Source organism: Prionailurus viverrinus, chromosome B3 (genome assembly GCF_022837055.1).
Source record: "Prionailurus viverrinus isolate Anna chromosome B3, UM_Priviv_1.0, whole genome shotgun sequence".
Classification (NCBI taxonomy): Eukaryota; Metazoa; Chordata; class Mammalia; order Carnivora; family Felidae; genus Prionailurus; species Prionailurus viverrinus.
The window spans coordinates 134,315,946-134,459,330 of NC_062566.1; the positions used below are offsets into that span (position 1 = coordinate 134,315,946).

The 143,385-nt window shown below is 50.4% G+C and overlaps 1 protein-coding gene across 1 annotated transcript; it reads left to right on the forward strand.

Annotated features, from left to right (window-relative positions):
• The first annotated feature begins 50,907 nt into the window (after positions 1-50,907).
• On the forward strand, positions 50,908-108,856 carry CB3H14orf132 (chromosome B3 C14orf132 homolog). Its single transcript, XM_047864150.1, has 2 exons — positions 50,908-51,142; positions 101,832-108,856. Exons 1-2 carry the CDS (start codon positions 51,116-51,118, stop codon positions 102,054-102,056), a joined length of 252 nt encoding a protein of 83 aa, XP_047720106.1. The 5' UTR covers positions 50,908-51,115; the 3' UTR covers positions 102,057-108,856.
• Positions 108,857-143,385: the final 34,529 nt, after the last annotated feature.

Genomic DNA, 143,385 nt, shown 5'->3' on the forward strand with positions numbered 1-143,385 from the left:
ATCCAGGCGCCCCAGCCCAGGCCCTACTTTCTGTCTCTAGGAGTCTGATGACTCTGGGCATCTCATGTATCGTTGTCCTTTTCCGTCTGGTTTATTCCCCTCGGCCTGATGTCCTCAAGGTTCATCCATGTTGCTGAAGGTGTCAGAATCTCCTTCCTAGTTAAGGCTGAACAGTAGTCCATTGCCTGTATATACCACATTTTATTGACCCATTTTGCTGTCAGTGGGCCTGGGCTTGCTTCCCCCTCTTGGTAACCGTGAGCAGTGCTGCTGCGATCATGGACATGTGCACATTATTGATAGCAAGCACCTGATGAGAAGTCTGTCTAGCCCCGTGTTACAAGACAGTCTGGAACAAGAAAACCTTTGGATGTCTGCCTAGACTTGGGGGCACTCTCTCTCAAATCTCAGACCTTCTGCATCCCAGCCTCCTGGAGTGCACATGCTCTAGCCTGACCCCTGGACTTCCTGACCCAAACTCTCGGTGGATGGGGCCCGGATGTTGATGTGTTGATCAGCCCCCGGGGGAACCCTGGATACACCTGAAGTTTGAGAACCAGCCTGCAAATCCCCAGGATGGGGGTAAGACTGCTTCCGGCTGTTTCTTAGATTGGCAGGCTACTGCCACACCAGGAAATGGAAAACTGGAAGGGGCACAGGGTGCACCCCGGGGTCCTCTGTTTAAACAGAATACGCCACGCACCTGTATCTAAGGGTGGCTGTGGGTGTTCATGGTCTGGAGTCACCAGGTGGGAGCAGCTTGGAAAGCGGAGAACAAAATGCCAGGGCACGTGGTCTCCCTGAGTCCAGCCCTTCCTTCCTTCTGGGAGTATGGCCTTCATCACGGGGGAGTAGGGACGCACTTGCCTGAAGGCAGAGTCCAATCTTTAGCCCCAAGTGCAAGGCCCGCCTGGCCCAGAGACCCCTGAACCAACTCCCACCTCCCTGCAGCTTCCCCCAGAAGGAGCCCTGGCCCTAAACATAGTTCTCTCTCCTTCTCTGCTACCCTGTTAGCAGGGCAGATGGCCCAGAGAGAGGACGTTGGCCAAGGCTGGCCTGAACACCAGTGCAGAGTTGTGACCTGCTTTTACGAGTGTCTGATGCAGCTGACTGATCACAGGGAGAACGGACTTCTGCCTAATTCCAGTTGTCTTTGGACCCTGTGAACGAGGCGGCAGCACACATCTTCGTCCACATGAGCCAGCACGTAGTGGCTTCATTCCTGTGGGATATATTCCCAGGAATGGGATCGCTCAGTCAAGGTTCATGTGAGTTTTTAATTTTCACAGATGTTGGCAGATTGCTTTCCTGGAAGGTTGTGAACAACTCACACTTCCACCCACGATGTAGGAGACAGCCTTGTTTTTCCCCCACATGCCCTCCTGCAACGGTTATCACTCTTAAATTTTGCTGGGCGTTGGGGGAAAGGGTGATATACCGTTGTAGCTTTAATTTGCATATTCTTGGCTGCTAGTGAATTTCCATGTGGATTTTGGCCATGTGGATTTGCTGCTACACACACTGCCTCTTCATATAATTGGCTCTGTTTCTATCATGTTTGTTGTCTGTTCTTGTGAAATTTTAAAGCACTGTGTATAAATCGTATCTATGTTGACCATCACCTCTGCCACAGATGTTTTTTTCCCGACACTACCATTTGTATGATTACTTTGTTCATGAGAGCTTTTTTTGCCATATGCATTTTAAAGTCTTATATTCACAAATATGTCTGTCTACCTTTCCTTTTGTAGCATATCCAGGTTCGGAAAGTTTCTCCCCTCCTTGGATTATACACACAGTTTAGCTTGCAAAGTTTTAAGGTCTGTAATCCATCGGGTTTTCTCGTGTGTCCTAAAATTCACTTTTGTTTCCTTCCACATGGATAGTCAATTGTGAGACATCATTCCCTTGACAATGTTGTTTCCCGCCATACTGAGCCCCCATTTTCTCATGCTAAGTAGGCCCTGCATGTGCCCCATCCTGTCCCCCCGATCTATTTCTGCAGTCCTAACCCAATATCAGATTGACATGGCTGCAAGGGCTTTGTAAGATATTCTGATATCAGGTAAGGAGAGTCATTCTTCTTCTTCTGCACCTTCCGTGTGTCTGGCGGATGGCATCCTCCCAGGCCCATACCCATGTGGTCTATGTGGAGCGTGGAACCTGACATGGGCCTTGACCCTGAGACCATGGAATCATGACCTGAGCTGAAATCAAGAGTCAGACACTCAACCGACTGAGCCACCCAGGTGCCCCTCAATTAGATTTTTCTAATGATCTTCATACAGACCCTGTCTGTATTTATTTACAAGTACTTTAGAGTTTTCATCATTACACAAATGAAATATTTCTCCCTGTTTCCATTTCTACATGTTTCTCATTGGAAGAGACAAAAATCTATCGATTCTTGTCTTTTTGTCTTGTAACCATTCCGTCTCTGCTGTCTTCTTCATTGTAAACATTTGTGACTCGGTAAATTTTTCTTAAAACCCAGCATGAAAGTCTCTGCCTTTGAGTGGAAAAATGCAGCCATTCACATTTAGTGTAACTACTGATAGACTTTATCTGTTCTTTACAATTTATTTTACATTTATTATTTGTTTCACTCTGTGTCATTTTTCTGTCTTCCTGTTTTGGGGTCATGTGATCAAGAAGCTATTATTCAGAAAAAAAGCGTTTTGCAAAATCTAAGATGATTCAGTCATTAAAAAAAAGGACTCAAAGTAGGACTAGAAGGAAATTCTTTAAATGTCTGGTAGAATTCACCAGTAAAACCATCTTGTCCTGAGCTTTCCGTTTTGGAAAGTTTTTGGATTACTAATTTAATGTCATTACTTATAACACTTTACTATGGTCTAGATGTTTGTGTCCCCATCATGAAAATTTATATGCTGAAATTCACTCCCAAATTATTGGGAATTAAGGCCTTTGGGAGATGATGAGTTCATAAGGACTTAGCGCCCTTATAAAAGAGGCTCCACACAGCTCTCTAACCCCTTCTATCATGTGGGGACACAGCAAGAAGATAATGGCTGTGAACCAGGAAGACAGCTCTCACTAGAATATGACCACGCTGGCACCTCGATCTTGACCTTTCCATCCTTCACAGTTGAAAAAAATTTCTGTTGTTTATAAGCAAAAGAAGAAGAAGAAGAAGAAGCCATTATTCATTTTGTTTTCTCCCTTTGTTAATCTGGAAACTCTCTTGGCCTTTTCCATTACATTAGTGCCTAGTCCCCCTTTTCCTGATGTCCTCATCAGGTGCATGTTTTGTTAAAAATATTTGGAGCAGATGGGGCGCCTGGGTGGCTCAGTCAGTTAAGTGTCCGACTTCGGCTCAGGTCATGATCTTGTGGTTTGTGGGTATGAGCCCCACGTCGGGCTCTGTGCTGACGGCTTGGAGCCTGGAGCCTGCTTTGGATTCTGTGTGTGTCTCTCTCTCTCTCTCTGCCTCTCCCTCACTCATGCTCTGTCTCGCTCTTTCTCTCAAAAATAAATAAATGTCAAAAATTTTTCAAAAAAATATTTGGAGCAGTGATGTTAACTCTACTTTTTCCCGCCAAAGATGTACTGCATCCCCACCAAGATGCTCTATGTCACCCACACTTCCTCCTCACCCAGGAAGACGGCTGCTGGAGATGCTTTCGTGTTGGCCTTTCTTCTTCCTCTTTGCTCCTCCTCCTTCTGCCTCAGATAAGACTGTGAGGGCACTTCTACTTTCCCCCCTGAGCCCACCACCCTCAACTCTGAGGTTTCACTGAGAAGGTTTCATATAGCTTCAGTTCTGAACCGTGTGGGATAGTAAGTCCTTTCTATTTCAAGACTTTATTGAACAAACATATTACACAGCCCTAGGTAGCTTCACCTTATTCATTTATATTAAACTACACACACGTGTTTATATGCAGCATATTTTGTTATACAGCACTGCTCTCACCATTGCTTCCCACCTCTTCATCTCCCCCATCTTGAATTCTCTCTTTGAGTTTCTTCATTTACTGAGAATCATTACCAAGCCATTTTTTCAGACAGATCATGTAGATGTTTACTTCTGCCGAAGGACACCCTGGATGGAATCCAGGAGTTGGTGTCTTGGATCTGTGGGCCCCACTCTGTAGATTTTCACCATCTTCAGTCTTCTAGATGATGTCGAGGAAAAGTCCCGAGCCAGTCGGATTCTAGTTCTTCTTTTCTCTCATGATTCCAAGTCTCTATAATTTGATTCTGAGAGTTCAGTTATCTTATACGCTTGCCTGTCTTGGTCTACTAACTTGGGTCTCAACCATGGCCAACATCTTCTGCTTGGTTTTGTTTTGTTTTGTTTTGTTTTGTTTTGTTTTTTTAGCTCAGAGATAACACATCTCAGTCCCGGAGAGTGTTATTCACCCTATTACCTGAGTCCCTTTATGTCACTCTTTTTTTTTCTTTTTTAATTCAAGTTGTCATCTGTCTCCACCAGAGACATTTACTGTCTGTATCTTGACTTACCTCCTTCTCTCTGGCTCCAAAGCCCCAAGATTGGTGATTGTCACTTCTTCAGAGCTCCAGTTTCATTTGATTATTAATGTGCCCTAAGCAACAGAAGTTTGGCAGGTAAGAAGGTAATGCTGAGGGCAGAGCCGTGGGCAGCGCCCTGCCAAGGCTCCCGGCAGGAGGAGCCACCCTGCCCTCCAGTCTTCCTGTGCTGCCTGGGCATCAAGGGCAGGGGGAAAACAGCCCATCGTTTCATCAACTCTTCAGCACTTAATGGCCCAACATGCAGGCCAAATGTTAGCATTTCCTTTATCCTCCCAAAGTCTTCAGGTCTCTAGGTCCAAGTCCATCGGGACTGATGCTTGCTGAACATCCACCATATGCCTACAGGCAGACACCAATGGTTTTGTATATTAGGTCATTTTGTCCTCCCGTCAACCTTGAGTTTGTACAGTTATCTCCAATGGTCTTAGTTCCAGCTGCTGTAACAAAGCACTACAGACTGAGTGGCTTAAATGATAGACATTTGGTTCCCAGATGCCGGGAAGTCCAAGATCAAGGTGCCAGCTGATGAGTTCCTGGCAAGAGTCCTCTATTGTGATTTGTAGGTGATCGTCTTCTCCTTGTGTCCTCCCATGGCTGAGAGAGGGAGCTCTGGTGCCCTTTCCGCTTCTGCTCAAGTCGTTAATCCCATCATGAGAGTTCCACCCTCATGACTTCACCTAAGTCTGATTACCTCCCAAGGGCCCCACCTCCAAATACCATCACATTTAAGGGTAGGGTTTCATGAATTTGGTCGGGGTCGGGGGAGACACAAACACTAAGGTCCCAACCCCAATCACAGATGAGAAAACAGCTATAGAGGAGACGCTCAAGTAGGTTAAACATTTTTCTCAAAGTCCAACAGCCAGAAGCGGCAAGGATGAGATCTCCCTTATTCCAAGGGTCATAATCTTTGTACTACAGCATGCTGAACGCAGGTCTCCTTTTCAAATTTTTTCTTAGGAAAAAACCCACAATCACTGTGTCCGAGAGTGCCTGGTTACTTTATGAGGCTTTATAGCATTCACTTCTCCCTGTGGTGACACTACTTGGAATGAACGTGCTGTTCCTGAGCAGGGGAGGAATTCTGCTCTTCCTCTAGGATCTGCCTGAACTAAGGACAGGCCAGGGACGATCTGTGTGTGATACTCTGAGCCAGGCACACCAGCCCGGTGAAGCATCCCCTTGTCCATGGATGAGACTGCAGAGGGGAGGCAGAGAGAGGCCCATGGCCACTCTGCAGCAGCAGGGCTGCGGATCTCAGAGACGGCAGGCAGGCACGCGCACACCCGCACGCTCACATGCGCACATATGCACACACATACACATGCGTGCACGCGCACACACGTATACACACGTGCGTGCACCCGTACACACGCACACGCATACACATACGTGCATGTGCATGCACACGCGTGTGCGTCCAACATACACACCACGCGCACACATGTGGTGCACGGTTGACATACTTTTTTCCAACTCAGGTGTATGCTGGATTCATGAAGCAGCTTTAACGTGGCAGCAGAAGATAAGAATTTCCCAGCGAACGCTTTTGTATTAACAAAAAAAAAGCAACTAGTCTTTTTTTTTTTTCCTCCTGATTTGTATCCATTGCACAAGCGGCTTTACGTTAGCGATAAAGGCCATGAGGAAGAAGGGGAAATGTTCAGGCAGGATCCTTCCAGGCCAGCAGGACACTCTGTCTTCGTTCCCCCCTACACTCCCCTGCATGCCTTATTTACAAAGCTCCAATCACGCTTCACTCCATCTTTTCCTGCGTTGCAGATCATTTTCAGAGTTATGGTTGTTACCCGCCAGGGTTTATTCCATTGGGTGGAATTTCCTAATTTACTTTGTGGTGTAAATATCCGTACTGCTCTTTCTTTTTTAGTTGTTTGCACATTTTTTGCCACCGTAAATAACAGCACAGAGAACATTTTCACGAAGAGGGGCTCTGCTATTTGGGGACTATTTCCTAAGGGTGGATGGATGGGTCGCTGGGTGCGTGGATGGGAGAGGCTGAGCTAAACCTGGGTTTTGTAAGTGTCATCTTCGTGGGGCCCTCGGGGAAACTCAGAGATAGTGCTTGCTGCTCACAGGAAAGTGAGAGGCGAGAGGTAGGCTGCGCTGGGAGGTCCAGAGAGGGTAAGTGGCTCCTGCAAAATTGCACAGCAAAGGCAGGAGAGAGCAGGGGCTGGACCTCAGCTTCCCTGAGTCCCAGTCCAGTGCTCCAGGCTCATCAGCAAAGGACAGGCGCCCCAGCTCTTTGCCCTTGCGTGGGGTGGGAGTGGACCGTGAGGCTTCCTGAGACACGGTGTGCTCTTCAGGGCAAGGACAGCAGAGGCGACAATGAGGGGAAATTTCTTTGACAAGGGACAATGGAAATGCGGGATTTTAAGCACAGCAATCCCTCTCGGGTTCTTTGAAAAACTGGGTCAGCTCGCGAAGCTGAACGCCCTCTTTGCCTGGAGTTTTCTACCTGGAACAGCATTTCACGCACCACAGATGTCATTATTGGCCCCCGGGGGACTGAACAGTCTGACAATGCTCCCCAAAGTTAATGACCAAAATGATGCAAAATCTCAAGGAAATGAGAATCAGGGACGATGTCCCTCGCTCTGCACTACCCTCCTTCCCTCGGGGGCTGAAGTTCTGAGACATGAAAACCAATCCGCTTTAACCCAAACCCCATTGCTTCTGCACATAATGAGAGGGCTGAAAGCAGATGAAGCACAGTGGTGCCGGGCTCAACTTTCTCACTGTAACAGAGGCTCAGGAGGAGTCTTTGGGGGCAGGAAAGAGCCTCGGTGGGCCAGGATATGTGGGATCTAGCTGCCAACTCAAAGTGTGACCTTGGGCATGTCACTTCCCCTTGCTGCTTAGTCTCTCATGCATCACATGAAGGCATTAGACCAGTCAAGTTGTGCTGAGGAAACAAAACCAGTAAGATTATATATATATATATATATATATATATATATATATATTTTATACACACACACATATATATAAATATATATGTATATATATATTTATATATATGTATGTATATGTTTATATATGTTTACAAATGCATTTATATATATGTATATTCTTATATATATCCTTTCTATCTGCGCACAGATATTATACACACATCTATATTTTTATATATTTACAAGTCCTTATCCATATATAAATCCATACATACACCCATGTACCTATATCTTTACACATCTATCTATACAGATACAGATATATAAAGACACTTTAAAAAAATTTTTTTAATGTTTATTTATTTTTGACAGAGAGAGAGAGAGAGAGAGACAGAGCAGAGCATGAGTGGGGGAGGGGCAGAGAGAGGGAGACACAGAATCCGAAGCAGGCTCCAGGCTCTGAGCTGTCAGTGCAGAGCCCCACGTGGGGCTCAAACCCACGGACCACGAGATCATGACCTGAGCTGAAGTCAGACACTCAACCGACTGAGCCACCCAGGTGCCCCTAAAGGCACTTATTTCAAGGAACTGGCTCTCATGGGTGTGGACATTGAAATTTGTAGGGCAGGTAGGTAGACTAGAGACTCAGGAAGGAGTTAGTACTTAAGTCTGAGGGCAGAATTTCTTCTTTGGGAAACTTCAGTTTTTACTCTGAAAGCCTTTGATTGGATGATGAAGAGGAAGAAGGTGGGATGATGATGATGGTGATGATGATGGCAAAGGTGATGGGGGTCATGATAGTGATGGTGGTGATGGTGGTGGTGATGATGATGATGGTAATGATGATGGTGATGGTGATGATGATGTCATGATAATGATAATGGTGGTGATGGGGGTCATGACGGTGATGGTGGTGATGGTGGTGATGATGATGATGGTAATGATGGTGATGGTGATGATGTCATGATAATGATAATGGTGGTGATGGTGATGTTGATGATGATGGTGGTAATGATGATGATGGCAAAGGTGATGGTGATGATGGTGATGGTAATGATGGAGATGATGATGTCATGATAATGATGATGGTGGTGATGGTGATAATGGTGATGATGGTGATGATGGTGATGGTGATGATGATGTCATGGTAATGATAATGGTGGTGATGGCGATGCTGATGATGATGGTGGTGATGGTGATAATGGTGATGATGGTGATGATGGTGATGGTGATGATGATGTCATGATAATGATAATGGTGGTGATGGCGATGCTGATGATGATGGTGGTAATGATGATGATGATGATGATGGTGATGGTGATGGTGATGGTGATGATGGTGATGATGATGTCATGATAATGATGATGATGGTGATGGTGATGATGGTGATGATGGTGATGATGGTGATGATGGTGATGGTGATGATGGTGGTGATGATGATGGCAAAGGCAATGGGGATCATGATGGTGATGGTGGTGATGGTGGTGATGATGATGGTGGTAATGATGGTGACGATGATGATGGTGATGGGATGATGGTGATGAAGAGCATAGGAGGAGGACAATGATGGAATGAGGATGGCATGATGAAGGTAGGACATGCTCATGGGTGCTGCTCTAACAACACCCAACTGGGAGAGAGGCAAATATATGCCGTGACAAGGATATACGCTTGATGCCATCATATCTGAGTTCTCATCCCGTTTCCAACATGTTACAGCAAGTAGTGTGACCGACCTGAGCCTCATTTGTCCAAGAGACGTAGAGAATATGTATCCCAAGAACCAAGAGATAGTCAAATCCTGCCTCTGACTGGCTATCACTCTCCGTAAGTCCTCTGGGGGAAATTTAGGCTCAGAAAACAGGCAACAAAGAAGCCTTGATGACCAGCTGAGGCCCATGAACAAGGCAAATACGCCCATTTGCACTCAGTGGGCCCCTTTCATGAGCCAAGCTGCCTTGACTGGCCTTTGGCCTTTGGTGGGTTGAAAGGCCTACTGGGCTCCCACACCCCATAGGCTGATCGCTCGTGTCTGGGCTCACTGCTCTGCTCCCTGACCCATCCGCTGCCCCCTCCCTCTGAGAGGTCACTCCCCACTCTTTCTCTGATTCCTCCAGCCTCTCATCCTCCGAAGACGGTGACCAGAGCCCTTGGAGCTGCTTTCCTTCTCATTTCACTGCCCGCCTGCTTCTCCCGCAAATATGCTTCAATTATCTTAATCACCGTGCGCTTAAGATTTTGAAATCTGCTTTCCCGTTCAATACCATGTCCACTCAGTATCATCAGTTGCATTTAGTTGCTGCATATTATTTTTAACACCCACCAAGGCCCAGCAAGTGGGCTGCGAGTTCGTCAGCCTGTCAGAGCTGGGCACGGCGCTAGGTCTGTCTTGGCTTTCAGAGAGATAGCAGCCTGGCTTCATGATTCCATGCCCACGGTCACTCAAATATTCCATTACTGGATGTTTGGGTTCGCTCAGATTTCCCCTTTTGCAAATGATTCCAGAATGAGTATCTTTGGGCATGAAGGCTTGCCCAATTTTTGGCTCGTTCACGTCTTTGACCATTTATGGAACAGCCCTACAGTCGGGGGGTCTGATCCAGCTTGGCAGGAACACCATCTCCCTCCACCTTCTCTCCTGCACTGCAGGAGAAATGCACAAAACCAAATTTCCCAGGATCCTCTTTTAATATGGCTCCTACTTAGGTTTTGCAAACGAGAGGCCCTCAACTGACAAGTGGAAGGGAAAAGGGAAGAAGTCATTACTACTTGAGCGAAGCTGGGGGCAGGCAGCTGGGATTATCAGCACCAAATGCCCTTCGCCTCGGTGTCCACTGAAGTCAGCTGCTCCAGGGCTGCGGGCAGCGAGGTCAGTGATGGGGCCTTCCCTGTAACGCCTACACCTTCGTATTATCTCGGATGGGCACTACAGTGTCCCCCCTCCCAGACCCACTCTTCAGGGATGATATACACATTCCTGGCTGCTGACAGACAGCTCATAGCTACATCTCTCATGGGAATTACCTTCTGAGTGGGGTCAATCCACATGCAAGGTTATATCCTCTCTAAGGGTATGGCCAGTAGTCGGTAACTGGCTGATACCTGGATACAAAGGCATAGCTCTCTTGCTCCATGTTGGGACAACAATGAAGGACCGTCCCAGCTCCAGAACTCTCCGTCCGATTGGCTGAGGTCTCCAGGCAACACTTTGCAGGTCAGTTTCTCCCTCTAACCCAGTCCTCCCTTCCTTGTTTCCTTACAGGTGTATCTCCCGAGAACACTCCCCAATAATTTCCACACACAAATCCTCAGAACCTGTTTCCAGGGCCTTTCCTGCCCAAACCCTTCCACGTAAGCCAAGCAAATTCAGGGTTGAGTTGTTGTGGCAACTGGCACTTAATTATCCCAACTGTAACAGAAATTGGGACCAGAAGTGGAATTCTGCCAGAGCAATGAACCCGAAATATGTGATACTTCCTTAGTGGTTGAGTAATAGGCATGGAGGAAAATTAAGACAAGTTGGAAATATGTCAATTCAGCTTATTATAAAATAGCACAACATATGGTGAAACTGTTGCCTGCAGTTATTTGAGAGGCAGACCACAGGCTTATTGAACTGGCAGGTTCCAGGGTAGGGGTTGGAGAAACGTCATTAGTGGTGTATGCTCGGTGTTACTGGCTGGATTTGATAAGATATTATAAGGAAAGATGAACTCAGACACACAAAGAAAAAGGTAAAATAAAGAATCCAGAAATTTGGGGTTTTGCATGGATGAAAAAAAAAAGCCAACTCTTTTTAGATCCAAAACAGGAAGAAATGGAATCAAAAGAGGCTTTAAGGTACAAAGTCCAGTCAAACTTCCCAGTGAAGATCAAATTTGCAGCAAAGATCAGAGGAGGGGTGTACATTGCCAACCTAAAGCTCCAGAGAACCCCAATGGGGCCTCTATTAAGTAAGGAAGGGTGTGGGGCAAGGGAGCAGAGAAAGAATCAGACGGGGAACTGGCTTGAACAATGTTGAAGTGCATGGACCCAGCTGGAAGCTAATATATCAGAAATTTACTGTTTGTGAGGTCTTATTACCAAAGGAACCACACATCCAGGCTGAGCAAGCCTTTCACCGTTCAAGTTTTAAGGAAATTCTTGTGCCAGACTTCTAGAATACCAAGTGAGATGGAGAGACAGGCCGTCCCCCGGAGAGGGATTATTCCTCAGTGACTGACTTCCACGCTACCAAGAAGGTTCATTCAAAATAACACAAAACAAAACCAAAACCAAAAAACACGCAGAGGGGGGAATCAAGGCTAATGGAGAAAAATGAACAAGGAGCATCTCCCAGAGATTGATGACAGGGCCTCACCATGGACCATCCCCTGCCTGTAGAATACGGTTTTGACAGCGTCTGCCCGATGGGATTTCAGAACCATAATGGACAGACCGCTGTGTATCTCTCATCATTCCTGTCTCTAAATGAGAGTGTGTGTATTGGGGTCATATTCTCCCAGTTCTATCAGTATATATTGAGGATGGGATTAAACAAGTGACTTTTTTTTTTCTGTTCAGAGATCTCTGGACCCAGAGGAGCCATGTAAACAGGATGGGAAGATAGTCGAACATCGTGTGGAAATCCTGAGTTTGAAACTGCATGTACAACTGGAAGAGATTTTGGAGGAGGGGTTAAGGGAACTGTGGGGGTTGGGCAGGGAGTGGGGTGGGGAGGAGAAGAGATCAAAGGGGCATTTGGAGCCCAGAGGGCATACTTGGTAGAGATAGTACTCACCCAGTATTCTACCAGCCACCCTTGCAGTTACGTTGGGGCTACGTGACTAGTTTTGACCAATAGCCTATGAATGACGTCATGTGTATCTTTCCCTCTCTGCAGCAAGTGACACAGCTACAAGGTGCAGAAGGGCCTCCTGAGCACATTGAACTGCACACAGAGTGCCTTGAATTTTATACTTTATTGCATTAAGTCACGAGAATTGAAGGCTTCTGCAGCACAGCCTCGCCTATCTGGACTAATATTTCTACTATGTGCTATTTTCCTCTAGTCACTGAGTAGAAACAGACATTGCATTACAAGGTAACATAATTAGATTGTTACAAAGACTCCAAAATCTTACACCACTCTAATGTGGCTGGTCTCTGGACTTCTTTCTGGAGCCTCTTTGAGTTAGATTCATTTTCCCGCTGTTATTTCTGAGGTGTGAGGGAGGGGTTGAAGGGCTCACTGCTACCCTCCCTCCTCTTTCTGACTCCAGCCCTTCAGTAACGTGTGTAGCCCAGACTCTCCTATGAAGACTTTCACTGCTCATCCCACTAGGAAAGAGCGATGGGGACCCAGCAAATAATCTTCACCGTGTCGGAACCCAGTCAGCCTGGCAACAGCTCACTCCTTGGGTTCCCAGCTCCAACCAGAGCCAGCTTTCTTGGAATATTTCTCTCCGCCGTGATATCTTTGTCCAGTGCACCTAGGCCAAAAGAATCTATGCTTTCTGAGACACTGAGCTCCTTGAGGAGCATTTGTTTCCAGCTCGAAGGATGCCTTTACCCAAAGTTAGGAAATCTAAGATTTAGAACCTTAAGCATGAAAGCCTAATGGTATGTCTCCTTCCCAGACCTAGAATTTAGGAGTGTGGAAGGCACAGAGAAGCTTGATACAGGTTCAGCTCCAAAGAGTGCTCGGGTCAGGATCCCGTCTCTGCACCTGCTGTATCTGAGTTAAAAACCTTCATTCATTTCCGTGAAAGGCAGTTCCCCCTGAAGCCAGCCATCAACTGGCAAGCAAACAGGACTGGCTCACTCTTCTCCCGGTAAACCCTGACTTTTGAAAATACAAAATTGTCTAAATTATCCAGTGGTTCTTAACTTGCCTTCAGTTGTAGGAAGTTCAACGGTCCCCTAAAGCCTAAGCGTGGGATTAGGGATTTGAATATCTTACCTAGAGGGGGGAAACACTGCATTTTAGGCTCTTTGACAAATGTATAAGAGGTCTTCCAAAGACATTTCCTAATGACGCCGACTTTGACCATCATTATTAAGAACGTGACTCTCAGGGCGCCTGGGTGGTTCAGTCGGTTGAGTGTCTGACTCTTGCTTTTGGCTCAGGTCATGATCTCATGGTTTGTGAGTTCAAGCCCTTTGTTGGGCTCCAGGCTGGCGGTTCAGACTGTGCTTGGGGTTCTCTCTCTCCCCCTGTCTCTCTCTGCCTCTGACCCACTCACACACATGTGTTCTCTCTCTCTGTCTCTCTAATAAATAAATAAACTTTATATTAAAAAAGAACATGACTTTGAATCCATTACAAGGCTCAGAGTCATAGCATTCCTGTGGTCGAGGGGGCATTACAGATCAACTAGCAAGGGGTCATGGGAGTGTCCTAAGGAGTCACGGGGATCCCAAAGCCATAATAGGGGTGCTTCCTAGATTGGAGGCCTCATCCTTTAACTACCTCAAACACCTGAATCACTTTGATCTATTTTATATTATGGAGGGTCACATAAAGTTCTTGGGAGGCAAGGGGAAAAGCACAGTTTAACTGCTCAGACAATTAAATTAAAATCTCATCCAAATAACCTTCAGTTTACTGATGGAGAAACTGAGGCCCAGACTGGCCTCTAGGATAAAGCAGGCCCTACGTCACATTCCTGTAGTTTTGCTGCACTTCCTCCTCTGTCTGGAACAGTCTTCCTGAAATGTCCTTCCATGCCTCCCTATGCCCCAAGCTTACCTGATGCATATTGTTCACTTTCCCAAATTGGGATCTCTCTGGGCTCCTGGAAGGAACAGATGGTCTCTTCCTTGGTGAACCTACAGAGCCCTCTGCATACCTGCCTCTTGAAGGTCCTATTGACATTTCCAATCTGTCTTCCCGTCTCGGTTGTGAGCTTTCTGGGCCCAAGATCTATGTTGCTTGGTCTCTCTATCCCTCCCACCATAATATCTCATTTTGAGTTATTTATCCATTTTGACTTGCATGACTTTGGCTTTAGGAGGAGGACCCCTTGCACGTTGGAGGTTCCTGGTATACTGAGAAACCATGTGAAGGGGGGAGATGGGACTATAATGGTCCTCAAGACTGGGCAACCAACCACCCCTTGGTAAGTCTCCTGCTGTCAGGGCTAGGGTCTTGTCCTCGAAGGGGCCTAAGCAACACACTTCTAAATTACATGTAGATCAAAGAACAAATCTCAAGAGAAATTTTAAAATACTTTGAATTAATGAAAATGAAAATATAACATTTCAAATTTATGGGTACAGCAAAAGCAGTGCTTGGAAGGACATTTATAGCATTGAATGCAGATGTTAGAAAAGAAGAAAGATCGGGGTACCTGGGTGGCTCAGTTGGTTAAGCAGCCAATTCTTGATTTCAGCTCAGGTCATGATCTCACAGTTCATGGGTTCAAACCCTGCATCCGGCTCTGCACTGACAGCATGGAGCCTACTTGGGGTTCTCCCTCTGTCTCTGTCTCTGCCCTTACCCCACTTGCTCTCTATCTCTCTCAAAAACAGAGGGACACCTGGGTGGCTCAGTCAGTTGAGCATCTGGCTTCAGGTCAGGTCATGATCTCATGGTTCATGAGTTTGAGCCCCGCTTTGGGCTCTGTGCTGACAGCTCAGAGCCTGGAGCCTGTTTCGGATTCTGTGTCTCCCTCTCTCTCTCTCTGCTCCTCCCTAACTTGTGCTCTGTCTCTCTCTCTCTCTCTCTCTCAAAAATAAATAAACATTAAAACAAAAACTGATAAATAAACATTTAAAAAGAAAAGAAAAGAAGAAAGATCTAAAATCAATATTCTAAGTTTCTACTGTAGAAAACCAGGCAAAGTAGAGCAAAATGAATCCAGAGTAACCAAAAGAAAAGCAATAATAGGAATTAGAGCAGAAACCAATGAAATTGAAAAATAGGGAAAAGAAATGAAACCAAAAGCTGGATCTTTGAAAAGATCAATACAATTGATAAGCCTCAAGCCAGGTTAATTAAGGAAAAAAGAGAACACAAATTACTAATATCAGAAATTAAAGAGGGGACGTTGTTACAGATCCCATGGACGTTAAGGGATAATAAAGAAATACTACGAGTAACTCTATTCTCACAAATTTGAAACCCTAGATGAGATGGACCAATTCCTTGAAATACACAACCTGCCAAAACTCACACAAGATGAAATAGACAACCTAAGTAGTCCTGTATCTGTGAAAGACATCGAATCAATAATTGATAACGTTTCAAAACAGAAGGCACCAGGCCCAAGTGGGGCCACGGGTGAATTCTCCCAAAACTTAAGAAAGAAATTATAGCAATCCTCTATGATTTCTTTCAGAGTATGGAAGCCGAGGGAACACCCCCTAACTCATTCTAAGAGGCCAGCATTACCATAATACCCAAACCAAAGACGTTACAAGAAGAGAAAACTACAGACCAATATTTCTCATGGACATAGATGCAAAAATCCTCAACAAAAATACTAGCAAATTAAATCTAACAATATATCTGAAGGAGTATGCACCACAACCAGGTGGGATTATCCCAGGTATGCAAGGCTGGTATTTGAAAGTGAGGGAGCCCAGAGAGAGAGCTAGGCAAATAAACCTAAGGATCAAAAACAGAGGGTTCCCTGAGTGAGCTCTCTCCTTGGAAATCGTCAGGGAACGGGACAGGCCCCAGTAGAAACTAACCCTGCCAAGGTCAGACATCTGAATGCATCGGGCAAACGAGATTCCTGTTCCTGTTGTCCTCTGTTGTCCCCACTAGATATTCAGTGACCTCTTTGGAAATTCCTGTGGCCTCAGCTTAGGGATCCAAGAAGCTTGGTCTCATGCAAGCTTTATTACTTGAGGGCGAAGGTACCTTCATGGGAATCTCAATAATCAGAGGAAAGCTACCGGGGACGGAACAATGGCTGCCAGCTGGGCTGTTTCCACCCTGCACCTGCCTGTTGAAACCTTGAGTATATTTCGATACATGAATCTATTCCCCCAAGACTCTTTCTAAGACCCATATGAGAACAGGGTCTGAATGTTGAACAAAAGCTACCTCCTGCATGGAGGCTCCAATATTCCTCCTTCATGTTCCCCACAGACAGAGGAGACTCTTCAGAGGAACTTCACATAGCAGTAACCAGGGCTCACTGAGCGTCCACTCTGCCAGGCACTCAACGAACACATCTCTAATCATCTCAGCAGCAATTTATGGTGGAAGTTTCCACCTCCATTCACAGGAAGAACCTGAAGCTCAGAGAGGTCAAGTGACTGGCCCAAGATCTGCAGCAGATAGCAGAGCCGGGACTGGAACCCAGGCTTGTTGGATCTCAAAGCTTATGCTGTTTCTACCTCCAGCTTAGCTTTGCACCTGCTGCGTTGTCCCTTCCCTGTGAGAAGTCAACTCTGCATCACTTCAATCTCACGCAGCCATCATTGCCCCACCGCCTACCATGCACCCAGCACCAAGCTGGCCCTTGAGCATCTGGGGTGACAAAGAAGTATGCAAGTATGCAATACAAGCAAGATGGTCAGCTTCTTGAAATGTGCACCATTTAAATCGCCGTGGCTGATCTCTGTTGAATGTAAGGCAGAGGCTCAGATGGTCAATGTCCCCTTCCCATTCCAGCTTCCCACATGCCCTGTGTTGCAACCTTCTCAATCCGGTCTCTGATGCCAGCATATTCAAGGTGCCTTGCAGGACTCTCCAGTGTGGCTCTCAATCCTCCTCATCAAAGCTGGCCAATCCACTGACTCGTCTCCCAGAACTCAGCTGACCACACACCGTGCTCTTTCTTCTCAGGAGCTCTGTAGACAAACAATTCATCCATTCGTTCATCCAGCAGACACGGTCCATTCAGGGTGCTGGGCTCCCTTGGGTAGACCCTGGGGTTACAATGATAGATAATACAGTGGTGTTGCCTGCACGGAATGCAGGCTAGAAACGGGGACGTGGACACACAAGGGCACCGAAGTACGACAGGGGCGGTGACAGGAGTCTGGACACAGCACAAGGTTACAAGGGAAGGGAGAGTCGATGCATTCTGGGGGCCAATGGTTCCAGAGAGGCTTCAGGGAAGAGGTGACAGCTCAAAATAAACATGACGCATGGACAGCTAATCTTGGGTTTCCCGGAGAGGAAGTGGGTTGTGGGGGGTTTGGTACGGGGAGCATGCAGGAGAAGGAACCAGCATGAGCAAGTGCATAGCTGTTTGAACCATTCGGGTGCGTTCTCCAAAGCCAGGCAGCGGGGGAGGGCCAGGTTCCAGCGTATGGGATGTGTGTGTGTTGTCGGAAGAAGGATGCACAGGGAGGTGTGCTAGGCAGAGGCCCGATTCTGCAGGGCTGATGAGCCGAGCCAGGGAGAGGCTGGACTTTATCCTGTGGGCAGTGGTCTCACACTTTACTGAGCGTCAGGATCCCCCAGGGGTCAACTGCGTGCTGGTGGGTTCACACCATCATCTCTGGTGTGGGGTGGGGGGGGAGGCGGGGGGCAGGAGGCTGGGGGTCTGCGTGTTTGACAGGCAGCTGTGAGCCCTGTGCACGTGGTCCTGGGAGCCCAGCTCGCCCTGAGAGAGGCAGAGCCCGTGGACAACACCCTGAGCAAACCCCACCCTGGCTAACAAAACAAGAGCCAACCGCAGCACAGAGTTTCAGTGTTCTTGGTGGCATTCACACCACCCTCTCGCAAAATCAAGATGCAGAGCCTCCAAGAAAACAAGGGCCCGGCTCAGGCTCTGCCTTCATTTACAGAGGAGGCTCAGAGAGAGTGCAGCCTGTGGCTGCCGGTGGCCGAGCTGGGATTCGAAGCCACGTTCTTTCCCTGCTCGCACGGCCACGGCCATCTCTCCACAAAACCACGATCACAGAAAAATCACCTCCGGCTGTCGGCCGACTGGGACCAGGACTGGTCAGCTGATGGGCCCTCCTGTTCTTCCTACAGAGCATAGTAACCGAATAAAGGGCTCTTGGGAGCCAGCGGGATGAATCTGTGGTGACATCAGCACAGGTGCTGTGACAAGAGAGAGCTGGGGGGGCAGGTGAGGTCCTCCTCCTGAGCCTCGAATCATTACACGACAGTTACTGGGGACACTGCTGAGAAACTGTCATCAGAGAATGTCGTCAGGTGCTTTGCATTCTATCAGGTCAAGTACAATAGCTTATACAAAGACACTCTGGAGTGGTGTTGATGATCAGCTCTGGGTCTCTGGAAGGCTAACAGAAACGCTTCTGGAGCCTCTGTCTGAACCCTCAGCACAGAAAATGCACTGTTTAAGACAGGATATTCTGTGTGGGGATGTTGTGGGGTGAAGTTCAAACTGTTTCTTCCCCAGACTTTAGGCTGTCTACATCACTGACGGCAGACAGAGAGGCGTCTTCTCCGCGGGCCCTGGCCCGGAGCTGGGGGGCGTCTAGCTCTGCCAATTTCAGAGAAAACAAAGGATCTATTGGAGGAATTTAGCCTGTCGCCAGAGACCCATTTCTTAAGCACCAGAGCCCCCTGCTGGCGACACGTGAATCTTGCTGATCCTGCCTAAATTGACCTAAGTGGGGAAGCTCCCAGCCGAAGATGTTCAATGCTCAGACTTCTTATTTGTGACATCAGATCACACACCCTTCAAATTCCATGCAGAAGAAGGTGCCTTAGGGGCGCCTGGGTGGCGCAGTCGGTTAAGCGTCCGACTTCAGCCAGGTCACGATCTCGCGGTCCGTGAGTTCGAGCCCCGCCTCGGGCTCTGGGCTGATGGCTCAGAGCCTGGAGCCTGTTTCCGATTCTGTGTCTCCCTCTCTCTCTGCCCCTCCCCCATTCATGCTCTGTCTCTCTCTGTCCCCAAAATGAATAAAACGTTGAAAAAAAAAAAAAAAGAAGAAGGTGCCTTATTCTGTAATGAGTGCTGGGGGCCGACTGTGGGAGGAGATTTCATTAGATTCCACTTCACATATGAATTCCACTCCACTATATGAATTGTAGAGTTACATGTAAAAATGTGGACCACTGAAGTCAAGAGAAAATAGGGTGAACATTAATTGGGTGCCTGGTGGAAAATACTTTATACAGATAGAACCGAAATAAGATTTCATAAAGGAAAGTAATAAAAGGTTTGACAAGGGGAAGTATGTCCGTTTCCCCATGGCAGTCGTCTTAGGCTGAAACAGACAGAGGACGGAGATGCGTGGGCAGGGGGTGTCCTGGAAGGACTCGCACAGTGACACCTGTCGGGGAGGGAGTGGAAGAAGCAAGACTGGACAGAGGAACGCTGAACTGCAGACCTCACAGGCAATTCTAGATCTGGGGCTCTGCCTCCAGCTGTTCTGAATCAAGGCAAAAGGCGCGGGTTTTTGTGTCCCCATGTGGACCAGGCGTGGGATGCCCCAGGAGACACTATTTCTCAGGAAGGGACTAGGTTGTGAGCCCATTGTCAGCAGCCAACACCCCTGGCAGCTGGGAAGTGAGTGCCTGTGTCCTGCAGTGGAAATCCAGATGACAAACCACAGTGTCCCCTACACCAGTATCTGTGTCCATGAATGAGTGACATTTTGAAATCTCTGCCGGTGGCATGGGTAAACATTGAATATTGTTTTCATCTATTAACAACCAATCTGCAAAGGGAACTTGGGAGCAAATTATGACGTGAAGGCTTTTTTTCTACCACCATAATCCTAAAACCGTAAAGGTATTCTTAAGAACAGAAAACCTTCTCGCCCTATTTTATTCTTACTCTCCATTGCCAGCAGCTGTATTTCACTTGGATTCCATTCCCTTCCCTTTTCTTAAAAGCCTCAAGGCAACAAATCTGATGAATGCTGCCTGTCAACTGCTAAAATAATAATCAATTACTTTTGAGACAAATCTATCTTCTAGCAAAAAGGCACTTAGATCCATTTTTAGATGTTCTGAAATCTAGGTATGATTACCGAATCTTTTGTATTGCAAGAAGTGCATGTACTAGACTCGTTAAAAAGCCAAATTTGGCGGGGGCTCCTGGGTAGCTCAGTCAGTTAAACATCTGACTTCGGCTCAGGTCACGATCTCGCAGGTCGTGGGTCCGAGTCCCGCACTGGGCTCTGTGCTGACAGCTCAGAGCCTGGAACCTGCTTCAGATTCTGTGTCTCCCTCTCCCACTGCCCCTCCCCTGCTCATGCTCTGTCTCTGTCTCTGTCTCTCTCTCGCTCTCAAAAATAAATGAACATTTAAAAAAAAAATTTTAAGCCACATTTTTTTAATTTTATTTTTTATTTTTTTAAATTTACATCCAAATTAGTTAGCATATAGAGCAACAATGATTTCAAGAGTAGATTCCTTAGTGCCCCTGACCCATTTAGCCCATCCCCCCCCCCCACAACTCCTCCAGCAACCCTCAGTTTGTTCTCCATCTTTATGAGTCTCTTCTGTTTTGTCCCCCTCCTTGTTTCTTTATTATTGTTGCTTCCCTTCCCTTATGTTCATGTGTTTTGTATCTTAAAGTCTTCATATGAGTGAAGTCATATGATTTTTGTCTTTCTCTGACTGACTAATTTCATTTAGCATCATACCCTCCAGTTCCATCCACGTAGTTGCAAATGACAAGATTTCTTCTTTTTGATCGCCGAGTAATACTCCATTGTATAAATATACCACATCTTCTTTATCCATTCATCCATCAATGGACATTTGGGCTCTTGCCATACTTGGGCTATTGTTGATGGTGCTGCTACAAACATGGGGGTGCATGGGTCCCTTCGAAACAGCACCCCTGTATCCCATGGATAAATGCCTCGTAGTGCAATTGCTGGGTCGTAGGGTAGTTCTATTTTTACTTTTTTGAGGAACCTCTATGCTGTTTTCCAGAGCAGCTGCACCAGCTTGCATTCCCACCAACAATGCAAAAGAGATCCTCTTTCTCCGCATCCTCGTCAACATCTGTTGTTGCCTGAGTTGTTAACGTTAGCCCTTCTGACAAGTGTGAGGTGCTATCTCACGGTGGTTTTGATTTGTGTTTCCCTGATGATGAGTGACATTGAGCACTTTTTCATGTGTCGGTTGGCCATCTGGATGTCTTCTTTGGAGAAGTATCTATTCATGTTTAAGCCACATTTTCTTAAGGATCACTTTCTGAGAAAAAAAAACACATTGTCAAACCATGAGACTTTTCTCTTTTTTTTAAGTTTATTTACTTGTTTTGAGAGAGAGAGTGCGCGCTTGTGTGCACACGCAAGGGAGGAGCAGAGAGAGAGAGAGAGAGAGAGAATCCCAAGCGGATTCCAATGTGGATCCCAATGCAGAGCTCAATCCCATAAACCATGAGGTCATGACCTGAGCCGAACTCAAGAGGCGGACGCTTAAGCAACTGAACCACCCAGGCACCCCAAGACTTTTTTTTTATGAACAGGGACAAATATCAATTTCACATGGTGGCCTAGGGAATGTGTTGGGGACAATGCTATTATTAAAACAGACATGGTAAAGCTGCAACTTTGCAAATTGCCTCTCTAACCAGAGGACAACAGACGGTTCAAGATAGAAACAATGACTTTTCCTACCTTCATATCCACTTCATTCAACATCACAGGAGCCTGTTGAATGTCTACCCTCTGGAAGGCGGCAGGCTAAGCTTAAGGATCTGTGCCCATATTTCTGAAGACAGTTCAAGGTTCTTCCTGTTCTTCTTCACTGCTCTTATCATTCCAGACCCTTCTCCAGCCACACCCAGCACAGCCCTCAAAGTGCCATACAGGACCCCGAGAAGGCCCCGGCATGCCTCCTTGTCTCCCGCCTCCCTGTACTTGTTGACCCTCCCTCTGCGATCATCTTTCTGTACACAGTGATCTCCTGCTCTGTGTAGGCTCCTCGCTTGCCCTCTGTCCCCAGCGCGACTCTCCCTCCCTTCTCTGCGCTCCCACGGCGCTTTGCACCACCTGGACCTCGCTTTCAACAGTTGTTCTCTCCTACCGCCAGGAGGCCACCAACTCTTTAAGGAAATGAGCTGTGCCCTCCAAATTGTGCAGCGTGCAGCTGTAGACATCGTTAGCAAATGTTTGTGAATGAGCAAATGAGTAGATCTGGAAAGCATGGTGTAGTTTACAAGGTGTTTTCACAGACTCGAGACAATGTGATCGTCACAACAGCCATGCAGGCTTCATGCTGTTTTGTCCCTTTTTTTTTTTTTTTTTTTAATGAAAATAAAGGAGAGACAGAGAGAAGTTCCTACCCTCAAGGGGTTTACAAGCTTGTGGGGCAAGCCTTTGACAGTGACAGAAACCTAAATGGGACACAGCAGAATCAGTCTTGGAGTCCAAGAGGTGAAAGAGATGAATTGCAATTTAAGAGGCAAATAAATAATGTGCATTTTGATTTTTCCACCATTTAGAAAAATCCTAGCAATAACCTAAACACGCCACACAGGGGCAGAAGCAGCTCATTATAATTAGGATTTCTTCTTCAACGAGTTTGCCCCTGTTCATAGCTCTACATTGGGTGGAGACACAGAAGGAAATGAAGTTCCTCACATTTATCGAGCGCCTACTATATGTCAGAATGGTTACATATGGTGAGTCAGTAAATCCTCTTAATCCTGTAAAGGGATCTTATCTGCCCCTCAAACTCGTCGGCTCTCCATTCCTCCCCACGTCTTTTTAGTCCCAGAGGTGATGTGACATGTCCAAGGAAATACATATATGGTCAGCAGTGGGAGGATTCAAGCCCATGTTAAATTCCAAAGTCTGTTTTTATTCTTTTCATTTCCTATTTCCTTTTCACACTTTTTAATTTTTTTTAGTTTTTATTTATTTTGAGAGAGAGAGAGAGAGTGCATGAGTAGAGTAGGGGCAGAGAGAGAGGGAGAGAGAGAGAGAACACCCTCATGCATGAGTTGAGGAGGGGCAGAGAGGGAAGGAGAGAGAATCCCAAGCAGGCTCTGTGCTGTCAGCTCAGAGCCTGATGTGGGGCTCGATCACACAAACCACGAGATCATGACCTGACCTGAAATCAGGACTCAGACACTTAACCGACTGAGCCACCCAGATGCCCCTCCTTTTCACACTTTTTAGATTACACAAAAAAGACAAGAATACATTCTCATGGCTAACGAAGACATTCGAGATAAAAGATACGTCACCCTTGACTCCCACCCAATCCCATCCTTCTCTCAAATCAGTTTTCTGTGTCCCTTTCCAGACTCCTGTCCATGCATTTGTAAACATACATTTATTTGAGCACAAATTAGTTCATGCTGAGTTATTATGGCACTGTAGTGATACCCTTATTGACTTAAAATATATCTTACAATGACATCCTACGTTTAAAATTTGATAATGTACAGGATTTGCTGCAAAATAATCCACTGATGTGGGAGGAAACAAGATGAAATGAGAGGGGTCTCGGATTGACAATTGTTGTAACTGGGTGGTTAGGTTCACTGCACTTCAATTTATCATACTAAAACTTTTTTAGATACCTTGACTTCCAGTCTCCATTTAGGATGTAGGAAAATGGAAAGAACCCTGCTCCACCTTTACAACGACAATAAAACTGTCAGACAAATTTATAACCTTTCTTGAGCCTTCAGAAAGCTGAGGTCAGAGGGCAACCAACTACTGCGGCGGGGCAATAAACCTTGTCATCCTCAGGGCGCTGGTGAAAACCCATTATAGCTGCAGAAAAAAGGGAGGAAACGTCCCCTATTTGGGGGAAAAGTGCATGATGACTGTCCACTGGCCAAACCACAGTTGGAGGTAGGCAAGATCACTGAGGAGTCCCACCCCCAAGACCTAAGGAAAGAGCTTTTGACGAAAACTAAGTCTCAGAACAAGAAAGAATGTCTCCCAAAACCCACCAGAGGCAAAAATGACGTTGTGGGCATGTGAGGTGTGCAATCAGAGGGCCCATGCTCAAAAGTGTCCTGTACTTAGTTTAAAATTCTGCTATTGCCATTTAAAATTTCTTTAGGGGCGCCTGGGTGGCTCAGTCGGTTAAGCATCCGACTTCAGCTCAGGTCACGATCCCGCAGTCCGTGAGTTCGAGCCCTGCGTCAGGCTCTGGGCTGATGGTGCAGAGCCTGGAGCCTGTTTCCGATTCTGTGTCTCCCTCTCTCTCTGACCCTCCCCCGTTCATGCTCTGTCTCTCTCTGTCTCAAAAATAAATAAACGTTAAAAAAATTTTAATAAAATTTTAATAATTTTTAAAAATTTTTAATGTTTTATTTATTTTTGACAGAGAGAGAGAGAGAGAGACAGAGTGTGAGTGAGGGAGGGGCAGAGAGAGGGAGACACAGAGTCCTATGCAAGGCTCGAACCCACGAACCATGAGATCATGACCTGAGCTGAAGTCAGATGCTTAACCAACTGAGCCACCCAGGCGCCCCAGAATTTTTAATAATTTTTGACCATGGTGCTCCACATTTTCATTTTTCACTTCAAATGCACTGTTGATCCTGTTACCAGGTTAACAAGTGTCCAGTAACAAGTAACTTGGCCGAGGAAAGAAACAGGAAACTTCAAGATAGTTTCATTGAGATTATCCATTCCGAGGAACAGAAATTTTTTTTAAAAAGAGGTTTTGGGGGCGCCTGGGTGGCGCAGTCGGTTAAGCGTCCGACTTCAGCCAGGTCACGATCTCGCGGTCCGTGAGTTCGAGCCCCGCATCAGGCTCTGGGCTGATGGCTCAGAGCCTGGAGCCTGCTTCCGATTCTGTGTCTCCCTCTCTCTCTGCCCCTTCCCCATTCATGCTCTGTCTCTCTCTGTCCCAAAAATAAATAAACGTTGAAAAAAAAATTAAAAAAAAAAAATAAAAAGAGGTTTTGTTTTCTTTTTAAAGAACAAGATAAATGAACAAAGCTTCAGAAACCTGTGGAACACCATCAAATGTGACAACATACGCATGATAGGAGAACCAGGAGAAAAGAAAGAAAAGGCAGAAAGTATATTTTAAAACAGAATGGTCTAATACTTGGTAAATTTTGATGAAAAACATCAATATGCACATCCTAAAAATTTAACAAACTCCAAGTAGGATAAATGCAAAACTTTCCATATATATATATATATATATATATATATATATATATATATATATATCATAATCCAACTTTCAACATCCAGTGACAAAGAGGGAGTCTTGAAAGCAGCAAAAATACAAGTGACTTTCAATAAGATTAATCAATGATTTTTCAGAGAAATCATAGAGCCCTAATGTATGGTATATTAAAAGTGATGAAAGCAAAAACCCATCAAATAAGAATTCTGTATCCAGCAAGCTATAGATATGGAAACTAAGGTATTCTCAGATAAATAAAAACTTAGAGAATTAGTTACTAGCAGACCTTTCCCACAAGAAATACTAAAGAGGAAAGGACACTAGACAGTAATTCTAATCTGAATGGCCCCATGAAGAAAGAAAGACACTGGTAAAGGTGACTCTATGGTAAGTATAAAGGATGGCCAACATGTATTTTTTATATGTAACTTTTCCCCCTTCTGTCTGATAAAAAAAAAACTGCATAAAGCAAAAATTGTAAGTCTGTGTTTATGGGTATAAAATGTATAAAGGTGTAATTTGTATGATAATAATACCACAAGGGAAAAAATAATATCACAAGGGAAGAGGAAAGGGAACAGAGCTATACAGGACCAAAGATTTTGTGGACTATTAAAATTAAATTGGTATTAATTTGAACTAAACTACTATATATATATATGATATTAACATATATAGACATATTAAGAAATAAGAGGATTAAAATGGTATTAGAAAATGTCTATTTATGGTATTAATTTGAACTAGACTACTGTATATATGATATTAACATATGTAGACCTTTTAAGAAATAAGAGAATTAAAATGATATTAGAAAATATTTAATACAAAATAATGGAGGAATAGAGGAATAAAAAAACTGAAGACATAGACAAAGCAAACACCAAAGTAGCAGACATAATTCTACCTGATCAGTAATAACATTAAATGTAAATGGCTTAAATATTCCAATTAAAAGGCAGAGGTTGGCAAAATGGATTAAAAAAACCCACTATCCAAGTATATACTATCTACAAGAGACATACTTTAGATTCAAAGACACAAATAACTTGACGATAAAAGGATGGAAACAATATACTATGCCAAGTGTAACCAGAAGAGATCTGGAATGGCTCTTCTAATATCAAATAAAATGGGCTTTAAGACAAAAAAATTATTACTAAGGACAAAGAAAGACATATATAATGAGAATAGGGTCAATCCATCAAGAAGATATAACAATTATAAACATATATTCACCTAAGAACAGAGTCCTAAAATACATAAAGCAAGAAATGACAACGTTGAGAACAGAAATAAGTGATTGAACAAAATAGTTGCAGATTTCAACATCTCAATTTCAATAACAGAAAGAACAAGTGTACATAAGATCAGTAAGGAAATATAAAACTTTAACAATATTATAAGCCAACTAAGTCTGTCCTCAAAGGACACAAATGTCCCATGGAACATTTTCCAGAATAAATCATTAAGTTAGACTATAAAACAAATCTTGATAAATTTAAAAGGACTAAAATCACACAAAGTATTTTCTCTGACTACAATGGAATGAAATGAAAAATCAATAATAAAAGGAAATTTGGTAAATTCACATATGTGGGAATTAAACAATACATTCCTAAATAATAAATAAAAGAAGAAATCACAAGGAAAATTTTAAAATATTTTGAATAAATGAAAGTGGAAGCATAATATACCAAGATTTATAGGTTTCAACTAAAGCAGGTGTAGGGGTAAAATATAGCTCTAAATGCCTATATTTAAGAAGAGGAGAGATCTCAAATCAAAAACCTAACCTTATACCTTAAGATACAAAACAAAGAAAATCAAACTAAACCCAAAGCAAGCTGAAATTTTTCCACCCATTTTTATATTGGATTGTGTTGTTGTTGTTTTGCTTTGTTTGGGGTTTTTTTGTGGGTTTGTTTGTTTGTTTGTTTTGTTTTGGTGTTGTATAACTTCTTTATATATTCGGATACTAACCTTTTATCAGATATGTCATTTGCAAATATCTTCTCCCATTCAGTAGGCTGCCTTTTAGTTTTTTGATTATTTCTTTCACTGTGCAGACACTTTTAATTGTGATGTAGTCCCAATAGTTTATTTTTACTTTTATTTCCTTTGCCTCAGGAGACAAATCTAGAAAAATGTTGCTACAGCCGATTGCAGAGAAATTACTGCCTATGCTCTCTTCTAGGATTTTTATGGTTTCAGGTCTCACATTTAGCTCTTTAATCCACTTTGAATTTTTTTGTTTATGGTGTAAGAAAGTCCATTTTCCTTTTTTTTTCTGCATATAGCTGTCCAGTTTTCCCAACACCATTTTTGAAGGGACCATCTTTTTTCCCACTGCAAATACCTTATTCTTTTGTTGAAGATTAATTGACCATATAATTGTGGATTTATTTCTGGGTTTTCTATTCAGTCGTATTGATCTATGTGTCTATTTTTGTGCCAGTACCATAGTGTTTTGATTACTACAGCTTTGTAATAATATAACTTGAAGTCTGGATTTGTGATACCTCAAGTTTTGTTTTTCTTTTTAAGGATTGCTTTGGCTATGTGGGGGTCTTTTGTGGTTCCATACAAATTTTAGGATTTTTGTTTCCATTCTGTGGAAAATTCTGTTGTTATTTTGATAAAGATTGCATTAAATCTGAATATGTAGATTGTCCTGGGTAATACAGACATTTTAATAATATTTGTTTTTCCAATCCATGAACATGGAAGATGTTTCCATTTCTGTGTGTTGTCTTCGATTTCTTCCATCGATGTTTTATACTTTTTAGAGCGCACGCCTTTCACCTCTTTGGTTAAGTTAATTCCTAGATATTTAATGATTTTTGGTGCAGTTATAAATGGGATTGTTTTCTTCATTTCTCTTTGTGGTGCTTCATTTCCATGTATAGAAATGCAACAGATTTCTGTGCATTGATGGCATACTACAACTTTACTGAATTAATGTAGCAGTTCTAGTAGTCTTTTAGTGGAGACTTTAGGGTTTTCTATATATAGTCTCACGTCATCTGCAAATAGTCAAAGGTTTACTTCTACCTTGCCAATTTGGATGCCTTTTATTTCTTTGTGTCTGATTGCTGTGGCTAGGACTTCCAACAGAATGTTGAATAAAAGTGATGAGAGTGGGGGCGCCTGGGTGGCTCAGTCAGTTAAACGTCCGACTTCGGCTCAGGTCACGATCTCGCAGTCCGTGAGTTCGAGCCCCGCGTCGGGCTCTGGGCTGATGGCTCAGAGCCTGGAGCCTGCTTCCGATTCTGTGTCTCCCTCTCTCTCTGCCCCTCCCCCATTCGTGCGCTGTCTCTCTCTGTCTCAAAAATAAATAAAATGTTAAAAAAAAATTTAAAAAAAAAGCGATGAGAGTGGACATCCTTGTCTTGTTCTTGACCTTAGGGGAAAAGCTCTCCTTTTTTCCCCATTGAGAATGATGTTCACTATGGGTTTTTCACACATGACTTTTATTATGTTATGTTCCCTCTAAACCCACCTTGTTGAGGATTTTCATCATGAATTGATGTTGCGCTTTGTCAAATACTTTTTCTACATCTATTAAAATGACCACATGTGTGCTTTTATCCTTTCTCTTATTGATGTGATGTAGAACGCTGATTGATTTGCGAATATTGAATCACCCTTGCATCCTGGGAATAAATCCCACTTGATTGTGGTAAATGATTTTTTTAAATGTATTGTTGGAGTCAGTTTGCTAGTATTTTGTTGAGGATTTTTGCATCTATGTTCATCAGAGAGATATTGGCCTATTTTTGTGGTGTCTTTATCTGGCTTTGGTATCAGGGTAATGCTGACTTCATAGAACAAATTTGGAAGTTTTCCTTCTTCTTATACTTTTCGGAATGGTTTGAGAGGAATAAGTATTAACTCTTCTTTAAATGCTTGGTAGATATAGCCAGTGAAGCCATCTGGTCCTGAACTTTTGTTTGTTGGGAGTTTTTTGATTACTGGTTCAATTTCATTGCTGGTAATCAGTCTGTTTAAATTTTCTATTTATTCCTGATTCAGTTTTGGTGGGTTATGCTTCTAGGAACCTATCCATTTCTTCTAGGTTGTTCAATTTGTTGGCATATAATTTTTCATAATATTATCTTACAATTGTTTGTATTTCTATTGTGTTGTTATTTCTCCTCGTTCATTTGTGATTTTGTTTATTTGAGTCTTCTTTCTCTCTTTCTCTTTTTCTTTATAAGAGTCTGGCTAGAGGTTTATTAGTTTTGTTGCTCTTTTCAAAGAATCAGCTCCTGGTTTCCTTGATCTGTCCTGTTGTGATTTTTTGCTTCTGTGTTGTTTATTTTTGCTCTAATATTTATTATTTCCCTTCTTCTGCTGGCTTTAGGCTTTATTTGCTGTTCCTTTTCTAGCTCCCTTGGTTGCGTATTTGAGACTTTTCTTGCTTTTTGAGGTAGGCCTGTATTGCAATACAGTTCCCTCTTTTCCTTTCCTGCATCCCAAAGGTTTTGGACTGTTGCCTTTTCATTTTCATTTGTTTCCATTTAATTCTTTATTTCTTCTCTGATTTCTTGGTTGACCCATTCGTTTATTATCAGCATGTTGTTCAACCTCCATGCATATGTGCTGTTTCCAGATTTGCTTGTGGTTGACTTCCGGTTTCATGGTGTTGTGGTCAGAAAAGAAGCGTGGCATGACTAATTTTTTTTTCAATTTTTTGAGACTTGTTTTGTGGTCTAATATGTGATCTATTCTGGAGAATGTTCCAGGATGCAGCCACTTTGGAAAACAGTTTTTCATTTCCAAAAAGTTAAACATAGAGTTACCATCAAAGCCAACAATTCTACTCCAAGAGAACTGAAAACATGTATCTATACAAAAATTTGCACGTTCATGTTCATAGAAAAATTATTCACATCAGACCAAAAGTGAAAACACTCAAACACCCATCAATTGATAGGTAAACAAAATGTGGTCTCTCCATACAATGCAATGTTTTCAGCCATAAAAAAGAAATATAGTAGTGATACATGACACAACACCGATGACCCTTGAAAACATTAAGCTAGGTGAAAGAAACCAGACACAAAAGGCCATACGTTATGTGATTCCATTCATATGAAATGTCCTAAATAAACAAATCCACAGAAAGAGAAAATAGATTAATGGTTGCCATAGGCTGAGAGGAGGAAATTGGGAGTAAATGCTAATGGATATGGGGTTTCTTAATGGTATGTTAAAAAATACTCTGGAATTACATAGTGGTAATGGCTGCACAATTCTGGGAATACACACACAAAAAAACTCACTAAATTGTTCACTTTAATGTGGTAAATTTTAAAAGATGTGAGTTACAGCCCAATTTGAAAAGCCTGTCCACAAATGCTTATAGTGGCTTGTTTGTAATTGCTAAGCAGGGGAGAGAGAGAGAGAGAGAGAGAGGGAGGGAGGGAGAGACGGAGAGAGAGGGAGGAAGGAAGGACAGAAGGAAGGAAGGGAGGGAAAACACCAAGTCCCTCAAGTGGAGAATGGATAACGTGGGACATGCATGCAGTGGAATATTCCTCAGCAAGAAAAGAGAGACACAGAGCAGCATGGTTGTATCTCTGACTCATTATGCGAAATGAAAAGAGCCAGACTCAAAGGCCTGCATACTGTATAATTCCATTTCTAGCACCTTCCTGCAAAGACACAGTTGTATAGACAGATAACAGATGTGTGGTTGCTTGTGACTGGGGTGTGGGGAGAGGATGGCTACAAAGGAACGTGGTGGGAGGTACTTTGGGGAGATGATGGAAGTCTTCTATATCTTGACAGTGGTGGGGGTTACGTGATTGCCTACACGTGTCAAAACTCACAGACTTGGGGGCGCCTGGGTGGCTCAGTAGGTGAAGCGGCCGACTTCGGCTCAGGTCATGATCTCGCGGTCCGTGAGTTCGAGCCCCGTGTCAGGCTCTGTGCTGACGGCTCAGAGCCTGGAGCCTGTTTCGGATTCTGTGTCTCCCTCTCTCTGATGCTCCCCTGTTCATGCTCTGTCTGTCTCTGTCTCAAAAATAAAAAAAATAAATTAAAAAAAAAAACTCACAGATTTGTACTCTAAACAGAATAAGTTTGACTTTATGTGTCTTATAACTTAATAGAAAATGTGAGTGATTTCTCTTTAATGTCTTAGAAATCTTACCTGTCAGTGTTTGGAACACCACTCATTTTTAGAGTGATGCATAGCATTGCACATTGCACATTGCACACTATGGATATATCCTAGTTTATTTACCCATTCCTTAATTGGGGGGGCACTTTTCCCTTCCCTTCCTTTCCCTTCCCTTCCCTTCCCTTCCCTTCCCTTCCCTTCCCCTCCCTTCCCTTCTCTTCCCTTCCCCTCCCTTACCTTCTTTTCCCTATTATAGCATTCTTTCCATAAACATTCCTGTCCTTGCTTCCTTACACCATGTTTTTATTTCTCTAAGACACAAACCTACAAATGGAATCCCTAGGTCATGTCTTACCCTTAGTGTTCTGCTGAACCCAGACAACCCTCGGATTCTTCTACCCAGTGGTAGCCTGAAACCTTTCCTCTACAGCCCAATAGGGGGCTGAATACGGAGGCACTCGTGCTCAGTTTCACTGCCTAAGGGTTGGTTACATTTTTACTCAAACACTTGTCTCCAGCATTGTTGCCCTGTTTGGTGGAATGAATGGGCTGATATATATCCCCTCTGTGGTTCACTTATCTTGCTTTCCAACAATCTTGTCTTTGGTGAGGTGGGTAATAGATTTGCAAAGCTACACAGGATTTTTTGGCAGGAGCACTGATACTTTTTAAGCAACGTTGGATAGCCTCCGTTACCACAATTGACAGCTTTACTTACGATGCCCGGATGATTCATGCAGGGTTTTATGTCTAATTTAAAATCCCTAGGAAGTATTAATTTCTCAAGGCGATTGTGTGTGTGTGTGTGTGTGTGTGTGTGTGTGTGTGTGCATATATATATACATCAACATATATTTAGCCATGGAGTCTTGAAACTAGGAAGAACCCACTACACCCATGTGGGAATGAATAGTAATCGTGGAATACTCAGTATCTCGCACAGTGCGTGGCATGGGGTAGCTGTGGACTAGATGTTAAATATACAATCCCTCCAGGTCACTAACACCAGACTAAGAGTACTTACACTCACAAGCTTGGGAATCAGGCATCTGTCTGCTGGGACCCTACTCCAACCTCTCTTTCTCCGTCATGGATTCTTCTCAGAGCCCTAGAACTGCAAGTCTGTCTGCCTATCAGACATCATCATGGGATAGCCCATCAACCTGCCTAAGAATGGAGTCTCAGCTTCCTTCCTTCTCCTCCCTGCAGTGCCCTGACCTCAAACGATGGTGAAACAACCCACTCGGTTGGCCAAACCAGAAACCCAGACATCACCTTTTTAAGTCAGTCTCCCACACCCAATCAATTCCCAGCCCTGTTGATTCCACCTTCCTAACCATGTTGTATAAATGCCTTTGGAAACCTACGATTCTATCCATTACTTCACCACAGTTCTCTCCAGGCCATGTCCCAGAAGAACTGTAACTTGTTCCCAGCTTCTTTCTTGACTTCTGTGCCCTCTTTCATGCCATTCTCCAATTGGCAGACAATGTTATGTTTTGAAGGTGCTTTTGAGGGGCACCTGGGAGTCTCAGTCAGTTGAATGCCTGACTATTGATTTCAGCTTAGGTCACGATCCCAGGGTCGTGGGATCAAACCCCGTGTCGGGCTCTGCCCTGAGCGTGAAGCCTGCTTGAGATTCTCTCCCTCTCTCTCTCTCTCTAAAATAAAAAAGAAAGAAAGAAATGTGGCTTTGGAACGTAAACAAGATACTTGCTTTTATAATCGATTGAAACCTTGGCTTTCATGACGGCTGCCTTAGCTACGAATATGAAAATAATGTTCTTAAAAACTCAATTGACAACTTTGTTCTCTCAGAGATCAATAATTTCCCCTGAGGCCATAAGCCTCAGACACCTAGCCTACTCTTAGTGGTGAAAAGATTTAAGGTTAAAATGAATTACCTACAATATATGTACGTTTCAAATATATACACTATATGTGTGTGTGTGTGTGTGTGTGTGTCTATACATATATTTCAAAATGTTATCCTGCCATATTTTTGACAGTATAAAGATAAATAATGTCAGTTTCCACGTCCTTGTAATGGACAGGGCAAACCTGATGTCTGAGCCAAGGTGCTCAGTTCCGATGAGAGTCTTAACAATAGCATGTACATTTCTGATTCTGAATTATGGAAAGAAATCTCAAGCATAATAAAATTTGCTCCATTGACTTGTTTTTTTCTGAAGAATTATGATGAACTAGAGACATATTGACTGCAAGGAGTAGAAATCTACTCGGATGAGCCAAAACACAAATGCGCTTACAAAATATCCAAGGGAAGTTCGTGGATATCAAGCGCAGGGTGTACTTGGAAACTGGAAGTGAGCCAGCCTCCTCTTTGTCCCTGGATAGCTAGAAGGCAGACATGGGGTGGGGGTGGGGATATCTTGGACCGTGGGGTCAAGGGCAACACCAAAGGATGGTTCAGTAGCAAAATGAAGAGAATCGGGACTCAAGTAATTTTGGAGAGTAAAGCCAAGACAGACTTGGACTATTGTGTGAGACAGAATACGCTGCAGTCTTGTTTATTTCACTGTTATTTTGGTTTTCTGCCATGGCAGCTGAACTGACATCCTAAATACTGCACTCCACATCCCTTATACCCTTAACTGAACCCCGTCTCTACATTTATCTCTCCCAGGCTATGTGCTTTCTCGTATCTTGCTCTCTGCTTGCCATCTGTGTTCTCTCTCAGTGCAAACTCTGCCTCCATGACTGATAAGCCAGCCTTTACCTCCATGCCAAATTCCTGAGACAGGGAGCGTCTCCCGGGCTCCCAGCTAGACCTCCATCAAGCTATGAGTGGGATCCCAAGGGCTCCTGGTGCCAGAAGAGAGGATGACACAGGGTCTTTAGGAAAGAAATGTGAGAAGGAAGGACATGATTAGCAACTCCAAGATAGCCTGACACTCTCTCCACCTAACAATGGAGACCATTTGTGGGACCCAAGTTAACAGCATAGGAAATAAAGCAGAAAAAGCTCCTGAAAATTAGGTCTGAGCAATTTGTTTTAATTTATAATTTCATTTTGTCTTCCTGACTACCAATGACACAGGTACTGTGATCATCCCCATTCATAAGAGAAAAGTGCAGCACAGAGAGGCAGAACACTGTGATCAGGCTGGAAGAGGTAGGGCCAAGAGTCAACCTCAGGCGCTCTTGCCCATAGCCCTGAATTGCCTCTGGAAGTCTCAGGGACCTCTAACCCAGCCTTACTAGAGAGAACAAGTCTGGGGTCCCCTGGCCAGCTGCCGTACAGCAGGGTGAGACCCTGAGTCTCTTGACATCTAGCTGGTGATCTTTGCACTGCACCAGGCTCCTCTGGGGATGTCTGGAGAAAACACCTAGAAGGGTGTTGGAATGTCAGCTGCCTCTCTTGCCCCGCTCACTACTTCTGAGCCTCAGACGCCACTGTGGTAATGGAAACAAAGAGTTTCTGATTGAGTCCGAGGGCTGTGATGTGGACATTGACCCTCAGCGTCACTATCTTCTGCCTGGTTACCTGCAAAGTATCGCCCAGAGCCTCTTCCTAAAGCCTTCCAAGTCCTCCCCAGTGTGGAATGGGCAGGCGTGCTGCCCCGGTCAGCAGGCCCACCGTCCATGGTGATAATGGAGGGCTCACTTGGGTTGAGTGCATCAGTGGATTCCCCAAAGTGATGATTTTCAGCTTGAAAAACAATTACCTAGTTAGCACAACATCCATTACTGGGAATCAAGGTCACTGTCCTGGGATTCTCTCTGGCTTTCCACGCCTGCTTCCTGGGGTGCACGACTCCGAGGGAAGGCAGGATGCCAGCGGTACCCAGCTGCGCCCCATCGGGTGGCACAGAACCCTTTCCAAAACAACGCAAGGTGGAGCCTTTCTGGCAAATAATACAAAGCAGGAGCCAGTGGCTCAAACACCCATGCGCGAGGCCACCCCTCCCACCTTGCCGATGCCAAAGTTGGTTGACATGTGTGGTGTGTGAGAATGAGAACTCCCTGTGGACAAACCGAAGAAGGGCAATTTATGGTGGCCTTGGCATTGCCTTGGGACATCTGTCCACAGGATACCTTTACTCAAAGACCAGGAAGTGGGTCAGGCAGGCCAATGCTTGAAGAACACACTGGAAAGGGGGCACCTGGGTGGCTCAGTTGGTTAAGTGTCCGACTCTCGGTTTTGGCTCTGGTCATGATCTCATGGTTGTGAGATCAAGCCCCGCGTTGGGCTCTGCACCGACAGCAAGGGGCCTGCTTGGGATTCTTTCTCTCCCTCTCTCTGCCCCTCCCCTGCTCTGCTCATGCTCTCTCTCTCAAAATAAATCAACATTAAAAAAAAAAAGAAAGAATATACTGAAGAGAACAAAACCTGGATCCCCATGAATGAATTAAAAAGGATCTCAGCCTATTTTATGGAGCATGCCCTATAGGCAGTACTTTTCATGGGTCCTCTCATGTAACATTCTTATAAAAAACCCTACGATGTACCATCACCGTTCTCACTTTACAAATGAAACTTTGGATTCCAGGTCCTGAGATGTCTCCATTGCAACATCCAGGAAGGGGCATGGTGATGCCACATGTCAAATCTCAGCACAGAGTGTTTATAGAATATGGAAAATTCCTTACATCCTTGGATATCCCTCTTCAACAAGAGAACACTCCTTTTATCTATATGCTAAATGGTAATAGCCCCCAACCAGCACACAAAAACACAAAATTCCACATTTAAAAAATTGACTCAGATCCAGGTTTGAGGTCTTCTCAAAATCTTTCTAAGATCTAACACTGGTGGACTCCCTTAGGTTATACCAGAAATCCCAAGGCTTGCTCAGACCATAAAATTGGGGCACAGACCTAGCTCTCTACTTCATGGTACCTGTGTTCTCCTTCCTCATCCACGGAGGCTGCTTTTAGGAATAGAGCTCAGGCATCCCCACTCCAAGAACATGCAAAATCTGCCCCTTTCTGATCTCATGGCCTCAAAGCTCAGAAATAAACAGCCCCCCCTTCTAAGAAGAGAACCAACTTAATTATGAAACAAGAAAGCCATTAAATCCTATTGGAACTCAAAGCCTGCCTGCCCATCGTACTGGGGCAGGGAAGGGGACAAATCCCTCTTCGCTTTTATTCAAGTGTCCCCAGCCGCCCAACCAGCCAGAAACCAACTAATTTCTCAAACACCCCCCCCCCCCACCTTCACATCTATTTTACCCACCGGGCTTCTTTGAACAAAGCACACCACAGCTGAAAATAATATGGTTGAAACAACTGGAAAATGTTTGTATTTTACAGATGAGAAGCTAAGGGTTTCCCCCAGGGTCTCTGAGCTTCTGGAGAAGCCCGTCAGAGTTTCAAAAGTTGCCCCACTCTGGGTTCAAAAGCCCAGTGATTGCTACATCTTGATTTCTAAACACCAGTCCCAAGGAAGGAAAACAGAGCTTCTTTGAAAAATGTCTGGCCTCAGGCTGGAACAGGAAAAGCATGATATGGGTCTATAACATAAAAGTGTGTCTCAAGAATAAGGAAGTTCTAGAAAAAAAAAAGGAAGGAAGGAAGGAAGGAAGGAAGGAAGGAACAGAGAGAAAAAAAGAAAGAAAGAAAGAAAGAAAGAAAGGGAGGGAGGAAGGGGGAAAATGTAAAAAGGACACAGAAAACAATGTGAACCAACTTAAAGGAATTTCCAGTGGACAAATCTGAGACAATGTGCACCTCAAAATAATGTAGTTTCTCTTCACTAAATTATGTCCCACAAAATTTACATATTGGAGCCCTAAAAATGAAATGGCATTTGGAGATGGAGACTTGGGAGGTAGTAAGAATTGGATGAGGTCAAGAGGATGGGCCCTGATGATGGTATCAGTGCTCCTATAAGAAAAGACAACAGAGAGGGGTCATCTGTGACCCCGGAAAGCAGGGCCTCACCAGAAACAGAATCGGATGACCCCTTGATCTGGGACCTCCAGCCTCCGCAACTGTGAGGAATACATTTCTGTTGTTTGTAAGCCCCACTGTCTACGGTACTTTGTTACAGAAACCCAGGCGGACAAAGACACCAACTGAGGAACATTCTATGGAACAAAAATGCCAAGATGTCAAGAACCACAAAGATTAGCTAATGGACAATTCCAGGCTAAAGGAGACAAAAAAGCAATGAAAATCAAATGCAACAATTAATCGCAACATGGGATCCTGGATTAGAATAAAAATGACCATAAGGGACAGTTAGATATATGATGAAATTTGAATAAATTCCATAGATTAAATAATAATGTTACATCAGTGCTAAATTGTCTGATTTTGATCATGATACCATAAGAAATATTCTCGTTTTTAAGAACACACGGTACCTCTTTGTGGGTTAGAGATGCATAATATCTGTATCCTTAATCTCAAATAGTTCAGAAGAAAATTAATAATTTGGATATATAGAGAGGGAATAATGCTTCCTTTATTATTAATAAGCATTATTATTAATAAAGCATTAGCTTTATTATTGGTGAATCAATATAGTTCAGAAAAAAAATAATTGGATATATATGGAGAGAAGGAATTATAAAGCTAATGCTTTATTATTGGTGAATCTGGATGGTACATGGGAGGGCCTCATAGTATTCTTGTGACTTTCTGGTGTTTGACGTCATTTCAGATCTAGAAATTTGAAGCTAACATGAAATTCAAAGATAATTGGGGTGCCTGGGTGGCTCAGTTGGTTAAGCGTCCGACTTCGGCTCAGGTCATGATCTCGCGGTCCGTGAGTTCGAGCCCTGCATCGGGCTCTGTGCTGACAGCTCGGAGCCTGGAGCCTGCTTCGGATTCTGTGTCCCCCTCTCTCTCTGGCCCTCCCCCGTTCATGCTCTGTCTCTCAATAATAAATAAACATTTAAAAAATTTAAAAAAAAAGATAATTATGTGGAGCTCAAAGATAAGTATATTCACTCACACTCACCCCCTATGTGATGGGGGGGTAGGGTGGGGTGGGGAGCCAAATTCAGTCTCAAAGTGAAGATTTCCACACCTCAGTGACTCCACATGTCCATCGGGTTCACACAGCTGCGGAAGTTCTGCAGTTGGTGGTGGGGAGTTTTCTGCGTCATTCACATGGAGTCGGAGGACGAAGAGCACCGAAGATCAAACCCTTACAGAAGTCCCCAGGGCTCTTTTACTCCAGACGCCCCCACCCCAAGAATCGGCTTGCGTTCCTATATGCCAAGGCTCTTTCTACCGTAATGGCAGGCACCCAATTCAAGTCGGCTGGCCAAAGAGACAGTTCACTGGCTCACTTAAGCCTCAGGTTCTAGGAGCTCAGAGGCTGTCGTGCTAGGTCTGTCTCACTCTGTCCTTCCATCCTGATCACCTCTGCTTTCAAGCAGACGCTCCCTTCACAGGAGAAGATGGCACCAGCAGCCCCAGGCTTGCCTCCAATAGGCTTCATGGCCTCAGGGCAAAGGGAACCTCTTTTTGCCTCGTAGTTTCAGAGAAAGTACTTGCTTGACTTTCATCGGCATCCTATGTCTCTGCCTGATAGACTCGGGGATGTAACCACTGATCGTCTAGGCTCTGGGTCATGGGGTAACCCCTGAATCTGAGAGGGTGGGTGGTAGAGAAGCTGTCAACCCGGTCAGGCACTCTGTGCGACAGTCGGGGAGGGCTTTTCTCTGCGGTCTTTCCTCTCACAGGGTGCTGGGAACAGAGAAGGCGAGAATGAGTTCTGGGCAGGTAAAAACAATGGATGCCGCCCACACCCTGCCCTCCAATTGCACATGCCACAGCCTTCCCGTACCTTCGAATTGCCTCCACCTAACAGGATGCAATGAAATCGGGTCCAGTCAGACACTGCCCTCTCCCCCAGCCCCAAACAGAGCCGACCTAGAGGCATATCCAGATCCCAACCCATGACCCCTGGGTGAATTTCATTAACCTCCATCAGATCTCAGGATGATTTCCAGAGGCCCAGCTCACAAGCAGCTGAATGATAAATTAACTCCCTCTCTCAACCCATCTCTTGCACCACGGAGGAGACAGAAAAGGAAAAATTACAACACAAATCCCTTTGGGAGAAGAAGGGGAAACAACAGACTGCCCCTTGCCCATAGTGTTTGCCTTAGGAACAATAACAAAGGACTCCCTCCCGGCAATGAACGAGTCCTTGGTGGGTCACTTTTGGCTGCCCGTGGTCTGCTCTCTGAGGAGATCCCCTCATCTGCTGACCTTTGCTGCTGTGTCACGAAGGATGCTCCTTTGAAAGCTGTAGGTCTTTGGCAACCCAATCTCTGATCGTGTAGGCTCAAGGCCTCACGGTTGCCTCCGGGGTGGAGCAACCGAGGCTTTCAGTATTCCGGTACTGGGATTTCTCTAGAAGCCCAGCGACCTGACGCGTTCATATCCTGGCCTGCTTATTTCAGAGCAAATCCCCAGGTCAGTTAGAAGCCTGCTTGAGGTGGTCCTTACATCCAGGCCATGGCTTGGGAAATTCTGTAGGTCAGAAGCAACCTTCCCTCTGTTCTCGTAGCTGACTCTCCGTCAACCTGGATCATTAACCACAGGCAGAGAAACTCGCTCAGGGAAGCCAGATTTTATTCTCCACCATGTCTTCCAGAAAAGCTCAATTCTTTCTTGTAAGAGCTTACTAAAGTCCGCAAGAAACTTACGCCAAAATCCATTTTCCCACCGTCTCTTAAAGCCAGTACCAGTGGGCACACAGTCTCTGTCCCTGGAAAAGCAAGACACTCTCAGCCGGCTAGTTTGCTCCAAATAACATCCCGCTGTAGATTTTAAAATTCTCATTGCTCAACGCCATTTACCGTTCAGCTGATTCCTCATTTTGGGTTCTGTTACTAACAACACCTCACTTCTGCTATGCATTTCTTCTTTTTTCTTTTTAAGCAAGAGACTTTAAAAAACTTTTTGTTGATTTATTTATTTTTGAGAGAGACAGAGACAGCGTGAGTCGGGGAGGGGCAGAGAGAGAGAGGGAGAGAGAGAATCCCAGGAGGGCTCTGCGCAGCCAGTGCAGAGCCCCAATACGGCGCTTGAACCCACGAAACGTGAGATCATGACCTGAGCCGAAACCAAGAGTTGGATGCTTAACTGTCAGAGCCCCTGGGGCGCCCGCCCCTCTGCTACGAATTTCAATACTGAGCCAGATCTTTTGGTTTCAGGACACAAAACTCTTATTTATTTTCTCCAGCAACTGCAAAGCCCAGAAGTAGATGCGCCTTCAAGCACCAGAGGATCCAGGTGTTCAGATGACGACACCAGGGACCCTCCCTCTTGATCTCTCAGCTCTGCTTCCCAATGGGTCACTTTGGTAGGACGATGACTAGTGACAGCTCCAGGGCTAACTCTCATTGGACCAACCTGGAATTACTTGCTCTTCCCTCAATCAAATTCCTGTGGTAGCCCGGGGGGGTGCGGGGGTCAGCGTCAGTCCTGGCCGAGCCACACGGATGGAGAGCTGAGGATGGGGAAAATTAGGGTGCCATTGCCAGAACAGAGAGAATGGGTGCTGAACAGACGCCAACAATACACATCCGCTAGAAGTCTCTGGGCTTAAATGGCAGCTGTCCCTGGAGGGCACAAAGAAAAAGGGAAGGCACAATTCTGGATCGCCTACTATGTGGCTTTCATCCATTTCTTTTCTCCACATAAACTTTTGAGCCCCTGCGATTACCAAGAATAATAACAGCGAATTCTTACGTAGCACGTGTTGTTTACTGAGCTTCAGGCTTCCGTTTACACGGCTGACAACTCTACAAGGTAAGTCCCATAACGGACCATCCCGGTTTTAGAAGGAACTGAAGCACAGTTCAGTTAAATTGTAGGGCTGGGCATCTATGTTAATTTCCTAGCGCTGCTGTAACAAAGAACCCCAAACCGGAGTGGCTTGAAACAACAGAAATACATTGTTACGGTTCTGGAGGCTAGAAGCCTGAAATCAAGGTGTCAGCAGAACTGTATTCCTTCTGAGACCCTAGGCAAACCTCCTTCCTCGTCTCTTCCCAGCTGCTGCTGGTGGACAGAGGCACTTGGGTTTCCCGGGCTTCCAGGTGCACCACTCTGGTCTCTGCCCCATCATCGTGTGACCATAGTCTCTTCTCTTCTCCTTCTTCTTCTTTTTTTTTTTTTTACTGTTTATTTTTGAGAGGGGGGAGGGGCAGAGAGAGAGAGGCACAGAGGATCCAAAGTGGGCTCCGTGCTGACAGCAGACAGCCTGATGCCGGGCTCGCTCACGAACCCCGAGACCATGACCTGAGCCGAAGTCAGATGCTTAGCCATCTGAGCCACCCGGACACCCCTCTCTTCTCTTCTTATAAGGACAGTCACATTGGATCAAGTCCCACCCTAATGACTTTATTTAGCCTTTCAAGTAAGGGCATTTGGGGTCCTTTCACAGGTACTGGGGGACACCGTATCTTTGCGGGGGGACACAATTCAACTCACGGCATCCAAGCCAGGCCAGGTCCCAGAGTTCTTTGTTCCCTCTGGTCTTAGGTCTGGGAGACAGCTACTGGGGTCCCAGCGGTGAGGAAGCCAGGAAGCCAAGAGGCCCTGTACCTTTCAGGGGCTTTCACAGTGTGGGGAGACACAAGGTAGGCAGAGAACGCTCTGATACGAGTGGGCACAGAAACTGGACCCTACCCAGCACCTGGCAGGTTCCTGGAGTAGGGGGATGTCTGCATGGAGCCATGAGGGCTGAGCACAATGTAGGCAGGAGGGGGCAGGGATGGGAGGGAGACATATTCCAGGCAGAAGGGAACAGGACAAAGGCTGGGAGAGAGAGGGAACAGAGCTTTTTGGATTTGACAAAACAGTTCAGCAGGACCCAAAGCACAGAAGTCAGAGGGAAATGCGAAAGAGGAATCGGAACAGGCTGGCGGGAGCAGACCGGGAGGGTGGGAAAGCCATGCTGAGGAGCTCACATGCTGTCCCGGATGTCACAGAAGCCATGTGAGGGTATGTGTTGGGGCCCCGATAACGGTGCTGATTTCAACTGAATTCTCACTGTCCTGTGGGGTCGGTGATATTAGGTCAGTGTGACACAACAGAGAAATCGGGGCTCCCGGGGATCAAAGCTGTCTAGGTGGAAGCAGAGGCCACATGTGGCTGGGTTCCGACCCTGGGAGTCCCCTAGGGACACATCTTAATCCTGGGGGTTGGGATATGAGGTGGTGGCAGTGAACAGATCACCAGGTCAGATGCTGAGTTCAAGCCCTGCCCTTCCGCTCATTTGCCCAGGACTTTGGGGAAGTTCGCCTTCGGTCCCCCGAATGGCGACCCCAACACACAGACACCTTGCCCTGGCAGGCTGCTGCCTCGAGTGGCCCAGAAGTGGGCACAAAGGAGCTTGGGAAATCGAGGAGCAGGAAAATGGAAGCAGCCCGGAGACAGCATGATTAATACCAGCATCACCATGGTCATTGTTAGGTACTGGGAGAGGGTGGGAAACGGCTGCCCGGGGAAGGCAGAGCTGGAGGGAGAGGCGTCCTCCTGCGTCACAGCCCTGCCGCCCTCCCCAGCAGACCCGCCCGCCCCCCACCATTTCCTCCCAATGCAATCAGCGCTTTAATTAAAATCAGTTCATCAGACTCTGGAGGCGCAGCCAACAAAGGAAGCAGAAACAGCAATTACCTTCTGGAGGCGGTGCCGGGAGCTGTGGAAGTTTCCTACGAAGAGAAGCGAGTGGGGACGGCCTGGCATGATTGGGCTGGGGGTTTGGGGACAGGGAGACACTTTCCTCTCTGTGTGTGAGAGACAAAAGCGGCCATGCACGGATCTCTAAGCATTCCACACCCCAGCTCCCTCTCGAGGACCCTGACGTTGGGGGGGGGGGGGGGGGGGCTGGGATGCCAGGGTGGGGCGGGCTGTCTTCCCCAGACTGAAACAAGCAGATTTGAAACGCTTCTGTTCCGTGTACTTGGGAAGCTGGGGACACATTTTGGTGAAAACTGCCCTCTGGCTGGAGCACTCTGTCCTTCTCTCTCGTCCAGCCCATCCTTGAAGGCCACAGAGCTGGCCCAGACCCCTCCACCCTCCTGCCTGCCACCCCCACACCACAGACCAGCCAGTGCTCTGCAACAGAAGCAGAATGCGAGGCACACACGCAGCTTGAAATTTTCTAGCAGCCACGTTAAAAAAAAAAAAAAGGCAAAACGAAACCAAACAAAACCAAGCCAGGTGAAATCTATTTTAATCATACATTTTATTTGACCCATTATATCCAAAATAGTGTCATTTCAACATGTGATCAATATTGAAATCATTACTTTTTTTTTTACAGCATTTTAAGTTTATTGATTTATTTTGAGAGAGAGAGAGAGAGAGAGAGAGCAAGCACATAAGCAGGGGAGGGGCAAAGAGAGACGAGAGACAGAGTCCCAAGCAGGCTCCGTGCCTTCAGCCAAGAGCCCGATTCGAGGCTCGAACCCAGGTACCATGACATCATGACCTGAGCCAAAACCAAGAGTCAGATGAAAATCATTACATTTTTATACTAAGTCTCCAAAGTCCTGTGTGTATTTTTACACTTACATCTGAATTTGGGCTTGCCAGATCTCTTTTTCTTTTCTCTTGTCTTCTGTTTTTCTTTCTTTCTTTCTTTCTTTTTTGAGTATAGTTGACACACAGTGTTACATTAGGTTCAAATATACAACACGGTGATTCAACATCTCTACACGTTGTGCTATTTTTGCCACAAGGGTAGCTACCATCTGTCACCACACAACATTGTTACAGTATCACTGACTATATCCTCTAGGCTGTGCCTTTTATTCCTGTGACTTCATCATTCCCTACCTGCACTCCACCATCACCCATGTTGCTCATCCCTGCCCCCCACCTTCTCTAGCCACCACCAGTTTGTTCTCTGTATTTATAGGTCTGGTTCTGCTCTGTATTTATACGCTCATTTTGATTTTTAGATTCCACATATAAGTAGAATCACATGGTATCTGTCTTTCCCTGTCTCACTAATTTCACTTAACAGAATACTCTCTAAGTCCATCCGGATTATTGCAAAGGGCAAGATCTCATTCTTTTTAGGACTGAGTAATATTCCATTGTGTATACCTACCACATCTTCTTTATCCATTCATCTATCCGTGGACTCTTGGGCTGCTTCCCTATCTTGGCTATTGTAAACAAGGCTGCGGTAAACATAAGGGGGCATGTATCTTTTCAAATCAGTGTTTTCATTTTCTTTGGGTAAATACCCAGTAATGGAATTACTGGATCGTAAGGTAGTTTTATTTTTAATTTTTTGAGGAACCTCTGTAGTATTTTCCACAGTGGCTGGGTTCGCATTGCCACCCACAGTGCCCAAGGGTTCCCTTTTTCCACATCCTTGCCAATGCTTATTATTTCTTGTCTTCGTGTCCAGCCGTTCTGACAGGTGTAGAGTGATGTTTCATTGTGGGTTCCATTTGCATTTCCCTGATGACGAGTGATGTTGAGCATGGCTTCATGTGTCCGTTGGCCATGTGTACATTTCCTTCGGAAAGATGTCTATTCAGGTCCTCTGCCCTTTTTTAATCAGGTTAGTTAGTGTTGAGTTGCAGAAATTCTTTATATATTTTAGATATTATCCTCTTATCAGGTATACCACTTATCAATATCTTCTCCCATTCCGTTGGTTGCCTTTATTTTGTTGATGGCTTCCTTCTCCATACAGAAGCTTTTTGTTTTGGTGTAGTCCCAAGAGTTTATCTTTGCTTTTGTTTCCCTTGCCTTAGGACACCTATTTAGGAAAATGTTGCTGCCACTGATGTCAGAGAAATGCCTATGTTCTCTTCTAGTTTTGTGGTTTCAGGTCTCAAATTTAGGTCTTTAGTCTATTTTGACTTTAGTTTTGTGTATGGTGTGAGAAAGTGATGCAGTTCCATTCTTTTGCATGCAGCTGTCCGGTTTTCCCAATACCACTTACTGAAGAGACTGCGAGGAGATGTGGGCTTGGCAATGACCCAGGAATCCTGCTCCAAGTTCCCTGCTCCTTCCCATGCCGTGGAAGCCCTCCACTAAAGAGGAGTCAGTGAGTCCAACAACTGAGTGTCCAGCGTCTGGCATTCTCTCATTTTAAATATCAGCCCCGAGGTGTGTGCACCAGCAAAGGAAAGCAGGTAAGTCCACTGAGGGGGGTGGGGGTGGGGCAGGGGAGGGAGACACTCCACGTCTTACACCCCCCTACTTAATTTCGTCCATTCATTTATTCAACCATAAATGTTTATTAGCTCATTAGTTTGTTCATTTCCGCAATGTTCCCAGAGCACTTTGTCGAAGCCAGGCATTTGCTAGGTGCTGATGCATTTCATGAATAGATAAGAAACCATCCCGTCTTTTGCTCTGTGATCCTCTGGTGAACTTATTCCAGCAGAGCATGGGTTTAAACAGGAATACACAAGCAAATGAGCAATCCTTGTATAAAACTGGCACCTTCCCCTCCCCCGGCGGACTTGAACCTTCCTTCTCTCCGTCCACTGGCAGTATGCCTACTACGTGCCAGATTTAACCTTCCTCCACTCAGTACACCTACTATGTGCCAGACGCAGTGCTAGGTCCCCTAGCCACCATCTCATCCAGTCTTCCGTCTTCAGGAATGAAAAGACTCTGGGTCAGAAAAGGTCAAGTAGCTTGCCTCATGGCTTCCAGCTAGCAAGTGGCAGAGCTAAGATTCAAACCCAAGACTCTTCAGGCTCCCCCAGTAGGGGGCTTTGGATGCTACCGCAGCTCCTTGTCATTGCTGCCTCCACTCCTTCTGGCACACAGTCCCCAGCACACGGCAGGTGCTCGGGAAACATACTGAATGGACGAACGGCATACTTGTCGAACGAAAGAATGAACGAATCCCTCGTCACTTTGTGATGACTTGCTTTCGCGCTGGTCTGACTGACGCTTAGGGTCCTCACGGGCAGGAACCGTAGCGTGGAAGGCATGCGGACTCTGCGTTGGCTGGATCTGGGTTCAAATCCTGGCTCGGCCCATATCTGCTCAGTGACCTGAGCGAGGTTCTTAACCCCTCTGAGGCTATTCTTTTTTTGAGGTTCGGAAGCAAAGTATTCGAGATTCTACACCGAGCGTCGTATAGGTGCTCAGAAAATACGGTTATGGGATGCAGCTGAATCGCACTTTTTTCGCACCGTCTGAGGGAGGCCTGGGGAAGAGAGAGCTTAGTTCTGATCAGAAGGTGAGCCGGCGTCATCGGCGAAGCATGTACAATGCTGACTGAAGCCTCTCTTTCAGAGAACGAGATTCACAAGGAATCTGCCCGGTGACCCAGGTGCTGGCGGGCTAGGGATCACCTAGTGAATGGCCAGAAGAAGCGTGTCATGCAACAAAGGTTGGCAGGGAAGGGACAGTGGAGGCAGGCCTCGAAGGGGAGCAGGATTTCCTGTGCATTTTGCTGCCTCCACCGCTGCCCTCAATTTTCTCAGCCTGCTCGAAGCAGGGTGGGTCCTAAGCCATCTCTGCCCCTGTGATGTGCCTTGAAAAATTTATCAAGTCGCTCGTGAGCTCATGAATTCTTAAACCCTTTTAAGGGCCTCCCAGGAAGGGAGGGAATCCCCTCCAGGGTCACTGTGGCCCCTGCCCTCTCTCTCTAGGTCCCGGATGAGGCGAGACAAAACGTCAGGGTCAGGCACCCCTCTGTGGTGGCCTTCAGGCCGACAGCCTTTTAGGGAATAGAATGTTTCCACTCACAGGACCCCTAGTTCTCCGTGCACCTGGATTCCATTCCAGTACTTGGCATAACGGTGGTCTGGAGACCGTCCCTGGGACCCAAATCCTCTAAATGTGCCACGTATAGATGCGTCCCCTTCCTCTGTCCCCAGGCCAAGCTGCCAGGACCTAGAGCCTGCTGGTGCCTTGAAACCTGGATGCTCAGGGCCCTGGCACATTGCCTCTCCCAACAAGTAAATACATTTAAAAAGTGGAGAAATGCTATGGAAAAAAAATGGTGTTTTCTAATTTTAAGGACAGATTGCTTAAGCCAGGGAAGGCCCCCTGGAAAGGGTGGCTTTTGAATTGAAACCTGAAGCATCAAACGAAAGATCTGGAGAAAGACAGGTGCAGCCAGAAGGGATAGCAGAGGCTGTGTCCCTGCAGGAATCACACTTGGGGTGTTCCTGGGACAGAAGGAAGCCCAGTGTGGACGGAGCACAGAGAATGAGAGGGTTAGTGGGGTGTAAGGGAGACAGAAGACCGGATCTACTGGTCCTTACGAGGGCTCTGGGGAGAAGAGCAAAGACACCCCTCTTTCTAGATAGACATAGCCCCTTATCACACACAAGATTCCACCAGAGGGACATGGCTGAATTTTAACTGCTGCTTGCCTATCTGCCGTGCCCCTTTGTGCAGTGCACAACACACAGAACTGTATAGGGAGGACCTGGGGAGTGACGTTATCTGCCTGTGAGCAGCCGGATAGAAGGGGGAAATCATAGCTGAGTCCTGGCCAGGTTAAATTTGAGATGCCATTGGCCATCCAGGAGAAAGTGCTGAGTAGAGAGATGGACGTGCCCATCGGGAGCTCAGGGCTGAGGTCTGGGTGTCCTCGCTGGATCATCACACGCCTGGACGAGGTCGCCCAGGGCAAAACCACAGAGTGGTATTTCTAATGTGCAGATCTGCCTGTGAGGGGCTTACTAGTCAGTGGGAGAGGCCAACAAGGTGCTTAGGAATCAAACTTTAAGGAGAGGTGCCTAGGTGGCTCAGTTGGTTAAGCATCTGACTCTTGGTTTTGACCCAGGTCATGATCTCATGGTTCGTGGGTTCAAGTCCCGCATCGGCCTCTGCAGCCGGCAGCTCGCAGCCCGCTTGGAATTCTATGTCTCTGCCCCTCCCCTGCTCGCTCGGTCTCTGTCTCTCTCAAAATAAATAAATAAACTTAAAAAAATTTAAGGAGACGCTCCCAGGGTCACATAAGTGAAGAGTGGCACATGAGAGTCTGTGCCACATTAAAATTCGTGTCTTCTTGGGACGGCTGGGTAGTTCAGTTGGTTGACTACCTCGATTCAGGTCACGATCTCACCGCTCATGAGTTCAAGCCCTGCATCAGGCTCTGTGCTGACAGCCCAGAGTCCGGAGCCTGCTTCGGATGCTGTGTCTCCCTCTCGTTCTGCCCCTCCCCCTCTCATGCTCTGTCTCTCTCCTTTGAAAATAAACATTAAAAAAATTAAAAAAGAAATTTGTGTCTCCTTCAATCTAGTCCTGATCCTAGAACTAAGAACTAAGAACTAAGAACTTTTCTATCAGAACTAAGAACTTTTCTTCAAAACAACACCATTCAGAAAACAAAAAACACCACAGATGGAGAAAAAATACGTCTAAGATAGATAGCTGACGGAGGACTTGTATCCAGAACACATACGGAACTCTTACAACTCAATAAATAATAAAGGATAATTGATCCAATGTTTTTCAATGGGCAAAAGACTGGCACAGACCCTTCATCAAAGAAAACAAATGAATGTCCAAGAGTGAGCAACTGAAAGTGATGTTTGAGTTCATCGGTCATCAGGAAAATGCAAATTCAAACCGCAAGGCCCGCTAGAATGGCTTCAATTAACAATATCAAAAGGGGCACCCGGGTGACTCAGTCCGTTAAGCATCCGCCTCTTGACCTTGGCTCAGGTCATGATCTTGCCCTTGGTGGGTCGGAGCTGGGTTCGAGCCTCGCATCGGGTTCTGTGCTGACAATGGGGAGCCTGCCTAGGATTCTCCCTCTCCCCCTCTCGCTGTCCCTCCTTCTCTCTCTAAAAATAAATAAAAACTTAAAACCAAAGACAGTATCAAGTGTTGGTGGGAACAGGAAGGAACTAGAATTCCCATACACTGTGGGTGGGAATGTGAAATGTACGAGCACGTTGTAAAATGGCTTGGCAGTCCATCATAAACACACAACTACGTCATTCCAATTTGAGACTGGAAACAAGATGTCTATACAAAGACTTATATGCCAGTGTTCACAGGCGTTTGAGTCATGATCGCCAAAAACCTGGAAACAACTCAAGTGTCCATGAGCAAGAGAAAAGATTGAAACACGTGTGGCCCATCCATTTGCAGGAACCGTATTCAGGCACCAAAATCTAACTACCTACACATGCCACAATACGGAAGATTCTCGACAACATCATCCTGAATCGAAGAAGCCAGACGAAGAAAAGAATACAATCTGTACGATTCCAGAAATCGAGAAAAGACAGATCTAACCCATAGTGATAGAAAGGTGGGTGACTTCCGAGGAGCAAGAGGGAACTTTTGGGTAGGGGTGAGTGGAAGGTTCTATATCTTGATCATAGTTCTGGTTACAAGGGTGTATATATGTATCAAGACTCATCGACCTGTATGTGCAAAATAGGAGCATTTATGCAAATCATACATCAGTAGAGGGATTTAAATACCTCCATTCAAGCTTTTGTTGACAACCTTCTAAGTCCTCTGGTCCTCCTTGTCACTCTGAGAGTGGTACCATCAGTATGTTTTCTCTCCTCGAGGACACTGTGGTTTAACAGGTCAGTTCATGGCCAGGACCTAATAATGGACTCAGCAACTGCGAGAACGGATGGGAACTCAGTGAGGAGACACTTATCTAAGGACCCACAACCCGAGACAGGTATTGACCACAGGGTGCTGCTCGGGGTTGGCAGGTTTGGGTTTAAGAACATAAAACCAAAACACGCCACGAGACGGTGGTCCATCCAACATCCGCTCACCTCCTGTCCCGCTTTTCTTCAGAGCCGAGTCCCGGGAGAGGTCAGGGCGCCCGCCACCTCTCCCGGAGCGAGGCCAGGCTCCCCAGGCGGGTAACCGCCCAAACCCTTGGTCTGCAGAGAACCTTCCAGGTGAGACGCCGACCCCGGGAGCACTGTCTTCACGGAGCCGCGAGGATGCAGGGGCGCGAGGTGCACCCTTTGCAGGTGTCTCCAACCTTCATCACCGCCCCCCCTTCAGCGAGGGGTTAATGACCATGGCTGTCCGCTCTCGCGACTTTTATGGAACCCAGAAGGTCTGCTCAGGAAAGGGAGGCGAGGCAGGGCAAGAAAGAACAGCCCCGGCCAGGATGGAAACCTCCTTTTGCGGAGGCACACCCGACGCGGGGCGCAGAGCTGGCGCAGAAAGCTGGGTCACGCTGACCCTGACCCTCAAGCCCCCGAGCAACACACGCCAGCCCCAAGGGGCGCCTACAGAGTCGTACTCGAGGTCCCGCTCCCGCCAGCCGGGCGACCTCCGGCCTCAGCTTCCGCCCGCGGCCCCCACGCGGGAGGGGATCTTGGGCGCGCGGGGGTTCCGCCTGGCCCCGCCCTTGGGGTGGGGCTGGGAGCGGTCACGTGGAGGGGCTCCCGGGCCCCCGAGCCCCGCCCCGCCCCGCCCCGCCCCCCGCCTCGGCCGGGTCTGGGTCCGGCGCGCGGAGCGCGGAGGCTGCCGAGGCCGCGACGCCGGGGCTGCTGAGGTGGGCGGCGCGGCGGGGTGCGGGGTCCCTGCTCGCGGCTCGGCCCGCTCGCGGCCAGCTGTGCAGGCGGCTGGACCCGCAGCGGCGGCGGCGGCAGCGAGGACTCCAGCGCGGGCGGCGGCAGCGACACCAGCGACACCATGGATCTGTCCTTTATGGCCGCGCAGGTAACGGGGCGCCTTCCCCGCGCGCCCCGGGCGGCGAAGTTTGGGGAGGTTCGGGGCCAGGGGCTGGACGCGCCGGGAGGATTCCAGCCGGGCGGTGGCGCCCGCCGGGCATCTACGTCCCGATCCTTTGTCCCGAGCCGGGCGTCCCCACCTGGTCTTTCTCGTCGGAGGCGGCGAGCGCGGCGCCCGGGGGTGGGGCTGGCCGTGCGCCCGGAGCGCGCCCGGCCGACCTCGTTCCGGACTGCGTGGGGCCAGGGCGGTGCGAGTCGACCCCTCCCTGCCCATCCCCTCTCTGCCGTCGCCGCTCCAGTCCCCAGGACGCACCCAAGGCGGTGCAGCCCGGATCCGCGCGGACCTGGGTGGGTGGGCAACCTCGCTGTTCTCCATTCCACATCTTCCCGAGGCGCAGATTTATCTGCAACTTGCCTGTGACTTGGGGCGCCCCCCGCCTCAACTCACTTTCTCCCCTTTGAGTGGAGACCACAGCCTCTGTAGCCCGAGGAAGGCGGCGAGACCCCCTCGGTGACCAGCCAAGCGCGAGAGCGCAACGATCATTTTATCCTTTCTTTTTTTTTTTTTTTTTTTTTTTTTGCTTTGTGCTGAGTCTGTAGAGTCATCAGTGCCCGACGCGACCATAACTCTTCCCTGGACACAAAACAGGTTGCCAGTGGCAGGAAAAAACAGATGACCTGTCATCACTCGATCACTTGATCCTTGCTGAAGGAGAGTCCCCTTGAGTTCTGAGCGTTGGGTGATCCGTTTCTGTGCTCAGCTCTCTTGAGCTAGAACAAAGGCAGACAGACCCCCGCTTTGTGGAGCGGCTTGTGGCCTTTCCCAGGACCCGGTGCCGAGGACAGTCGGGCTCCAGGGAAGGCCACATTTGGTCCGGAGAGTAAATCCCAGTGTACCACATTGCACCTTCCATGAGTTGGTTATGTTGGGAGCCCGGAGGTGGGAAGGCCACTGACGTGCTGTCTGTCCCCTGTGTGTGTGGCAGGGGCCCCACCTGCTGCTGTTTAATTTTCCAGGCAATGGATTTTAAAAGGACACCTGCCTTCCCCCCACCCCCAAATTTCACCCCAGTGGGAACCTGTTGAAAAAGTAACAGCAACATCCAAGCTGTGTGGACAACAAGCCCCTGACACAGTCATGGAAGGACACAGAATCCCCAGGGTGGCTCCAGATCCCAGCTCCTGGCAGCCTCTTGTTTAGTTTTCCAAAATGCTCATTGCTTCTATCAGCAACACTGTTGTTGTTGTTGTTTTCCTTATTTTCTGTCCTGTTCCTAAACCCACGTTTATAAATATTGTCATGTGGGTGTTATTTTAGACAGTGGTGACTTTAGCTACATGATAACTGAGGCGGCTTCACCAGATTTATTTCTAGGGGAGAGAGGACCTTACACATGGCTGTCCCCGCCTTCCCCTTCTGGATCCCACCACACAGCCTGTGTCCCTGGTTACAAGATAAATCCATCACTGCTAACCCAGGGGCTGGCTGGAGCATCACATGTTGCTATGGTAACTTGACAAAATAAACATAGGGCTTTTCGCCATCTGTAGGCAGAGCCCGTGCAGAGCCTGGGTTCTTTTTTTTTTTTCCTCTGTGTCTATTTTGTTTACTCTCACATTGTGTGTGGTCGATGTGTTCCTGCCAACAGATACTTGGGCATCGATCACATGCTCGGTCTCGAGTCAGTTGCAAGGAACAGAAACACGATGTGCGCTCAGATGGGCAGAGATGCTGGGGTTACAGTAAATCCTTACAAGTCTGTGACGTGGGTGCTGTTTTCCCCCGTTTATAGATCAGGCTATCAGACTTCAGCAGGATTAATCATTTACCCAGGGCACACCATTTTAAGGAAGAGAACTGTGTTTTAAACCCGGGTCTGAGTATTTGCACAGCTGCTGGGTTTTCCTCCTTGCTGCTCTCCCCTGAGGAAGACACACTGTAAGGGCCAGGGGCACATGTTTAGGCAGGAGTCATCTCTTCTGCCTTCTGCCAGGAAGTGGTCTCACCAGGATGCATTGCCTTCTGGTGTTGCTGTGCACCTGTTATCCCCACGAGGGTGGGAACTTTGACTCTTCTATCTGCAGCCCTTCGTGCCCGGCTTCTGCGAATGCTCAACACGTGCTCGGACCGTGCAGGGACCACCAGGTGTGTCACACCAAGTTGCTGTCCCCACGCAGAAGCAGTGGGCAGTTTGACGGAGGAATGTTAATGCTTCCATCTACTTGTTCGGCAAAAGCTGAGTCCCCGTCTTGTGCCAAGCTCCGTGCCCGGCACTGGGACCAAGGTGCTGGGGGGCACAGTGGAATGGGATGTAGATTTTCTTTCTGGGTGCTTATAGAGGACTGGAGAAATGATGAGCCACGCCATCCTCAGCAAGGGGAATGGATCAGGGCTGGGGGGAACCAAGATACTTGGCACATAGTAGGCCCTCAGCAAGTTTCTGTTAGATGATCGGATGGGGCGGGACACGACGTATGCGCGTGGAAAGACGAGGACAGGAGAACAGCGCATTCGAGGTGTAGAATTCCCTGCCTGTGAACCTGTCAAGGACTTTGAGGACTTGAGTTTTGATGGATTAGAACTACAGACAGATCTCTGATGGATTCTAGGCAGAGAGGCAGGAGGAGGGAGGCCCAGAATATATTCACAGACTCCTTCAGGAAGGAGGGAGGTGAGGGCACAGGACACGCTGAGAGAGAAGGGTGCTGACCGTTGAGCGAGAAGTTCACGTGACTCAGCGGGCAGTGGGAGCCATTGCAGGTTGTTGAGCGGGCAGTGGTTCATAATTGAAGCAGTGCTTTGGGAGGATCCCAGCCCTGGTGGAGCATAGAGGCTGGAGGCCTGAGCGGAGCTGGAAACGCCCACCTGCTTGATTAATTGACTGGATGAAAGGACATCCCTGTGATTCCAAGACTCCCCCCCCCCCCCAAGGTTGTGAAGTGTGAGTCCTGTTTGTGCCTTTATCTATTGATTTGTTCGTTAGAAAGGGTGTGCGATCCGGGGAGAGGGGCAGAGGGAGAGAGAGGGGAACTCTTAAGTGGGCTCCATGCTTGCAAGGCTCCACCTCGTGACCCCGGGATCACGACCGGAGCCAAAATCAAGAGTCGGGCGCTCAACGGACTGAGCCACCCAGGCGTCCCCTCTTCGTGGCTTTAAAAGGCCCGCAGGATATAAGCCATTTCGGAAAGATTTGCCTCTCAACAGCCAAGCATTACGAAGCTACCCTTTATGGACGGCCAGAGTGGTCAGTGGTTATCCAGCACCTCCTCTGACGCCCTCCCTGGTGGTGGAGGGAGGTGCCCTCCCTGGTGTGAGTGCGTGGGGTTGCGTGTTAGGGCTTAAGAGAGGCTGTGGGCACTGAAGATGTGAAGACTCAGCCTGTGGACCCCACCTCACCCTTGAGCCCTGTAGTGATGCTCAGCTGCCCTTTCCTCGCCCTGGGAGGCACGCCGGTCCCACTCTGCACAATCCCTGTGTCCCCACAGCCCCCTGGAGCATCGAACAGTACACAGGAGTACCTGTTTCTCTCTGGCCAGTGGTGGCCAAGAGGACAGGGCTGCCCAGACCCCCAGGGAGCTGGAGACCAGGGGACGACACAGACTTTGAGGACTGAGCCCCAAATCTCTGTGTCATTGGTGGGGTAGCCCTTCTCCAAAGATGGCCATGTTCCCTTCTTCCCCTGTCGGAGGGGAATCTCGTTCCCTTCCCCTTAAACCTGGGCTGACTTTCTTGACCAGGAGAATGCCGTGTGAAGGGCCTTCTGGAGCCTCCGAGATTAGCTTTAAGAAGACCGTAGCTTCCACCGACAACCCCCAGGATGCTTGTTCTGGGGCAAGCCCACCATCAGGCAAGAAGCGCAGAGACCCTGAGACCTCCAGGATGCACTCATCACACATTCTAGGCCGTAAGGCTGTGTTGAACAAGCCCGCCTGTGGCACAAGAGCTCAGTCTTGTGTTGGCCTTGCACTGTCCCTAGAGCGACCAGTCTAGACCCAGTGGTTCCCAAATGCCGCTGCCATTAGAATCCCCCGGGAGCTCTTAAGACCAGCGACCCAGGTCCTGCCCCCAGTACCCCCTCGCAGAGTCTCAGCTGGAAGCAGATATCGGTATCCTCTGTCCATTGACTCCAGTTGATTCCAGCCCAGTGGCCAGGGTTGAGGCTCAAAGCTGAAACCACACTTAGAGCGTTCTCCTTCCCCCTCCTCGGGATGGAACAGATCCGTGGCTCTCTGGTCCCCTCCAGGTCATAAAAAGTCATGCGGTCACTGGAAGGAAGTCACCCGAGTAGGGACTCAGCAACTTAAAATAGTGAGACCCAGGAAGGTGCTCCAAAATTGAGGTGTTCCTTTCCTCCTGACCACACCTGCTGCAGGTGAGAAACCTGTGGTCGGGTAGGTGGCTTTGTTAGTCCCGCCATCTGCACAGGGAAGAAATGGGGAGCCGGGGTGGTTCAGCCGGCAAGCAGAGGAGGAGCCAGGGGTGGAACCCCGACCGCAGGGGCCACCCTGCATGGGACCAAACCACCTCGCAGAGCAGACCAAGTGCTGGGAGGACGGGAGGGACTCTAGGGCCCCATCATGGGTCCGCTTCAGGGAATCAGCAATCCTGAGGTACACAGAGTGTTGGGTTTATGCATATATTTTTGAATTTATTTATTTAAATTCAAGTTAACATACAGTGTAGTCTTGGCTTCAGGAGTCGAAGCCGGTGATTCATTGCTTGCATGTGACACCCAGTGCTCATCCCAACAAGTGTCATCTTCAATGCCCGTCACCCATTTAGCCCACCCCCCCCAACTTCCCCTTCAGCAACCCTCAGTTTGTTCTCTGTATTTAAGAGTCTCTTCTGGCTTGCCTCTCTATTTTTTTTTTAATTTTTTTTTCACGTTTATTTACTTTTGAGACAGAGAGAGAGAGCATGAACGGGGAGGGTCAGAGAGAGAGGGAGACACAGAATCTGAAACAGGCTCCAGGCTCTGGGCTGTCAGCACAGAGCCCGATGCGGGGCTCGAACTCACGGACTGCGAGATCATGACCTGAGCCGAAGTCGGCCGCTTAACCGACTGAGCCACCCAGGCGCCCCATTGCCTCTCTATTTTTAAACAAGTTCTTTTTTAAAAAAATTAATGTTTATTTATTTTTGAGAGAGAGACAGAGCGTGAGCTGGGGAGGGGCAGAGAGAGAGGGAGACACAGAATCCGAAGCAGGCTCCAGGCTCCGAGCTGTCGGCCCAGAGCCCGATGCGGGGGTTGAACTCACAAAGCAAGAGATCACGACCTGAGCCGAGGTTGGACGCCTAACCCACTGAGCTACCCAGCCAGCCCTGAACAAGTTCTTAAAGAGGACTGTATTATTTCTAGGGCTGCTATAACAAATAACCACAAACAGAATGTTCAAACAGAAATATAATCCCCCCCAGTTCTGGAGGCTAGAAAACCCAAATCCAGGCGGTGGCAGGGCAAGTGTCTCGGAAGATGTCAGGGGTGTCCCCCTCCCACGCCTCTCTCTGAGCCTCAGGGTGTTGCCTGAAGTCCTTGGAGCCCTTCCACTGTAGCCACGTCGCTCCAGTCTCTGCCTCTGTGCACCGGGCCCTCGCCTTGCACGTCTGTGTCTCTTCTCCTCTTATCAAGACACCAGTATGTTGGATTAGGGCCCACTCTGATGACCTCATTTTAACTTGATGACATCTGCAGAGAAACTAGTTTGAAAGAAGGTCACTTTCACAAGTACCAGGAGTTAGGGCTTCAATAGCATATTCTTGGGGGAGACACAATTCAAGTTCAGAACCATAACAAGTTCTGAAGACCCCTAAAGAATAAGGATCTGGGGGCGCCTGGGTGGCTCAGTCGGTGAAGCGTCGGACTTCGGCTCAGGTCATGATCTCGCGGTTTGTGGGTTCGAGCCCCGCGTCGGGCTCTGTGCTGACAGCTCGGGGCCTGAAGCCTGCTTCGGATTCTGTGCCTCCCTCTCTCTCTCTCTCTGTACTTCCCCGACTTGTGCTCTGTCTCTCAAAAATGAATAAATGTAAAAAAAAATTTTTTTAAAAAGAAAAAGGATCTGGATTCTTGTGTGGGTGGTCACTGGTCTTAGAGGGGCAGCAAACAGATCGCTTCTCCAAACCTCAGTTTCATGTTCTGTGAAATGGGCGCAAAATCGCCTTCCCCATGGAACTGTTCATCTAGCCACTCAGCAAATGTTTCCTGTGGGCCAGGCCTGGGGCTGCAGGGAGGAGAGGGCCACCGGGCTGCCGTGTCATATGTGACACGGTGCAGGTAAACACAAGTGCCCTGGGAGCCCAGAGGAGGCACCTAACCCAGAGGTCCGGGAAGGAGGTTTGAACCGAGCTGTCTGAAGGATGCCTGGGTGTTATGTAGACCAAGAAGGAGTGAGGGCATTCCAGGCAGGGGGGATGACATACACCAGGGTGGAGTGAAATGGGGGCTTGAAATAGTGTCTCCTGCTGGGCGTGGGGGTTGGGCAGAGCATTTAGTTGGGCCGAGGACAGATGGGGAGAGAGCGGGAGATGGGAGCCCAGCCGCGGACCTCATGCAGTGGAGCAGAGAGCGGTGGGGGGCTGCGGTGACCCAGACAGTGGACAGCTGCTGCCTGAGATTCCCCCCCAGCCCCCCCACCCCCGCTCCTTCCTTGAGCCATGCAGACACGCAGGCCCAAGGCTGCAGGCTCTTGTGGGTTTTCAAAAACACTGAAAATTTGGATTTTTAACATGCAGCCTGGATTTTTAAATGTTGGCCACTGATTAAAAAGTTTTAACACGCTGGGCCCCTGGGTGGCTCCGTCGGTTAAGCGTCCGTCTTTGGCTCAGGTCATGATCTCGAGGTTCGTGAGTTCGAGCCCCGCATCGGGTGCTGTGCTGACAGCTCGGAGCCCGGAGCCTGCTTCGGCTTCTGGGTCTCCCTCTCTCTCTGCCTCTCTCCTGCCCATGCTCCGTCTCGCTCTGTATCTCAAAAATAAATGTTAAAAAAATTTATGTTTAATAAGCCAGCCAACCATGATGGGAGCTGTGTCAGTTACTTACAGCTCATTATTTCAGGTACTTAGTGGCTTATAGCAATCATTTATTTTGCCCACGACTTTGTGGGATCAGAATTTGGGAAGGACTTGGCTTGGCAGTTTCTTCCTGCTGGGTGACATCAGCTGGGATACCTGAGCCTGGGGTCCAGACTTCCAACATTGCTTCTGCACACGTGTCTGGCAACTCCATTCAACTTGACCCTTCTCTCCACTTGGCATTTCATCCTGTAGATGTTTCTTTAGGCAGCTGGGCTTTCCTCCCAGTATGGTGGTCTTGTGTGGCACTGCCTTCCTCTCCCCACCCCCAACAGGTGTTCCCAGGTCGAAGCTACGAAGCTTCTTATGAACGAGCCTTGGAAGTTCCAAAATGTCACCCACTCTGCATTTCTTTGGCCAAGAAAGCCCTAAGACCAGCCCGCGTTTCAGTGGAGAGGGTACCCACTACCTCTCAACGTGGGGAACAGCGTGCACATCCAGGAGGGACAGAAGGAATGTGGATAACTTGGGGACTGGCCGTGGCATGGGCCAGACAGGACAGGTGTGTGGACGGGGTTCACCCTGGGGCCGCCCCAGTAATCGCTCTAGACCAGTCGGATGTGCGTAGAGCTTGACAGAACTTTGTGAACTGCCTTGCCCGAGAGAGAAGTAAGTTACTACTGAGGAGGTAAGCCATGACTTCATTCGGCCAAACTGTATGAAGTTGCTTGACATTCGGCCACTTCTTTTCTTGATTTAAAACCACTTTTACTGAGCTGTCATTGACATGCAACATTTTACTAGTTGTAGGGGGCACCATAATGATCCAACATATGTATTTATTGTGAAATGATTACCATAGTTAGTTTGGTTACATCCTTAACCACACATAGTCACATTTTTTTCTTGCGATGAGAATGTTTAAGATTTACTTTGTCAGCAGCTTTCAAATACACGGTGTAGAATTGCTAACTATAGTCACCATGATGTATATATTACATCCCCAGGGCTTATTTATTTCATAACTGGAAGTTTGCCTCTTTTGGCCACCTTCACTCATCTGGCCCACTCCCTGCCCCCACCTATGGCAGCACCAATGTGAACTCTCTATTCACTAATTCAGGGTGTTTGTTTTGTTGGTTGGTGGTTTTGGTTTTGGTTTTTAGATTACTCGTATAACTGAGATCAAAAAACGTTCATCTTTCTCTGTCTAAATCATTTCGCTTAGCATAATGCCCTCAAGGTCCATGCATATTGTCACAAATGGCAAAATTCCTTTCTTTTATGGCTGAATAATATTCCACTGCCACATGTAAAAATATTTTTTAATTATTTTAAATTTAAATTTAAGTTAGTTAACATAGAAAGTGTTGTTGGTTTCAGGAGTAGAATTTAGTGATCCATCACTTACATACAACACCCAGTGCTCATCCCAACAAGCACCCTCCTTAATGCCCATCACCCATTTAGCCATGCCCCCCACCTACCCTCTAGCAACCCCCAGTTTGTTCTCTGTATTTAAGAGTTTAAGATTTGCCCCCCCATTTTTATCTTATTTTTCCTTCCCTTTCCCTATTTTCATCTGTTTTGTTTCTTAAATTCCACATATGAGTGAAATCATATATTTGTCTTTCTCTGACTTATTTTGCTTAGCATAAGACACTGTAGTCCTACCCACGTTGTTGCAAATGTCAAGATTTCATTCTTTTTGATGGTTCCATAATATTCCAGTGTGTTGTGTATGTGTGTGTGTGTGTGTGTGTGTGTGTATCACATCTTTATCCATTCATCAGTGGATGGACATTTGGGCTGGTGCAGCCTCTCTGGAAAACGTATGGAGGTTCCCCCTGCCAAATTAAAAATAGAACTACCCTACGACCCAGCAATGGCACTACTAGGTTTTTATCCAGAGGATACAAAAACGCTGACTTGAAGAGGCACATGCACCCCAGTGTCTATAGCAATGCTATTGTCAATAGCCAAATTATGGAAAGAGCCCACATGACCATTTTTGACCTGAGAGTCTCATGTAGTTCAGCCCAGTAAGTACTACCTGGTGAGACAGTAAGTTCTTGAGTTATGGAGGGGTGGAGTGAGTGGATGTGGGGAGGGTGATCAGCACCTGCTGGGGAGGTCTGAGGAGTGGAGGCTTCCCCTGCGCATGAAACTCACACAATTCTCCCCCCAGCTGGGCTCTTAGAACTTTGGCCTTGCTGGTGGGAAGACATAGTCACACCTGGAATAGGATGTTGACAGTGGACGGGTCTTTCTGGAAGACAGCCTGTGCGGTCCAATCAGAGCTGAGATACTGACCTATCTGCTGCCAGCCCCCAGCCCCCTGGACCTTGGGAGGCTCACCGTTAATTTGCATTTTAATCATTTTTCATGGAGGGGGAAAAAATCCGCAAAAAAATCTGGTCGTGTTGAAGAGGCTGTTATCTCTTGAAATGGTCGTGGCTACACTCATGGGCTTGTGGGATCGTTCCAAACGGTCTGCAACACACCCTGCAGAAATGTTCTCTCCCCAGGGGAACACAACACCTCCCAGGAAAACAGAATTCTAGGGAGTCTGGCAATCTGCTGCTTACAGAATGTTTTCCCCAGCCACTGGCTGCTTCTTTCCCTTAAAGCAAAAATTATGATTAAAATACAAATTGTCTATTATCTCAGCTGTTTTTAACCGAAGGGCCTGCTTGTTGTACTTCAAGTTCTCATTTAAAAAATTTAAATATTTTATTATTCTAATTAGATCTGCTTTGGCGAGAGAGAACACAGCGCTACATTTTTGCAGAGGTGTGATGAGCAGTGAAGGAAGAGTAAAAATCTGTAGTACTTTTTGTAGACCAGATTTCTAGACAGCGTTTTAAGAGTCAAGACATTCCATCTGACTTGCAATAATTGTATGTCACAGAGCTAAGAGAACTGGGGCATCTGGAGGTGGATTGCAGTCTCCAGTTAAATACTTAAGTGCTTAAGGAGCAGCTGTTTTGTGCTCAACCCTGCTCACCCTGCTTCGAGGGTCTGAACCCCGACTCTTTCTACTCTGAAGTGATGGAGTCCTGCCTGTATTCACTCTCTGCCCATTCTGTCCCCTCAAGATGTCCCTGTACCTTCCCATGATAGCTGCCATTTATCAAGTGCTTAGAGGGTGCCGGGCAGGCCCTGTGTCCTATAATACACAGAATCTCACTAAATCCTTTATGACAGCTCCTGGAATAGGCAATTTTAAGGTCCAATTTACAGATGAAGAAACTGAGGCTTAGGCACACAGGTGGGATTCAAAGCCAGATCTCTGTGCCATGTCAGCTTGTTTTTTAAATGCAATTTCACAGTCTCTGCCTTCAGATTAGAGTTTTTAAGCCATTCGTGTTTAGTGTGATTCCTTATATGGTTGGATTTAAATGTACTCTCTTACAGTTGCCTATTGGTCCTTGTTCCTTTTTACCTCTTTTTCTGCCTTCTTTTGGATTGAGAACATTTTATTATTCCATATGATCTCTTTTGTTGGCTTATTAGTTCTAACTGTTTTGTTATTTGGGTGGTTGCTTTAGGATTTGCAGTGTATATCATTAACGTAGCACAGCCTATGTACAAGTAATATTATGCCCACTTCACATGTAAGAACCTTATAACCAAACACTTCTATTCTCCCCTCTCAGCTGGTGTGATATTATTATCATGCATTTCACTTCTGCATGTTATAAACATCATACCACATTATCGTTTTTGTGAAAACAGAATTATCTTTTATTTTTTAAATGCTTATTTGTTTATTTTGAGAGAGAGAGACAGAGAGCATGAGAGGGAGAGGGGCAGAGAGAGAGGGAAAGAGAGAATCCCAAGCAGGCTCTGCTCTGGCCGCACAGAGCCCACCTTGGGGCTCGAACTCACAAACTGTGAGATTATGACCTGAGCTGAGATCAAGAGTCGGATGCTTAACTGACGGAGCCACCCAGGCACCCCCAGATCGATGATCTTTTAAAGAGAACTAAATAGTAAGAAAAAAGCCTTATATATTTTCCTATATAGTTATTGTGTCTAGTGCTTTTTATTTCTTTGTGTAGATCACAAATGTGGTATCATTTTCTTTTTGCCTAAAGGACTTTTAACATTTTTAGTAGTGTGGAAGGGCTGGCACTGAATTCTTTCAGCTTTTATATGCCTGGGAGGGTGGGGAACATGTCTCTTTTTTTTTTTTTTTGGCTTTCATTTTTGAAAGTTAATTTCACTAGGCATAGAATTCTGGGTCGGCAGTTTGTTTTTCAGTAAAGATATTGTTCTACCATCTCCCTGCTTGCAAGGTTTCCACTGAGAGATCTGCTGTCATCAGATTACGTTCCTCTGAACATAATGTGCCTTTTTTCCTTTGGCAAAAAAAAAGTTTTACAGTTTTTTCCGTACCGATTTTGAGCATTTTGCTTATAATGTGCCTCCGTGTCATTTTTTCCCACGTTTCTTGTGGTTGGGGTTTGTAATCTTTCACAGTTGTGGGCTTATACCTTTCCTCACCTTTGGAGAGTCTTCTGCCGTTCTTTCTTTTTCTCCCCCAAGCTTTTTCAAGATATAGTTGACATATACCATCGTGTACGTTTTAGGTCTACAACACAGTGACTTGGTATGTGTGTCTATCGCAAAACGATGACCGTATCCTTACCTCACATAATTACAATTCTTTTTTTGTTGTGATGCGAACTTTTAAGATCTACTCTCTTAGCCACTGTCAAGTATACGGTACAGTATTGTTACCTGTAGTCACCATGCTGTACGTTATGTCCCCGGAATTTACTTATCTTCTAACTGGAAATTTGTACCTTTTGATTATCTTCACCAAACTCCTCCACCCCCTCTGGCAACCACCCATTTGGTCTCTGTTTCTATGAGTTTGGTTTTTTTTAGATTCCATATAGAAGTGAGATCATACGGTATTTCGTTTTTCTTTCTGACTTAGTTCATACAGCACAAAGCCCTCAAGGTCCATCCAATGGTGGTGCCGACGGCAAGATCTCATTCTTTATTGTGACTAAATACTATTCAGGTGTGTGTATGTGTGTGACATCTTCTTCGTTCACCCATCGATGGACACTTAGGTTGTCTCTGTGCCGGCTGTTGTGATAATGATGCAGTGAACATAGAGGTGCGGATAATCTCTTCAGGAGAGTGAGTTCATTTTCTCGGGCTATATACCCAGAAGTGAGGTTGCTGGATCATATGGCGGTTCTGTTTTTTCATTTTTAACTTAATTTTTGAACCTCCGTACTTTTTTCCGCAGTGGTTGTGCCAGTTTTCACACCATCAACAGTGCACGAAGGTTCCTTTTTCTCCGGGTCCACGCCAACACTTGTTACTTCTCGTCTTCTTTCTTCTTGATGATAGCCATTCTGACAGGCGTGAGGTGACATCTCATTGTGCTTTTTTTTTTTAATTTTTTTTTAACGTTTATTTATTTTTGAGACAGAGAGAGACAGAGCATGAACGGGGGAGGGGCAGAGAGAGAGGGAGACACAGAATCGGAAACAGGCTCCAGGCTCTGAGCCATCAGCACAGAGCCCGACGGGGCTGGAACTCACAGACCATGAGATCATGACCTGAGCCGAAGTTGGACGCTCAGCCGAGAAGTCGGACGCTCAACTGACTGAGCCACCCAGGCGCCCCTCATTGTGCTTTTTTAAATTTTTTTATTTTGAGAGAGAGAAAGAATATGAGTAGAGGGGCGGCAGAGAGAGGGGGAGAGAGAATCCCAAGCAGGCTCCAGGCTCTGAGCTGTCAGCACAGAGCCTGACGTGGGGCTCGAACCCACAAACCACGAGATCGTGACCTGCGCCGAAGTCAGATGCCTAACTGACTAAGCCACCCAGGCGCCCTTCATTGTGGTTTTGATTTGCATTTCACTGATGACTAGTCATATCGAGCACCTTTTCATGCACCTGTTTGGTCATTTGAATATCTTCTTTGGAAAAATGCCTTTTGGGTCCTCTGCCTCCCCCCACCTTTTTTTTTTACCTGGATTGTTTGGGTTTTTTGCTGTTGAGTTCCATGAGCTTTTCATGATTTCTTTACCTATTTCTTCTGTTCCCTCCTCTTCTTTCCTTTGGTGACTCCATTCACACATACACATACCTGCTGCCTGCACGTGTCTCCCAGCCCCCTGGTATTTATTCACGGTCTTGAGTTTCTTTCTCTATGTATGTTTCACGTAGGCTAATAACTACTGATGTGTCCTCAAGTTCACCAGTGTGTTTCTTGAACATCTCACCTCGGTGAATCCCATGCAGTGTATTTTTGATCTCAGACATTGTCGTTTTTAGGCCTAGAAGCTTAATTTGTCCCTTTTTATATTTTCCATTCTCTTAACCTGTTCAGTGTCTCCTCTAGCCTTTTAAAATTTTTTTAATGTTTCTTTTTGAGAGAGAGAGAGAGAGAGAGAGAGAGAGAGAACGTGAGTGGAGGAGGGGCAGAGAGAGAGGGAGACACAGAACCTGAAACAGGCTCCAGGCTCTGAGCTGTCAGCACAGAGCCTGACGTGGGGCTCGAACTCACGGACTGTGAGATCATGACCTGAGCTGAAGCCGGACGCCCAACCGACTGAGCCACCCAGGTGCCCCTGGATTTTTTTTTTAATGTTTATTTATTTATTTTGAGAGAGAGAGAGACCATGCCAGCAGGGGAGGGGCAGAGAGAGAGGGAGACACAGAACCTGAAACAGGCTCCAGGCTCTGAGCTGTCAGCACAGAGCCTGACATGGGGCTCGAACCCACGAACCGTGAGATCAAAGTGGGACACTTAACCGACTGAGCCGCCCAGGCGCCCCCCTCCTCTTGCTCTTTGGGTGTGTGGCACAGTGACAACAACTGCTCCCCTGCCCTCCTCTGCTGGTTCTAAATCCACCTCCGTTCTGGCTGGGTTTGATCGCTGGCTGTCTCCCCCTTACGGGTCATAGCATCCTGCTGCCTTGCATGCCTGATAAATTTTGAGTGGATGCCAAACACTGTGAGTTTTACCTTGTGGGACGCCCGGTGCTCTTGTGTGTTCCTACAAATATTCTTGAGCTTTATTCTGGGGTGCAGTTATGTTACCTGAAAACACTTTGATCCTTTGGGCTCTTGAGCTTTCAAGGTTTCTCAGGTCGGGCTGGGGCCGTCGTTAGTCTAAAAGTAAGCCTTTCCTGCTGCTGAGGCAGGCGGTTCTGAGGATTCTACCCAGTGGCCTGGGAATTAGGAGGTTTTTCAAAGTGGCGGGTGGAAACAGGGACTGTCTCTGGCCTGTACGGGTGCCAGGAACGACTTCCTGTCGTGCTTCTGGGGGATTCCTGCCTCCAGAGTGTCCCTCGCACGTGTGCACTCTTCAGTGCTCTGCTGATATCTGAGGGGTCCTCCTGCAGACCCCCAGGATCCTCTCCCCCCTCCATGCTGTGCCTTCTTGTCTGTAGCGGCATTGGTCTCCCCAGACTCTCAACCCTGCCCTTCCCATCAAGGCGCCCACTGGCCGCTGTCTGGGCTCCTCCTTCCTGCCCCACAGCCCGGCACCTCTCCCCAGGTGGGAAACTGAGTCGCTTGCAGGGATCACCTGGTTTGTTTCCTAACTCTCGAGGGCCACGTTCTGCACCAGCCGGATGTCCCACGTCTTGAAAACCATTTTCGTATGTTTTGTACGTTTCCGTTGTGGTTTCATCTGGAAGGGGAGATCCAGTCCCCTCTACTCCGTCTTGGCCGCAAGCAGAATTTCCTCAAGCCGGTGTTTTTAACAGCTGTGTTTGCACCTTCCTCCTTTCCCGCACTGTGGAAAAGGGGATGTAACAGTTGGGTCCGAATCGGGCCCACTGCTCACTCCCCCGGGCCCCAGCTGCGGCACCTTGCTCAGTCTGGCACGTCTTGGAATCTTCTAGATGCCGTAAAAGGTGGGCAGTGTACGCACGGACCCTCACAGCCGAGTCTGATGCCAGGGTTAGAGAGCCAAGCCGTGCACCTACAGAGCAAGTCCCTTTCCACACCGCCATTGCCTCTCGAGTTGCTTCTGGGTGCCCTGTGACCACATGAGGGAGTCATCCAGAGGGCCAGTGTTGGGATGCGGGAGTCAGGCCTGTGTGCCGGCAGCCCGAAGCCGGGTGGGTGCCCCCAGGCCTCCATCCAGGCCCCTGCACCGTGGGGAGTCTTGCTCCCCAGGAGTATGCAGTTGGGCAGTGGGGGCGGGCACCAGACGGCCGCAGCCTCAGGCCTCCCCGGGGTGGCCGCCAACAGCCGGGCCTCCGCGTGTCCTCTCCAGACCCCGTGATGACCCCTCATCCTTCTCATCACGGGGCTGTGGGGGCCGGTTAGCAATGCAGTAAAACTTGGCTTCCAGCATGCTTGGCAGGAGTGGGGGGGGGGGGGGGGGGAGGGGCCTGGAGGAGATGACAAATTGGTGTCCCAGGCCCCTGTGCCCCCGCCTCTCTGCCGAGCCGGGCGGCACTTGCCTGTACCCCCTGCCTCCTCTCTGAGGTCCCTCCAGCCCTGCTTCCTCCCCGTGGAGATTCCACCGGGGCCCCCTCTGTTCCCCCCAACAACCAAATTTATCAGGCAGGGTCGGCCACACGGGCAGCGTGCTACGGAGAGGCCCCCCCTGTGCTGTGTTGGCGGGGGGTGTCGAGGAGCCTGAACGAAGCTATTACCAGGCTTTGTCGCCTTGGTCACCCTGATCAACATTGTGTCAACGCACGTTGCGCCCCGAACGTCACGCTCAGGCACGCAGACAGGTGAGGCAGAGGCCTGCCCTCAGGTGGAAAGAGGGGGCGGACGGCGTGGATGCATCTTGAACACCAGGCCCTGTGCTGCACAACCGCCCTGCCACGCACCCCCTTCACACAGGGGGATAGCGGGGCTCAGAGAGCCTGTGGGTCTGGCCCAGAGTCACCCAGGTAGGAAGGGGTGAGAGCGGGCTGGGTCCGAGCCAGGGCCCAGGTACCAGCTGGATAGCAGCTGACGGACTGCAGCGCTCAGGTGGAGGGCAGGGAGCCCTGAGCCCTGGCAGGTGTGGTTCAGGGTCACAGACCTCTGCGGCCCAGCCTGCCGTTAGCCTGTCTTCCTCCCCGGAGCCTGTGTGCGCAGAGGGCATTGTGGCTGCAGTGAGTTGTCCCAAAGCCCAGACGGGCTAGTGCCAGAGGCTGGCCGGGGGGTGGGGGTGGGGGCCCACACGAGGCTGAAAGAGCCCGGGACGGGGCCGCAGCAGGGGGAGCTTGCTCCAGAAGTGGTCACCCTCCTCTCCCGCCTCCTCCGCACCCCCGCAGCCCCTCTGTGTCCGTCAGAAGAGCAGAGGATCCTGGCGTTCCTTGAGGGCGAGCCCTCCTGTCTCGATTATACCCGGATCGCTGCTACCCCCCCCCCCCCCCCCCGGACCCAAGGCCGGACTCGAGACAGCCAGGAATCAAGAAAAGCACAGGAAGCTGGATAGAAAACCGCGTCTTCCACTCGCTTGCCGGGCACTGACTGCTTGAGTCCGGATTGTAGCTCTCTTTCCCCAGGGCAGGGCCACCTGTTACTGGCCACACCCAGTCCCGCCACTGCACCCCACGCCCTGTCCCTGAGCTCCCCAGGCCCCAGCACCCTCCCCTGCCCCCTGCAGGGTGATTGCCATGGTGCGGCCCAGGACGGGGGCTTTCCGGGAAACGTCGTGTGCCAGCCTGTGAACAGTCCCAGCAATGGGAACTGAGGGTGGTTGTTCCACCACCGGAGAGGGTGAGACCTCTGCAGCCCGCAGCCGGTGGTACTTGGGTTTGAATAGAGCGCTGATCCCTCTCAACTTCTGGGCCTCGGTATCAACGTGGTGGCCCGGAGGTAAGGCCACACCAGCTGTCCGGGTCGGCCCAGGACCGAGGGGTTTCTCGGGACGTGGGGCTTTTTTTTTTTTTTTTTTTTTTTTTTTTTAAATTTTTTTTCAACATTTATTTATTTTTGGGACAGAGAGAGACAGAGCATGAACGGGGGAGGGGCAGAGAGAGAGGGAGACACAGAATCGGAAACAGGCTCCAGGCTCTGAGCCATCAGCCCAGAGCCTGACGCGGGGCTCGAACTCACGGGCCGCGAGATCGTGACCTGGCTGAAGTCGGACGCTTAACCGACTGCGCCACCCAGGCGCCCCGGGACGTGGGGCTTTAAGTGCTGAGACCCAGAGACTTCCTGGCAAACCTGGATGTTGGGGACCCTACTCACAAGTCACCTGGGGTTCCCCAGGGATCTTTGGATCCCTCGGGGACGACTGCCGTACCCTTCCAGAGCGTAGGGCACCTCACTGTGTATTCACTAATACTCTTGCTCTTTAAAAAGGAAGGGGGATGATGGAATTAGCACCTTCCCTCTGGCCCATTCATTTCTCAAAAATTTCATATGCACCCAGTATAGGTCTGATACGGTTCTGGGCACTGGGCACACAGGGGAATATGTGCTAAAGTCCCTGCTCTCTGCGTGGGGACAGGTAATGAGTGTAGAGGTGAACACGTACACAGCTGGTTGTCAGTGATGGTACCCAGTCCTGACCCCTCGGCACCTCCCAGGGAAGGCGGCCAAGGGCCAGGAGACCGCACAACCCCTGCTGCCCCTCCCCACCTCTGTGTCACAGCAGCCACCAGGAGGGATGCCCAGGAATTAATGCCCACTCCTGTGGCTTCATCGGGAAGGCGGCAGAGGGCGAGCAGGACCCATCACACCCCTGGCCCCGGGAGTTGACTCCCCTGGGCTGCCGGCGAAGTGCACTTTTCTTCTGTGCCCTAGCCCTGCTGTGTCCGCGGGGACCCCCTGAAATCCCAGCCTGGGCCTGACAGCGGTTGGCGACCCCATTAGGAGAGCAGGGACCACCTCCAGGAAACAAATCCCAAGGCTCAGGGAAGTTGGTTTGCCTGACTACTCTTGGTCCCTTCTGTCTCCCACTGGCCACTCACCACCCAGAAGCCCCCCACAGGTCTGGAGCACTGTTGTGGGAGCACACTTAGCCAGAAGCATGGCTCGCCCTATGGCTCCCCAGTAGCCCATTTGGGGAAGAAGTGCCAAACAAAAACAAAACAAAAAAAAAGAAGACGACGACGACAGTTCCACTGAAGTCATGAGCCTCCATGGGGAGCACTCCAGGCAAGCTGAAACTGAACCCTCCCCCCTCCCCCCGACATCAACGTCTTACAACTCATTCCTCTTTATGCATATATCTGCCTCCCCTCTCTGTCCAGGAGACCCTCAGAGGCTGATGGGACAAGCTGTGCCTTGTTCCTCTTTGGAGCCCCAGGGCCTGGCCCACAGTAGGTGCTTAATAAAAACCCACGGGATGGACGCAGTGACCCCCCAAGTCAGGGAGCCTGAGGGTGAGTTCTGACTCCTGTGTTTTCATTGCTCTAGGCCCCTGGCCAGATCCCTAAGCAGATCTCGCGTAATGCCAGAATCCTTCCCAGCATTCCTTAGAAAGGGTGAGTGGCCCTCTGTGTGTCTTCGACGACGGGGAACTTACCACCTTGCAACACAGTGACTTCTGCTGTCAGGCTGCCACTGTACGGCCGGGGACCTCACTTCTTCTCTCCAAGCCCCGGCACACTCAACTTTGCAACAGGATGGCGGTGGTTGTGATGAGTTACGACAAACCTCGAGATTATGAGGCTTAACTATGGTAACGTGGCCCCTAGTAAGTGTCAGCAAATGGGAATTGCTCACTGCACGCTTCCTCTCTTGAGCCGAAAGTGATCTTCCCTTTAATTCTGCCCCTTGGTCCCAGGAAACAAGTCTGTTTCTGCTTGCACATGGTAACCTCTTCTGTGATTGCACGGGGCCAGGGAGAGCATTGAGCTGGGGAAGCCGGAGGCCCGAGTCCCAGGGTGGCCCTTCCACCTGTGACTTAGAGTAAGATACCTTCTTGGAGCCTCAGTGTCTCTGTCTGTTAAATGGGAGCAGTAACACCTACCTCACAGCGTGGGCCGGAGAATGATACGCGATGATGGATGAAAAAGTGCACACTGCACAAGATTGCATGAATGCCAGTAACTATTACTATGTTTGAATCGTCCTCCTGTGTCCTGGCTTGGTGTCATTCCTTTTTTTTTTTTTCTTTTTTGGACTAAATGTACCTATTTCCATTAATTATTTTCCAAAATGAATATTCTTTCTGGAATCTTCTCCGTGTCAGGCAGTGTTCTTATAAATCAGTTTTCTTAGAAAAAGACATGATGCTCCAGAAGAATCCATCACGTCCTTGAATCTAGCCCTGATACACCCATTAATGTGGCCATTGAGGGCCAAATCTTGCCTTCCGTGATGCTGGACCCTTGACTCCTACTGAGGAGACACATCTCTTTTCTGACCGATATTTAGCCACTTCTGCCTTCCAGAATGTGTACCCCTGATCTTTTTGAACCTTAGCACAGATATGTCAAGAACAGTGAGGTGTCTGAAATCGCATGTTTGCCTACTATAATTTAAAAGATGCTGGGGCGCCTGGGTGGCTCAGTCGGGTAAGCGGCCAACTTCAGCTCAGGTCACGACCTCACGGTCTGTGGGTTCGAGCCCTGCATCGGGCTCCGTGCTGGCGGCTCAGAGCCTGGAACCTGCTTCCAATTCTGTGTCTCCCTCTCTCTCTGCCCCTCCATTGCTCTCGCTCTGGCTCTCTCTCCCTCCCTCCCTCTCTCTCTCCCTCTCTCTCTCTCCCTCTCTCACTTTCCCTCCCTCTCTCTCTGTCCCTCCCCTGCTTGCTCTCTATCTCTCTCTGTCTCTCAAATAATAAACATTAAAAAAAAAAGATGCTGACAGAACACATGGGCTTCTGGATAAAGGACTTTCTCAGCCACAGCACAGCCAGCAGCGTGGGCTTCATGTTCTCTCCGTGCACCTTACCGCACAAGTCCCGGTGGGGTGATGTGGGGCATCCTGGGGGGAGACCCTGGGCACACACTGGGTTTGTGGAATGGCCAAGAAGCCGCATGCTTAGGAAACCCCACTCTTTTTTTTTTAATTTTTTAATGTTTATTTTTATTTTTGAGAGACAGAGAAAGACAGCATGAGTGGGAGAGGGGCAGAGGGGGAGAGAGACCCAGAATCCGAAGCAGGCTCCAGGCTCCGAGCTGTCAGCACAGAGCCCGACGTGGGGCTTGAACTCACGAGCCATGAGATCATGACCTGAGCCGAGGTTGGACTCTCAACCGACTGAGCCCCCAGGTGCCCTGAAACCCCATTCTTTTAAAGGGAGCTGCCGGCAAAGCTGTCCAGCCTTTGCTCAGAGGGAGACGTCACCATGGTCAGGAAGCAGAGGGACCGCTATGTCTTTCTTCGGGGCGGTATGCTGTGCAAACGCCTTTAAAAGACCGTCGGAAACAAAAGCTGTCAAGGCCTTTGCTCGGAAGGCGCGTGAGAGACCGATGGAGAATTGTCTCCTGATAATACTCATCCCTCGAACTGCAGTGCCCAGATCTGGGTTTGCATCTCCCTTGGCCACTCCTGAGCTGTGTCACCCTGGGCAAAAGTACTAGCCTCTCTGATCCTGCTTCTACAGCCTGAAGTAGAAGTGCTGTAAGGGGTTCTGGACGCTTCTTCCGGAAGTGTGCTTACTGTGCGGGTACGGAGGAGCCTACGGGGAGAAGGCACAGAGCTGCGATCGTGGTGGTTTGGAGCTCATCCGTCCGACGCTTGATTCTCCCCCGTGTGTCTTCAGGATCCCTCCTTGACCTGGTCCTTGGGCTCCTGCTCCTTCCCTCCTGTCCAATGGGCAGAATCTCCATCCCGGCCCAGAGCCCATCGGCCGGCGGTGAGTGCCCGCAAGCTGGGGTTGGGAAGGCACGGAGCCCGGCTCCCACCCAGGCTTAGGGGAAGCGGGTGAGTTACTTCTGAATCTCAGCCTCCTCGTCCAGGTCATGGAACCTGCCTCTTGGGGGTTAGGGGACAAATGAAAGGAGGGGATAAACACGGCACGTTTGGAGCATCCCCCCCTCCCCCCTCACTCCCCGTGCTGAGCAGGGCCATTATGACGCCGTTCCGGAAGTCTGAGCTTCCTGGGACACAGTGTGAGGCAGGACGTGGGTTTCCTACCTGGTGAGAAAGGGAACTGCTCTATCTAGCTGCTCCCTGGAGAGAACTGATGAGGAAGGGGCCGTGTGGAGCGAGCTGGTGTTGCAAACCTTGCAGACCCGTCCACATGCTGCCACACGGGCAGTAATTTACCAGGCATCCATGTGGCAGGGCCCCTGTGCGTCTCCTGCGCAGGGAACACAGAACTGCCCCGCGTGTCCTTCCGAGGGCCGGAGCGGTGGGGGTAGCTCGGGGCCCCAGACACCTGCTGTCCGGTCTCGGCAATGCTGCCCACGCGCTGTGCGACCTTGGGGCTGGGTGACGGACGTCCCCCCTCGAGGCTCCACTTAGGGACTCAGCGAAGCCGGCGGTTACGGGCCAGAGACGAAGAGTCAGACAGACTGGGTTTGAAACCTGCGTTTGAAACGGGCTGGGAGATTCGAACGTGCCATGCATCTTCCTGGGCCTCAGTTTCCTCGTCTGCGAGGATTTCTCGATGACCTCTCGGGCCTCGTGGATCAGACCGCGCCGTATGTGTGCAGGCACCTGTTGTGATGTTGCATTTCCTGTGTCCTGGTCCGCAAAACGGGGTGGGGGGGGGGGAGGTGGACCGCGGGACCTCTTGCTGCACATGGAAATGGGAAGACCCCCGGAGACAGGGTGGGGAAACCCTGGTCCAAATTCTCTTCAGCCCCTTCCTGGTCGCGTGTGACCTGGGCAAGCCATACTACCTGTCTGTGCCCACCGCCAATGGCAGCAGCTAATCGCACCTCCTCCCGCCAGGCGTGACAAAAGTACCGGTCACCATGCCTGGCCCGGGACCTGGGCCGGTGCTCAGGGTGCCTCCCGGCTCTGAGCTTGTCACCCAGCAGGGCTGCTGGCCGCAGAGATGGCTTCTCTACGTGGCGTTGCACCCAGCAAGAAGGTGACAGATCCTCAAAGTGGGCCATGCACAGGTCCCAATGGCTGGAGCTGCCCGTCGCTCTGTCCCAAACCAGGGGTCAGTCCCCAGGACACCCACTGGAGCAGCTTGGGCTGATGGACCCCCCCCAACTCATTGCCCCCCAGTGCCACGCAGTGTGGACTGGCCCCTGGGTGGACAAGGAAGAAAGATGCCTTCTGCTAAAGGAAGATCAGCTCAGCCTCCTCTTGACAAACCATGTCTACGGATCCCTCTGGGTGGAGCCCATTTTTTTTTTAATTTTTTTAACGTTTACTTATTTTTGAGACAGAGAGAGACAGAGCATGAATGGGGGAGGGGCAGAGAGAGAGGGAGACACAGAATCGGAAACAGGCTCCAGGCTCTGAGCCGTCAGCACAGAGCCCGACGCGGGGCTCGAACTCACGGACCGCGAGATCGTGACCTGAGCCGAAGTCAGCCGCTTCACCGACTGAGCCACCCAGGTGCCCCTGGAGCCTGTTTTTCATACTTTTGGTCAGGAAAATTCGGCACTGCTGGGGGATGTTCTGGGGGGAGGAACGTGCGGGCCTCCTCTCCCCGGATCCATCATGTCCGCAATGGGCAGACACCAAGGCTCCTTCTGTCTTGACTCATGTCAAGGTGGCGGAGGAGGTGACCTCCAGGTGCCCTTGGCCCCTTGGGTCGCTCTCTGGCGCCACCCGTGTTAACACCGGCCATTTGCGGGGCGCCAGGCTCTTTGCTGAGCGCTTTCCTGGGATCAACACAGATAAGCCTCCGCCCTCCGTTTTGAGTTAGAAATTACAATTCTGCTCACTTTTCAGGTGAAGCAACTGAGGCTCAGAGAGCTGCTGTAAATGGTCGAGCTGGGATTCCAGCTGGCTGCCAGGCGCCCGTGTGCTTTTGCCCACCTCACTCCCTGCTCTGCCGTGCGGGGGACGGGGGGCTGGGTCTGAGCTCAGCCCGAGCAGGGAGCCGGAAGGACAGCAGGGACGGGCATCCCTCACGTTTCCACGGCGCTTCTGGTTTGCAGGGCAAGCTTGCTCTGATGCGGGAGCACGGGTCACCGGCTTTGCCTGCAAAAGTAGGAACCCAGGTGCAGAGAGGAAAAGTAGGTCTCCCCATGCCAGGCTGCATGCCAGCCCTTCCACAGGGTATATGGCGGGGTGGGGGGGGCGGGTAAAGAAGGGGCTCCGGAGGAAGGGCAGCACTGCGGAAGGCTCAGGAAGCAGCCAGTGAGTGGCCTGGGAGGTCCCTGAGCAGGGGAGCCGGTGTCGCATCTGAAAGGTGCTTGGCGCACAGGAGGGGCAGGTGGAGGGCACCCGCACCAACGGACAGAACAGTAGGACAGATGCCAGGTCCCGTGGCTTCGGAGCCCACTGGGGATGAGCCCCTTGGGCCTGGAAAGCAGAGGGGCCGGGGGCCGGACCCCGCGACGGGAAGACTGATGCTACCACTCAGGGCCTCATGCCAAGCAAACCCAGTCTTCCTTCCTCCGTCCGCTTCATTCGTTCGCCAGCCTTGCTCTGGGCCCCTTGCCTGGGTCCGGCTCCGCACCGGGTACTGGGAGAAGAGGCGGCCAGGACAGCCCCTGCTACCGAGGGGACAGCCATTTGGTGGGAGAGCAGAGGAGCCGAGAGAACTGATGATAGAGAGAAGGCTGGGGCTGGCCTCAGAGGAAGGCACTTCAGACAGCCTGCAGCGGCAGGCTCTCTGGGAGGGCTTCCTGGAGGAGGTGGTGTCTCCAGCCCTGCTGTTATGGACTTCCTGTCCTGCTGCTCTCATTCTGCACACTTGGGTCTTTTTTGTAGGCTGCGGCAGCTGTGGTTGTGGCCCCAGGCTCTGGAGGGGGCCGGCTGGCGGGTCCTCGAGTCCTGAAACTCTGGGCTCCAGCCGGTGCCGGCTTCCGTCTGTTTGGGGGCTTGTAGGGTTTGCCACTGGGGCGCAAGGGTCCTCAGGAAGGAAGGAAGGCCAGAGCAGGCGTGAAGTCTGGGTGCCCCTCCCACCTTCTCCCCGCCCCCCCCCCGCCACCCGATGAGGCTCAGACCCTTTTATGTGTCCCCATTTCTCATCCCACCTGTAACACACAAGGCCCGCTGGTCCGCCTCATGCTCAGAGCCCAGGGGCCTCGTGCCCGCCATGTTCATTCCGGATTAGGCCCAAGCTCCTCCCTGAGACCCCTCCTGTGCACCTGTTCAGGTCCCTGGGGTGTCGGCCCTGGGACATTTGCCCACAGGGGACAGTTGGCTCCCCCTTTGGGCAGGGAGAGCACACGAGGCTCAGACCACCAGTCATAGACCTGCATCCTGCGGAAGGCACTTGGGTCCCTCCACACAGAGCCCGCGTCAGTCCTGTGTGGGACTCTGTGGGGCGCGGGGTGAGCCTGGGACAGGGCCCGCATCCGTGGTTTGAACTGGCCTCTAGAACAGATGCCCTCAGAGACCGCCCGCTCTTCTCATCTGTCCTGATGACTCACCTGTCCTTTTAATACCCCAAAATGCCTCCACTTTGGGGGGAAACGTGCCGCTGCCCCTGTCCCTTCCCCGAGCTGTGCTGCCTTTGGAGGAAGGCACAGCTGCCTTCCAATTCCTGCTGCACCCTCTAGGCTCCTGTGCGAAGTGAGCCAGTCACTTAGCAGCTCTGGACCTGTTTTCCTGGCCTGTAAGACTGAGCCAGTGGCATTTGTCTGGAAGGGTTGAGTGGGGATTGGGAAGAGCGTTGGGGTCCCCCGTCACCCACGCTTGGGTCTGCTGACCACCCTGTGCTTCCTCTGACCAGCCTGACTCCAGCTGGCGAAGCCTCCTGACTCAGACCGGTCCCTTCTCCCAGAAGAACCTTGTCTCAAATATGTTGGTTCTCTTACCATCTTTTTTTTTTTTTTTTTTAGCTCTTTGTTGGGTCAGCTTTGCTGGTAGGCAGCAGGGGGAGGTTCAGTGTGTTGCAGCTGAAAGCTCATCTGTCAGTGACTGACTCGCAAGATGGCAAAGTAATAATCGTGTGCAAGGAGGCCAAAGCCTTCGGCTGTATTCCTCGTTTTTAAGGCAATCAGCACCTTGAACCGATTTCCCACCAGTTTGGTCAGAGGGCAACTCACAGCCAGGGTGGTGGAGACCATCCTCCCGAAGCAAACCTAGTCCACAACCTCGGGTGACCAGATCGTTTTCCACCACAAATATTCCAACAAAGGAAAACAATATTCACGGAGTCAGAGTTGCAAGTCAATAGCCATCAGGGCCGTTGAAACAAAGCATTCGTTACAACATCAAAACTGGCAGGTCTTCTCGGTAAACACAGCGAGGCTTGACCTTCTGAGGACAAGACTCGGCATCAGATTTACCTTAAACGTTCTGGTAACTGTTCCGTGAATACGTAATTATCTTCTTACCCGTCCCAGCGAAGGCCAACCAAAGGCCCGTGCCCACAGCTTCGTAGTGTCTCACATCTCAAGCAAACGTGTCTGTGAATCCTGGTTTCCTGTTTGCTTCCGGGGAGGCGTAACTTAGCATCCAGAGCCCATCTCTGAAGTGTGCAGCCTGATTCATCTACACATGGTGTGACAGTGGTTGACGTATCAGGCCTGTGTCCCAGCCATCCTGTGAAAACCCTGCTTATACAAAGTTAGTGCCTGGCTGGAGGGTCCCCTGCATCCCAACTGCTAAGGGCCGTTCACGCGGCAAACAGTACGGTTGACCCGGGACACCGGCTTTCCTTCCCGGAGTCTGGAATTTGGGTAGGTGCTGGGCAGAAGGTGCCTGCGTGACCGGCCCCTGGTGAACACCCTGGTGCTGAGCAGCTTGTGGTCACACTGGGGACATTTCATCCCAACCCGCTGTCGGGGAGCACGGGGCATCCTGTGTGACTGTTCCAGGAGGAGGCGCTCCCGAAGCAGGTGCCTGTGGGCTCCACCCACCTGCACCTTTCCCTTTGCTGACCTTGCTTTGTGTCCCGTGCTGTAGGTGATACACCAGCCACGAGCCTTGTCAGAGCGTCCTCGACATACACGTACACATGTAGACGCCCCCATGACTGCCGTCCAGGTCAAGAAGCAGACCATTCCCGGGGCCCCTGAAGATGCCCTCTCAGAGCTGGTGCCTCCCAAGGACTTGCTCACCCATCGCTGTCCCTGTCCCCCGATCCCTGCCAGACCTTGGGACCCATCTCCCTCACCTGCCACTCCTCTCCAGCTCTGTTTGCACGCATCTTCTTCTGCACACAGACAGCTTACTCGCAAATGCATCTTTTGTCTCCTGGAAATAGCTGCCCCTGCCCCAGCTATGTTTTATCCACCAGAACGTTCCTTAATGACATCATTTCTACTGACCCTCTTCCCTGACCCCCCAGCACTTAACTCCCCATTCTCACTCTTAAAAACCTTGTGAATATTGGCTTATTATAATTATGCGCATTATTAAAATGCTCCTGGGGTGGGGGGTGGTTAATAGTTCACTTTCCTGCCGAGACTTCTTAATAAGCTCTAATCCCTCACCCCATCTGAGAACATTTTAAAGCAGAACAAGATTCATTGGACCACCTTTGTTGTTGTTGTTTTGTTTTGTTTTTTATTTTAGAGAGAGAGCATGGGTGGGGGAGAGGGGCAAAGGGAGACACACAGAGAGAGAGAGAGAGAGAGTAGGCTCTATGCTCATTGCAGAGCCTGACTTGGGGCTCGATCCCACAGCCCTGGCATCATGACCTCAGCTGAAGTCGAGAGTCAGATGCCCCACAGACTGAGCCACCCAGGCACCCCTTCAGAGCAGGTTTTTTTATGTTTATGTATTTTGGGAGAGAGAGAGAGACACAGAGCATGAACGGGGGAAGGGCAGAGAGAGAAAGAGAGAGAGAGAATCCCACGCAGGCTCTGCTCTGGCAGCACAGAGCCTGACTTGGGACCTGAACTCAGGAACTGTGAGATCGTGACCTGAGCCCAAATCGGGAGTTGGGTGCTCAACCGACTGAGCCACCCGGGTGTCCCTTCAGACAGTTCTGAACGGGCGCTAGCGTTTCAGGGTTTCCCACGTAGTCAGATGCTCAGACATGCTCTAGGGACTTACAGGTGAAACGGGAAACGCGTCAGAATCTGTCCTCTCAGGTGGGATGGGGTCCCGCAACCAACAGGCTGCTGTCCTCCCCAGAGGGATCCGGGTCCTCTCTCAGAGTGACAGGCTCTTCCTAGTTTTAGCTGGAGGAGATACAGGAAGGACACGACTGTGTTGACCAGGGGCAACAGGAACAGAAAATCACAACCGACAAATAGAGGCTCAAGGACAATGGAACACCTTAAAACAACAATATCGTGAAATCCCAACGACTCCTGTATTGATAGAATTCACTATGTTTAACTCTTTTCTTCGGTGTAGTTCAATTTCATACAAACTCTCGAGAAACCAGTGTGTTCCTGATGATGTGTGAATGAGGCTCCCAAAATGAACAGAGCTGTGCAAAGTCCAGCTGCTTTCGTGGTTCTTATGGCATGAAATAACCTGATTAGTTCATGTTTACGTTTCTTCGCGTATAGAGAGGATTCATCTTTTTATCACTTTTTCTTATGCATTTATTTTGAGAGAAAGAGAGCGAGTGGGGGAGGGCCAAAGAGAGAAAGAGAATCCCAAGCAGGCTCTGTCCGCGTTGTCCGTGTGGAGCCCAGTGAGGGGCTCAGAGTCTTGAACCCCAAGATCATGCCCTGAGCTGAAGTCGGATGCTTAACAGACGGAGCCACCCAGACGCCCCTCTTGTCACTAATTTTTGATGCAAAAGTTGAGGTCACTCCGATGTTTCCCTGTCGGAAGCCGGGAGGGGGCTGGGGGGTCACGCTGTACTGCTCTGTCCCTTGGCCCCCTCTCCCTGGCCGTAGAGGAATCGGGTAAATACTTGGCACAGAATGGGATCTCTTGATCACATTGGGTTAAACTGTATCTTTTTTATATAAACGATATCTTTTTATGTCTTTTACTCGTAAATGACATTTGAAAGCGAGAGAAGAAAACAGACACACTTTCCATTAGACAGGCTGGACGTCAACAGGGAGCCAGGAAGAGCGGCCATCCCAGAGTTCCGTGTTGTGGCCCTGCCCTCTCGGGCGCCTCTGGGATAGAGCCGATGGGCTGCTGGCGGCAAGACCACTCGTCTTCCGTGGTGGGGGGCCCACTGGTTGTCCACGAGGGTCCGAACCCGCTCGGTTCGGCCATGTTGCGCTAGGTACCTGCACCTGTCATAACTCTGAGTCCCTCGGTAGATCTGAAAACAGGCTCAGTCACACCTGCACTGGTTCGTTTGGGACTTTGGCTGTGCTCGCGTGTGCACACAGCTTTGCACACGTAACGGCAGTGATGTTGGTGCAGCCCAACCTTTGTTGGACGTGTGCTAAGTGCCCAATACGGTGCCCGCCGTATATGCGCGAATCTGCACAAAGGCCCGGTGCCAGGAAGGGCTCCTATCATCCCCATTCTACAGATTAGGAAGCTGAGGACGCTTGCCCAAGTCCTACAATGAGCGAGCGGCAGGAGGGACGTGAAGGTCTGTGGTTGGACCTCCCTGCTGTCACCTGCCGTGAGAAGCCCAGCGGTCAGATGCGGCGTAAATTGCAGGATATTTATTCCCTAGCGGGGTGGGGTGTTTCCTAACACACGAACATCCGTCTGCAAATGCCCATGGCACTGCTGTGGCCCGGCCAGCCCTCCTCTCCTGGACCGTCGCGGGTGCGTCTGACCTGCTGGTGCCTCGAGTCCCTTCCTGACCCAGGATCCTTTCCTTGTCCTGCCCGTGGGGGGATCAAGTCCAAGTCCCCAGGCTGACCCTCAGTCCTGCGAGCAGACCCTGGCGCCTGCCCCAGCCCGGGCCCCCTTCCCGGTCCCGGCTCCGGCCTGGCAGACGCACACGCGGCCCCCAACGGCACGGCCCAGACTCCACGTGCTTTGTCCCTGGAATGCCCCGCTCCCCTCCTTCGGGGTCAGGTTCAGAACCCCCTCGCCCACGCAGCCGGGTGCCCTGGACTCCACACGTGAAGGCAGGGCTCTTTCTCTGTGCTGTTCTCGAAGCTCCTCCCCCTTCCATCCACTAGGCTGTCGTCCCTGTGGACGTCAGGTGGGGCCCCGCTGGCCCGGACTTCCCAGTGTCCCCAGCACAGAGCAGGGGACCGCGCGAGGTGGGGTCTGCACAGGAGGAGGAGGTCGGTGGGCGCGGGGGGCAAAGCCCAGGTCTGCGCTGGGCTCCACACTTGCCGTGGGACGTCTGGCAAGTCCTCGCCCCACGGGGCTCCGTCCCCCCCCCCCCCCCATGGCAGAGTGGGAAGGCTAGTGGCCCTGTTTATACAGCAAGTGCTGAGCAGCCGAGCCAGGGGTGGTGTGCTTTGTGGGGTGTGGACGCTTTCCCGCATCGCGCACGTTTGCTGGTCCGGTGGAGAAACGGTGCGTTGAGTGTATGTGAGCAGATGGCTTGCCTTCCTGCCGGCCACTTGGGCCTCAGTTTACCCACAGGGCGGCGTCCTTTCTCCCTGTTTCCCACGCGCCTCCTGCCTCACCTCGGCCAGAGGCCTCTTCCCTCCCACCCACACCCACGGATCAGCCCAGCAAGATCCGCAAACACGCATCTGTCCGGAGAGGAGCAAACCATCACACCGAACATCAGAGGATGCGAGATGCCACCCGGGCAGGGGGTGGGCAAAGGTTCCCTGATCCCCCAGCTACCTCTAGTAGCCACGCTAAGGAATCTGGCGGCCTATCAAATAATCACCCGTCTGGTAGTTACCACGACACGTGCCACGCACTGAGCTCTCAAGGTCTCTACGTCTGTCGGCCGTGAAGCCCTTACGGCTCCCCGGCCAGGCTGTTCTCGTTGGCCTCCGCACGGAGCAGAAGCGTAAGGCGCAGAGAGGGTGAGGGACTAGTCCACGGTCACACGGCTCCCTGGTAGCCGCGTCAGACGTGGCACTCGGGTGGCCCGGCTCCCCATCCTCGCGCTTATCTCCGCTGGAGTGATCGGGGCTCGGTGCGACGCGTTGCCAGTGGACGTGCACAGCGTCGCCCTGCGTTACAGACCGTTAAGTTCGCTCGGGGGGCCGCTCGCTCTTGTTCAGGTGTCGCCGAGTCTCAAACTCGCCTCCAGCCAGTGCGGTGGCTGGGGCTGCGCGTGGTGGACGTCCGGCCACAGCAGGAAGTATGGGCTGGGCGTGTGTGTGTTTAATTCACTGTTTTCTTTGTGGCAGAGCTCGTTGGCCGCCTATAAGCAGCAGGTGATCTGAGACGATGCCTTTGGGTGGGCAAGATTTAAGGAAAGAAACGCTGCGGCGCGATCCTCAGTGGGATGACCGTCCTAAGGCTTGGTTTTCTCCCTCGGGCACCACATCTCTCCCTAATAAGGGGTGATTTTAGTCAGACTTCCCGAAGAGAAAGCCTCTGTCCATCTGCCCTGGCCCTTCGGCGTGCTGTGAAGTCAGAAGCCCTTGCAGGCAGCTCTCTTAGCTGCCCACTGCTTCTCTCAGAAAGTCACCATGCTTATTAAGCCCCTGCTGTATGCGTCCTCTGTCTCTGAACCTGCCCCCTGTCTGGCAGCCGGGCTGCTGTCCCATGGGTCAGGTGAAGAAGGTGGGCTCGCGGTCAAGTGGCATGTCTCTGGCCCTCTCTCCACTGAACCATGTGATGAGCCTCTGATTGTTCCCAGTCAATCAGGGAAGGAAGGGAGGGAGGGAGGGAGGGAAGAAAGGAAGGAAGGGAGGGAGGGACAGAAGAAGGAAAGAAAAGAAGGAAGGAAGGAAGGAAAAAAGGAAGGAAGGAAGGAAAGAAGGAAGGAAGGAAGGAAGGAAGGAAGGAAGAAAGAGAGGAAAGGGAGGGAGACAGAGAGGGAGGGAGGGAGGAAGCCAAAGGATCTTTGTATTACCTTCTGGTTTATTCCCTCTTTGTTCTTCCCTGCCTCTTGCAAAAGCAGACATTGAGATTGCAGCCCACACATGAATCATTTGACTGTCATCATTGCTTGGGAAGGAGGCATTTTCTACCTCTTCTTAGAGAAAATCCCTCCTCCCCTGCACCCTGCCAGCCGCTGGTAATGATCAGGTACCCTCAATACCGCTATTCTGAGCAACGTTCTTGCCAGGCCACACAGGGGACAGCCCCACACCCCTTTCCAAACTTCTCAGCTGAGGCTGGGCCAGGGTTTTTCAACAGAGGATTGAAGTACTTTCTTCGCTCTTGGGCTGTCAAGCTGGGGCGCCCTGGACCTTGTTGGCCTTAAATACTCTTAGGAAGAATATGGCCTTGTTTCTGAGATGATTTCTGTCCAACAGGCAGGTTTCCTGTGGAGCATAAACCAGACTTGATTTTGCCCAAACGAGCCTGGGAGCATGTATTGAGTACCTGCTGTGTGCTCTCAGGATTGAAGGTGACAGCTCAGAACTCCCTAGCCCTGAATCGTAAAACAAATATCAGTACATGGTAAAACCATGACTTTTATCACATAGAAAGAAAACTCTTTGGGGGAGCCTGGGTGGCTCAGTCAGTTAAGCGTCCGGCTTTTGATTTCAGATCAGATAACGATCTCGCGGTCCGTGGGTTCGAGCCCCGCGTCGGGCTCTGCGCTGACAGCTCAGAGCCTGGAGCCTGCTTGGGATTCTGTGTCTCCCTCTCTCTGCCCTCCCCTGCACTCTCTCTCTCTCTCTCTGTCTCAAAAATAAACATTAAAAAACATTTTTTTAAGCCCTCTTACCCTGAGGAACAGGACTATGAGGTCCTTTGGGGGAATTACGAAAGTTGTATCCCAATCTTTATTTGCTTTCCTAGCCCTTGGTTTTTTCCACGCAGGTCTCTTCCAGGCCAGCCCTGTGGACCAGTTTTTTTTCTCTCCGGCACGGACTATGCCCAGGGCACCAGCCTCCTTTATTTCTCTGGCCCTGTTTTCTTTACAACACAGTGGCCCTTCCCTCCCACGGACAGGCAGGGGGCTGTGACGCGGCTTCCCGAACCCAGTTGAAGGAGGACAGTCTCCCTCTGGCTTCTGACCCGGCAGTGGCAGAAACGCCTGTGAACACACCTGCACGTGTCCCGGGCGGGCCTGCGTCTACGACAGCCGGCTTCCCCGGACAGTAGCCAGAGCCGCCGACAAAAGATGGGGAGAGAGTGCTACTCCCCCAGCTCCCAGCTCCCAGTGTCAGCAGGGACTGAACAGACAACCCCCTTTGTCTGCCTGGTGGGCTTTCCGTCCATGCATCAGGACCCGTCTCAGGGGACACCCCTCATGGAAGCCTTCTGGAAGCTTCCTAGGACACTACTATTTCTCTCCCTTGGGGCGCGTATCTCTCATCTTCCCGCTGCCACAGGTGTCCCTGTGGAGGAGGGGTGCGGCAGATTCACCAGGGACATCCTCTGTAGGGGGAGACTCTGGCGTTTTAAAAACGTTCCCCTGGAGATCCCGGTGGGCACCTGCGGTGGAGATGTCTGGCCTTGTGTTGTTGTCTCTTGTCACAGTTACTGCCGAAGATGATTTTGTGGTAGAGAGGAAGGGAGATTAAAAAACGATCCAAAGTTTTCCTTATTGCAATAGTCACCCCTCCACTTACAGCAAAAATACTTTCAGCTAAGGTCTTTCCTTACCTAAAAGAAAGAAGGAAAGAAAGAAAGAAAGAAAGAAAGAAAGAAAGAAAGAAAAGAAAAGGAGAGAAAAAGAAATGGAGAAAGAGACAGAAAGAAAGAAAGAGGAGAGAAAAGAAAGAAAGAAAGAAAGAAGAAAGAAAAGGATAGAGAGAAAGAAAGGGAGAGAGAAAGAGAAAGAAAGAAAGAAAGAGAAAGAAAGAAAGAAAGAAAGAAAGAAAGAAGAAAGGAAGGAAGAAAAAGAAAGAAAAAGAAAAGAAAGAAAGAAAGAAAGAAAGAAAGAAAGAGAAAGAAAGAAAGAATCAAGATCCCAAAGGGTCCGCTGAGGGAGTCAACATGCTGGGTATGTCATTGTCCCCCTCCCTTCTCCCCAGAATGTACTCACTCCCTGACCCGGAGCGATGCTGTGCTCCCGTTAATTTCATGTGTGTGTTCTCCTCTCCACCCCCCTCCCCTCTCCTCTTCTCCCTCTCCTCCTGCTCTCTTTTCCTCTCTTTCTCTCTCTTCCTCCAAAGTAGAGATCACATGGCTTTTCGCTTTGCCGCTCGGGCTTCCGGCCGGTCTCCCTGGCATGTAATCCACATTTGTTCAGCCAGGGAATGAATGGACAATTGGACGAATTTCCCACCCTTCACCCCAAGGCCCTGAAACTCTATTCCACTGGGCGAAAGGGAATTTAGTATGATCGGGAGGATGTGGGCCCACACAGGGGACTGGGCCCACTGTTCCTGTTGAATCATTCTGACGACGTAGTAAGTTGGGGGCAGAATAGGTACTAACGTGTGACTGCTTCTGCCAGCTGTTCCCTAAGGGAAGACTTAAGAAAATCCCCATTGTTTTGTGTTTGCTGAACTGCTTCTACCCAGTGACGGTGACAGGAGTTTCTCCTAGCTGAACCAACAGACGTGTGGTGACCCCTCCACCCCAGGGAGCCATGACCTTGGAGAGGAGGCCATCAGGTGCAGCAGGGAGGATGGCAACATCCCCACTGGGTTTTGCCTGGTTCCCCTCGAGGTTCTCAGAACAAGCGGGGGGCCCCTGATTCGCACTGAGGACCATGGACACACTGTGAAAGGCAAGGTCCTGGGAGTCCTAGACCACCTGTCTCTGACATTTCTGTCCCCCAAGGCAGGTGTTCCTTCCATTATGGGTCATCAAAGATGATGTGTGCTCTGACAAGCCAGCGTTTTCCCTTGCTGCGTGGGGCTGAGTTTCTATGGCAACGGCTTCAAAAGGGTGAATTTGCTTTTTCCTCGTAATTCTGTGATGCTCCGAGGCTTTCCAAAAATACCCTTGTTTTCCTGGGTCCTAGGGTTGTCCTGGATCTAGACACGTTCAGTCCCAAGTAGAACCACATCAGCTGCCACGTAGATACCGTATCAAACGGCACAATGCACAGCCACTAATGGAGCACATTTTTTAAAATAAAACACTCCAGGGGCGCCTGGGTGGCTCAGTGGGTTAAGCGCCTGACTTCAGCTCGGGTCATGAACTTGCATTCCATGAGTTCAAGCCCCTCGTCGGGCTCTGCGCTGACAGCTCAGAGCCTGGAACCTGCTTCAGATTCTGTGTCTCCCTCTCCCTCTGCCCCTCCCCTGCTCGCACTCTTTCTCTCTCAAAAATAAAGATTCAAAAACTTCTTTTAAATAAAATACTCTATGTGAGTTGATGTGCTAGGCACTGGGAACTCAGAGAGACATTAGACTCAGTTCTTGTCCTCAAGAAGATCACAATCCCTAAGAAAGATAAGGACTCAGCACACTGTAACATAATGTAACTTAATATAACACAATGGACTCTCATATGATGTTAGTACACAGCTAAGTGTGATGTAACGTAACATCACCTAATGCAACATAAAATAACATAATGTCACTGCAACTATTTTTAACACAATGTAACATAGCATGATGTCACTTAATGTAATGTAACCTAACAGACCAGTAGGCAGCTGACTGTAACATAATATAACATTATATCACCCAATGTGCCATAATATAATACAAGTATACAATAAGTATGGTGCGGTGCAATAAATACAACACAAAGCAACGTAAGAAATGTTTTATCAGTTGTAGGAACAAATTAACACGCCATCCCGGTGGAGAAAGCCATGACGTAGCCTGCAATGACAAGGGTTAGGAGTCAGCTGATGTGGAGTTGTCAGTTACTTAGAGCCGTGCAAGCTCAGAGAAACGACCCCACCTCCCTGAGCCCCTAGTCACCCACCTCCTGCTAGGCTGGTGTGAGGTTGAGGCGACCCCGTGAAGCCCTTCCGGGGGTGGATTACCGCTCATTCCCGCTGGCCGGCTCAGGAGAGGCTCGGGACAGGGCGCGAGCACAGAGGGAGGACCCACAGGCAGTGGAGGGTACAGGCAATGGCCTGAGATGCGAGGTGGCCACGTGAAAACTCCCGGCATATCTGGTCCAGGAGGAGGCGGGGAGCAGTGTGGTCTGTGCGGTGGAGGGACGGGGTCCGACCCATTGCCGTCCCAGGGTGCTAAGTGAGATCGGTGTCGCCGTGGCTCAGTGCTACCGAGGGAGGCACCGAAATAAACACACGTTGCTTTAAGAGCTCTCGGCGTGTGTTCAGCACCGGCCTGATGTCTTTGTGCCCTGTCACTTTTGCAAACGTCACTGATGTGTCCTCTGCCTTCCTGGCCAGCTTAGATGCCCAACGAGAGAAGAGGTGTCTCTTTCTGTCCGGGCCATGCTGGCACATGGGGGTGTCCACTCACTGGGGTTACAGAGAGGATTGTGCGGTGATGCCTCACCACCCTCCTTTCACTGTGTGCCTCAGTTTCCTGCCCTGTCAATAGGTGTGGTGATGGTACCCACCTCATGAGACTGTTCATGATAAAATGTGATCATGCCCATAAAGGGCCCAGCACATATCTGGTGTGGGGCAGGCGTTCCATAAATACTCGCTTTTATTATTATGTCATACACTTTGGTTTTCGTTAAGAACTCTACAGGGGCGCCTGGGTGGCTCAGTCGGTTAAGCGTCCGACTTCGGCCCAGGTCATGATCTCGTGGTTTGTGAGTTCGAGCCCCGCGTCGGGCTCTGTGCTGACAGCTCGGAGCCTGGACCCCCTTCAGATTCTGTGTCTCCTCTCTCTGTCCCTCCCATGTCATGCTCTGTCTCTGTCTCTCAATAATAAATAAGCACTTAAAAAATTAAAAAAAAAACAAGCAAACTCTCCAGCATGTAAGCACCTGGCATATCCTGTCCAGGAGGAGCGGGGAGGGCGGTGTGGTCCATGTGGGGGATGGGGGATGGGGTCTGACCCATTGCCGTCCCAGGATGCTAAAGGAGATACAACGTAATGCTGTCAACATCAGCCAACACGAGTGGCAAGGGTTGGCATCAGGCAACGATATTGTTTGAACTCCAGCCTACATACAGAAAGAGGCAGACAGGCGGGCGGCTGGCTGTGTGTTGTAAGTTTGACGGGAGGACAGAACTGCCTTCTGCCTTGCTCTCTTTCAACGACATAGCCAAGCTGGAGGCCAGTTTTCTGCGGGACGCCATCCAACGTGGCTCGGGGCTGGGTGACTTCGTGGGAGGGCTCTCCGGGCTTGGGGTCTGGGTGGATGCTCCTTTGATGGTAGGCTGGAGGCCTGAAGCCCGGGGCCGGGGGTCGGGACACTCCCTACAGACTGGCGGGCGTTGCGTCTGCTCTATAACTTCCGCGTCTGTAGAAGAAGGCAAAGCCGCTTGCTGATGCCTCCATGGGGAGGAGAAAAGGATTTCCCGCTTCCGAATGAGACCAGAGCGGGCTGTGTTTGAGTCTTCGTTTCTGCTTCCAGGAGAACAAGCGTGTGGATATTGTCGGGAGCACCAGCTGGTGGGGGGCGGGGGGCAGGACCCAGGCACGTTCCTCAGCGATGCCTCAACATCAGGCCTCTGTAGAAAGTTTCTGTCCCCTGGCACCTCATCACCTTTAAACCTTATATGTTCCAGGCGCTGAGCACTGGGACATGGTAGGGCCCGTTCATTTCTATAAGAATCATCCTGTAATATTCCTACGAATCCCCTAATACTCAGACTGTTGATTTCCGTAACAATCATCCTAGAACATTGCTACGAACCCCGTAATACACAGACTGTTCATATCTATAATGATCACCCTGGAATGTTGCCGGGAACCCTATAATACCCAGACTGTTGATTTCCATAATAATTATTCTGGAATATTGCTACGAACCCCATAAGAGTCAGGCAATTTGAATTCAGGGTTTGGAACTTTGGGAAGATTTCATCCATAGAAGCCTCGGTTTTATCATCTGTAAGATGGGGAAATACCACCTCCTTGAGAGGCATTCTCTCTAACCGGGGCAGGTATGAGATGGGCAGGAAGCCAGGTGACATGGGCAGCTGGTTGGCTCAGTTGGTTAAGCGTCCAACTCTTGATTTCAGCTCAGGTCATGATCTCACGGTTTGTGGGTTTGAGCTCTGCATCGGGCTCTGTGCTGACAGCGTGAAGTCTGCTTGGGATCCTCTCTCTTCCTCTGTCTCTGCTCCTCCCCCGCTCACTCTCTCTCTTTCTCAAAAATAAATAAATAAACTTAAAAAAATAGAAGCAAGGTGACATGAGAGGGACACGTGATGGCCAACATGGGGCCAGGGCAACTAGCCCGGGCAGGTGGGGTGGCTTTCGAAGGTTTCAGCCTCCTCCACTGTCCTCAGAGGCCAGGGCTCAGAGACTGAATGACCACGGCCTTCATGAATTAGGCACGAGACGGAGGCGAAGGTCACTGAGGATGTTGAGCTAGATGCCATGAAATGCTGCCTCTCTTACTTTGTAGGGGACATAATTGTTACCGTTTTAGAGGGAATGGCTCCCTTTATTCGGGGGTCCTTCTTCCCAGGCTGTGGCACGCTGACCTTTGTTTTTACAACCTGGACATTTATATGGGGTCCTTAGCACAAACCTCTCGTCAAGGAGAAGTCTTCAAACCTGTGCTCATTACCATTTCTTCCAGCACATTCCCAGGTCCCAGGGAGGAAACTCGCAGCAAGATGGCGTCCTGCTTCCACTTAAGACTCCACGCCCAAGAGCCCTGCTCTCAGAATGGGAGTTGCCTTCTGTACTGAGCCAGGAGGATTGGCCGAAAGGCCACCGGTAGCCGGAGCTGGGCCAGGAGCCCAGGGGGCATAGCTCTTTGATGAGAGAAGGGTTCCCCCCACTGCGGAGGGCACTCTGGTTGTCCTTAGAGGATGGTCCATTGCCTTCGGTGATTAACTCGAGGGGCCCAGAACCCTCCCGTCTTCACCTGGTCACTTACTCTTAAAATAACTGATTTCCCCATCAGTGTCCCATGACGCTGCCCTTTCCCTGGGTCGCTGGTAATGGATGCTGCCCACCTTCTCCCTCGAGCCGGTCACCTGTCACATCCTCACTCTGCTGGAGGCACTGTCTGAGCCTCTCCTATCTCGCTCTGTGGGAAAGCCTTTGGCAGATAAAACACAGACCCTATTTGCGGAAATGCAAGGTCTCGGAGAGGAGGAGACACTTGAGGCGTGTCACCAGCAGACCCAGGTTCCGAGTTCGACCTGGTGTGTGGGTGGCAGAGTTTCATTCACCTGTGCTCGCGAGTTCTCTCCTGCGGATGCTCCCTCTGCCCCTGCCTCTCACACCCACGCATTTACAAGCTCGCATGCTCACACACTCCTTCGCCAGCAGAGACACGGACCCTGGGCCCAAAGTCCTTACCTCTTTCTGGAGGCAGGTTCTGCGTCCGTTTTCGCTGAAGGCATTCGTGAAAGCCACGGAGCTGTGCCACTGGCCGACCTGAGGATCCAAACTGATGACGTGCTGTGGCCTCTGCCCTCAGGACGCCCCACCTTTGCGTCTCCATTCTTGGGGCCCGCGGGGTCTCGGCAGCCAGCTAGGACAAGTGTGGGTTAACGATGGCCACGTCGGGACGCTTCGTCCGCAGACGCGCGAGCTCGCTCTGAGCCTTGCTTGATGCGCAGAGACGGGGAAGCAGTGTCCCGAGAGGTATGGACAGTCCGAGCAGAAAGCCCATCTCAGGAGTCATCTGAATCGAAGTCAGGACTCCTGTGCAGGCCTGGCTGTTCCTCTGTCTTCTTAAAGGACAGCTTTGGAAGTAGGACAGACGCACGGGACAGCGTCCAGCTTGATGTGTTTCTGTCTCCGATCAGAACATAGCCAGCCCCCACCCCAGAACTCCGCGTGCTCCTTTCCCAGGCTTCACCCCTCCCACAGCAACTAGGCTGAATCTGACACGAGATACTAGTTTTGCCCGGTTTTGACCTTTATAAAACTCGGGATTTCTCAGTCTGCACACTCTTGGGATTGGGACCGGAGGATTCTGTGTTGTCACGGGCTGTCCTGTGTGCTATAGGACGTGTGGCAGGATCCCCGGCCTCCGCCCCCTAGCTGCTGATAGCACGTCCTTCCCCTCAGTTGTGACCATCAAAAATGTCTCCGGGCATCGCCGAAAGTCCCCGGGGGGGGGGGGGGGCGGTTGGTGCAGAATTACTCCCAGTTTGAGGACCACTGAAGTGAAGGCAATCCCCTGATAGGTGCTTGTTTGCGTGAGCTTTTTGGGTCATCGTTGCATTTGTGAGGTTTCTCCATGCCGTGGCGCATAATTGTGGCTCACGATTCTCCACTGTGTGAATACGCGGCGATTTACGTATCTATTCTAGTGTTGATGGGCAGCTGGGCTGTTTCTTCCAAATTACGCTCTACAGACGTGTGTACAAGTGTCGTGGTGAACACGCATTTGCACATCTGTTGGGTGTGCGCGCTCTGTTTTGTGAGGTGGTTTGCTTCTTCCCCACCCAGGGGCCACGTGGCCTCCATGCCTGCATCATAAAGGGACAAGCCCCTGCCCCCCCGAACCTTCCCCTGGACCCGGCGGCATAAACCCCAGTGTCCCGCCGAATCACTCTGCATGAGCCGTTAGCGCTCCCTTCATTGCCCACTGGGGACCCCTGGCCTTTGGCCAGCTGGCCCAAGTCCTGTCGCCCGGTGGGGCCTGGGGGGTGCCTGTTGCCCCAGCCCTGGCGGACGGCACCACTCCAACTGTGGGAGCGAGAGCCCCAGACATCCAGTGGGAGACCAGCCCCAGGGGGCAAGGGATGGGCAGTGGCCCCCACTCTGAAGACTTTCACATGACTGGCCTTTTCCTTGATCAGAAATGTTCTTCTTACCCATGTTATGTGCTAACCAAAGCAATAGGATTTGGGTGCCAGCCCTTGGATCAGAATTTCCTTCCTTCCTCCCTCCCTTCCTTCCTCCCTCCCTCCCTCCCTCCCTTCTTCCCTCCCTCCCTCCCTCCCTTCCTTCCTCCCTCCCTCCCTTCCTCCCTCCCTCCCTTCCTTCCTCCCTCCCTCCCTTCCTCCCTCCCTCCCTTCCTTCCTCCCTCCCTCCCTTCCTTCCTCCCTCCCTTCCTCCCTCCCTCCCTTCCTCCCTCCCTCCCTTCCTCCCTCCCTCACTCCCTTCCTCCCTCCCTCCCTCACTCCCTTCCTCCCTCCCTCCCTCCCTCCCTTCCTCCCTCCCTTCCTCCCTCCCTTCCTTCCTTCCTTCCTTCCTTCTTTCCTCCCTCCCTCCCTCCCTCCCTCCCTTCGTCCCTCCCTCCCTACATTCCCTCCCTCTCTTCCTCCCTCCCTCCTTCGTCCTTCCCTTCTTTCCCTCCCTCCCTCCCTCCCTCCCTCCCTCCCTTCCTCTCTCCCTTCCCCCCTTTCCTTCCATCCTTCCTTTCTTTCTTCCTTCCTGTTAAAATGTATGAAGGAACTCTGTATGAAAAGGCTGGACGCTGCATGGGGTGCCGAGAAAGAAACTCTCCAAGGCACTTAGGAACCCAAGGCAGCATGCAGTGTGTGTGTGTGTGTGTGTGTGTGTGTGTGTACCGTATCTCATGGATGCTGTGTGTGGTGCTCTGGCATCGGGGAGATGGTAGGAGAGGCACAGGTAAAATGCTCTGAGAACCAGAAGAAGTTGAAACCTCGAGGGAAGGCTCCGGGAAGAGTAGCTGGCCCTGGAAAGTCGGGGAGAGTTTTGGTAAGTGTAGGTCTAGGACCAGGTTCTGGGTGAGGGAAGGGTGTGAGTGGCCACAAGGAGACCGAACAGTCATGGTACTTAGTACGTCCTCGGGTCCTAAGCCCTCAGCCAGCCTGTGGAGATGTCACAGTGACTTCTGCAGTGGGCCAGGCATCTCAGTTTCCCTATCTGCCTTTGCCACACGAGCAGGAAGATCCGGGGGCTGTGACAAGAGCTCGGGCTTCAGAGGCCAACCTCGGTTGGGGCCCAGCCTCACTGGCCTGGCTCTGCACGTGGGTCTCAGCTCCACCCTGTGCATCGGGACCTCTGGTGTCACCCAGGCCACGGAGAGGACTGCAAGGCTCAGACTGTTATATTTTATGTGTACATTTAAGTCTATGATCCACTTTGAGGTAATTTTTATATAAGGTATGAGGATGGGGATTTTTGGTAATTTTTTTCATTAAAAAATTTTAAACATTTATTTATTTTTGAGAGACAGAAAGAGACAGCACGTGAGCCCGGAAGGGGGAGAGAGAGAGGGAGACACAGAATCCCAAGCAGGCTCCAAGCTCTGAGCTCTCAGCTCAGAGCCCGACGTGGGGCTCGAACCCACAAACCGTGAGATCATGACCCGAGCCGATGTCAGATCCTTAACCAACTGAGCCACCCAGGCGCCCCGGCTAATTTTTATATAACAGATCATGTTCCAGGGACATTTTATATTTTTATTTTTTGCCGATTGGTATCTAAGTGTTCTAGTATCATTTGTTGAAAAGACTACCCTTGCTTCATTGAATTTCTCTGTGATTTTTAAAAAACTGAATGAATCGTATTTATGTGAATCTATCTCTGGACCCTGTGTTCTATTTTCTTGATCTATGTATCTTTTTTTTTTTTTTTTTTTTTGCCAGTGCTATTCTTTCTTGAGAACTGTAGCTTTTATAGTAAGTCTTGAAATAAAGTACTACTGTGAATTCATCAACTCTGTTCTTTTTTGGCTATATTTGGTCCTTTGCCTTGGAATACATATGTCGGCATCAGCTTGTCTGTATCTACAAACATGCCTTCTAGAATTCTGATGGGTATTGCATTGTATCTGTATATCAGTTGGGGGAGAATTCACATCTTAACAATATTGAATCTTCCGGTTCATGACCATACTATTCTCTCTGTTTATTTAGCTATGCTTTGATTTATTTCATCAGTATTTTGCTGTTTTAGCATTCAGATCATGTTCATGTTTTGTTAGATTTATATGTAGTGCTTTAATTTTTTGGTGCTCTTTAAATGGAACTTTTTAAAAAAACTCTAATTGTTCGTTGCTTGACTATAGACATACAATTGATTTTTTTAATATTTAAATTTTTTAATGTTTATTTTTTTTAATGTTTATTTGTTTTTGAGACAGAAAAAGACATAGCATGAACAGGGGCAGGGCCAGAGAGAGGGAGACACAGAATCTGAAGCAGGCTCCAGGCTCCGAGCTGTCAGCACAGAGCCCGGTGCGGGGCTTGAACCCACAAACCTCAAGATCATGCTCTCAACCGACGTCAGATGCATAACCCACTGAGCCACCCAGGTGCACCGATTTTTTAAAATATTTTAAGTATGATGTCAGCTCTGAGTTGTTTTTTGTTGTTGCTGGTGGTGGTGTTGGTTTTTTGCTTTTGTAGATGGTCTTTGTCAGATTTAGGGAGTTCCTTTCTATTTCTAGTTCGCTAAGAATTTTTATCATGAGTGGGTGTTTCATTTTGTCATCCGGCTTTTCTGCAGCTATTGGTATGATTATGTGTTGTTTTGTTTTGTTTTTACTTCCGTCAGGGTACTGAATTACATTAACTGATTTTCGAAATGTCGACCCAGACAACAAAAAACACATCTTCTCTTTATGTGTTCCTGGAATCGGGTTGCTAATGCCTGTTGTCTGCGTTTTGTCTATGCTCCATTGGGATATTGCCTTCAATTTTCCTTTCTTGTCATATCTTTGATGTTGGTAGCAGGGTGGGGCCGGCGTCATTAACCTGATTTGGGAAGCATTCCATAAAAAGAGTTGGAAAGGGCCTTTCCCTCTTCTGTTTTTTGGAGGCGGTTATGTAGGATTGGTATGATTCTTCCCTACACGTTTGGTAGAATGTGGCAGTCCGTAGGACCACGTGGAGGTTTCTTTTTTCAGAAGGTTCTTGCCCGGCCTTCCGCAGGCGGTGGTCCCAGCATCGGCCTGACCAGAAAGCCGCTGCCCATGCTGCTGGGCTCGGGGCTGCAGAGCCGCCTCTCAGGGGTGCATCTGGACTTGGACAGAGCGTTCCGTCTCGGTTCCATTGTCAAAGCCTTCTTTACACTTCTGTGGGTCCCTCACGTGCGTGCACAACACGGAGCGAGCCCAGAATGTGTGCAGGTTCCTACACAGAATTAGGGGATCCTTTCCCCACCCTCTTCCCCTGGGGTTCTCGTTGGCTCCCGGAGGCCTTCTTTCCTAACCCTCCAAGTGAGGGTCACTGTTTCTGTCAACTTGATTGCCCTGTGTGTCACACAGCTCTGTATTTCCGGCACAGAGCCCGACGCGGGGCTTGAACTCACGGACCGTGAGATCATGAGCTCAACCCACTGGGCCACCCAGGCGCCCCTGTCTGTATTCCTTTCAAGGAAGCGCTCCAAGGCCAGAGGTCACAGGCGTCCCTAGTGCCTGTCTAACACCTGCAGGCTCAGAGTAGGCCTTCGGTGTTTGTCGGATGGGCAGCGAATGGATGGATGGCACCCCCAGTGTACCCAGCCGTGGGACCTGGACCACAGAGACATTCCCGAAGTTAGTAGTGAGGGAAATTACCTTTATAACGTTTGCAGGCTGGCCAGAGGCATCCCTGGAATTTTCCAGTGAACTAGGTCACCCAGAGAGCCCGGGCTGCAGATGGCGGGCTCTGGGGAGACGAAACTGAGGGCGTGGCCCCTTACACATAAAAATGCAAGAGGCCCAGTTAAACCTGAACGTCGGATTAATTCTTCAGTACGATATTTTGCCGTATGTCCCATGCGATGTTTTTCACGCTAGAAACTGGTTTTGTTGCTGTTCGTCTGAAATTCAGATTTAACTGGGTGAGGATGTTCTCTAAGGGCCTGTCTGCCAGCCCTCGCCACACGGCTGTCACGTGAGGACCACTGACACCTGACCCTGGCTTTCTCCGTGTCTGGTGCGGGCTCCTGAGCTCTGGGCTTGGCCTTGGCGAACACTCACCCGAGCCTCTCCCCGGTAAGCGAGGCTCAGAGAGGGCAACAGGGCCCCAGTGGGACCAGCACCCAGGTGTCCCGGCCGTGAGCAGCACCAGAGTGCCACCACTCCCTGGGGACGGGGACAATACGAACATTTTAACCCCTCTTACCCCCGTATGAATTTAACTTTGAAATCCACAGCCCGGGAGCATCAGATCCTACTTGTGTCTGGGCACGGATGCCCCAGGGGCCCCCGAGGATGGCCTTTGAAGGGAGGAGGGTCGGGTGGAACCAGCATGTGGCCCGCAAGCCCGCTGCACGGAGCCTCCCGCATCAAACGCTCTTTGTCTCTCTTGTCCCCTCCTCTGAAGCCCGGGCATTATTCAGGAAGCGTCTGCCAGGACCACCTCTGGTTACCAGGCTTTGAAGATTTCCTTTTGAAAGCATTTTCTGTTCCTTCCTTCTGGAGAGGCCCAGCTTGGGGGAGATTTATCTAACCTCCCTCTTCTCAGCAGGAACAGATGGGGACCTGGGGGCCAACCCCCTCCTCGGAGCAGCTCTGCTATGCGGCCACAGTCCGCAACAGCCACACCCTCTTGGAACCCCTCCACACCATGCCAGGCTCCCACGTGCCACATAGTGACTCCAACGCTGAGGGACGGGGACCCTGGAGGCTCAGAGAGCCTCAGACCCTGGCCTCAGAGAGCCGCTGGGTCCGCGGTGGTGATCATAACCACCTCGTCTGTGGCCTACTCCAGTGTTCAAAGCATTGCTCTTAACGTTAGAAGTTTAAAAATACCAAAAGGGGGGGCGCCTGAGTGGCTCAGTCAGTTGAGCATCCGACTCTTGGTTTCAGCTCAGGTCATGATCTCACAGTTCGTGAGTCTGAGCCTCTAGTCTGCGCTGACAGCCTGCTTGGGATTCTCTCTCTCCCTCACTCTCTCTGCCCCTCCCCTGCTCACGCACGCTCTTTCCCTTTCTCTCTCTCTCTCTAAATAAATAAAATAAACTTTAAAAAATAAATAAAAATACCAAAAAGTAAGACACCCATGTGCTCAGTGACCAGAAGAAGCTATTTAATATTTCAGTACGTTTGCTCATCTTTTCTTGTAATAAAGTATGACAGACAAAACCTATCTCCTTTGCCCCCAACCCTTTTCTCTGAGGCAACAGCTATGGTGAGTCTGACTCGTATGTTCGCAATTCATGTTCCTACCCTGACTTCGTATGTATGGATCCATGCATAATACAGAGTATTCTGTAGGCATGTTTTTAATTTCAAGGAGGGTATCTGAGTTTCTCCTGTGACCTGTCTTTCCCCCCGCAGAAAGCATATGGCACCTGTTCGCAGCCCCCTTTAACGGGGCAGTGTTTGGTGTTTTCCCTGTGTTTTGGTGAGAATCTAAAGCCTCAGACAGGTTAAGAAATGGGCCTGGAACACCCAACCAGGAGATGTTGGCTCTAGGCTGACTCTCAGCCTGCCCTCAGAATTCTTGGCTGATGGTTCTGGAATTCGTTCGTTCACCAAATATTTTTTGAGCACCTGCTCTGTTCCAGGCACTGGGGATACTGTGGGAAATAGGGAGGGTCCCTGCCTTCCTGGAAGTTACAATCAAGAAGCACAGCCTTTATTGAGAACACTGACCTTGAACACGGACCTGTCTTGGTGTCCCCTCCTCCACGAGCCAACAGATTTTTTTTTTTTTTCTGACCCGGACGTGACCATCTCCTCTGATGGGGAAACGAACCCCCTGCTCCTCCAGCCCCTGCCCTGCCCTGTGTCATCCTGATTGGGATTGTGACTCAGCAACATGACGCACAGGTTCTGTTCTGCCTCCGTGGGCCTCTCTCTTCCGCAGGGTTTGAACTTAGGAGCCTTAACACCCACGTCGAATTGCAACAGGTGAAATATCTAATAATGATCGTTTCAAAACCTCACCCAAGGGTTCCATTCCCAGGGGGCCAGGGACTACGCCTGCCCACTGATGTGAGAAGGGCCCCGTTGCCCCCGGGGGTGTGCGGGCAGCATCTCCAGGGGACCTTCCAGATGCTTCTCCAACCACCTGCTCCTGGGGTGACTCCAGCCACCACCCCTCACTCTGACCATGAGTCCTCCCGGATGTCTCTTCCCAACTTCCAAATGATGCAGTAGAGGCTGACTTTTTTGTTTGTTTGTTTGTTTTCTCTTCACGAGATTTTGCCATTGAGACTTGTTTTCGTGTCTGTCCCGGCACTTAGAATGGAGAATCTGTTTTACAAAGGAAAACAACATCAGAAGAAGAACCAAACACCCGAGACAGAGGGAGTAAATGACATTGCTGGCCGAACCTGGAACACCTACCTCTCGGCCTAAACATAAGTTGGGGAGCAGGGGGGCTGCCTGCTGCACCTGCAGATTAGAGTCGGATTAATTGATCATATAAATGCACACGACTGGCGATGCCAGGCTCCCCATCCCCTCCCTTCAGCTTCAGCAGCTGGAGAAGAGATGCATGTAATGCTCCTGGTTCCGAATTTCTACAAGAACGATAAAAGGAGAGGTATGAGGATTTACTGAGTGACTATCGTGCACCACGTTTTATCGTATTTGATTTTATTCCCTCCTTGCAAGAATCCTGCTGCCTCCACTGAAGATAAGGAATTATCTTCATTACTTACAGACAAGTGGGTTAAGGGACTACCCCCCTCCCCCGCCAGCTCTGTTACACGTGATGAAGCAGGATTCACCCCTGAGTCTTTCGAGCCCCAGAACCCACCCTTGGGCCCACACTCTGAGGTAGCAGCATCCATGGGACACCGGCCGTGCTGAGCTGACTGTCACGGCAGGTGTAGGGCTGGGAGGGGGCTCACCCCGTGGAGAAGGCACTGTCCCGCGACTGGGGTCTCTGGGACCAGGTTTATGATATATAGCCCGGGGCCGGGGCGGGGCGGGGGGGGGGGGAGCGCTTCTGCTGACTTCAGTTCCCTAATTCCATTTGGTCGTACTGGTCACCTTGTCTGTGTTAAGAAGGGGGCTAAGGGGGCTTGAGATGAATAGGTCATATGCCTGCCTTCAAGAAGAGTTCCCTGGTAGTGGGAGCCCAAGCTGCAGTTAGGTGAGCCTCTGGGTGCGTCCCCTTACAGGGCAAAGAGACTCTGCAGGTGTGTTTAAGGTCAAGGGCCCTGCGATCAGAGACGATCCTGGCTTATCCAGCGGAGCCCAGTGTGATCACTGGGGTCCTCACACGAGGGAAGCCGGAGGGTCAGAGAGAGTTTAGAAGGACCCCACGCTGCAGGCTTGGGAGACAGAGGAAGAGGCCACGGGCCGACGTGGGAGCTGGGTGCAGCAGGAGCACAGGTGACACGTTGAGCGAGGCCAGTGAGACCCGTGTCCCAGACCTCCGACCTCCAGGCCTCCGAGCTACTGAGCGTGTGGTAACTCGTTAAGGCCGCCGTGGAAAGCTGACACAGGCACAGTAAATGCGTGCAGGGTGGAGGGGTGCTGGGCCGAGAGCCAGCGGACGGCAGCGGCCCCCGGGCCGGGTGGCGGTGGTGGGCAGGGCCGGTCCGCCTGGGGCTGCTCTCTCTTTCCCCCACAGGAGCTCCCACCACCTTCCCCCTTTTCTCCAGGGATTTGATGAAAATACCCATTGAGCTGGTGCTCCCTGAGAGAGGCGAGGGGGGCACAGGCCTCCCCCGAGGCCGCAGCAGGATGGGAGAGTGGTTGGGGGTGGGGTCTGCCCGGAAACCCAGCAGGGCCGGGGGGGGGGGGTGCGGGAGAGGAACGGACAGGTGGCCAGTGGGGACACTGGGATGTGGGTTAACTGTGGGGTAGAGCGGGCCCAGGGGAGGTGCATCTGGAGGCGGAAAGTGCAGCTTCCCTCCCTGGCCGCAGCCTCGCTATCTAAGAGGCCACCAGCAGAGAGTGTCCGTGGCCTCACCTCAGCCCTGCTTCCGCTGTGGGCGGTCAGAGGAAGACACTAGAGAAGGTGGGCCTCCTGGGGTGGCTGGGGCGCCAGCTGCCGCAGGGAGGGCAGCAGGACCCCACTGCCCTCCATACCTGGCAGATGGCAGGTGGAAGGGGGAGATGCCAGACACGCCATTGTCCTGGCAGTGACATCTGTTTGTCCCAGTTGAGAGAGGCTGTCATTCGTCAGTCCGTGAAAAGGCATTTATTAGGCACCACTGTGTGCCAGGCCCGTGCAAGGCTCCAGAGACTCCGTGATGAGAGTAAGCGGATCTGGTCCGGCCTCCCGGAGCTTCCAGGCCACTGGGTCTTGGGACAGGTGGCCGCGAGGACAGGACGGGGTCTTGGGGGCACGCCGGAAGGAGGGCTCCAGTGGAGAGGACCGGTGGCTGAGCTCTAAAGCAGGGAATGGATTTAATGGGAAGGCCCTGGACCCAGGGCTGCCCTGCTTCACCAGCCCCTCAGCCCCCCTTAGGCTGCCTCTGCCTGAGCCGGCTGCAGCCCATCCCCTCTGTCACCTGCTTGGGGGCAAGGGAGGTCACAGCTCTCAAACTGAAACGCTTAGTTGTATTTTTCATAGAATGTATGTCAACTGTGATTTCATTTGCGCTCATCATTATAGTCATTAACATATACTAAATGTGTTAATTTAACTCAGTATGTTAATTTAACATCCTGCTAAACCATAACACATGCACACGTATGTAAATGCAGCCGTGAACACGCCCCTGTAACCACTGGCCCCCGAGGCTCGGCCCCTGGCCTGTCCTGAGATCCCCAGGCCCCCTCCTGTCACTACATCCCCAGGCTGACGGCTGGAGGGTCCCCACCCCAATAAAGGACAGAGCTGTGTTACGGATGAAACGCCGAGCTCCTCTGAGCCCATAGAAGCTTCTGGGATCCGGGTGGGCCAAGCACAGAGCTGCCTGAAGGTGGCCTCCCTGTGGGGATCCTGATGGCTTATTCCAAGCAGGTGTTCTGCCTTTCGTCTTCCCTCTCCATCTTTCTCCGGGGTCATCCCCCGGCTGGAGTGTGGGCCCATGAAAGCAGGGGCCTCATCTGTCTTGCTCACCACTGTATCCAGAGTCAGGAACTGGGGCACCTAATTAATACACCCCTCATATGTGTTTGTCAGATGAGTGGCCAAGTGAAATGGCCCCCGATTTGCTCCCCTGTGGCCCGACTCTTCCTGGGGTCAGTGACCTTTACGTCTCCAAGCCCTAACGTGGAGTCAGACCCCGGAGTCGGGGCAGCTGCGTGCAGGGCAGGAAGCACCGGGCTCCATAGCCAGACTGGCTCTCAGCGCTGACTCCACCATGAAATAGCGCTTTAGTCTTGACCTCTGCTTACCCACCTGTGAAAGGGGGATATAGGGATACCTCCAACAGGTTAGCTGAGTGATTAAATGAAATGTGTATTGAAGGAAGGCTCCAATGTTCATTCACTCGGGCGCCATCCAAAACAAACACTATGGGCCTAATAGTTGCCTGAGCCAACCCTGGAACCTAAGGCACATCAGCCCTTGGAGTGATCTGGAAGGCCTGGACCTCGGTTTCCTGGGCTGAAGCAGGGAGGGGTCTCTCCGTGGCTGTGTGGAGGGTCGGCACCTCCCCCCCCCCCAGCCTGGAGCCTTTACTCCGATCTCTGGGGTGCCCACATGCTGGCGTCCTCATGTGCGAGGCTTTGGGAAGAAGAATCGCTCTTCTGGGGAATGTGTCCCTGTGCACCAGCAGCTCTGAAGTATCCGTCCACATTGACTCAGAAGTTCCACAGCTGGGAGGGCACCCTCAATAAATGAAAATGCACGAACAAGCACGTTTGTACCCCCAGATATACATACGGGATGTTTCTCAGTGCATTATTCATAATAGGGGGGAAAAGGGGCACCTGGGTGGCTCAGTGGGTTGAGCGTCCGACTTCGGCTCAGGTCATGATCTCGCGGTTCATGGGTTTGAGCCCCGTGTCGGGCTCTGTACTGATGGCTCAGGGCCTGGAGCCTGCTTGGGATTCTGTGTCTCCCTCTCTCTGCCCCTCCCCCACTCGCGCTTTGTCCCTCTCGGTCTCAAAAACAAATAAACATAAAACAAATTTCATAATAGGAAAAAAAAAGAAATTCCTAAATCACCAACCATAGGGGAATGGTTCAATTATGCCTTGTATTTGTGGTAGAATAGGATACAACGGTTAAAATGGTACTTCAATGGACCTTTTATACAGGAGCGTAAAACCGCACGTTTAAACACGTTCTCTCTGCCTCTCACACACACGTACACACTCACACAGAAAAAAGATTCAAAAGAAAAATATCACAGCGTTGACAGGGATTGTCCTAAAGTGGGGAGGTGGACTCTTCATTTTTTTTTTTTTTAATTTTTTTTTTTTCAACGTTTATTTATTTTTGGGACAGAGAGAGACAGAGCATGAACGAGGGAGGGGCAGAGAGAGAGGGAGACACAGAATCGGAAACAGGTTCCAGGCTCTGAGCCATCAGCCCAGAGCCTGACGCGGGGCTCGAACTCACGGACCACGAGATCGTGACCTGGCTGAAGTCAGACGCTTAACCGACTGCGCCACCCAGGCGCCCCTTCATTTTTTTCTTTATCCTCTCGACTGTTTCCGTAATGTTCTGTGCTGAGCATCATGACTTCACAATGAGAAGAGGAAGGAAGATTTACAATCCATGCTGGTGTGGAGGGCGTGGCCTTTAGAAGGGGCGTGGCCTTTAGATGGGGCGTGGCCTTTAGATGGGGCGTGGTTTCTGGAGGGCAGGTCTGAGTCCCGCTGATTGCCAGCAGCCGTGGCGGGCTGCCCCCCACCCTCCCGGCCTCCCCCACTGCTGTGCGCCTTGACGCTTCCATCCGCCAAATGGGCGTGAGGGTGTCTGCCTCCAGGCATCGCTGTCAATACTAACTTTTATAGGTGAAAATGGGCACTGCCAATGATAGCGAACGCAAGGAGAGCCCCGTGGGCCCCGGCTAACTCTCTCTCTCTCCCTCTCCGCAGCTGCCCATGATGGGAGGCGCCTTCATGGACTCGCCCAACGAGGACTTCAGCACGGAGTACTCTCTCTTTAACTCCTCCACCAACGTCCATGCGGCCTCCAACGGCCAGGGCCAGCCGGAGGAGCCTCCGCGGTCCTCCAACGACGCGGTCTTACTCTGGATTGCCATCATAGCGACACTGGGGAACATCGTGGTGGTTGGGGTGGTGTATGCCTTCACCTTCTGAGCTTCGGGGTGCCCGCGGGCCCCAGGCCGGCTCACCCCGCGCGGCGCTCGCAGCAGGGCGAGGCTTTGCTCAGAGCACCGTCGCCGTTGGCCTCGGGCTGTGCCCACGTTCTGGAGCCGGGAGTTCTGACCAGGGGCGCGGCACCAGGGTCAGCCACCGTGCGTCAGGAATTTCCCCAAGCGGCCCCGATCGCGCACGTTCTATGCTGTGGTCCAGCTGATCCAGAAAACATGGGAGTGTGAGTCTCCAGCCCCCCCCTGGGGGCGGGACGGGGCAGAGCCTTGGAGGAGCAAATTGGGGAATTCTTGAAACTGCATTCCAGGAACGTGAGACCCAAAGGAACAGCCAGTCAGGTTTGAAATACGGACATGGTCGATCGCTGGCGGGCGGGAAGTAATCACACACGTGTCTTGTTTTTATGCCAACTTTTCACACCTGGTGTGTCCAGTGCCAGGAAGGAGCTGCCCTCAGAACTGGAGCGTTCCCGGAACGGCCTTGGTTTCCCACTCGGCCCTTTGGAGTATTGGCTGTGGTCACCTGCGCCATAGAATGTTCCCACTTGACTTGGAGAGGGCACCTCTGTCACCAGTCATGTGTCCCCTTTCAAGACCCAGATGCATCAGGAAACCCAAGGACGGGTAGGATTTCCTGGGGCGGAGGGGCGGGGGCCGGTATCTCCTGGACAGACTTTCTCTTATTTAAAACCAGAAGAAGCGCCTTTAAGCTTTAGATCTGCCGAGTGGTCGCGTCTTCAGACACCCGCACGAAGATGCTTTCCTCTCTGAGAAATCACGGAATTTTAGATGGCAGGCTCACACACACCTGATCTTCTGATGGATGGGACCATGCCCGGAGGTCACAGGGCGGATTCCTGGGGTGGGTCAGAGCAGGAGGGACATTTCCTGACTCGGCTCAGGGCTCAGGGCTCTCTCAACCCCCCACAAAGCAGTCTCTTAAGCAAATTCCTGCTTCTCAGCTGCCCTGGGGGAGAACGCCCAGAGGTTCTGGAAGCTGTGTGCGAGGCAGGAAGTGTGCTCAGACCCCCGCGGTTTACTCTCGGCGTGGCTCCCACGTTCTGTTGCCGGGCATGACTGCGCTCTGTCTGGGTCAGTCCCCTTGGGTTCTTCCAGATCAGTGGCTGAGGGGGGCCTGGCAAGCAAGGGAACCCCCACACGATGGGACGTGCCGTGGGGACGGGGCAGCGTGAGAAAGGGCTCGCTCTTCTGTCCTTAGGAGAGGCCCCTGCGTGGTTCTCCCTTTCCCAGGCAGCACCCCTGTGCCGACCAGAGTGGGAGAGGCTCCCCTGCGGGCTCCCTCGGGCCAAGCGTGACTGTCTCCCTGTGCTGCACAAAAGAAAATGAATGGCATACGCCCCGTCCTCCGTGGCTGAGAAACTGGAAAGACTGGGTAAGAAGCCGTAGTACCGTTTGGGGACCATCGCAAACGGGCTGGACGTGTCCCTGTGGTCTCAGGAGAAATGAGTGTTCCTGATAACAGGCAAAGGGACATCTCAGCTGTCCAGAGGCAGCCACTCACTCGTCTGGGAGGCTGGCGCTGAGCCGCTGTGATAACGGGATTACCGGCCCGACCTCCAGGCGGCCGCCAACTCTTACGAGCCACATCTGTCACCGCAGCCACGCACGCGTCCGTGAATGCTTCGGCTCAAGTGGAGGCCATGAGCGCGGACAGCTGGAATGACCTTTGCAGAGAAGGAGAAGGGATGTGGGACCTTCTGCCTGGGCTCGTTCCGGAGTCACGACAGGGTTGTGCTCTCCGCAGGGCCGGGCCGGGCTGGGTGGCAAGCTGTCGCGTGCCCATCACCCCCGCTGCCTCTCCAGCAGACCCCTCCCTGTCTCCGCCCCATGAGCAAGGTCTTTCTTGTAGACCGGTGTGTTCATAAGAACCCAAGGAGGAGGTCCAGAGCCAGAGGTCCAAGGCAATGCTAGGAGGTCACTCCAGCCCAGACGTCCTGATGCCTCACCTTCTGACCCCACGTCCTCGGGGGAGCCTGCAGCCCCGAAAAGAGGCAGGCGACCTCTCCCTGTTCCCCAAAGGGCCTGTGGCGAGGGCAGGGGAGAGAGGGTTCTGGGCCCCGTGATGGGGAAGGAAGGGAGCGTGTGGCCCCAGCTCTTAAGAAAGACCTGGTATCCAGGAGAGCCCTGGCAGGCCGGGTGTTTTCTGGATAATTCTGGGTGCAGGGATCTCCCCCCACGAAGGCTTTCTTCCCCTCTGGCGTAAACGCCGGTTAAATTCAACTTTCAAGAATTTCTCTCCGTTCAGCATCAGGGCCACAGACACAAGGCCACAAGCGTTAGGGCCCATCTTGTCCAAACTTCGCATTCTGTGATGACAGTGATTTGCTCAGGGTCACTCTGTCTCAGTCGCCTGTGGTGTTTTTCTTTGTGCGTGTGTTTTTTTCCACCATCACTTCAACAATGAGGATAGATGTGCATGTGAATGTCCAATGAAGGGGGAAGGACAGATTTCCAGCCAGAGAGTGTGCTGTCCTGTCCCTCCTGCCCTACGTAGCTGGGTTCTGTCTTAGATGTGGGGTAACGGGCAGGAGGCACTGGGTGAGCATTGTGTCCAGGCACCGTGCTAGACTCACGTGCACACGTTCAATCCGTACGGTTACCTTACGGCCTCATGGCTCCAGTACATAGATATGGAACCAGAAGCTCAGAGGAGTTTGCCCAAGGCCACACAGCACGAAGGTGACAAGCTGGGATTTGAGTCTGGACCATCCGGCTTTAAAGCCAGCCTCTTTTCTGCCACACCATGCCGCCGTCGGAGGCTGGCACCTGCAGGGCGCATTTAAACCAGGCTCTGGGTCTACAGAGGCCATTCCCCGGGGTCCCGTGTCATCGCGTGGTGTGGGCCGGCTCTGGCCTCTTCCACAGGTAGAAGTCTGACCGTCCTCAGAACGGGGCACGCTCGTCCCCTACCCATTGCCGGCTCTCTGCTCAAGCTTCAGGGATGGTAGTCCCTGTTGCCCGCTCTCCTGTCTAAAGTTGAGCGCATGTCTTTTTATGTGGCCGTGGAAATTTCCAGAGAGCAGCTTTCTTGGGACCATGCAGAAGGACCCCGGCCAAGACCTGGAGTCCGACAGAGGGCCCACACGAGGAGTGAGATGCCGACCGCTGGGATTGCCGAGGAGAGGTGGGACGGTCTGTGTTGCGGGAAGAGGCTCCAGCCCAGGCTCAGTCATTCTGTCGAGCCCCAGGGCTGTCCCGGGGAGGAGGGACAGAGGCTCCTGTCGCTGACCCCAGGCTGGAGCTCCCTTTCTGGCTTCTCCTGGGTGACGTTGGCCCCAGAGCGCACCTTGACTCGATGAGCCAGCGCTGAGAAAGAAGGGGCTTGCCTCTTCAGTAACTGCTCTTCAAGGAAGAGGTCCTGCCTTTGCTAGAATGTTCTTCATGCTTGGCCTTCCACGTCTCCCCATCTCCCCACTGCAAGCCACATGTGTCCCACACTTGTGTTTGTTTGTATGTGGGACACTTCACTGAGCAGAGTAACACCTGCTTTAGGAGGTCTTGAGCCGCTGTCACCGGAGCTTTGGAGGAGAGGCCAGAAGGCACTTCAGGCAGGTGCATCCCAAGGGCATCCCACCTCCCGTGTGGGCCTGGGCAAGATGATCGCGCTGCCATCCCTCCCTTCCCCATGAGGTCAAGGTTAAGAGGCAAGCGATACTCCCCTGACCTCCCCTAACCACCCCCCGCCGGAGAGAGACAGTTCTATCTCCCTTAAGGTCCCCGGGATCCAAGGGAGAAAGTTAGGAGGGCAGGCCACTTGGTTGGAGAGGCAGTAGGCCGTTTTCCAGCCTGTTCTAAATGGAGAGCTTGGATGTGGCCAGACCACTAGCATATGTGGGAATCCCTCCCTGGAGACTGGAAAGACGCCACCGTCGTCTGCCCTGCTCCCCGATGCCTTCCAGACAAATGTCACACTTCTTCAGCATGACCTCCTTTCGTCATTAATAGTGGCACTATTAATAATTATTATCCTTACTGTTGTCACTTCTTGTGCACCTTTTCTTTGTGCTGTGCTCTGTTTGTATCTCATTCACTTCTCAAATCACCCCTTGGGGGCAAAAGTGAGGTGCAGAGAAGTACACATTAGTCATTGTCCCATTCTTCTGTTGAGAAAACTGAGGCCAGGCTAATGTGCCTGAGAACCCACATCTAGAGAGCTGTGATTCAGATCCAACCCTGTTGGCTCTCCAGGCTGAGTAGTTAACCCTGTGTCTCCTTGCATGCACATGCTCTATGGGGAGCTCCCTGGAAGGGACCATCCCAGGACGGGGGGCTCTGAGGCTGGGGCTGTGTGGGTCCCGGATAGCAGACTTTCAAGTGTAGGTGTTGGAAAGGGGCAGGAGGGTGCACACGTGTTCGTCAGTCTCAGAAGCTCACAGTGGTCACGAGGCATCAGAGAGCCTCCCATCAGGATCTGTAATATTTGGAAGGGCAGCTGGGGCCACACGGTTACTGAATGGAGGCCTGGCAAGTGTCCAGCTGCCTGGTCCAGGGCACCGCCTCCTGGCGTGCTGTGCATTCACCGGGGAGTGCAGGGGTGGCCCTGGACGTGAGCTCCAGCCCCAGGACAGGCATCATGCTGTCACCTGTTACCAGGCCCCTGCACCATGTCCTGGCGAGTGCCCTTTGACCATCGCCAGAGCAAGTCCTAGGTGGGCTGGACTGCCGTGACCCCGGGACAGCCAAGGAGCTGTGCTCAGGGGGCCAGAGGGGGCAGTCAGAGCCTGAATGTTCTGTGTCGGCCTGCCCCACCGGCCCCTGGCCTCAGTCATTCAGTGACAGGGACGCAGGACAGGCTGGCTGAGCTGAGTGCTTGCGAGCCCAGAGGGACAGAGCTCATAATCTCCGATCGGAAAAAGGAGCCTCTCCAAGAAATGTAGGTGGTCGGAATTAAACAGACGCTCCCAGAAACTCCCTTCTGAGATTAGACCTTGGGCATTTTCTTGTCCCTTCTTTTTTTTGGGGGGGAGGGGTGCGACAGGGGACAAAATAGTGCAAACCACAGTGACTGGAGAGAGGAGCGATTCCCCCAGTGGGAAAAGGGGAGCTGTCGGGAGTGTGATTGAATGGTCGAAGGTATGTAACACCGGCTACATAAATTTTGGGATGTAAGTCTGTGATGTTTGTTCTGAGTCACTGTGAAAGGCATCATGTTCTATCAAGATGGGTAACAAAGGCAGAGGAAGCCCTTGGAGAGGCTGGACGGGCCGCACGGTGCCTGGGACGAACCCTGCACCCATCTTTAGGCCGAGGTGCAGACGTGTGCGTGCCCAGAACAGTCCATTCAGCTGCATAATAAGGTTCATTCTCTGCTTCCGGGTCCTTTTGCAGGCTGACTTCCCGCCTCCCCAGAGGGAGGTCTGAGACCCCTCCTGCCTCGGGAGTAAATCCCAACAAGGTAGATTTGCAGGGAACTTGTATGTTGTGGCACTTAGGGAAATTCAGAGCCCTTATTCCTCCCCGAGCCCCCTCCATGTGGCTAGGCAGCCACCAAGTGACCCCAGTGTCTGTCCCAAACCGAGCGTCGGAGAAGTTGGGGAGAGTTTGCCGGGTCAGGCTGGTCAGCAGGTGAGCGGGGTCTTGAGCCCAGGGCATCTATGTAGCAAAGTTGCTGAACCATTATTAGGCCAGCGGTTCTCAACCTCAGAAAATTCTGTCCTCCAGGGGACCTTTGGCCTGGAGACAAATGTCAGGAGACATTTTTGTTTATCACAACTTGGTGGGGGGTGGTGTTCTACTGGCCTCTAGTGGATAGAACCAGGGGAGCTGCTGAACAACCCCCCCCCACACCCCCCCCCCCCCCAGTAACAAAGAATTAATGATCTGACCCCAAAATACGAACAGTGCTGAGGCGGGGAAACCCAGCACTAGGCCATACTGTCTCTGAATCCAAAATTATGGGTGTTTTCCAAAGCTCCACGTTTCCCCGTCTGTGACTCATGGCATAAATCAGAGCTCTTCTGGGCAACCGCAGTGATCGTGGCTGCTGCCCCAAGTTCAGACAGTCCCGGCCAAGGGCAGTGATCCACAGTCAAGCAAGTCTGTGTCGCCATGGACGCTCGGTTCCCGCCGTCCCGGGTTTTCGCGGGGAGACTCCGCTTGGATAGAGGAAACCCTACAAAGTGGATGGTCGGGTCGGGCTGAACGTGTCCCGGTAACTTTGGTCTCCGGGGCCTTGAGGGACCTGACCGCTCACCGATGCATCTGAGAAGCATTGCTGAGGAGGGGAGAGGGAGGGGGGAAGCTTAGAAGGGATGGATGGATACGGAGGGGCTGCCTAACAGCCTTTGAGCAAACCCACATCTTACCTTGCCTTTGACCCTTTTCCACGTGCCCCACCCCGTTTCCCCCAGTTGAAGGCATAGGAACACTTTCTACTATTTAAAGTTTTACAGAGACCCTATTCTTGCAACTGGCCGCTCTCCGGGTACCAACTCTTCACGCAGAGAGAACCGGAAACGTTTCTGTGTCTTACTAACGTTTTCATAATCAACCTGTAAGTAGTTTCCTTAATAGAAAGGTATTTTAACTATTCTTGTAACCCTTTGCTACTCAACCCCCCCGGGTTTCGCGACGAGATCACTAACTTTTACTACAGTGAAAAGGCGATTTCTTAACGGAGGCTTTCAGTGTGCTCTTTTGCTTAAAAATATCTAGCCGTGATTGATGGATGTGAAAAATGTGGCTGTGGGATCGTGCCCTTTTGACTGTTAGCACCGTCACTCTTGTCATTTTCTATTATCATTAAAAAAAGAAAAAGAAAAAACTTGAACTTCTAAGTGTCTGACTCCAACCTGGGCGTTAAGCTGAAGGATCCTAGACAGTGTCACCTCCACTCTGGTGCTCCTTCTGCCCCACCTGAGGCAGGATGACTCCCTCCTCCCTGCACCCCTCCCCAGTCTCCCCAGCCTCACCCCTGTGACAGATCCCAGAAGCTACATTCGCTTCCCCATCGGTAACCCTCCCACCGTGAGCCCTCCCAGGGCCGGTGGATCTTACTCAACTTTTGAATCCCCTGCACCTCACACGGTGCCTGGCTCACGGCGAGCACCCGGCAGGCATTCAGGGAATGAATGAATGATATCCGAAAGACCAGCCCAGATACATTTCAACACAACACAGTGTATTGTGGGTACACTGTGGGTATTGCGGGACAGTGGGTATGCACTTAGTTTCATTCATTCACTGATAACAGCACACATAGGGCACTTACTAGGTGTTCTGTGAAGTTCTGAGCTCGTTACATACATATTAACTTGCTTCGTCTCCACAACAACCATACATCGTGGGTACTATTGTCATGCTGTTTATGTGTCTACAGATGAGGAAACTGAGGCAGGGAGAGGTTCCTTGCCCAAGGCCATGTAGCTGGTGAGTGGCAGGACCGGGACCGGAATCCAGCTGGGCTCAGAGTCCATATTCTAAAGGCTGTAAAATGTCCCCTGGACGTTTGTTGAGAACCAGCTGCGCTGGAGGCCATGTGCCAGGAGCAGGGGTGCTGGGCCAAATGAGCAGCCTCTGCCCTGGAGCAGGTTTGAGGGGGAGAGAGGTCCAGATAATGTCACTGTCAGGTGTTATGTGCCGAAATGATAAGGGGCCAAGTGTTGGGTCCTGCACCAGGGTCCCTTCTGAAGGATCCGTATCAGGCCCCAAAGGAGGTCCACCGTGGTGGCCAGGACCCCACTGAGGCAGGAACAGTGCAAGGGACTAATTGGATCAATGGCTTAGGCAATAGCTGGGACCCAAAGCCCTGGATCCCAACTTAAAGTCTGGTCATCCTAAAAGGTAGGAGCAGTCTACCTCGGGGACAAGTGCAGGGAGGGGCAAGCCAGTCAAAAGATCCATGGGTCAAGGGTCAAAGGTTTTATGACCAAGAAATCTTGGGCTGCAGACCCCACCCGCTGCCCACCCTGATAGCCTTGGACCGGGTCTAGCTCCTCTGGTCCCTCTGCGGGCAGCAAGACCCTGGCTGGACCTTCGGGCTTCCTGGTGCATCATCCACTCTCAGGTCCAGCCACCTCGTCCATGGGACCCAACGTAAGATGAAAATGTGGGGCTCTTCTTGTCCAACGTTATTGAGAATTTCAAGATGGCGGGGCACCTGGGTGGCTCAGATGGTTAAGCATCTGACTTTGGCTCAGGTCATGATCTCGTGGTTTGTGGCTTCAGGCCCTGGAGCCTGCTTCGGATCCTGTGTCTCCCTCTCTCTCTCTCTGCCCCTACCCCGCTCCTGCTCTGTCTCTCACTCTCTCTCTCTCTCTCTCTCTCTCAAAAATAAACATGAAAAAAAATTTTTTTAATAAAAAGATTTTCAAGATGGGCATCACACCAAGCACAGGGCCCTTCTGAATGTGGGGACCTGGGTGGCTGCACAGGTCACATGCCCACGAAGCGACTCTTGGCCATCGCTGCTCTGAACCATGTGGCCAAGGAAAGTAAGGGGTAGGTTAACACTCCGTGCCACCCCATGCGACCTTCTCTCCTAGGATCTTTTTATTTATTTTATTTTTTTAATGTTTTTACTTATTTTTGAGAGAGAGAGAGAGAGAGAGAGAGAGCGAGAGTGAGCACAAGTGGGGGAGGGGCAGAGAGAGAGGGAGACAAAGACTCTGAAGCAGGCTCCAGGCTCTGAGCTGTTAGCACAGAGCCCAACGCGGGGCTCGAAGCCACAAACACGCGAGATCCTGACCTGAGCCGAAGTCCGATGCTTAACTAAGCCACCCAGGCGCCCCATCTCTTAGGATGCTTTTTAGAGGGATTAATGTTGGCTACAATGGAAGATGCAGAAAGTGCCAGAAAACGTTCCCTTTCTTGCATGCAAGCTCCTTTTGCAATGTGACTGTTCAGTCCCCCCATCCAGAGGTGGGGCCTGTCTTCTCCCCAACATCTGACTCTCTGGGCTGACCTGGTGACCCATGTCGACCAAAAGGCTTTGGCAGGACTGACTTTGGTCGAGTCCTGGGCATAGGCCTCAAGACAACGTGCAGTTTCCTGTCTTAGTGACTTTGGAATCCTGCAGAGTCAAGGCTAGCCTGCCGGGTGAGGAGAGCCCAGGCCCTGGCCATCCCTCTGTGCCAGCTGACAGCCGCAGGGAAGTGAACCAAGGGACGGGAGACGTCCAAGGAAAAGAAGGCATCGTACAGCATTGAGCACTGCACAGGGCTCCCTAGGCACCAAGTAAAGCCAAATAGATCACCGAGGGCTGCCTGGAGGAGGCAGGACTCTACCTGGCGTGGTATCTAAAGAAGCCGGTGCACGGCAGAGGGGTGCGTGGGCGCTGGGGGGTTGGGAGGCCAGGCTGGAGCCTGGAGTTCAAGGCAGTAATGGGGAGAAGGCTGATAAGCAGATAAAGCCAGCTCAAAGGGGCCCCGAATGGCAGGGTGGGGAGGCAGGGTGGACAGCGGGCCACTATGAGCTGCACCAAGCAGGGCTGGTCTTTGGAGTAGAGGGGACACCACGTCTGGAACAGGAAGGCAGCGAGGAAGCTGGGGACTGACTCTTGATTCTGCCTCTCAAACCACCTCCTCCAGCTGTCTTCCTGGGACCACACCCTGTCCCCGACTTGGACGGGGTCTTCCCCTGGGTCTTTCCCCCCGATCCGATAGCCCGCAAAGATGGCAGGGGCGTTCACACGGCCAGCAGACAACGTTCTCAAGACTGATGAGGGATATGACTTTGGAGTAACAAAGCCAGCAGCAAGGTTTTCCACGAAAAGACGGTGGCAGCCACAGCACAGCATGGCCTGTATTTATGTTTTTTTTTTTTTTTTTAGTTTATTTATTTATTTTGAGGGGGAGGGCAGAGAGAGGTAGAGAGAGAATCCCAGACAGGCTCCTCTCTGCTGGCACAGAGCCGGACGCAGGGCTCGAACCCACGAACCGTGAGATCGCGACCAGAGCCGAAGTCAAGAGTCCTATGGTCAACTGAGTGAGCCACCCAGGCGCCCCTGTATTTGTGTTTTATTTTTTTTTTAAATATGAAATTTATTGTCAAATTGGTTTCCATACAACATCCAGTGCTCATCTCAACAGGTGCCCTCCTCACTGCCCATCACCCGTTTTCCCCTCTCCCTTGTCCCCCCATCAACCCTCAGTTTGTTCTCAGTTTTAAAATTTTTTTTTTTCAATCTTTATTTATTTTTGGGACAGAGAGAGACAGAGCATGAACGGGGGAGGGGCAGAGAGAGAGGGAGACACAGAATCGGAAACAGGCTCCAGGCTCTGAGCCATCAGCCCAGAGCCTGACGCGGGGCTCGAACTCACGGACCGCGAGATTGTGACCTGGCTGAAGTCGGACGCTTAACCGACTGCGCCACCCAGGCACCCCTGTTCTCAGTTTTTAAGAGTCTCTTATGCTTTGGCTCCCTCCCTCTCTAACCTCTTTTTTTTTCCTTCCCCTCCCCCATGGACTTCTGTTAAGTTTCTCGGGATCCACTGTATTTGTGTTTTAAGAGGCCCCTGCCAGGCCACCCACACAGAAAACGTGCCCCGCCCCCCACCTCCCCTGCTGGTGTTTCTACTACATTCTTGGTTTTACAAATTTGCTTTGTAAATACCTACGTTTGCATTCTGTTGGCCAGCTGCCAATCAACCCGGATATTTTGATGGTTGGAGATGGGCCCCCTGGCTCAGAAGGTCAACGTGCAATATCGGGCCGCAAAAGAATTGGCCGGTTGCTGAGTTGGGGAGGGCAAGTGTGCTCCCTTCTCCTGGATAATAAGCCAGCCTGTCACCTTTGGCTCACCCTCCGCGCGAGTGTGAGAGCAGATGCGAGGAAAGGGCCTTGGGTGCCCAGGGAGAGGGTGGGGGGATGGCCATTGCCAACACCACCCCTGGAGCTGGCTGAGCCTGGAGGGGAGGAGGGAGAAGAGGAGGAGGAGGAGGGGAGGGATGGTTCCCGGGATGGTGGAGGGCCGCCTAGGAATTCTGGAGCCTGGCCTGTTTGCATGTCCGAAGCCTGCCCTCCCTGCTGATTTTTCCTTTGGCCTGGGCAGGCCTCTAAGTGCTCAGGTCCCTGCAGAGTGCTGGCCTGACCAGGGCAGCAGAAATGGCAAGATGATTAAAATTTATTCAAGCTAGGCTGCGGGGTGGCGGGGGCGGGGGGGGGGGGGGTGCCTCTTCTGCAAACAACACAAATAACATTAACCACCATGGTAACCGCACTTGCTCGCACTCCCAGGGTGCTGTCCTCAGGGTCTGCAAAGCTCTTTCCAAGCCGGCTTTGATTCTCCAACTGGGGGCTCCTTCCCAACCTGTGTCTGGGCTGAGCTCTGAGATGCGCTAGGGGAGCAAGGCAGGACCCCAACCCTTGGAATTTCCTGGGTGATAGGAACTTCTTTCATTCGAAGAAGGTGACTTTGGTGGGGGCTGGTCACCAAAAAGCCCATGATGGACGGAGGCTTGGAACTTTCAGCCCCGGCCCCGTTGTCTGGCGATAGATAAGCCATCTTGCTCGAAGTAGCCGCTGCAAAACCCCAAACTGCAGGACGGAGAGAACGTCTGGCTCGAGGAACACACCCACATTCTAGAGGGCGATGCACCCCAAACCCCGCAGGGAAGGGAGCACCAGGACCCTCCCAGCCTTGGTCTAAGCTCCTCTTTACCTGGCTGTTCACCCGTATCCTCTGGGACGTGTAAACCTAGCCAAGTGTTCCCCTGCCTTCCGTGAGCTGTTCTACCAAATCCTCAAGCCCAAGGAAGGTGCCGTGGGAGCCCCCACTTACGGCGGGTCAGACACAAGCGCGGGGATCCTGGGGACCACCTGACGTGGGGGCCCTCCGGTGGGTGGGCCTGAGCCCGTAGGCCTCCGGGCGGGGAGGGTCAGAACGAAATGAAAGCTCAGGCCATTCCGTCGGTGTCCGAGAGTCGGAGACATGGTCGGCGTGTTATTTGACAGCAAGAGTGTTGTGCACAGAGGAACAGTTTTCCCTCAATAGCATGGAACGGTGATGAAGGTTTGGAGGAAAATAAAGCGAGTCCGGCTGGAGTGAAGGGGCACACAGTTTGGGGGAAGGTTGTCGGTCAGGAACCTGGCAGAGATTCACAAGGCCCAGGAGAGTAAGTTCAAGTGTGAGAACCCAGTATATTGGGTAACCAGGGACAGCCAGGCAACCAGAGGCAGATTTGTGCAGGGGTGACAAGAGGGAGCAGGGAAGGGGGTGGCGAGCGTGGGGGGGGGGCTCAGGGGGACTAAGGGGTGAACAAGAAGGAGGGTCCGTGGGTATGGGGTGCGTCCAGCTGTGTCTGAAAGCTGGCGAGTGTATAAATAAAGTCTACCCTCCCGCAGAGACGGGGAGACAGAGGCCCTGTCCTTCCCCACGATTACATTTTAGGCGAATGGCTCTTGGGCCCTTGAGGAAAGGCCCGCCTGAGTTTTGGGCTGCTCAGAGACAGAGGGAGGATTCACAGTCTAACAAAGTCAACGAGATTGTAATAACTTTGCATAGTCAGCAACACTGTGATCAATCAACACTTATTTTGGTGGGTCTGGAGTGGTAGTTCGACTTGTCCAATCACACTGTCTTGTGCACTTGAAACTTGTCTAATATAGTATGCCAAGTATAGTCTAATTAAATTCTAAAAGGAAAAGTGAACTCAAATCTGCTCTTTTTCGCTCAGTATTACATGGTTGAGATGTAACTCAATAAATCTGACTTTAGTTTGCTCGTGTAATTGACATAGAGTATTCTCATTCATTTGTTGTTGGTGCACAATTTGTCCGTTGTCCCACTGGGGAGCATTTAGGTTAAGTTCACGTATTTTTGCAATAATAAATGATGCTGCGATGAACAAAAACAACAAAAAGCCCCTCACCCTTTTCTTTCATAAATGCTCTTGAGCAAAGGAGGTCGGGGGCCCTGTGTCAGGTGTAGGCTGGAAAGACAGGAAATTCTTTCGACAGGCTAGAGCTTTCCCAGACGGGAACTCAGAGGGGGCTGGGGCCTCTCGGGGACGGGCCTCGGGCTGCTCGATGCCACCCAAGTCCCTCGGTGCTGGGGCTCGGACGGAGGCACCAAGTGCCGGGAGAACTATTTGCTGTTCTCGAACCCTCTGTTCCCAGGGGACACATGTGGTGGCTGCTCAGCCTAAGACGACAGTTCGAACGACGACCCGAGGTGCCCAGGCCACCCCGTGGAGCCCGGTGGCGAAGAGAGTTTTGTCCTCAGCTCCTTACAAAGTGTGGTCTTGTGGGGCGCCTGGGTGGCGCAGTCAGTTAAGCGTCCGACTTCAGCCAGGTCACGATCTCGCGGTCCGTGAGTTTGAGCCCCGCGTCGGGCTCTGGGCTGATGGCTCAGAGCCTGGAGCCTGTTTCCGATTCTGTGTCTCCCTCTCTCTCTGCCCCTCCCCCGTTCAAGCTCTGTCTCTCTCTGTCCCAAAAATAAATAAACGTTGAAAAAAAAAAATTTAAAAATAAAAAAACAAAGTGTGGTCTTGTCCCAGAAGTGCCTTTGGAAACAGCATCATTCACGTATCCGCTCCTTCGTTCCTCGAGCACTCACTGAGCCTCCAAGCTGAGCTGGACGCACAGGAATACGGCCTGGCCCTTGCCCCCACGGCACCCACTGTCCAGTCTTGAAGTCCCACTCAGAGACATGACCGTGTGACGTGCCCCAACCCTCTCCCCAGATCGAGCCTCTGAAGGCACCTTATCACCAGCAGGGGTCCACATGTGCGTAAGACACGGCAGGGGACTGCTGTCCTTGGTGGGTGCCCAGGAGACGCCCCTCACCTTGCTGGCCCCTTCTAAGAGGAGAGGACAGCCCTGTATGACTCCCGCAGGTGTCCCTGGGTCCCCCTGGCTCCACTGCTGGGTTCTGAGGCAAACGTGTGCCGATCTCGGACTGCCCAGCATCCGTCCCTCCTCTGAGCACCCCATCTTCTTTTGGGGAGCCACCCTCTCCATCTGTGTGCCCGGTTCATCTCAGGCTCCCTGACCACAGTGAGTATGTGCAGGGTGGGCACGCGGCTCTAGCCCAGTCCACTGTGACATGTTATCCTCCTGGCCCCAGTGACTGGGTCGGGGACAGTTAGGTGACCAAGTGCAGACGAGCAGAATGATCCCTTGACTTGTACGGGAATACCAAGAAAAGACTCTGCTCCATAGGGGATCATGAGGACGTGAGCCTGCCTTGGCCCACTGCCACCTTGCCCCCATAAGAAGAACCATTTAAGAATGAAGCAGAGGGCACAAAGCCCAGAGATGGAAAGAAAGATTGGTTCCTGATGGGTCTGACTGGACTCCTGGATCAAGCCACACCTGAAGGCTGACCCGTGGGATTCTCAGTTACCATGAGCTAATAAATTCCCGGTATGTCTGAACCAGTTTGAACTGGGTTTCCGCCCCTTGAAATGGTCTTCACTGACACTCTCTCAATGCACTCTGACCTTTAATCCCCACGACAGTTGGCCCACCAACTGATAAGGTGATAAGCTCTCGGGCCCCATCCCATTCAACATCAACCATCTTGGGCTCTCTTGCCTTGCGGCCACCTCAATCCCTTTCTGCTCCCACCGCACCTCCACCCCCGCCCACCCCTGGGGGCTTGCACTCTGAGTCTGACCACAGATGCAGCTTTTCTGGCTTGACATGTAGCCCCTGGCCTTGATCTTATCCGTTGGCCTCTGAACACCCCAGGTACTGCCCACCAAAGAGTCCCAGCACCTAGGACCTGACCTTGGTATCCCTTTGGGCCAGGCCCCCAAATAATAACAACCTATCAGTGCCCTCCCTCTTTTGTTTTCTTACCAGTAGAGTGTTGCAGGGGGTGGAGGGGGGCAGCCCCAATACAATGCCATGTAATTATTGTTGCTTTGGGGAACCTAACATGCGCAGCACTCTACAGAGTTTTTTGGCACACCTTTTTTTTAATGTTTATTTATTTTTGAGACAGAGACAGAGCGTGAGCAGGGGAAGGACAGAAAAAGAGGGAGACGCAGAATCCGAAGCAGGCTCCAGGCTCTGAGCTGTCAGCACAGAGCCCCACGCGGGGCTAGAACTCAACCGCGAGATCATGACCTGAGCCGAAGAAGTCGGATGCTTAACAAACTGAGCCACCCAGGCGCCCTTGGGGCGGGCGACCCTTAACCAGTGACTAATGGGCGCCACTCCTTTGCCTCTAAAGGGCTGCAACTTAACCTGTCCCAGCTCCCTGGAGGATCAGGCTGAGGCTGCCCTCTGCGGGGCGTTGCCTGAAACTGCTACCCTGACTTCACCCTGCCCTTCCCTATCTTCCTCCAACCTCTCTCTCCACCTCTCCCCAGAAGCACTTCCTGGATAAATCACTTGCTTGTGAACCTGGTCTCGGGTCTGTTCCTGGGGAATACATCCAAAGCGATCACCCTAACCTCCCCGAGACCTAGATACGTTCATCTCCATTTTACAGACGGGAAAGCTGAAGTTCAGAGAGGTTAGGTGACTTGTCCAATGTCACACAGCCCGTTCAAACCCAGTCCTTCTGGACCCCACAACCCAAGCTGCCCCTTCCGCCATTGATTGATTAGACACCCAAAGCTGTCACCAGCAGTCAGTCGTCATAAGCTAGACTTCAGTGTGCTCTCTCCCGTCGCATCATGCGTGTGCTGCTTTGGGTCTGCAGGCACTGGCTGACCTCCAGCCTCGTTTTCATGGCCAGAGCCTTAGTCAGGGGGCGCTCTGTGGCCCGGAGTCATTATGGAACGCTATCAGCAGCAGCCACAGCCCCTCAGGTCATCCCTCTTCTCCCCTTGACTGTGTCCATCCTTTCTCTTGCTTTGTGAGTCAATAGTATGGATCCCGAGATAGAAACTGTTCATCCTAGTACAGTTGAAGAGGGCCGATACGGAGAGGCTGTCACAGGATCCAAGCACAACGGTAACTGCTTCCCAGGCATAAAGGTGCTCCTTACAGGCATCAGTGCTGAAACCTAATCTTTAGCTTGTAGATATGAACAAATGCTCACCAAGCATCTATTCTGTGGCCTTTGCACTGCGATTAGAAGCCAGGGAGTCGACCTGTATTAGGTGCCTGTGCTATTTCTAAAACCCACCAAGTAAAAATGATAGATCGTCAGTATACAGCTGCCCCCGGAACAACGTAGGGGTTAGGGGCGCCAACCCCACACACAGATGAAAATCCACATATAACTGATTTTATTTTTAAATTTTTGTAAATGTTTATTTTTGAGAGAGAGAGAGAGAGAGAGTGCAAGCGGGGAGGGGGCAGAGAGACAGGGAGACACAGAATCCGAAGCAGGCTCCGGGCTCTCAGCTGTCAGCATAGAGCCTAATGTGGGACTCGAACTCACGAATCGTGAGATCATGACCTGAGCCGTAGTCGGGCGCCTAACTGACTGAGCCCCCCAGGCGCCACCAAAAAATCCACATATAACTTCTGACTCCCCCAAAACTTAACTACTAAGAGCCTACCGTTTACGGAGCCTATCAATGAACACATATTTTGTATGTTATGTGCATTATATACACTGTATTCTTACCATAAAGTGAGCTAAGGAAGAGAAAACATTATTAAGAAAATCGTTAAGGAAGAGAAAGGACACGTGCAGTACTGTATTTAGCGAAAAATTCTCAGATTCAAACCACGCCATTCAAACCCGTGTTGTTTAAGGGTCTGCTAGTCTAGGATTCGCTCGCCTTACCACACTCTTCTGCTGTGCACAGATAGGGAAACCAAAGGGATTAAATATTCAATTAACGTACAGCTTGGAATCAGATACTTTATGGTAAAGGGCATTCAACTTAAGAAGGCCAAAGCACTGATATTATAGATTTGCTGTAAAGAACATTAGAAGTTAATTGTCTGTGTTTAAAAGCTACCTAATGAAACTTGTTTCCGTTAACTTAGGGGTGGGGGGAATATGCTTGTTACAAAGCCACTTACAAAGATTTCCTTGGCTCCACCCAAGACGGAGGGTTACTTTGTTTCCAGGCGGGGAGGGGAGAGGAGGAAGGAGCAGTATTTGGTGAATATGACGACAAAAATACAGTGTCATTGCTTTGGGCGCAGAGCACGGGATAACCCTTGTTGTGGGATAGGAGTCTCCTTCCCAGGGGGAAGGGAGTATGTGTGTGTGTCTGCACCTATGTTGACACTCACTCTTCTTTTTTTTTTTTTAAACCGAGATTTGGATTTTACTTTCTTTAACATTTATCTATTTTAATTTAAATTTTAGTTAACATACAGTGCAGTAATCGTTTCCGACGCTCACTTTTCACCTCCCTGGAAACCCATTCAAAATCCTGCTTTGCCGAGAAAACTCTGGTGCGTGAATTCATTCCCAAAAATTGTCCCCAGGGGGCGCCATGACAGGCCTCGACCAGCAGGGGGCAGTGTGGCGTTAGGAATAAACCGGCCCGCGCAGCCCACTGGGCGGGGACTGTTAGAAACCCCGCCTACAGGAAGCACCTGGGGAAGCCGAGATGGTACTTTTCGGGAGGTCATGTTCCCGAACAGGGAGGAGCCCTAAACCGCAGAGGAAATTGATCAAAACTTCCTTGTCTGCGGCCAGATCCCGCCCCACAAAATGAATGCCCTAGAGGAGCTGAAAGCCCGGGTCCCAACCGGTGGGCAGCGGCCCAAACCCAGAGCTCAGACCTCTTCCCCTGGACCTGGGCCTGGCTCTGGTTTGTGTTAATAAAGCTCCTGACGTACAGGCAGCAAAACACACAGATCGTACCTGTGCGGTTCGATGAATTTTCACAGAATCATCATACCCACGAACCCAAGGACTCAGGTCAAGAGGACCAACATTCTCAGCTCATCCAGAAACCCCTTCAGCCTGCACAGGATTTATTGTAAAATTCATTTTTGCTGGTTGCCAAGAGCCACAGCAATAGAAAATCCGGATTCCTGGGCAAAATGAAAATATCCACATGGGGCTGCTGGCACACTGGGGTGGGGGGAGGTGAGGTTGGCCACAGGCACTAAAGGAGGTGTGGACTTGTTAGCTCATGTCGGGGCCCAGGCAGAGGGGGTCCCTGTCTTCGGCCCCACCTTTTAAAGGGCACCTCCCTGTCCTCCTCTACGTGGCCCTTCCTGTAGGGCAGGGAGCCTGAGAAGCCACGGGTACGTGCATGTCCATAAGGACCCTTCCCTCTGTCTTCAAGACCAAACTTTACTAGTCAGGACCCCAGAATTCTGTGTCCTCCTCAAGGCTTATGTAGTTTATAGGGTTTTTCTTTTTTTTAATGTTTATATATTTTTGAGAGGGGGGGGGAGAGAATGAGCAGGGGAGGGGCAGAGAGAGAGAGGGAGACGCAGAACCCAAAGCAGGCTCCAGGCTCCGAGCCATCAGCACACAGCTGGATGCCGGGCTCCAACACAGAAACCCCGAGATCATGATCTGAGCCAAAGTCGGACACTTAACCGACTGAGCCACCCGGGCGCCCCTAATTTGTAGGTTTTGAAAGCTGACTGCCATAGGTGTCTGTACATTTATGCCCTGGGGCAGCACCAAGGGTCAGCTGTTTGCAAGATGGGAAAGACGGCACTGAATGGGGCTCAGATAGGTAGGTAGCAGGAGGCAGAAAGTGGGGTCAGGCCAGCTCTCTCTGGGGACCATATTCCAGCATAGAACCCCACAGCGTCTGTCTGCGGCAGAGTTCTCCAGAGAAACAGAACCAGTAGGATATACAAAGATAGAGAAAGAAAGGTCTGTTTCAACGAATTGGCTCATGCTGTTATGGAGGCTGGCAAGTCTAAACTCCGCAGGGAAGGCCGTCTGGAAATTCAGGTAAGAGCACTGATGTTGTAATCTGAACTCCAAATTCCTCAGGGCAGCAGGCTGGACACTCAGACAGAGTTTCTAAGATGCAGTCTGGAGGAGCCCTTCCTTTTTCTGGGAAGAGTCTACCTCGGCCTTTTTGCCTTGTGGCCTTCAACTGATGAGATGAGGCCCACCTGCATTCTAGAGGGCAATCTGCTGTACCCAAAGTCTACGGATTTGAGTGTTAATCACATCTACAAAATACCTTCACGGCAACATCAAGACTGCTGGTTGTCCAAACACCTGGGCCACCGTAGCCTCGCCAAACTGACACCTAAAATTAACCACAATAGAGTTCGAGAAGTCTGTATCAAATCCAAGCCTAAACCCAAATCCTTGCAGGTTGTCGTGCAGGTGTAGTTGTTAAGATAGAAGAATACAAGGACTAAGATAGAGTTTAGTCAACAGTTCATTAGCTGATTTATAGCTTTTACACATCTGGACGCACGGTAGGTGGGTTCTGTTGGTACATTTGCCCAGTCCTGACTCAGCCCGCCCACGGCTGCAGATTGTCTTATAGCGGCCGACTTCAGCCCTACCTTATTCCCTGGGCCTCCGTAGGCATTGCATTTGCAGCCCGGGATTTAAAAACCATCTGTTAGGGGAGGGCCTGGGTGGCTCAGTCAGTTAAGCACCTGACTTCAGCTCGGGTCGTGAGCTCACGGTTGGTGAGTTTGAGCCCCATGTCGGGCTCTGCGCTGACAACGCGGGGCCTGCTCGGGATTCTCTCTGCCCCTCCCCCACTTGTGCTTTTTCTCTCTCTCAAAAAGAAAGAAAGAAAGAAGCTTTAAACACAAAACAAACAGACAAAAAAAACCCACATTTGCAAGGGAGGGTGGGAGTAGCAGCTTGCTTCTTGGTACCAGACGGCTCTAGCTCTGCGACCGTTATGACCTTCCATGAAAGCCCCGCCCACCCCCTCCTGGTGTTAGGTATGGGGGCCGAGTCCGGGAGGTTGTTCGCAGTTTCATTTCTGGGGAACAGGACACGGGAGCGCCCTGTGGATTGAACTCGATGACCTCGGCAGCCCCGCACGGGGTTCGCGCTCACTTTGTAGCGGCCGCAACCATTCTGAGGGCTCCCTGCCCAACCGATCAGCCCAGCCTGCCTTTAAAACCATTCTCTCTCGATTAGAAGGGCGAGGGCAGGGCCCCTTCCGCCTTCAAGGGCACCAGGGAGCCCCCTGTCTCCTTGGCTAGTGTCCCGAGGGGAGGCAAGAGAAGGAGAAAATGCCCGGGGACAGGGGCCAACAGGGGCCACTGCCTGTTTTTATAAATAAAGTTTTATTGAGACGCAGCAGGCCCTTTTGTTTATGTCTCGTCCACAGCTGTGCAAGCAGGTCCGATAGCCTCTGAGCGGTTGCGACAGATACCACGGGGCTGGCAAAGTCGGGAACGTTCACTGCCTGGACCTTTTCAGAGAAAGTTTGCCAACCCCACCTTAAAAGGTAAGACTGAGTACGTCCTCCCTAAAGGAGCCACTGGGTCCACCTGGCTGACCAAACAGGAGGTCCACATAAATAGCCCACCCGCCGGCCCTTGGGTCAAGAGGGAACATGCGTCGGGGCCGCCTCGGTGGCTGCACGTGTTGTCATTACCCACAGGCATCTGGCCCAGGGGCCTCCGGGTGCTGGCGTCGGGTTTGCGCCACTGAACAAACTCCGTGCCTGGTACGGGCTTCGTCTTCCCAGAGAAAAAGGCACCTCCTCGCTGTCATGAATGTACCTACGACCCGCACGAGCCAGTATGGGGGTCCTTGGCGGCAGCCTGGGATTTGATTCCGGTCCTGGCCCTGACCTGGGGCAAGAGACGCAGATTCTCTGAGCCTCAGTTTCTTCACCTGTGAGATGGGAGCAAAAGCAGTGCTGTGACAGGCTGAGTAGGGGCCCTGCAGAGATGTGTGATTCGGGGCCCTGGGGCCTGTCAAGATGTCACCGGTGTGGCAAAAAAGACTTTGCAGCCATGATTAGGTTAAAGATCCTGAGTGGGGAGAGGAGACTGGATTAGCCAGGTGAACCCAAGGTCCTCACAGGGGTCCTTAGAGAAAGGAGGTGGAAGGGGGCGCCTGGGTGGCTCAGTCGGTTGGGCGTCCGACTTCGGCTCAGGTCACCATCTCATGCCTCGTGGGTTCGGGCCCCACGTCAGGCTCTGTGCTGACAGCTCGGAGCCTGGAGCCTGCTTGGGATTCTGTGGGTCTCTCTCTGCCCCTCCCCTGCTCATGCTCTGTCTCTCCCTCAAGAATAAATAAATATTTTTGGGGCGCCTGGGTGGCGCAGTCGGTTAAGCGTCCGACTTCAGCCAGGTCACGATCTCGCGGTCCGGGAGTTCACGATCTCGCGAGATCTTGAGTGATCTCGCGTGAGTTCGAGCCCCGCGTCGGGCTCTGGGCTGATGGCTCAGAGCCTGGAGCCTGTTTCCGATTCTGTGTCTCCCTCTCTCTCTGCCCCTCCCCTGCTCATGCTCTGTCTCTCCCTCAAGAATAAATAAATATTTTTTTAAAAAATTAAGAAAGAGGGGGGCTGGGGTGAGTAGTAAGGGAGAAAAAGAAGGAAGCAGGAGCTCGGGGTGATGGCAGGAGGGGGTCCCCAGCCAAGGAACATGGGCACGTCTAGGGGTCTGGAGAAGTCAGGGAGGAAGTCTCCCCCCTGGAGCTTCCAGAAGGAAACAGCCCTACCCACACCTCGCCTTCAGCCCAGGGAGACTGCTTTTGGACGTCTAGTTCCAGAACTGTGCTGCTTTGAGCCACTAAATTTGTGGCCATCGGGTACAGCAGCCATGGGAGCCCCACACACGCTCGCATCTCAGAAGGTGGCTTTAAGGACGGTCCTCGACGAGCTCCTTATGGGGCTCCGCCGCCGGACACAGCTGGGCTTCCCTGCCTCCACCTTGCCCTCCCCGCCACTCCTTCTGGCCCGAGATGGCTGCTGTTCCAGGAGGTTCCCGGGAAGATAAGGGGTGACCTCTGACCGTGTGCAGAGGGCAGGCAGCCAAGACGGCCAGGTGGCAGAGCTTACAGTAAGGACAGCCCTGGCCCTTTCCAGAGCCGCCCGACCACGGGAGGCCAGGATGGCCATGAAGTCATCCCTTACAGGCTCCGGCTTGCGACATGGGTTTTAAGGGGAGCGAGGGGGCGAAAAGCAAAAGTTACTTTCAGATTGGTCATCGGCAGCCAGCAGCCCAGACCATTCCCTACACAAATAAACCACACAGGAACACAGTCACCCCCTACACACGTTCCCTCTGCTTGTCCAGCCCCCTCCCCTTCCGGCCCAGTGACAGGCCTCCCTGCTGGGGGTGAGGGGGGGCTTTACCTGGTCCCCCTGCCTCGGGGTGACCAGTTCCTCCAGGTTAGTCGGGGACTTCCCTAGTGCCGAAGGCCCCATGGCCAAGGAACCCCCCAGAATCCCACAGACCAGGACAGCTGATCAGCTGACTCAGCCGCCTCACCCCACAGTGGCTCCCCCAGTGTTCAGCCCCGCAGCCCCGCACAGGATAACCGCACAGAGAGAGAGAGACAGAGACAGAGACAGAGAGACAGAGAGACAGAGCACCAGCTGGGAAGGGGCAGAGAGAGACACACACACAGATCCAGAAGCAGGCTCCAGGCTCCCAGCTGTCAGCACAGAGCCCGACTCGGGGCTCAAACTCCCCAGCTGTGAGATCATGACCTGAGCCAAAGTCAGATGCTTAACCCGACCGAGGCACCCAGGTGCTCCTGGAGTAATAATTTAAAAGGAAGAAGGAAAGGGTCACCTGGGTGGCTCGGTTGGTTAGGCATCAGACTTCCGCTCAGGTCACGATCTCGAAGTTTGTGAGTTGGAGCCCCGTGTCGGGCTCTGTGCTGACAGCTCAGAGCCTGGAGCCCACTTCGGATTCTGTGTCTCCCTCTCTCTCGCACTCTGTCCCTGTCTCTCTGTCTCTCTCTCTCAAAAAAAAAAAAAAAGAAAGAAAGAAAGAAAGAAAGAAAGAAAGAAAAATGCTTAAAAAATTTTTTTTTAAATAAAAAGAAGGAGAGGCACTCGGGTGGCTCAGTCGGTTGAGCATCCGACTCTTGATTTCAGCTCAGTCATGATCTCACAGTTCATGAGCTCGAGCCCCAAATCGGGCTCTGCCCTGACCGCGTGGCGCTTGCTTGGGATTCTCCCTCTCTCCCCCTCTCTTTCTGCCCTTCCCCCCTGCGCGCTTTCTCTCCCTCAAACTAAATAAACATTAAAAAAATACTTTTTTAATAAATACAATAAAAGGAGGAAGAAAAATCAGTGAGATAGAGTCCCACTGAGAGGGTAGAAAACGCTACCTGCGCCTCAGTCCCCACGTGGCTGTAGCTAGGGATGGGCTCCACCAAGGGAGGACGGTAACCATGGTTACCCCGGGAAGGAAGACAGGCGGAGAGGGCGCCATGGGAGACCCCAGGCTTGACTCGAGTTTCTACAGAGAGGATGACGCATGGCTTACCTGCCTAGTTTTCACATCGGTGCAATTAAACATAAGAAAGAAAAGGAAAAAAGCCAAGATAATAGAGCAATTCCCAGCGTGCACGCCTCCACGCCAGCTCAGATAGCTTTGTCTACTTTGACAAAAGAGACAAAAGCCCAAATAGCGCCAAGATCTGTTACCATTTACAGAATACACATCCACCCACACTTCACTCAGATGGGCACTTAGCCCTTATTTGATTGAGTACGCGCGCGCACACACACACACACACACACACACACGCTCCTAAATGTGGCTTAACACCATCGCCATTTTGTTTAGTTCACAAATCTGTGAGTCAGCTGGGTGATGTTTCTGGTCTGGGCCAGCCAGGCTGATATTTTGCTGGATGTTCCTATGGTCAACGGGCAACTGGATAGTCTAGAATGATCTAACTCATGTGTCTGGAATGTGACACCTTCTTCTCGGCCTGGCTCTCCTCCTCCAACAGGCTTATTCACAGGGTGCGTCAGGGCTCCTGGTGAAAGCCATAATGCCTCTTGAGGCACAGGCTCTAAAATTCACGGATTATCACTTGGACCACATTCCACTGGTTAAAGCAAGTCCCAAGACCAGCCCTCGTGCAAGTGGAAGGAAAGAGACTCTCTCTAGTAATAACACGAACAGCTCCTCTGTGCCAGGCCCCGTGCGAAGCATTTTAGCTCTATTTTTCTCATTATGTTCTCACAGTAAGCCTACGAGAAAGGTGTATAATCTCACTTCACGCAAGAAGAAACTGAGGCAGCCTGGGGAGGGGGAGCAGTCAGAGACGGGAAACTCTCTAGTGGACTCCAAGACTCTAACCCACGTACCAACTCTCCCTTGCGGATGCCTGAAATACCGTTTCTGATTCTGTCCTGCTACGGGGTGAATTGTGTCCCCCTGGGATTCATGTGGTGAAACTCCAGCCCCCGTGTGGCTGCGTTTAGAATAAGGGAATATTTAGAGTTAAGTAAAGCCCATGGCGGAGCCCTGCTTAGTGTCCCGGTAAAAAGAGACAGCAGAGAACGCCCTTTCCGCCACGGGAGGACACATCGAGAAGGTGGCCATCTGCGAGTCAAGAAGAGGACCCTCACCGGGAGCTGAGCTGGGCAGCGGTTCAGTTGGTCTCGGGCTTCCGAGATTCCAGAATTTGGAAGCCCCACCGTCTACCGTTTTGTTACGGCAGCCCCAACAGACTAAGACATCTCTCTGTCCCATTTTATTTTATTTTATTTTATTTTATTTTATTTTATTTTATTTTATTTTATTTTATTATTTTATTTTATTATTTTATTTTAACTTTTTAATATTTATTTTTGAGAGAGACAGGGACACAGAGCACAAGCAGGAGAAAGGCAGAGAGCGAGGGAGACACAGAACGGGAAGCAGGCTCCAGGCTCCGAGCTGTCAGCATGGAGCCTGACGCGGGGCTGGAACCCACGAACCGCGAGATCATGACCTGAGCCGAAGTGGGACGCCCAACCGACTGAGCCACCCAGGGACCCCTCTCTGTCCCCTTTTAAAATGCGGTGCCCCTTGAGCCGATGGTGACCCTCCCTAAAATCTCAGCGTGCACGTGCCCTTTGTTTCGTGGCTCTCCTTCGTGGTGAGCCAGACTTCAAGGTGAAGTTCATGTTTCTGTGGAGAGCCGGTCTCAACCTCCGCTTTTCTCCACTTGGAGGACACACGTTTGGCCATGACTGCTGGGCCCAAGAGGCACATCCTGAGTCGAAAGAGAACATCTCAAGAGGAAGAGGAATGGGTTCGAAGGCACCTTGGCTGTGGGGGAGCCTCTGCCGTGAACACACCCAGGACAGAGTGAGAGGGAACAGAGTTCCAGCACCAGCACCGAGCGCGATGGAGCAGGGCAGGGATGCCAGCAGCAGGACCACCTGGGCCCACATCCTGTGTCTCACTTTTCACCTGTAACATTCGGCACCTCGCCCAACCTCACCGGGGCTCCATTTCCCCACCTGCAAAACTGAGGCAACAAGGGAGCGTCCTTGCTGTCGGCATTCAATGGGTTAACACCCGTTGACCTTCTGGGGCAAACTGGGGGCCACAGGAAGGTGTGACCACAGTGTGTCCCCTGGAAGGAGGGGCTGGGGGGGAAGGGGCATCCAGGAGCCACCCAGCCCGAGCCCCGCCTCGGGGCTCGCCCACCTGCCCCTCCCCAGGGGACCCTGGAGGGAACGCTCCTGTACAAGGGAACAGACCAGGCGTGTGGGGACACACACATCTACTCCTTCGTCACCACGGAGGAAAGTGTGGGGCCCTTTTTGACTGGAGGGCAGATAATGAAGCTAAGAAAAGTTAAGCTACCTTGCCCCAGGCGACACAGCTGGGGGCCACCGCCAGATTCCCGACTGTTTCCGATTCTAGGAATCTTGACGACTCTGCAGATGAGATGACTCCACCCTGGAGAGCCTCCCAGAGTCAGTTGACTGCATGTTCTCATTTAGAACCAGTGTCAGGGACGCCCGGGGCCTCAGTCGGTGAAGCGTCCGACTTCGGCTCAGGTTATCATCTTGTGGTCCGTGGGTTCGAGCCCCGCGTCGGGCTCTGTGCTGACAGCTCAGAGCCTGGAGCCTGTTTCAGATTCTGTGTCTCCCTCTCTCTCTGACCCTCCCTCCGTTCATGCCCTGTCTCTGTCTCAAAAATAAACGTTAAAAAAAATTTTTTTTAATAATAAAATAAAATAAAACCTATCCCGAGGTTGCAGGAGATCCTCTTTAGGCATTTTTTCACACTGGTCAAAGACTAAAGTAAGGGCATAGTTAAAGAATTTCCTAAAGTCAAGGAGGATCCCCAAAAGTTTTTCCAAAGAACTTAGAGTCTTTCTTGGGGCCTATATCCAGGGCTTCCAGATCTTTATCAGCTTATAAAGCTTGATAGAACCCCATGAAGTCCAAAAATGGATGCAGGAAGCAAAATCATGTAGCCCTGAAGATCATGATATTCAAGACCGAGATCTGGTCCTCATGGACCAGAAAAGGTTCTCAACATAGCGACTGATCTTTTAAAGAGCCATTCCTAGAGACTTCCCTGCCTACACTGATTGGTCTATTATTCAAACCCACGGCAAGAGAGACGAATCCACGGCAGGCTTTGAGGCCGGTCGGGAAGCTCTCTTCCTGTGGCATTCTGGGTTTTATGTGATGAATGAAGTCACCCAACGTGTTCTAGCTGCCCTGTTTGCAAATGGATTATCTCCTGAGATTAGTGGATTGATCAAAAGGAAGAAAACAGGAGGGGAGGCCGCCAGTCTGACGGAGGTCAGGACCGTAACTGCGCACTTTGAAAGGACTTTGGAACTAGATCGCAAACAAATGTTCACCAAGCTATTAGTCTCACGGCTACAGTGGCTCCAAGGCCAGAACACTAAACTAACACCTGAGCTTCCTGCATGGCACCCTCCTAGGGATCCGTCATCAAAACGCTGGCCTCAGGGAGGCAACCTAAGTGTCCATCGATGGATAAAGGGATAAAGAACATGTGGTAGAGGCAGACTGGAATATTACGCAGCCACTAAAAAGAATGAGATCTTGCCATTTGCGATAACATGGACGGACCCAGAGAGTATCATGCTAAACGAGATAAGTCATAGAGAAAGACAATACTGCGTGATTTCACTAATATGTGGAACCTAAACAACAAAACAAATGGACAAGCGATAAAACAGAAACCGACTCAGAGATTCAGGAAGCAAACTGCTGGCTGCTGGGGGGAGAGTTGGGGGCAGGAAATGGGCAAACGCGATTGGGGGTGCAAACTTCCAGATAGAGAATAAATAAGGCACAGGGACACCGTGCACAGCATAGGGAATATAGTTAAGTGATAACTTCACAGATGGCAACTAGACTGACCACAGGGATCATTTTGTAATGTATACAAATATCAAATCGCTGGGGTGCCTGGATTTGGTGCTCAGTTGGTTAAGTGTCCGGCTCTGGATTTTGGCTCAGGTCATGATCTCACGGTTGAGGGTTTGAGCCCCACTTCGGGCTCCGAGCTGATGGTGTGGAATGTGCTTGGGATTCTCTCTTTCTCCCTCTCTCTGCTCCTCCTCTGCTCTCTCTTTCTCCTTCTAAGTAAATAGATGATCTTAAAAAAAAAAAAAAAATATATATATATATATATATATGTGGGGCGCCTGGGTGGCTCAGTCAGTTAAGCGTCCGACTTCAGCTCAGGTCACGATCTCGCCGTCTGTGAGTTCAAGCCCCGAGTCAGGCTCTGGGCTGATGGCTCAGAGCCTGGAGCCTGCTTCCGATTCTGTGTCTCCCTCTCTCTCTGCCCCTCCCCCGTTCATGCTCTGTCTCTCTCTGTCCCAAAAATAAATTTAAAAAACGTTAAAAAAATTTTTTAAAAAGACATATATGTATATATATCAAATCATTATGATGTACACCTGAAACTAAAGGGATGCTTCGTCTCAATTATACTTTAGGTAAAAAACTGCTGGCCCAGGGATCAACGTCTCATTTGTAATCAGCTAGGACACTAGAAAAAAGATTGCCCTCAAAGGTTTATGCAAATCCTTCAATGCCAACTCAGATGTCCCCATATCTGCCCTCAAAGGTGGCCCCCCACATGCGACCCCCGCCAGAGGTGACAGGACTCTGAAAATCCTCCAGTAATTCCCTTAACTAGTCAAGGGGAAACTAAAATTTAAATTACCAGGAAACCTTTCCAAATTCTGGTAGATACCACAGCTGTACTCTCCACTAAGACAATAAATCCCTTGAAGTGACAAATGATGTTTCCGTAGTGGGGGTCTCTTATAAAATTCATGGAGACTTTCTATCTCAACCAGGACACCGACTCTGGTACCTTTCACTTTCCTTTTGCTGTGATTAGGCTCCGGGTCCATTAGGTAGAGACCTCCTTTCTGAATTAAGAGGGCTAGTGATGGAAGTCCCACCTTAGAATTTCCTGACCACCATGAACCTGGTCTTTTATGTTCTTTACAACCTGTCCTTGACATAGAAGAGGCCACATTCCAACACAAGTCCTCTTAATTTCATCGAGGTATCCCAAAATCGGTGGGCTACTTCTAATACTGACATTGGAAGAATAAAAAAATGCAGGACCTAGAAAGACTGAGGGAGACATAACTAAACCTTGTCCCAAGTGGCCTCAATATCCATTAAAGTCTAAGACCACCCAAGGTGCACACCGATCATGCTCCAGGCCAGCCCCGGAACATGCCAAACTGGCAAGTCCAGAAACCTACTGGGCAGGATGGCAACGTGTCCAGGACTCGAGGGCTATTAGCAAGAGAGTTGTTCCCCTGCTTCCCAGCTGTCCCAAACCCTGACTCCCTTTTATCAGGAGTTCAGTCATCCCACAGCGGTTCACTTTGTGGTCATATGGTCAGCCTTCTTCAGCCTTTAGCCCAACAGCCAGTACCACCGGCCTTGACTTGGAACAACCAACAATCCACCTGGACAGCCATGCCTCAGGGGTGCCCTGAGGCCCCTTCTTATTTCTCCCGAGTGCCCCACCAAGATTGAAGCACCCCCTGCTCCCCCAGAAAATCGACCCTATTACAAAGACGATCTCTTACTGGTGCTCTGTTACCAAGGAGGTGTCCATAAAGATTCCATTCATTCACTGCAATTGAGCTGGAAAAGGGCATAACGTCTCTAAGGAAAAATTACAGTGATTTCTAGATACTGTTCATTCCCTAGGTCACAATCGAGGTGCTGAAAGAATCCAGCGAAAGAACGAAGCTAAGCCAAGAATTCCCTAGGTGTTCAACTAAACATCAGCATCTCAGATTCCTACATAGATTCTAGGTTCCCAATTTTTCTCTATTGGCTTCCCTACTCTAGGGGAACTTAGTCAAATAGTCCCTGAGTCCCTTCCTTGGGAAGATGAACATGAACAGGTCTTTATAAGACTAGAACAAGGATTGGGGCACCTGGGCAGCTCAGCTAGTGAAACATCCAATTCTTGATTTCAGCTCAGGTCATGATCTCATCGTTCCTGAGTTCGAGCCCTGCATCGGGCTCTACACTTAAAGCACGGAGCCTACTTGAGACTCTCTCTCTCTCTCTCTCTCTCTCTCTATCCCTCAGGCCCCCCTGAAATAGAAATAAATAAACATCAAAAAGAGAAAAGACTAGAACAAAGGCTGCAAGAACCAGAACCACCTGCCCTGGGGCTACCTAAACTCTCCAAAACCCTCCACCTAATCTGTACACGAAAGAGGCAACCAAGCCCTGGGGAAGCTCCCTCGGGAACTGGGCAGGAAGCATCCGCCGGTTATCGCAGCATATGCACCTTGATTCAGTTGCTCCCGCGCCACTAAACTGGCTATGGCCGCAGCTGCAAAGTTAGTAGAAGCTTCCTCAGATTTAACCCCAGGCAATGAGTGTTTTACAACCCCCTGCCCAAAGCCTCCTCAGTTCTGAATTGACCCAACCTCTCTCTGCAAGCAGACTAACCTGCTACACGATCCTCGTGCTTTTCCCACCTAATCTTCACCTTGAACGTTGCAATGTTCTTAACCCTGCTCCGCCACCCCCCACCTGACGAAGGCCAGCCCCGTGATGGTGACGGAACAACACCCCATTTCGTGACACGCCGTCCTGATTTCCAAGGCATCCCTCTGACTAATGCCGATCTAATTTTGTCCGCTGATGGGTTAGGTTGTGGAGACAGAAAAGGAAATTTCCAAGCCAGCCGGGCTGTTTCCCCCCAGTATGAACCACTTGAGAAGGGACACCTCCCGTGAGCTAAACCCACCCCCAGCAGAGCTTCAGGCCCTCGCCTGAGCAGGAACAAGCCACTTGACAGAAGGACGAATTATTAATATTTACACTGACAGCTCATTTGCCCTTGGAGTTGTCCATGATTTGGGGGATGTTGTGGACACTAAGGAGTTTTCTTATGTCCATGGGGACTCCCATCATAAGTGGACAATTAAACTAGCTTCTCACCGCTAGTCTCTTACCTTCTGAAACTGCTGTTATCAAAACGGAGGCTCCCACTAAAAAGACTGAGTCTGAATGTCACGGAAACACCCTGGCTGACTTTCACGCAAAGGCAGAAACCACGGATTCTATAAAGTCTGTGGCGCATGTGGATGAAGTCCATTCTGCTCTTTCAGAAAATGGCCCCTCGTGGCGTCAGATTTTTGCCATCCCGATGTCCTTGCCACGTGGCAACAGTCCGCTCCCGCACCCAGGAAATCGCGATGGCAAACGATGGCTGTCAAATCAGGGAACGGCCAGGGCTGTGGGGAGCCCAGGGCGGCTGCTTGCCTCTTGCTGGCTTCCTGGCAAACTCCATCCTTTGGTTTCTGCATTCCTCCACCCACCATGGCGCATTTAAGATGGCTCAAACTATGAACAAGCACTGGTGGGGACACTTCCCTAAAACTGCCAAAATAGTGTGCCGCCAGTATCTGACCCATCAGGTTCAGAATCCTGGAAAAACCGTTATCGGTTCCCGGAGATCTCAGACCTCCTCCCTCTGGACTCTTTGATCACCTGCAGCCAGACTTGATTCCATCGCCTCTTCATACAGGCGATCAATACGTTATGGTTACCGGATGTGTGTTTCCTGAATGGGTTGAAACTCCCCTGCCCCAGGGTTGATCCCTTCACGGTGGCAAATGAACTGTTAGGAAATGTGTCGCCCAACCGGGGGATCCCTTCCGCCATCGCCAGTGATCGGGGTACCAGTTTCACTTGGGCAAATCACGTAAGCCTTAAGGAAAGCCTTGCAGACTTCTTGGCATTCTCGCTGGCCTTCCTGCTCTCGACAAGCAGGCAAGGTCGAGAGAACTGATGGGATCCGCAAACTCAAAACCCTTCAACTCGCGTGTTCAGTGCCCTCTTTGGGCAACTTCAGCTCGCTCCACAGGAGATAGTCACAGGTACACCGGTGTCTGTTGATGTACAACCTTCTGCTGATCCCTTGTTATCTCGTACCAGTATGACCAGCTACTGTGAGTCCTTAACGTCGTATGTTAAAGCCTGTCATCAGCAGGTTGAAGAAGCCTCCCCAGATGCCTATTCAAAAAAATCCTGTTGGTCCCAGTCTGGAGCCCAGGGGCTGGGGATTCTGGAAATGTCGCCAGAGGAAGACAGCCCTAGAACTATGTGGGAAGGGACCTTGCCAAGAGCTTCTCACCACAGACACTGCAGCAGAATCAGAAGGCATTCTCATCTACAGAGTCTTTTATGCCCAGAACATCCAGTGCCTCGTTTCTACATCTCTCCAGTGTTGACCATACCCAACGAGATGTACATACCTGTGCAGACCGTAACACATCTTGCACCCCCGCATTCTTAGGATTACCTGCAGCAGATCTGTCCCCAGTCATGAAAAGATCTCCCCATCTTTGCAAGGAATTGAGACCACTTTTTGATTTCGGGCTAGGAGATTTACTTCCCGAACGTGCTAGAAACCTAACTGATCCCTGGCTTCGATGGGCAGATGCGCCGATCTTGGGATGAGTCCATTAACAGTGCCACCTTAGTGGGAGTGGCTTGTGCCCCCAACAGGATTGATCTTTGCACTGGCTATCCTGCTCCTCAGCGCCAGGAATGCCTTGACAGCTGGCACTTAACCAGGCAAAGCCTCCTAAATTATCTGTGCCCCGGCTGGCACAAACCGAGACACCTCATTAGTCAGCTCCCCTGAATTTACACAGCTGAGTTACGAAGGACCTACCAGGAGGTTTTCATGATTCAGGATTCGCTTCCTTTGGCTTTCCCCAGTTCCCTAAGAGTGGATACAAATGAGGCCGGGATAAGGAACCTCTCCTTAACTCCTGAAGATATTACAGAATCTGCCGTTAAAGCAATAGGTGCCCAACGTAATTCCTTAGTCTCCCAAGCCACAGATGTTCTCCGTAACAAGATAGCCTTTGATTATCTTTGAGCTGAGCAAGGAGGCATCTGTGTTGTGGTCAGTACCACTCGATGCCTGGATAACTCTTCCGGGGAATAGCTCTGCGATATTTCTGAACAACCCACTGGGCTTAGGGAAATGACTCCTTCATTGGAATCTTCTTATGACCGTTTGGTTTTGATTGGTGTGGGCGTTGGGGACCGCGGCTCCAAAGTGCGCTCCAGATAGTGGGAATGATCTCGCTCATAATAATCACAGTGGTCCCCCCGCACCCCACACTGTATTCGCTCAAAAGCTCCAAATGCATGTTCAAGGCTGCTAACCACTAAGCAAACGATCTCCCCAAGGCTGGAATGTCAAAAAAAAAAAAAAAAAGAACAAAGAGAATGACCATCTTGAAAAATGCGAGCCCGAGGTCACGAGCTGTGAGGTCCACTGAGATTCAGCAAAAAGATCTCCCAACCTGTGGATACCGGAGGATCAGCAAAAACTTCAAGAACTTCAGAGGGGCAGCTGGGAGGGGTGCTGATGCCTTACATTTTATCCCGCCTCCAGTGAAATCGTGAGTCTGATCAAAAGAAAAAGGGGAATTGTTCAAAAGAGATAAGAGGCCCCAAATGGAGTCACTCGTGCTAAGCCCATGTCACCAAACTGCAGTTTCAGCCTCCTCCAGGAATGTGATCTTAACCTGTCAACCTGGAATTATCGGGTCGGTGTCTAGGGAGGTAATCTGCCTGATGGGCCCCTCCCTGCCTTCCTCTAAAGGAAGGTGACCTTGCCTGAAACAATCCACTCCTTGCCGGTAACCTCCTTGTCCTTCCCCCTTCTGCCTACGAGAGTCTTCCGGATTTGCACAGCGCCTTGGAGCTACTTTCTCTCTGCCAGATGGGATGCTGTCTGATTCGTGAGTCATTGAATAAAGCCAATGAGACCTTTAAAATGTACTCAGTTGAATTTTGCTTTTCAACAGCACTCAACACATTTTTTAAAACAGATAGTTTTAGTTAAAAGTAGGCATTAGTGGGACGCCTGGGTGGTTCAGTCGGTTAGGCATCCGACTCTTGATTTCAGCTCAAGTCATGATCTCACGGTTCATGGGTTTGAGCCTCAAGTCGGGCTCTTCGCTGACAGCATGGAGCCTGCTTGGGATTCCCTCCCTATCTCTCTCTCTCTCTGCCTCTCCCCAGTTCCAATGCTCTGTCTCTCTCTCTCTCTCTCTCTCTCTCTCTCTCTGTCTCTCAAAACAAATAAATAAACTTAAAAAAAAAGTAGGTATTTGTGGGAAGTATTTCAAAGATGAATGGCTCTCTTGATTGTGTCTGTTCTTAGGAAACAGTGCATCTTCCAGAAGTGGCTGCTAGTGATAGGGCTTGGTACAGGCACGGGTGTGGTCAGGCCTAGGACTTGAAAAGCAACTTAGGCAACAGTGGTAGATGGAGGCAGGGCAGTAAACCGAAGGCATACAAGACTTGGGGAAGCCTGGTGGGCAACTCCCGGGTGGTCAGTGCCAAGAAAATCATGGCTGCGGTGAGACCAGCATGAGAGAAGGCCAGTGGGACCTCAGGGATTGGACCCTGGGGTCAAGTCCTGGATCCTGAGCTCCAGCTGGGTGGCCTTGGGCCCCCATAAAATGGAGGTACCACCAGGTCCCATCTTGTGCCCACAGGGTGCACATAGACAACCCTGGCGATATTATGTGCCAACATCCTGCAGCCTTGCAGAGAGCAGCATTCTGGGAAGGCACAAGCTTGGGGATCCTGTTTGAACTCCAGCTTTGCCGCTCACCCTCCCGCACACATGAATCGGGACCAATTATTTAACCTCCCTAAGGGTTAGTTTCCATCTGTGAAATGGGAATAATACCTACTGTCTAGGATTGTCGTGTGGTTGGAGTTTGATACTCCAAGAGGTAATAATCCTTATGGAATGCTTGGCAAAGTCTAATGTCCTTTTCCCGATGGGATGCGGAAGGTGGGAGGCGAGGCCGAGAGTCACAGGCCTCCAGCTGCCCCCCTGCCAAACATTTCACAACTCCTTGGTTCTCTCCCAAGGGCCTGAGTGCTGGCTTCAAGATCCTTCCAAAGATTCCCTGGTAAACATCCTAATCTGTTCCGAGAGGCACTGAGTCAAAGGGGGGAAATTAACATTTTGGAAGCAAGTTCGTCAGCAGCGAGTGTGATTGGAATATATTGAAAAGCCTCTTTACCCAGCCCAAATCTGTACTTTTCCAGGCCAAAACCCTTCTCGCTTTCCACTCTTCCTGAAAAATCAGTGGTTTGGCCTGCCACCGAATAATCCTTCACTGAGCACCCTCGATCTACCAATCCCCATGCTGACCACTGGCAAGACAAGAGTGTCTTCTCTCTGTCGTGTGTTCAAAGGACATTTTCTGAGGGCCCACTAAAATAACTTTCTTTCTATCCTTCTGAGCTCTTGGCTGAGACCCCTGTAAAAGGACAGATTCACAAAAGGAAAATAAACATTGCTTTATTAACACGTCAACCTCACACACATGGGAGAGACCCAGAGGAATTGAGTAGATCCCCCCAGGTGGCCTAAACCACCAGCTTAAATATCATCCTCAGCTAAAGACAAAGGAAAGTGTAGGTATGATGAAGTGCTGGGAGGAGGCCAGTTATGGAAAATTACCAGAAAACGCATGGTGGACTAGGGCAAGGTTGTTATGCAGATTTAAGCTAAGCCTTCTCTAGTGACAGTCTCTTGTCATTTAGAACCACACTTCTCTTCCTGGTACAGGGAGGGGGACACGCTTGCAAATGAAGATTTCCTTTACAAATACAATGTCCCTTACAAGCTAACTACTCTGTTTCAGAGCCTCTCTGTGCTCCCTTGCTTCTCAAAATAACCCTTGTGGCAAAGAGGCATATTTTGGGGTGGTGTATTCTTTTTTGTACGTTTTTATTTATGTATTTTGAGAGAAAGAGAGAGAGAGAGGACACACGAGTGAAGGAGGGGCAGAGAGAGAAGGGGGGAGAGAGTCCCAAGCAGTCTCCACACCTTCAGTACAGAGCCCGATGCGGGCCTTGAACCCATGAACCGTGAGATCATGACCTGAGCCGAAACCACGAGTTGGATGCTCAACGGACCGAACCACCCATGTGCCCAGGAGGTGGCATATTCCGTGCAAGACCCAGAGGACACAAAGGTAAAACGCCCAGTCCCGGCCCCCAAAGGACTTCATAGTTCCAAGTGTAGACCACAAGAACCACATCAAGCCCAGAAAAATTACTCCTATCTCCCACATGTCCTCCAGAGACTTCCTTCACATGAAGTGCTAGCAACATAGGACAAAGAGAAAGGTTTTAAGCCACAAGAAATTATTATGGAGGAATTCTAGGCTTCCCGATGAAGTCAATGGGAAGCTTGGGAGAGGAGAGTGGACCTTTCACAAAATCTCTGGAAATGGGATCACACAGGTGATACCTAAATGCTGACTCATCCATCCAGTTGACAACAGTATGTGCCTACTGTATGCTAGGCATGATGTCAAGAGCTTAACTAATCCACAAGCCTTCCTTCTTGTTTTCTCTTCATTTCAGACTGAGCCGAGGCTATGGTACCAGAAATCAACGGGCACGTTTGGCATTATGGACATCGGCTCCTTTCGTGGGTGCCCGAGAATCAAATCAGAGGTTGCCTTGTAAGAAAACAGCTGGTTTCCTCTCGGGAGAACCACTGCCGTTATTAATTCAAGAACATCTTAGACGAATAACTCCCTGGAAGGGATGGCAGGGTAGGGGTGGAAAAAATTTTCCCCTCTTCCTTTTTAAGTTCTTTGGCTGGTCTCATAATTGAATTGACATAAGGCAGATTCGAAGATGAGGAGAAAAAGAAATTTAATTGCGTACATATGGGTACCCCATAAGAATTTTGAGGCTTGGGGCGCCTGGGTGGCGCAGTCGGTTAAGCGTCCGACTTCAGCCAGGTCACGATCTCGCGGCCCGTGAGTTCGAGCCCCGCGTCAGGCTCTGGGCTGATGGCTCAGAGCCTGGAGCCTGTTTCCGATTCTGTGTCTCCCTCTCTCTCTGCCCCTCCCCCATTCATGCTCTGTCTCTCTCTGTCCCAAAAATAAATAAATGTTGAAAAAAAAAATTAAAAAAAAAAGAATTTTGAGGCTCAACGAGGTGAACAAAGCAGGAAGCTTGTATACGTTTTGGACACTTCTCAGCCCTAAATTCCCTACCTCTGGTGACAAGGGTGACTCTACCCTCCTGGGACAGGGAAGTTACCTCACAGGGGAGATTTACCTCCTGCTTTGAGGAGACAAAGGAAGGTGTCAGGGTATTCTTCTTGACTGGCTGTTTCTCAAGTACTTTTTGTTTGTTTATTTATTTTGAGAGAGAAAGAGAGAGAGAGAGAGAGCAGAGGAAGCACACAGAGAGAAGGAGGGAGAAAGAATCCCAAGCAGACTCTGAGCTTTCAGCACAGAGCGTGAGTGGGGGCTCGAACTCACAAACTGTGAGATCACAACCTGAGCTGAAACCAAGAGTCAGGTGCTTAACCAGCTGAGCCATCCAGGTGTCCCGTCAAGTACTTTTAACTCAAATTAATCAATACGCCCGAACGGCATACTTTGGGGCAGCATATTCCGTTCCCCTTCATCAGTGTGGGGAGAAAGTCGCTCTGTGTCATTGCATGGTCACTTCCCAGTAGTCTTCACAGCGGAAAAATAAGCCCCAGACCAACTTGGCCTCCACTTTAACCTACAGGGATTGTTTGTAGCTTGAACCATACAGACGTGGGGTTCCCTCCGCTTACAAGTGAAATGGTAGACGTACAGTCTGTGTGTGAGAAATAGACAGTTGGCAACGTCACCTCTGAAACACCACGAGTGATTCTTTGTTCGAAACTTCTAAAAAGAAAAGAGATGGGGGAAACATGTCAATCCGTACAGGCTCTGTAGGCAGTTGCCGGGAATGACACCACCAAAGGAATCTTTCATGAAGCCCCAGGAGGACACGTTGCTGACGGGAGCTGAGGACACAACTGGGGATGACCATAGTGACTTTGGGGGCTGATGTGTGATGCCTCCTGCCGCACCCAGAGAAACTGCCAGTCAAAATTGAGGTCCAGACGTCCTGACACATGGAGGGGAGAGGGGAGAGGGGAGGAGGTCCCGAAACAGGGGAGGAATCCTGGAGTCTGCGGGAACAAACAGTGGCCAGCAATGAACTGGCCCATTTGGGCCGTAGAAAGGCCTTGACTTCTAGAAAGAGAACCTCCTGCCCACCCCCCTCCTTCCCCATCCTCTTAGCCCCTGATTTGCAATGTAAGTAAGACAATGAGAACAGGATTTGGCGAGAATAGTAGGTCTCCAGGACCACCCAGGGTTCTACCAGGAGGGCCAGTCCTCTTCGTCCTGTCCTCTGTCGTCATGTTTGCAGGTGCCATAGGTTTTCAGAGCATTCACTAGTAGAGGGGCGCCTGGGGGGCTCAGTCGGTTAAGCGCCAGGCTTCGGTTCAGCTCACGATCTCACGGTTCGTGAGTTTGAGCTCCGCATCGGGCTGCCTGCTGTCAGCGCAGGGCTCACTTCAAATCCTCTGTTCCCCCCCTCCTTTCTCCCTGCCGCTCCCCTGCTCACTCTCTCTCTCTCTCAAAAATAAACATTTTTAAAAACTAAAAAAAAAAAGAACATTCACAAGTAGAATAACAGAAGTTCACACAGTTTTAGGTATTTATTGAGAGACTTACCTGCAGGGCCAGGATCAGGTAGGGCAAGGCAGGTGTTCATCTTGGCACAAAATTTAAGGGGTGCCAAAAAAAAAAAACTATAACAATCAACATAAATATTATCTCAATGCAAAAAAAAAATCCATGACAAATGAAATACACACATTTAAATTATTTTTTAATGTTTATTTATTTATTTATTTATTTTCAACATTTATTTATTTTTGGGACAGAGAGAGACAGAGCATGAACGGGGGAGGGGCAGAGAGAGAGGGAGACACAGAATCGGAAACAGGCTCCAGGCTCTGAGCCATCAACCCAGAGCCCGACGCGGGGCTCGAACTCCCGGACCTCGAGATCGTGACCTGGCTGAAGTCGGACGCTTAACCGACTGCACCACCCAGGCGCCCCAATGTTTATTTATTTTTGAGGGAGAGAAACACAAAGCGTGAGCAAGGGAGGAGCAGAGAGAGAGGGAGACACCGAATCCGAAGCAGGCTCCAGGCTCCGAGCTGTCGGCACAGAGCCCGACGCGGGGCTCGAACTCACGAACCGCGAGATCATGACCTGAGCAGAAGTCAAACATTTAACCAACTGAGCCAGCCAGGCGCTCCGAAATACACAATTTTAAATAACGTCGGTATGTATGTAGCACGATGCCTGGCCCACAGGAAGCTCCCCGCGAACAGCGATGTTATGGAGCAATACGACATTGATAAGAACAAGACAGGTCTTGTGCAGGTGGCTCAGTATCTAGGTGGGAGGGTCCAGCGCGTAGGCCAGGAGCCCCAGAAGCTCAGGGAAACAAGGGAAGCTTGTTTCAAGAAAATTAGGAAAGAGAACATTCCTTTGTGAAAATGGGTGACATTGTGATTTATAATTAGAAATATGTACTTCGTCTTCGTCCCCATTTCTGGCACAGAGCTCCCCAAACCCTTGGGATTTCCTAAGTGAAGAGAGCCATAAAGGTGTCTTTCGTCGTGTGAATGAGGTGGCTTTAGTGATAGGGGCCAGAAGTTTCAGTCCCACCCCCCTGACCTCTGGGGAGAGATAAGACAGTGCATGAAGCTCCACGCCCTGCCCCCCTACTTTACCCTACACATTGCCATCTGGCTGCTCCCGAGCAATGTCCTTTTTGAGTAAATTGGTGATCCAGTAAGTGAAATGTCTCTCTGAGTTCTGTAAGCCTTTCTAACAGATTAATCAAACCCAAGGAGGGGGCCTTTGGCGCCTCTGATCTGCAGCTGGTGGGCCACAAGCACAGGTGGCCACCTAGACTTGTGATCACTGTCTGAGGTGGGGAGAGGGGACAATTTTGTAGGACTGCACCCTTAACCTGTGGGATCTGATGCCACTTCCAGGGAGCGTCAGAATTGAAGCGAACTGTGAGACATTCAGCGGGTGTCGGAGAATTGCTGGGTGTTGCGGAAAAGGTCCCCACACGTTGGAATTGGGTGCAGAATGACAAAGTGACATCTGTTTTTGGACTCGGCTCTTGCCCAGCTTACCGATAGTAGCCGCTTGCCTAATGTTTTCTGAAAGAGAGACTGAAAATGAAGACGTAGGCAGCCGATGGTTGCATGTCAAGGCACAACGTCAAAGGACAGTGGTCACATAAGGGAGCAGGCAGGGGGCCGGGGGGGACACACAGCCCAAGGCCTTCTCCCACCCGTCTGCAAGGGCCCCCTGCGTACCCAGACTTTATGCTGGGCTTCTTTTTTCTTGTTCTTTATAGAATTTAAAAAATATCCAGGGGCGCCTGGGTGGCTCAGTCAGTTAAACGGCCAGCTTCGGCTCAGGTCATGATCTCACAGTTCGTGGGTTCGAGCCCCGTGTCGGGCTCTGTGCTGACAGCTCAGAGCCTGGAGCCTGTTTCGGATTCTGTGTCTCCCTCTCTCTCTGCCCCTCCCCTGCTCATGCTCTGTCTCTCTCTGTCCCTCAAAAATAAATAAAAGTTAAAAAAAATGTTTTTAAATATCCATAAAAGTAGGGTGAATCATATAACGACCCACCCCCATATTCCCCGCCAGCTTCAATAATTATCAACATTTTATTCATCTTATTTCATGTACCCTCTTTTCCCAGAGTGTCTTAAAGCAAATCCCAGACAGCATATTATTCTACCCATAAATACTTCAGTTTCTATCTCCAACAGGTAAGGCCTTTAAAAACATTTAACCACGGGGCACCTGGGTGGCTCAGTTGGTTGAGCCTCTGACTTTGGCTCAGGTCATGATCCTACGCACGGTTCGTGAGTTCGAGCCCCACATCAGGCTTGCTGCTGTTAACTCGGAGCCCACTTCAGATCTTCTGCCCCCCGCCCCGTCCCTTCTCCACTTGTGTGCTCTCTCTTTCTCAGCAAATACATAAATAAATCTTTTTAAAAATGTATAACTACAAAATCATTGTCACGTGTAATAAAAGTAAAAGTAATTCCTTTGTGGGGCACCTGGTGGCTCAGTCGGCTAAGCGTTTGACTCTTCATTTCGACTCCGGTCGTGCGCGGTCTCATGGTTTGTGAGCTCGAGGCTTGCCACTCACTGTGCGGAGCCTGCTTGGGATTGTCTCTCTCCCTCTATCTGCCCCTCCCCCACTCATGCTTGCACACGCTCTCTCAAAATAAATAAAAACCATTGAGTAAAAAAAAAAATCATTATTCTAAAAAAAAAAAAAAAAGTAATTCTTCCGTATCCATTCCTACTTAGGCGAGGTCCAAATTTCTCCGAAGCGTTGTCTGTTTAAGCGGTCTCCTAGTTGGGATCTAAACACGGTCCATGCATGGCATGCATTTGATTTGTCTCTCAAATCTCTGGAACAGTCCCTCTCTCCTTTTTGCCCCCCCCTAAAAAAAAATGAGGCCATTTGTCCAGTAGAATTTCCTGCATCCTTGTAATGACCTTTAATGGGTCCCTCTGACCTCTGTATTTCCTGTAAGCTGGGAATCTGATCTAGAGGCTTGATTAAATTCCAGTTGAGGGATCTGGGCAGTTCATAGGTGGTCCTGGGTATTTCCTGTTGCATCACACACCAGCAGATGGATCATGTCTGTCGCCCCACAATGAGCAGGGTAAGGTCCCTCCATATAAAGTCCCATATTAACCTTTCATCTGATGACTTTGGCATCTTAACGGGGCCACAAGAGATTGCAAAACTGTAGCCGAACTTTAAGTCAGAACCCCTCTGAGCTCTGTCCTAAGGCCTCTTCTTTCTCATTTCATCTAAGGTTAGAAAAACAACCCGATGGAATTCGTCTCGTGTCACAGTGTTTCCTAAGCAGTTGAGCCCATGTCTTAAAAGCGGGAGTGCTGTACATTTAAAAAGTGCATATTTTCAGTTTCCTTCGAAAAGTCAGGAACCCAGCAGCATTGGGTCCGCCTGACCACACGGTGGCACGCCGTCAGATCTGATGAGTGGCCGACGCTCTAGACACCGTGTGCGCTCCTGGTCTCTGTGTCCCTGCCACGCCCTCTTTTGTCCCCAGAATGACATCGAGCATCTGTTGCATCTACCGTGCACTTGC

Coding starts and splice junctions, on each gene's coding strand:
- CB3H14orf132 (XM_047864150.1), top strand. CDS start 51,116: ATGGATCTGTCCTTTATGGCCGCGCAG. Junction 51,143..101,831: donor TGTCCTTTATGGCCGCGCAG/GTAACGGGGCGC, acceptor CCCTCTCCGCAG/CTGCCCATGATGGGAGGCGC.